Raw genomic sequence first — 144179 nt, forward strand, 5'->3', positions numbered from 1 at the left:
CACACATACATGCATGCATGTGTAAGTATATGTACACATACATGCATATATGTATGTGACAGATCTCTTCTTTAAAAACAATAACAGCCGGGCGGTGGTGGCGCACGCCTTTAATCCCAGCACTCGGGAGGCAGAGGCAGGCGGATCTCTGTGAGTTCGAGGCCAGCCTGGTCTACAAGAGCTAGTTCCAGGACAGGCTCTAAAGCTACAGAGAAACCCTGTCTCGAAAAACCAAAAAAAAAAAAAAAAAATAACAGCAACAGAAAAAAACTAGCTGTAAGCTCACCCAGGACGAGGAGCTACTGAAATGACGGGATGATGGCTAAGATGGATCTCACAACAACATGGTCTATTCTGTCTCTCTTCAGACTGTATGTTTCATTTACTTTTCTTTTTTCCTTCTTTTTTCTTTTTTTTGCAGCAGACAATGCCATTTAGCTTGTGCTCACTTTCCCTATAAGGGCAAGAAAATGTCAGGTAGACTCTTGCTTTTATACTGAAAGACTAATCTACCCCAACATGCTTCTAAGCTGAAACAACAGGACTTCAAAGCCCATTCTAAAGTCCAGAAGCTTAAGTTTTTCTGACAAATCTCTGCATTCAATGGAGCTGGCTACCAAGATTGCCTTTCAGGCTAGCAATTGGTATCTTAGTTAAGGCATTATAACTTAAAATGGTTACTTCAACAATGGATGCTGTGGATGAAGGAATACCAAACCTCGAAGAACTCTCATCAAAAACAAGCTGTGCTTTGCTCTGGTGGCAAGCAGAACGATTTCAGCCAATTGTCTTACGAACTAGAAAAGGATTTTCTGAACTACCAGTCTGTCATTTATCACAGTGATTAAATGTCTAAGCTTGACCATTTCAATAATCAGTGGCATGTCATAGTTTTATAGTATACATTCTGCAGCATAATTTCACTCACCACTTGGTATACTGACTTCCTTTTTGAAAAAATTATATATATTTCCCAAATATATATATTTATATATACCTATATATATTACCATAAAACAAAGGTCATCTTCTGCCAGAATCATCTGTGGGTTTTCCTGGGGATAAACATAAGGGCTTCCCATTGACATCAGTAAGTTCTCTTTGATTGTGTGATGGGAAGAATAGCCCTGCAAATGAACCGGGCTCTAATTAAAATATCTGAGTGCCATTTTCATAGATCCAACATAATATCAATCAACATAGAAATGTGTTTATATCAAAAGTATGTAGTGCAGAATGAGATTCAAGCTCTTTATCGAATCTCTGAAACTCAGACAAATTCGGAATCATAGCATAGATGAAATTTCCTTTCACTAGATTATCTTTATCATGTCTTAGATAAAGTTAGCTAAAGTTGTCTCTGACCAATTATGACTTGTTGAAACCTAAAGCTAACAAATTTAAATTAATACAAAATAGACAAATGTCTTTTTGGTTACTTGCTCAAAATAATTTTTTTCAGCTAAAAAAATACTTTGGAGTAAGGAATTTGTGTAATCTGTTGTTTTTTATATAGAAACAATAAAATTTTACAAGAATATTTCTCTAAATTGCCTTTTTAAAAACCCCTCTTAATTTGACTTAACTATAGTCTTCTCAAAGGCACTAAATTCTGCATCTGATCTCTTCCTAATAGTTGCTGCCTTTCAAAATGATTTCTATATCTCATTTGAAAGGCAGCATATGCTTTTCTAAAACAGTGTTTTAAATTGTAAATTGGTTCTCTAACTTGAGGCTGTCTCTCCTACGATAACCAGCACAGAAGACTCTCTGTGACAAGCCCTATCTTGGACCTTTGAATGTTCATTACTTAAACTAAAGCTTACTTACTTTAATCATGGGAAAAACATGTACTTGACCCAAATACAAAGCTGTCATAGCAAAGAGAATTTCAGACAAATTCAAGAGTAATATACAAATACCTGAATTTGTCATGAATTAATCCCCAACTCAGCTATCAAAAAATGACTATCTTACTGAGGAATACTAAAGACAAACCTAATAAATCCTCAAAAACTGCATACTTTCTTCCATCCACAGTTAAAAGAAGGAAGGAGGAAGCAAGAAAAAGAAAAGGGATAGAAAGACAGAAACCTGACTGAGATAGCAAAGCAAAAATATACCTAATATTGTAAGGAAAGAAACTCCAAAAGCTGTATGTGCTGCAAAAAAAAAATCAATGATCTAAAATAGTAACAAGATCTTCTTAACAAATGCCATTTTCCTACCCGTTACCATGATGGTCTTAACTGACAATGTCGAAGCTTCACCATGGCAACGGAAACTATCATCATAAAATGGTACAGTAAAAGAGATAGCTAGACCAAGAAGGTGTAGGGTCTCCTGGAAAGAGGTCTGCAGAGAGGCCCAGTGACTGGTTGAGCGGCTCAGTGTCAGGAATAATGGTTGTATGGCGGAAGGGGATGCCCGATGCCATTTTGGAAGTGATGATGCTGGCGATGAGCAAGGTATTCAGCATAACTCAAGGTCATCTTTTCACTACGGTACCTAAAAGATAGTCAGGGAAGAGAAAAGTTAATATCAAGAAACAGATGATATGCTATTATCGAGCTAGGAGGTTCCTAAGTGATTATTTTATGTAGCAAGAAACAAAAAGCCCTCAGAGAAGCAGTTACTTGCCCAAGGTCACGATGTTGGTTGCTAAGTAGCAAAGCTGAGATCAGAACACAGGAATCCAGCCAAGCCGTGGTGGCCTATGCCTTTAATCCCAGCATTCGTGAGACAGAGGCAGGTAGATATTGGTGAGTTTAAGGCCAGCCTGGTCTACAAGAGCTAGTTCCAGGACAGGCTCCAAAGCTACAGAGAAACCCTGTCTTTAATAAACAAAAACAAACAACAACAACAAAAAAGAACATAGGAACCCAAACTCTGAGTCCAGCTTTTTCTGCTCTTGTACTTGTTTAAAGTGCATTCTCTTTCACCCAATTTGAAGCATGAAGGAATGGAGAGAGCTGATCTTTTTATCATCATATATCTATCTGATCATATATATATATATACTTCACTGGGCTATTTTTCTTCAGAGACCTTCCATCTCTTCCTCCCTTACCATTCCTTTCTGTGTCCACATGTCTTGGGTTTTGACACTATGTTATAACCGATTGGCACTGGAACCTCTTTGCCTACATCTAGTTATCTTTCCACTGCCTTACTTTTCAAGGAGAAGCAGTTTCTCCCTTCGGTCTCCTTCTTACTCAATCCATGGACCAGCGCCCTTAGTTCTGCCACTATTCTTTCATGGCTGTCATAGGTTTCTTTGGATTCTGTTGGACCTTTCCATGATGGTCCCACTTACTATTTGCTCTGTAGTCTCATGGTTTATACACCCCCACCTGTCTCTGGTTTTGTTTCAGATTCTCAGATGGCTTATCTCTTTGACAGTTGCTCTTACTCTTACGTTGTAGAATTTTCCTAGGTTCATATATTAACTGTTTAGACTTTACACTCCGCCCTCCTCAGTACACTAGATCCTTAGAGCTTCAACTTTGAACTTCTCATAGACTATTCCAGAATATCAGCTGTATCATGAACTTTACATTTGCAGTGTCATGTTAGACAGTTCCATGCAGACACAATTCAAATCCAGGACTGAAACATAAACCTAAGTCTTCTCTCATGGTCCCTATATGTTTTTTCAAGGAATGGCCTTGGTCCTTTTTATCTTGCCTTGTTCATGTCTAAGTGATAGTCAAGTACTTCACTTCTTTCACAATTATGCTTCTATCTGTTCCAGCTTCCCTATCCTGCTGCTGCAGCTCCAGTTAAGGCCCACACTGTATTTTGTTTAGACTGCTGCACAGATTCTTAAATAACAGGTTTCCTATATCATTTACCTTTTCCAGTCCTATACTTCCCAAGTTGACATTTTTAGACAGGGTCTTTCTACATATCCCTGGATGCCTTGGAACCCACTATGTAGACCAAGCTGGCCTTGAAATCACAGAGATCCACCTGCCTCTGCTTCCTGAAGGTTGGGATTAAAGGTTTGTGCTACAATACCTGACCTGGAGTATATTTTTAAAACCCTATAATGGTTATCAAATGTCTGTAGAATCAGGTCCAAATTTCTTAGTGTGAAATACCAAGTCTTGCATGGTCTGACTCAATCTACTTTCTGGGCCACATTTTCCTTTAATGACATGTCCTATATGCAATGAAAGACCAGCCAAATCATAGTGCTTTGCATTTCTTAAAACTGGCTTTCTACTTCACCACCTACATGGATTCACAACACATCTTCAGGGAATCCCTTTCCTCCCCCACTTTCTACCTGTCAAACAGTCTACTCATTTTTCAAGCCCAGCCCTAAATCCACCTCCTCTTTGGAGTCTTCTGTCACCCACTGACTTTCTCGAGTTCCTCTTTTCCCAGCATTATGATCCTACACATCCATAACACTCTGCCTTGTAATAGTAATTATTTTTATCCATGCCCTTCTATTCTCCTCAAACTATAAACTAGGGGAGAACAGAAATGGGGGCATTTTCAAATTTGTAACTATGCAGAGATGAGAAAAATCCATTTTTAAACCACAGGCATGTAATGCAATTTTCTGGAATGGAAATAAGTGAAAACAGTAACCCATTTTCCTAAAATGGTCGATACTTTCCTTCTTAAGTATCCCTATTATTCCATGATGAAATTTATTTAGCATTCAAGTTCAGCTCAATTGTGTTTCTCAATAAGCTTTCATAGTAGACTCCTATCACTGCCAACATTCTAAGGTTAAATTTAAATTTTAGGACTGCTTATCAGAATCCTGGGGTTCTGCAAGGCAATGTCAAAAGCTAGTGAATCGCTAATTCAGGTACTTTCTTCAATAAGGTAGTTTAAAATCTCAGGGGGTTAGTTGTAAAGCGCTAGAATAATCACATGGAGCTAAAGATGGAAAGGATGGGCTCATATATCATGCAGTATTTACTGCCAAGCAGAGTTCCACTGTATCTACTCTCAGGATGGCCCTGCCATTTGTTTCCACTATTTTAGATATGCGAAGCAAGTATAGTTCCAGAGACGGAAGCAATCAAAGCATTATATGCATACACTTAGAAGTGTACCAGTTAGTCTTGTGCTACAAAATGCCATGGTACCTGGTCAGCTTTATGGTTTTCCTAAATTCATTAGTAATTGGAGCTTTGTAGCCTCCTTTCCTCAGTAAAGAGTCTATGGTCTGAATTTGGTCCCATCCTGTGGAGAGGTAATAAGACAAAATATCAGTCAAGCACGTATTACAAAGCACCTTTGGTTAAGTACAAAAAAATAACTTTGTAGCAGTCAGCTATCACTGTGGCCAAATTCTGTCAACTCCTTTGGTCCTAAAAAAAGTCATAGAGAAGAGCTAAGATTTTATCCTTGTACAGAAGAAGATTCATCACCACATGCCATAAATTGTCTAAGGAACTGTTCAGTCATGTCTCTGTACCAAATGTACTCTTCTCTAATAGATATACCTTCAAAAGGGAGGAAAAGCCTAAATAAATAAAACATGACTTGTGTTAACTCACTAGTATTTGGGGCTCTCATAACTATTTCATGGTGACTGCTGGTCTTAATGGCATCTTCTATGCTCAATAATCTAAATTTGTGTGAAATATTCAAGGGTATTTTATTGTTTCTGATATGAGTGTTATTCTGATATCCTTATGAAGTCAATGATCCTGCAGTTAAGATATTTTCTAAAGCAATCCAAATAAATCTTCACATAACTGCCGTAAAGATTAACATCTCACTTGAGGACTAGCACATTAAAATTTGTTGTTATACCTTTCATATTTGTATGAGAATACACAGGAAAAGCACATTTCAAATGCTTTCTGAAAAGATAAGCTCTACAAAATTTTTCAAAGCATTCATTTGAACTAATGTGAGACTAGTGGTTTGAAAGGACAAAGTACTATAGAGCAAAGTTGCGTGGAGTCACCATATTGCTTCATAAAAGTGTGTGGCATATCTGTGAAATAAGAAAATTGTTATCGATCATGAAGTATAGACTAAACATAAAGTGTTACTTCGTGGATTCACAATGCTCCCAATCTTAATGGGAAACTTACAGTTTCAATATTAGGAGAATGAATAATAGCAATTACCTAAAAAGAATGGTTAGATATTGACAATGGGTAATGTCAAGCTACATGCCTGTCTCTAAGCCCAAGGTCTCTTCATGCACCATGCTAATTACCACACACTGATGCAGGGGAAAATTGTCTTCCAAAGCAGTAACAAGCTGTTGCTTAAAATAAACCCCAACTTTTATAAATTGGTGCTATTTTAAAAGTATGGATTTATGAGTATATGCTGTCAAATGTCACAGCAGAGATGCAGATTCTGTGTGAGTGATTCACCGATTTGAACCAGACATTGCAGTGGCAGCGATGAAAGGGTCAGTTATTATAATGTGACATTGATCAATTAGCGGACATAACTGCAAGGTCGGCTACTGCACTTCAGCTTAAAATTGTCACTAGATCATATGAAATAAAGTACAACAATGACCTTGCTCCTTTGCAACCTCCGGTAGGTAGGTGGCGGTGCGTTTTGATCCTTTTTCATTGATGAATTCTATTCTAATGCCATGTACACCCACCTGAAAGAAATTGGCAGTTTTATTAGTACAGACTTCTTCATAGAAGCAGAAAGAAAGGTTATCATTTAACTTTCAATGCAATTCTCCCCCACCTTTGTTTTTTATTTATTTTTATTTTTCCCAGAGCTGAGGACCAAAACCCAAGAACTTGTGCTTGCTAGACAAGTACTATGCCACCGAGCTAAGTCCCCAATCTGTTCCCCTTGTTTTCAGAAGTATGTAGTTTTCTGTTTTCCAAGACATTGATTTGTGGATTGGAAGGCCAGTATTATATCCATAGAGACTAAAAAAAAGTTGACTTGTATATGTCCAACATATGGAAGGCTATGCTATTTTGTTTAGAATCTGAAACAAGCTACATGCATAGAGGAGGATAGTTGATGGCAAGAATCCTGCCACAATTCCCAACCTGGAACTGACTTAAAAAAGATAGCAAAGCCCATGCAGTTACACTCACAACTTCAGGTTATACTCTCAAACTTCCTGTACTGACACCCTCACAAGTTTTAGTTCCTTTAAAACCTTAACTCTTATGTAGACAAACCAACACTGTCTCATAAGTCTGGAAAAACAGGCTGGGCTGGGTGGTGCACATGGAAGGCAAGACAGGACGATTATATATTTGAGGTCAACCTGCACTACATAGTGAGCTCCAGGGCAGCTTGGACTATGTAGTAAGACCCTAATTCAAAGAAAAGACAGAAAAGAAAGAAAAACAATCAGACTGTATATTTCATAATATGTTTCAATTTAACAGCAATAAAGACTTCAAATTACCTCAGAAGAGGGCATTTTTGTAGTTTATTATCCTAGCTCAGGAACCACTGTAACGTTTTGAAGTGTGAAATAAACTTAGTGATACCTGAAAAGAGAAGTCTACTGACTATAGGAAGATCTGTTGGTAATGTTTTGTTTTGTTTTGAAGCAAAACCAATGTGCTTTCCCTTTGATTAGCATATAATCAAAAGGAAGTGGTTCTTTCCCCTCATAGAAAAAGCTGCATACAAAGCTGAAGAGAAATTATTCAAAGTTCGCCTTTAAATCACTGATAAGAAAAATGTTAAAAGTTTAACTCCTTTATAAACACTGATAAGAAAAATGTAACTTTCAAAGCATGAGCATCCTGTTCCATTCTCCCCATCTCCAGGAGCCCCAGATCAAGAGTGCCCAAGCGCATACTATAAGGACGCCGACACACTAGAGGGCAGATGTAAAGGCAGGTCCACTCTATCCCAGACTGAGGCTTCTTCTTAGATCAGATGAGAGAAGACAGAGTCATATGTTTCCATGTGTGTACACATGTGAGAAGCTCTTGTGCTGTTTCTGCCCTTTGGCAGAGTTTTCTAGTTTTTCAGGGAATGAAATGTTCCCTGGGAAATAGATGTCATCCTATCTTTATATATGTACCACTTAAGCCTAGCAGACCTTTGGAGCAATTACTGTTTATTATTATTATTATTATTATTATTATTATTATTATTATTATTATTATTATTATTATAGTGTGTCCTTGTGGCTATTCTATTATATACTACTATTCCCACCAATCTCCTCTTGCTAAAAATGCAGCCAAGATGGCTGTTTAAAAGCCATCACAGTAAGGCCTCTCAGATCCTATGGGATGTGACTGTGGACATCTGAGCAGAAATGTCAGTGTGTAGTTATCAAATATTTCCAGGATGAAGGGCATCTACCAGTCACCCCAAAGTATGACACAGCACTGAGGCAATGACAAATCTGATACTTTATACTAACTTCCTGATCGGTGATTCCAAAAGTTTATTCTTTGACAATATCAGATGCTTCATAATTTGTTTCTTTAAAATACACAGCACAGGTAATTTATGCTCTATCATTCACCGCAGTGAATTTTGAATCGTTACCTCTATTTATCAAAAATCTGTCATGTTAAAATTGAAAATAATTTTGGTGTTATTAAGATGTCTAGTCACAACTCTGAGACGGTTCCTTATCTGCACGATGAGAGTCAGGCAAGGATCAGTGATATTTAACTGTCTCGCAGAGAGGAGGGGGATGAAAACATTATCAGAATCGCAGGGCTGTTCGCAGTCTAGCAAGTATGGTTTGGAAAAGGAACAACTACTGGAGGTGATTTTTTATCTTATCTAACCTAAATAATCTCTACTAACCATGAAAGCTCTGGCAAACTACAAGCTCTGTGCCTACATATTAGGGGAAATAATTAGTTAGATGGAAAGCTAGTTTAGACATACAAATCTTTTCTTTATAGGAACACAGTCTCTTCAATGAGAATCTGACATTTTAAATCCTAGTAATTTAATAATTAAAAGAGGCTAAGACTAATTGCATGGTATATAAATTGTTTCTTGAAAAACTTGTATATATGAGATTAAAACTGAAGAACATGCTGAATAAAATAAAAATTACTCACCAGCAGGATTGTTTATTTAGTTTTATATTGTGAGAAGACCCAGGCAACAAATCTGATTTTAAGAAAGCCACCTATTTTTCTGGGTTCCTATGATTTGAACAACTGAAAGTTCCTATAAATGTGGTCATTTTAAAGTAAATGCTTTGTGAGAAGCAACATGTTTTTTTTTCTTTTAGTTTTTTAAAACTTCATTTTACATTCCACCCACAGTTCTCCCTCCCACTGCCCCCTCCCCTCTCCCTAGCCCACCCTCCATCTACCCCTCCCAAAGGGTAAGGCTCCTATGCGGAGTCAACAAAGCCTGGTACATTCAGTTGGGGCAGGACCAAGCCCCTCCCCCCTGCATTAAGACTGAGCATGGCATCCCACCATGGAGAATGGGCTCCAGTAAGGTAGCTCACCTCCAGTAGTTGTTCCTTTTCCAAACCATACTTGCTGGACTGTGAACAGCCCTGCGATTCTGATAATGTTTTCATCCCCGTCCTCTCTGCGAGACAGTTAAATATCACTGATCCTTGCCTGACTCTCATCGTGCAGATAAGGGATAGATCTTGGTACTACCGCCAGGTGCCTCACACATAGTTCAAAGAGAAGCAACATTTTCATAGGTCAGAAAGTTATTCCACAAAGCCAGAAAGCCCAAACTAGGATGACTCATTTTTCAACTAGCAGAATCAGGAGAATGGGAATAACATTCTATGTGGTACTTGTTAAGTACTACTTGTGCTTGGACTCATGAGAGTGGAAATCAATTCTGATCAGCCTATAGAAATCCCTGGCTTTGCAAACTGTCTTATTCACCAAAATGAATGATGTTGTAGTTTCATTACGAAAAGTCCTCCATAAACTCCTGTGCATGGACACTTGGTCTCCAGCTGGTGATCTTTAGAATGTGAAGCCTTGCTGGAATAAGTAATTCAGGCAGCAGTGGTGGAGGTGGTAAGGTTTTATAGCTTGGCTCCACTTCTTGTTCCCTCTTTGCCTGTTTCTGAACTACTGATGCATTGTGAGGTGCTAGCCTCATCCTCCTGCTACCCTGCCTTCCTCACTACAATGGACTGTATTCACCACGGAACTGTAAAGCCAAAAAAAAATGCTTTCTGCCTTAAATTGCTTTTGCTGGGCTGTTTCATAACAGCTATTGTTGAAGTTATCAATGAGATATGGGATCAGTTACATAGAGAACTGGGATTCCATGAAGTAACTCTGCTCTAAAACTATCTTAGGACCTGTCTTAGAATGGAAAAAGACAAAGTATCTAGGAACAGAATGACAATCAGTAATATTTCCCTAACTAACTGTGCCACTCTCCAAAAATACAGCCAAGTAGGCAAAACCTGGAGACTGACAAATCTAGTTTCAAGGGACTCTGCAGGTCAGTTTCAAAATGATTAGAATGTCTGAGAAAAAAATGCTTTCAGGGTCCACTGGCTGCTATATTATTGGTTTAGTCAAGACTGTACTTTTGCTAAGTAGAGCCATAAATCAACTAGAATTGTAGTAAATTAAATATAGGACTTATAGATAAGAGGATATGGAGTTAAAGAGAGCTATATCTATGTGTGCTGAGCAAACAATATGACCAGTTCAACAGATTTCTATTTCATGCTAAAAAGAAAGCCATATTTATTCAGAGTCATTCCATAGCAAGTAATTCTTACTAATATTATACAATCTTTCATTTTTAAACACTGTTCAGAATAATTACAATATTAATGTTGAACCCCCAAATATGTTATCTTGATTATTCCATATTTGATTGTCCAGTTTGGGGATTATGTATCCCCAAGTCCAGCAGCCCTCAGCTCCCCATCATCATTCCTCTCGTCTCCATTTTCCTATTTTTTCATTCTATCAGTGAGCATGTGTGTACAGGGAGAAGAGATACATGCAAATTAATCAATTTTGCTTCACGGTAAAAGGTTTGGTAGAAGAGATTAGAACTAATGGCTGAAATGAAGCCCCGAGACTGTCTACAGATTTCATTTATCCTCATTATCTGGCCCCTTGTTAGAAATGTGGCTTCACTTAAAATTACTATTCTCTAATGCGGTGACCCTCAACGTAAGAGTATTAAAAAAAGTGCCCTCTCCCACTCCATTATAATACATGGTCCATATTATGTTCTCTACAGCTGCATAGCCAAAGCTTAATAAAGCCTCATCTATCTGCAAGGCAATGTTAGTCCTATAATACACTAGCAGCACAACAAAAGGCTCCTGCTTTTACGGGCAAGCCTAATCAGTGAGCAGACAATCTGAATAGGTTAAAACATGAAGAAGAAAAAGAGACATCTGGCTAAGAGTATAATTGCCTACAAAATGTGCTCTCTATTGAGTAGGCTCCATGAAACCTTTGACCACTGGGGTCTACAATTATGTCCAAAGTCCTGACCTTTGAAGTTAACTCTGCACCTGATAATATTTTGGCCAAGAATATTAATCAGTTTCCTCGGGTATTATCTTATCTCAGCCAGTAGTGGCAGGGCCACTTCCATTAATTCCCATTTCGGGGCCTCATGCTTTTTCAACAGTATGGCCACGGCTCACCATACTCCTTTCCAGCGAGTTCCTCTTAAATAACATAAAGAAATATATAGCAGGAGGTCAGAAAATTAAAAGTTGTTCGGCATGCCTTTTTGGATGAAATCATTTGGCAAAATATGCTTTGTAATTAACAACACAGCCAGTTACTGGCCATTCACAAAAGACTGACCTGCTAGGCTTAATATACCAGTACTATTGAAGTAAATGAAAGGACTCAGTTCTTAATGAGAGGAACAGGGATGTCTGGCACACTCCCAACTCTTTCAAGGCTTGCTTTGCTGATGACATACATATGCATCCAGAAAGCAGCCTAGGATATTGTGGCCAGAAACAAGTGCTGCACAGGACAGTCCATAGATCAGGCCCAGACTCTCTTACTTCTGGGTGGAAAAACTCAATGCTTCTTTTCCCTGAAAATACTCCAACCCCACAGTGCTATACATCACTGTCTCAGACTCATCATATCACAGCAAATTTTGTCCCACTCTAGCTCAACCTACTACAATAGTGTCTTTTCTTAGTGAAAGAAAATTCAGCATCAAAGATGACAATACCTGAAACCCAGGTCTACTTACTCCAAGTCTGCGATCTGGAATAATTTTTGGGTAGGGTTTTAACTGTAAAAGATGATACTGATTTGTATGGATCCTACTCAGTGTTTGCCCCCAAACTCAGTAGTACCAAAAAATATGTAGACTGCATATTTTCTAGATCCGCCATTCAAATTCTCAGTCACGTAGCTGGCTGCATCTCTTTGCCCATCATCTTGAGTAGAAATTCTGGAGTTCTGCAGGTGTCTATCTGGTTAACAGGACCCCTTTGTAATCTGGCTAAATTACAAAATTTTAAAGTCTTGCAGCAATTTGGATTTTTTTCTTTGCTTTTGTTCCTTAGCAGCTTTTAATTGGTAACTTGTAACAACTGCAATCACGAATATTTTTCAATAATAAGAGAAGCACACATGAAACTTCTCTTTGGAAGAATATAATGGAGGAAGGATGGTGGATTGTTCTGTAGTCCCTAGTGCGACTGACAGGTAAATTAGTGATTTCAAAACAATTTTCTCCTAAACTGGGCCAATAAGAAGTATATCTATGTTACTTTTATCTATTACCCTCTCAGTTCTTGGAACTCTCTTAATACCTCTTGAGATATTTTGTAGAAAAAAAGGAATATAAATTAAAAGAGATAACTGATTATAAATTCACCACTTAGACATTAATGATCTTTAAACATAACTGTATATAAAAGCTTGCCTTCATCATCTACATCAGCTAATGGATTGTTTTTTGTTGTTATGTAACAACTGCAAGTGTCCCCTTGAATAAAATGCATACATGCTGCTCTGGTCTAAAATCCGTATAAATTAGTCACCTTAGCTTAGCAATAAATTGATTCAGTCTCTTAGGATCAGTTCTTAGCTTCTGTAGTAATTTTGATTCATGTAGGAGACTTAGACATCTTGGTATAAGGAACACAAGCCTGCCAATTTAGTCACAAAGGCCCATGAACAAAAATCAGATATAGCATTTATTTTACCTAATAGCACGGCACTCTAAAGTACCTGAACTATCTAACAATAACCCCTATGAACTGTTAAAGAATCAGTTAAAATTTTAAATAAAACAGTGGTACATTAAAAAGATATGAAACCAAACATATTTATATATCATTTTCAATGAAAGAAAATGTGCTTCCTCAAAGATTTACAGTGAACAAGGGACAGTTCAGAGTCTAATTACAGGAAAAACACTTTTATATTATGACTAATTATAATAAGCATTCAGAAAAGTAGAATACTGAAGTTTCCCATGCAAAGTTCAGGCAACATAGGTGACCTTTAAATAAAAGGCCTGCTTTTCATCAAAAGTTATAAAAATGTATTCCAACCATTTTTAAAAGAGGAGATAACAAAGGAGATGACTTTTAAGATGAGGAAACTGAAGTTATGTATATTTTTCAAAACCTAGAGCTATGACTTCGTTTACTCTTCAAAGGCTGGGGTGGGGCAGTTGTCTCTGGTCAAACATGTTCTGTAGGAAATCTTTGACTGGTAAGAGATTAAGAAAAATGTGTCCCAGTTCTAACTGTACACTGAGTATGTGGCTCCGGATGGGTTAGCTCAGTTTATGTTTATGTTTCTGAACAGTTACATGGAGGTTGATTAATAAAAATGAATTAATCTTGAAATCATGAGGAAGACCATAAAGAAACTACACTGAATCTTTCTGCAAAGCAAAGTGCCTCTTGTAAAATGAATAATCTCTCCCTGATGTGACTGTTTCACTTACATTTAAATGTAAAATGCCTTAAAGAAATGACACAGTAATAAAATGGAGGCATTAATGGCTTAGAATATTTTGTTACCATAGAGAATTCTCTGTGAAAATGAAATGTAGAATGCATAATTTTAAAAAATGGACTCTTTGACAAGTTTTGGCCAACATTTACATTGACAATGACCATTTAAAAAGTTAGGGAACTCTTTTTTTATAGTTTCTAAATAGCTGATTCATTCTCTGGATGTAAAATGAACCAGAAGCCATTAAAAAAAGGGAGTCTGCCACAGAACCATACTGTCAAAGAGACCTTAGTCCAACCTTTTCAACTTCCTAGTATAGAAACTGAGGTCCAGAAAGGTCACAGAACTGGTAGGGGCAGCTAGGAACATAACCCAAGTCTCCTTGTTCTCAGAACTCAGCACTTTGAACAAAATGAAATGCTGGAACACATGCAGAGCACAGAGGAAAGAACTGTAACTGAACCTCCAGGCAAGGAGAAGGAAGACAGTGTAGATTCTAGGGCAGGAAACAAAAAAACTTCCTTCACCAAACAATACAGACAGGAAGGCGGGAGACCTGAGCTCGAGTGGACTCTGTTGTCCATTCATTAAGGGTCCAAATGAGTAATGCAAATATTTATGGACTAAATCCCCTTCTAAGAAGTTGCTTTAATGGCTTGCTTCCCCCTGAGGCTTCTTGTTCTGCATGAGGACTTGTTGATACCCAGCAAATCCTCTGTAGATGGCCAGTAAGTGCAAAACACAGCAATGTTTCACAGCACTGAGAACAACGCTCAAAGCAGAGCTTCGTGACAGGGACCGGATTCCCATAACCACAGTGGCATCTTCCACTCCTTCTCAAGGTCCTTTTGAAAATAACAATGAGGCACAATTTCCAGAGCTAGGTAGACTGATTTCTTTTTGTTGTTTGTCTTGTGTTTATAAAGGCAGGAATTTGAAGGCAGAAGAAAAACAGAACATAATGTACATCACAGTTGCGGAAAAATAATCACAGGGAAAACAGACTGTATACAGGCGACTAGAAGTCATTTCACTTGGCGACTTTGTGAGTCATGCTAGCCATCTGTGTATGAATGGGGACTCTGTTTTCAGCTCTACATTAAGAGGATCTAAAAAAAAACCTGGAAACCTTTATGGGGGAAGGAGAGTGAAAAAGAGAATATTAGCTTCTAAAATATAGGGGGGGGGGGATAATGACAGTAGCCAATTTGTTCATCTCATCTGTTTATTCTCATGAAGGATGTTACAAAAGCGCCCTATTATTAACTGCAACCAGACACATCAGAAATGGAACTGTGCTCGCTCAAGAGGTGTGCATTAGAGGTTCTTTTGAAAATGAAGTACAGCTCTCTGAGTAGCAGGAGTCCTCAAGGCTCACACACAATGACAGATACTTTGTTATATCAGGGACAGAGTGGGACTAGAGACATGAGGTCTAGCTTTAATAGTCCAGGGACAGATTTTTGAATCACACAAGAATCATGCTGGCCGGCCCCATTAAGCATGGGATGGATGATTCCATGTCAATGTGATGTACTAAAAATGAATCCCCCAGAAAGCTGTCTTTGAAGCCAGATAAGAAAGAAAAAGTCTTCAAGTTTTTGCAAGTGTCATTAATCTATGTAAATATGATCTAAGCTTCTGCTTTTGGATACGTTAGACAACATTTCTTCTTCATGCCTTTAAATGATCTTCCTTCTAAAGCTCAGAAGTAAAAGATGCCTGATTGTAATTTAGTAAAATATTTTGACTTCTGTCAGTTATGTGCTATATTAGATCCCAACAAAATCATTGGTAGCATGTATGCCATACAAATTCTATAAACACGAAGGCTATTCATTTCTAATATCCTGAAAATGAGCGGCTGAGGTGACTACCTAGCCTCAACCCGTCACACTCTGCCCCTTGTCATTTGTCTTACAACCTTTCATATTGTTTGAAAAGGAAACATGACTCCCAAACAGTGGGACTGTACTAGTTTTAGGCTATGTCATTTTGGAAGATTCTGACATGCGATGTGAGGTTTTCTTTCTTTCTAAAGTGCCATGTCTGTCAATCACCCTGTCATTTAGAATTAGCATAACGCTGTCAATGGAAAAACACAGAACGGTGGTGATGGTAAGTTTTATGTTCAAACACAAGAGAGATTGTGTTAGAATTTGCCCCGAGGGAGGAATTTTCCTCACTTAACAATCATTTTAGCCTTGCAGGTGTATATGACAACATATCAGTTAATGAATAGTTTCCACAAATTACTCGCTTTTCAGACCTTTAAGAGATCCCTTTAGTAAGGGATTTTACTGAAGTAATATACTTTGTCAGTTGCCCTATTTCAACTTCTGCTTATATCAAATGTACTATTTTACTTTTTTAACTTTGAAATTCTTTAATAACTTTGTTTTCCCCTATGGAATAAGCACATGAAGGACTTCGCATTTCATGTTAAAATTAAACACAGCAAATAGGGCATTTTATTCTGGGGAAAGAGCTCTAATTACTTGACCATGTAAAATTTCTCAAAGAGAAGGTTATAGCTTTCATAGTATAGTCTGATTTCTCAAAATGAAAAGTTAAAAATATACAATTAACTAATATGCAAGGATAAACCATAAGGTCATCTTCATAATTTTCTTTTACATAATAATCATATATATGATTAAGCATGTACAAAAAGAATTTACACAAATGTACAAAAAGCACTTACACATAGAAGGTAAAGAGACATAGTTTGGGATACTCAAGTTCAGTGACAAGACAAATGTACGTATTTGGTAAGATGTATGTTTTCCAAACACTTTCAGTTTGCTGGATCTGTGCTTGTAGAGCCCACAGATGCTACTAAGGCCTTGATGTATTCAAATGGTGAGATTATGAGGGACTTATATTTCTTTATACTTTAAATTTTTTAGAATTTTTTTCAATAAGTCAAAATTACTAAAGATTCTCTGTGTGTGTATTTGTAAAATTTATTTTACTATTTTTATTTTGGTAAAATACAAGTAAAATTTACCATTTTGGTAGGCTTTTTTGTTTTTAGCTTTTAATAATTTTTAAATCACACAATTCAGTGACATTAAATGTATCTCTCCTCTTATATAACCACCTCTGATTCCAGAACTCCTTCCCCACTGCCAATGGAGATGCTGTACCCACTAAGCAGTCACTTCCCATTCACCTTTTTCCCAGGTTCTGACAACCATTAATCCATAACCTTCCTATAGGTTTCTCTATTCTGGACATTTCACATAAATGGAATCATACAGTGCATGGCCTTTCGTGTCTGGCTTCTTTGATGGAGCATGATGTTTCCTAGGTTCATCATGCTATATCATGGATTATGGCTGATATGGATACACTATTGGTAACAAACAGTTGGGTTTTCACTTTGTGGTTATTGTAAAAAGTACTGCTATGAGCATTCTTATTTAAGTTTTGTTTTCAATATCTTTCTTAAATTAATTTGGGCATATATCTAGAAATGGAACTGTATCAGCCTATAATTAAAAATACTTTTACTTCCACTTTGACACATTGTTTAAAGCTGTAATGGTTTTCATAATTAGCAAAGTCAACCTTTAAACTATCCTTCCCAAAAGAACAGCATTCTATTTCTAACCACAATAGTGCACTTAAAACTAACTCACATTCTTAGAGTTAAAATCGGAGTTGTTACTCTTTGAGATTTACTGCTTGTTAAGTTTCAGCGGTCTTATTTGAAACAGTGATGGTAGAACAGAAAGAGACGGGCTCTCCCTCCTGGCCCAGCCATTATAGCAGTGTGTAATTCCCTTTCAAATGCTGATATACTAAAAGTACAAAATCCTGTGTGTTGTGTTAACTCAACGAGAGAATGCTACATAATAAGACAAATATTTATGCTCCCAAATACCAAGTCAAAAGAATATGGAATCTTGTAGAAATTCAAGCTGGCAGAAGGTGACCACAAAAGACAAATAGCACTTGATAGAATACATAGTGCTAAATATTTCAAGGGCTGTACTTCCCATCCACCTAGCAGAAAAAAGATACATCTTATGAACATCAAAGCCAAACAGCAAGGTGAATTTTTGCTGTTAAGAGTTCTTGATGTGAACTGAAGGGGATGTTGTTAACTCTGTTTATTCATACTTATTCATCAGTTACTTTTTCTCTTTTTTTCAGTTTTTTTTCTTTCCCATGAAACATACATACATTTACTCAATATGTACATATGAATAAAATGAATGCATTTATACATTCTCAAACTGTATTTTCAACTCAGTGGCTGCAAGTAAGGGTAAAAGGGTGTCTGTAGCTTGGTCATCCCCATGACCTGAGACCTTCACCCATTCTTACTCCCCATGCCACCACTATACACATTACATTCTCTAATATACAAAGCAAAAATTAAAACTCTGGCTAGAGAAAAAAAAGTAACAGTCCTAAAACAATAAAAGTAACCACTGAACATAATAAGTGTTCATCAGTGGGAACATGAATTGGAGCTATTAAGTAAAAACTACTGGGAGATAGCTCCATAAAACTGGTAAACTTCTCTTCAAAAAAGAAAATCTAAACAGGCCTGGTGTTTTGAAGCACATATTCAATCTGGCTATTCAGCCAGTAGAGGGTAAGAGGATCTTGCATTCAAGGGCAGCCTGGGCAACAGGGTGGCAAACAAGCAAAAACGTTGACAGAGGAAATGAAGAGAAGGAGGGAAGGAAAAGGGAGGGACCATCAAATAGGAATGTCACACATAACAAAAAATAAAGAAGGAAATTTTAGATCTATAAAAAGGTTGACACTTTTCAAATTTTCTAGTATAAGTGTTATTAAATTATTTCATTTCTTCCTTTATAAAGGTCATAAGATGCTTTCATATTCTGATAACACAAAAAAGCCTATCACAAAACCCAGAAAGGACACTTTCATCCTCTTCTATGCAAAAGGTTATAAAATAGCTCTGGTGTCACAAAAATAATTCATATCAGAGACCTTCTGAGATGAATCCCCAGAATGTTACTCTGTACACAGAGTAGTGAATTGCAGCGGAGTAAACCATCTGGAGTCTCATGAGCAATCATGGAAAAATCAAAACTAAAATTCAACTCCAGTTAACTATGAGGACAATGATCTGGTTACAAGGCAGTCTCAGTAACAATAGGAATGATTCTTCGAAAACAGCAGCAGAAAGAAAAGCTCTTGTAAGGATACAGTAATTCTGTTTATAAGTGGTGTGTGAGAGAATGCTATTTATCAACAAATGGCCCTTGTTTCTTCTCCCACTAGTTTCTTCATATCCTGCATGTAAGTTTCTCTCTGCATCATGATAGAAATCCTATCTTGACATTTCTGTACATGCAAAACACTGCTTGTAACACAGCTGTATTTAGGAATACAGGCATGGCCTCTGTTCAGCTATTTCAACTGCCAAAGTAAATCACCCCAAGTTTTGAATTGCACATAGTAAATCAGAAAAATACAATCAACATAGGTTTCTCTGTAAAAAAACAAGGCACAGACATACTCTAGATAGAACAGTATTTTCAGTGTAATTTCAAGTTATGTATATTAATGTAGTCAACAATGAACTCACATTATTTAGTTCTAATTTACTAATACTCTGTCACTGTCACAAAGTGCCTTCCCCCCATGTGGTGTATTTTGCTAACTCTCTTACTGCTTCTTTCTGACATGTGTTGTCTGACTGCCTAATCATTCAGTGGTGGCCACAGCATACTCAGAGGAATGGAAAGACTGAAAAAATAGAATCTAGTCAGTCTTTCTCACTACTTATTAACAGCCTTATTGGGTACTTAGGTGAGGTAGGAAGATAAAAGAGAACACCACATTCAGTTTGGAGAATCTAATGCCAGAGTATTTGGTCATAAAAATAAACCCTTCACTTGTATCTCATTGTTCAATGGGGAGCTTTATTTCAGTATTAGAATGGACAGGAGCCTTATATTCTGGACTGAATTGGTAACATCTATTCAGGAGGAGTTACCTTCATGTAAAGTATATTATAATCTTACCTCCCAGTCCAAATAGTCGCAGACATCTTCAAAGTTAGTGAGAAGAGACACCGAGCAGAAAAGCCGTGGCAGCTCATCCCTTGTCATTGGTGGAAAACGGCTGTCTTTAAGTGCACTGTTGAAGACAGAGCAGAGATTAAAGCCATTACTGGATGTGAAGGTTTCTAAGTTCAAATACTGACAATCATTTGAACTAGGTAAATAATTAAGAATCAGAAACGTATTAAAGGTGCAAGGGATCCTCCAAGGTATTTTTTAGAAACCCTAGAGATTTTATAAATCACTATTTGTCATTAAATAGATTGTTTACTGACCAAGCCTGTGACTACTTCAACTGTAAAGAGTGAATGTTCACTCTCCTAAGCAAAAGCAAGTTTTGATGTCTCTCTATGTTACTTGTAAAAGCAGAAAATGCTTTATTTTACATTTGAGGAGACTAAAAACTAGAATAGTGGAAACATGCTAGAAGGCCTTAGAATCAACGACTGGAAGAGGGAAATGTATGCATGATCACACAGCTGTCTTTTTACATATACAATTACATTGAAAACATACAACAGTTACCATAGAACAATAACTCAAAAAGATGAATTTTTTTCATCAAGAAAATAAAATCAAAGAAAATTAAAATAATCATTCAAATCGTAGACTAAAAGCAAGGATTTCATGTGCCCAATAAAGGACAACTGAAGACAGGACTCAAGAACCTGGAACTACAAGAAAGAGGGCTCATCTGTACAGCAGAAGTCTGATTAGGAGATTGTGAGGTTATTAACCCGATCAGCAAGCTCTGAGTTTCTGCATACATCAACTCTGATTAGACCCTTTAATCAAGTAGCACTGTGCCAAACTCTAGAGACCCTTATAAAGGATAAAATGGTCTTCCTCTAAGAGTAGAAGAGATAAAGCGATGGTGCCCCCACCCCCACCCCCTTACTTTCTCTTTGTCACACACCATGTTCCTTGTAGTTTTTAAAGAAATCATTTCCTGGTTAAGCGGAACACAGCTCTGATTAAAGTATACGTGCAACTATTGAAACAGCATCCATAATCAAACAGCCTATATAGCAGCCAGGCTTAGAAAACATTCTCACTGCCTCATTCTCACAGATTACAAACTCAGAAACACAGCAAAATCCACGGTCTTTGGAAATAACTTAATTCCCTTTTAAGTGACACATTGCCAAATCCACTCTTCTTCCACTTTTTGGATTTTTGAAACAGGCTCTTGTTATGCACCTTTTTTTTTTTTTTTAAAAAAAAAAAAACCTTTTCCCTCCCTTCTTGACATTCTGAAACTTACTGCATTTATGTTTTCAGTGCATTCTGGTGCTCCATCTATCACCATACAAAAGAAAATGTTCTCAGGAAGATACAAAGATGTTATGTATTTATAAAGTATAATTATACATGTCATTCAAGAGGCCACGGTCAACCAAGAAAGCCAGGAAATTGCAAACTCATACTCCAAAAGAAGCAGTCCACTATTTTACAATTTAGCAACATAAATTTCCTATGGCTTGGCTCTCTTTATTTTCCTCCTGACAAATAAAATTCTTAAAAATATTCTCAAGCTCTCATCCCAAGGCAAGTTGAAGACACACTCATATTTAAGCACCTCTTTTACACACAACTACAGGAACAAAAAGCTAACACATTGTGGAGATGTATCCCTGGTGTAATTAAAAGGCCAATCATATTTTTCCGTTTTCCTGTTAAAAAGAACAAAAAGAAAGAGTAAAAACAAACCCTTTATACATTAGAACCATGTAAATACAATTTTTGGAATTAGTGAGGGGGTTTTATTGTGGTAAAATATGCATAAGACTTAAGACTTGAATTGTTTTAAGTATCTATGTTTTGGTAGAGTAAGTATATTCATAATCATTAGCATCATCTATCCCCAGAAATTCATTAACTCCCTACCTGAAACAGTGCACTCATTAAACACTCATTTCCCTCTCCTCTTTTTCCTCCAGTTCCTGGTATAAAATATAAGTAAGTATATTTTAATAATTTCCAACAGTTGTGCTAGGATACATACTACCAGAGTTATCCTTTAAAAGTACACACTTTGGTAAGTTTTAGTATATTTAGAGTTGTACAGCTAGCAGTATTACTCAACATTAGAGTATTCCATAACTTCATAAAGAAATTCTCTGCTTATCATCAATGAATCCAAGTTCTCTCTACTCCCAGTTTCCTGGTAATCATAAATCTACTTTTTCCCTTATGGATTCGCCTATTCTGACCATTTTATGCATATAGAATTACCCATACAAAAAAGTAAAAATTATATTATAAATAAAATAAAAATATTGTCTTTTGCATTTGGCTTCTTTCACTTAGCATAATGTTTCTGGGATTTCAGCTACAGAGCAGCACTTTATCCTTTCTATCATCTAATAATATTTCATTATATAAATATACCACATTTTGTTTTTATTTGTGGATGAATGGGCATTTAGGCTGTTTTCCTCTTTGAGACCATTATGAATTATACTGCTGTGAATATCTACATAAGTTTTAGTAAGGACATAATTTTTTATTTTTATTTATCTTGGGTACATATCTACAAGTAGAAGGATCATTAAGGTAATTCTGTTGAACTGGAGATATGGCTCAGCAGTTAAAAGCACTGAGTACTCTTTCTAGAGGACAAGGGTTCGATTCCCAGCACCTATCTGACAGCTAACAACCACCTGTAACTCCAGTTTCCCTCCGGTTCCATGAGATCTAATGCCTTCTTCTGAACTCTACAGGACACAAGGCACACATGTGGTGCAGACATACATGCAAGGAAAACACACATATCAAATAAGCAAATCTTTAAGATGAAGTATTTCTGTCTTTAACTTTGTGAGGAACTAGGAGTTCCCAAAGAAAAGGCTAAATAATTGTACAATATATTAAGGTTCCCACTTTTTTATATCCTTATCAATGCTTGTTGTCATCTGCTGTGTTTTTTGCTTGTTTTCTGTTGTTATTTTGTATAATTGTGGGCCTGTTTTAAGATACATTTTGCATCCAGCTCTATTTTTTTTTTTACCAAAACAAGACATATAGTTAAGTTCTCAATACTTTGTGGTAAATTACATTGTTTGCTGTATTTCTTAAACTGACCAATGAAAGCATAATTCAAGTCCACTAAAATCAATCTATTCCAAATGGATGCATATTTCAAGTGCCTAAAATGGAACAAGTTTTTCTTGTGCTTTGGGGCCTTGCTGTTCAGTCACTCTAGGACTTAAGGGGAAAAGGTATTGAGAACAATCACGGAGGTAAGAACTGATGGAAAATAACAGTGCTGTCTCAGTACCCTAGGATTCAAAGCTTTGAAGTAACAGAGGGACATTAGTCATGATGGAAATCGCCTGATTGTATCAAAGAATTCAAACAAAAATGTTGGTATTCGCATTTTTCTCCCATCTCCAAGTAACTTTTCATTCAACTTGTGAGCAGAGAAACATCAATGGCTCTCAATGCAAATTCCTAGAGAAATACACTGGCAATGAAAGCCTAGCAAGGATTTAAGGGATCCTAAAGAGATAAAAATTCTGCTGGGGACGTACCTCTAAGCTGTCAGGCCAGTATGGATAGCTGATACCCAAGAGAATTGAGCTTATCTCGACCAAGTTCTTTGAATACACCATACACACTGTTAAAGCTAGGGCTTTGGAGAGGATGGCGTGTTTTGAAGTTGGGCAATGACATATGAAGTGACTCAGCTAAGCTAAAAATGGAAGTAAACCTATAACCCAGATTTTTAGGCTCAAGTCCAAAATTAGTATCCACACATTAGTTTTCACCTTTGAATAGATAATAGTTTTAAATTTGAAAACGAAATAATTGTCTTACGGTGGTTTTTTTGTTTTTGTTTTTTTCAAGACAGGGTTTCTCTGTGTAACAGACTTGGCTGTCCCAGAACTCACTCTGTATACCAGGCTGGGCTGGAACTCACAGAGATCCACCTGCCTCTGCCTGCTGGGATTAAAAGCGTGAGCCCCCACCTCCCAACAAAGTTTGAAACAGAAGCAGATGAATACTTCTTAATTTGTTTAATGTATATTGGTATCTGCCCTGCAAATATGGCTGTAAGTATCAGATCCCCTGGAAACTGTTGTTACAGATAGTTGTGCCATGTGAGTGCTAGGATTTGAACCCTGGTCCTCCAAAAGAGCAGCCAGTGCTCTTAACCACTGAGCTCTTTACTTGGTATTTTTTAAAATCTCAAACCTGTAGAGTCTCTGCCTAAAAGAAGATAGATAATCATTCAGTAGCATTCATTAGTAGCCAAATGGAAAGCATTCATAGATTTCCTGGCTACTGGAAATTACAAGAATAAATTACTAATATTGTCCACTAAAGATATCATATACCCAACAAGTATCTGCCAATTTAAGTTCTAGGGAGTTTAAAAAACGAACAGGAGGATTGTGTAGTAAACTGATTATGAAATTTCTCTTTAAAATGGTAGGAAGCCATTTTCAAATGTTTAAATGGTACTAGGGAAAACAACCAAACCATTTATGCACAACATCAGCTGGCTGCCCCATCAACCATATGATGGATATGAGAGGTCTAAACAGTAATTTAGTTCACATACCAAATTCAAATGTATTCAGTTTAATCTGGCATCTTCCCAAGAAGACATTTCACCTAATTGAGAAGCAGCATTAACATCTGTCAAAGTTAATATCTAATGTTAAATAGCACTTCAATGAATATATTAAGAAAATAAGACTTCAACTATCAAGGAATCAAGAGGTTTGTGAGAGTATCTGCTAAGAAGAAATAAAGCAGAGGAAAAGAGGCACAACATTCGATACAACAAGGCTCAACCTAAACAATATTATTGCATGCAACCGAAATGACTGATGCGCACCTGTCGAGCCATTCATTTGCTTCCTGAAACAGAGTCTGTTTATCAGTTAAGTAGTGGGAAGTTACCGAGGCGACAGGGCTTCCTATTATAGACAATCATTTTGGAGCACAAGTAATTAAGTACACAATTAAGCACTGCTACTGGAATAGATAAAGAGAAGCCAATGAAGTGTGTGTGAATTATTTTTTAAACTCTTTCTGAGACATTTAGGCTACTAGGAAATTCCTTGTTCTGCCATTCCTGGACACTGTGACTCCAGGAATAGAATGTATATATGACACATTTGCACCACACAAACTTAGAAAACTAGAATCTTAGAACCACATCTGAAAATTGATACATAGCTTCTCTTTCTCGTTGAGTAGCATGTTTTAGCATTTTTAAAGAAACAATGGGGCACAAACCAAAATTCAAACATGTTACTCTTGTTCAAACTTAAGCGTATTGCTGGCAGGGGAGAAAAAAGGAAACTTGATTTTGGTAAGGGCTGTTCAGGGAAAAGAAATTTCCAACTCTATGTCATATGTACACTGCTGCCTGGCTGTGAAGTCTTATTTCCTTTATAAAGGCAACTTACTTGCTGCTTAAGAAACATTTCTGTTGGTGAATCTTGATGCCATTTTAGTATGGTATAAAAATGGGCAATTCAAGAGGAATGAAGACAAGAAAACAGGGCTGGAACAAAAGGAAGAGGGTTGAAAAAAAGAAGCGAGGAAAGGAAAATGGATGCAAAAAAGTATACAAGAAAGACACCTAGAAAATTGTCCAGTAGAGATGCACATGCAAAGGGACAAAGAGAAAACACGGAAGGGAGGACTAGACAGTAAGGGAAATAAAGGGTGGTAACTTCTGTAGAGTTTGCTATACATGTTTGGCTCCTATGAAATTCATAGAGGCTTCAAGTGTGCTATCACCCACTGGCCTTCTATTGGAGTTCTTGGCTTCTTAAAATGCCTGCCTGTATTTATATTATAATCTCAAACCATGAAAGAAGAAATAATTGTTTTAAAAACCCATGCTCTTTGAGATAGCCACGATTGCCCACCAGAAATCTTCTCTTTAAGCAAGAGTATCATAAGAATCTGCGTCTGTAGGCTGCAAGCTTTTCCCTCATAAATTAGATGAACTGATTGCAATTTTGATTTAATGGAGGAAGATGAAAATTACCAAATACATGATGCCTAAAGAAACTAAAGAAACAGACGGCTAAATGTGCATATGGCAAATATGTCTTATTTCATCCCGTGCAATGTCCATGCAATGCTTTCTCTGTGGAGTTTCTGAATTACTCTACCTACCCTGGTTTTGGAAACAAACAACAAAAAATAATTTTTTAAAACTTTTTCTGATGAAAGTCTTTAAAATATATTCTGCCAGAGTAAATGGTAATTTAATTTTCACTGTATGAGTCAGGTTCATCTTGAAGACTCAATATGAGTTTGAGTCATTCATTACTACACACGATAAGAACAGTACTCTCATCATATTGAAAAGGAAAGGCTGTGTGGGCTTGGAAAACAGACTATAATATCACCACGAGCAATTTCCATTTTGGCAAATTTAAAAACAAGATTAGTTCTGATTTCAAGTGACTGGAATACAATAATAAACTGACGTAGACTAAAATCTCCCAAGGAGCTCACCCTCATTTAAATTAGAGAGAGCACTCTAAAGCTGATTGAAGTTTTTTTGTTTTTTTTTTTTGAGACAGGATTTCACTATGTAACTTTGGCTAGCCTGGAACTGGCTATGTAGATGAGGCTAGCTCTGAATTTAGGGGTCTAGTCGCCCCTGCCTAGGATTACAGGTGTGCTGGAATTCAAGACATGCACCACCACACCCAGCTTATTAAATTTCTAGAGACAAGGTTTCACTACATGCCCAGGCTGGCTACTAATTCACAATATTCCCGCTTTAGCCTTCCAAATGCCAAGATTACAGGCAAGTACCTTCATACTTGGCTCTAAATGAATTACTTCTTAAAATAGTTGGAATGTAAAAACTTTGTCTACATCCCTAAACGAATTATCTCTTTGCAGCCATCGAAAACAAGTTCCAATGGTGGAGCCACTAATACAGCACCAAAAATGCAAAATTGAAGTTGCAGTTAACACACCTTTTAAAATTGTTTGGTTTTCTTGGTTTTTCAAGACAGGGTTTCTCTGTAGCTTTGGAGCCTATCCAGGAACTCACTCTGCAGACCAGGCTGGCCTTGAATTTACAGAGATCCACCTGCCTCTGCCTCCCAAGGCTGGGATTAAAGGAGTGCGCCACCACCACCTAGCTCACTCTTTACACTTGGAAAGGACCTAATATATTAACATGGTCAAGAGCTTGGAGTCCTGGAATCAGAAATCCTTGCATGTGGATACTGGCTCCATTGCAGACTACCTGTAAAATTACCTTAATCTGTGGAAGTTCTGTTTATAAAATGAAGATAATAATGGTACCTCTGTAGTCCTCATAAATGACAGATAGTGAGTGTATAGTATGTTGAAAATGAAGGAAAATGAAACAAAGGCTTTTCAAGGCTACTTGTTAAAATCATCCTATAGTGTGACTCAAGGGCCAAGCTTAGTCCTACAGCTCCCTTCCTTTAACCAGACCAGTCGCTGGCCTCATGGAGTTATTATGACAATAAAAGAATAAATAACATAGCTGCAGAAGTGACTTGCATAGTGTAACTAGGTGCTTAAGAAATCGTGCCTGCTGAATAACTCTGATAGCAGGTGTAGTCACTAAGTTTATCCTCAGGGGAGAAAGGAAGAGAGCTGCAGGATTTAGTGTGGCCCTTTAGTCATGCTATGGGACTATTTTAACAAGTAGCTTTGAAAGGCCTTTGTTTCATTTTCAAAATACTTATTAAACATTTACTATCAGTTATGAGAAGGACTACAGAGGCTAGAATAGCAATGGTTGACCATCTTAATGGGAAAACCTAAAGTCCAAAATGCTCCAAAGCCCAAAACTTTTTGAGCACCAACAGAGATTCAGAATGTTTCCGATTGTAGAGCATTTCTGATTTCTGATTCAGATCAGGTACAGGGAACACCCGAACACTGGAAAACCACATCTGATCCTAAGCACCTCAGATCCACGACACTCAGCTTACAATAAGTGGATTACTAAATAACACATGGGTGTGTGTAAAACACCCATTAAAATAATAAAATTATAAAATGCTGAAGAGGAATGATCAGACAAGATTAACTCCCTTTTTGGAAAGATCTAACTAATGGTTGGCTGGTTACCAAATGACCTAGGATTGTAGGTAACTTTACAGAAATGAACCTGTTTTATCAAGTAAAGTACACCTTCTTCAAGAATTACACCAACAAAGAAGAATGTAGTCATATATTATATAACATTTTCTTAAGTATCCTGAACTAGATTTTTCCTAACTCCCTAGGGCAGATTTTACTTCTGTGCAAGAGATGTTATCAAGCAATGAAGTTTGTACAATGAAGTTCATTTTATACAATTAACATACACTAATATAAAGAAATAGTGCTCATGAAATTATAATCACTCTGTATTATTTTCTGTCCTACTGGTTGCAACCTAAGAAAATGATCAGCCAGCATAAAGACAACTCCCTAAGAGGCAAGAGATGAGGAGAGTCAAAGACAGAGACCAAGAGAGGCAGAGAGAGAAAGGGGACAGAAAAAGAGGCACATGAGGAATAGGGAGAATCAGAGACCACCAAGGGCAACAGCTTTCTTTCCTTAGTGGTTTCCAACTACTTGGGTTGAGCATTTACATCACAAAAAAAAAAAGATTGAGCAAATACTCTTATTCATTCTGTTGCAGAAATCTTAAGCCATGCCATTATGCTTAGGTTAGCTTATCTAGCTTTGGATAAACTAGTTGAACAGCTTAAGAAGATTGCTACAAAGAAACTGCAAGTTGAAAGAATCTACTTAACCAGCCAGTGTAAACTGAAATAACACCGTAGGGTGCTGTGAATGAAACCATGTGTTCTACTACCACACCAACCCAATGGTAGATGACACCGTTCCTCAGAGTTCCTCATCTAAGTGTTATTGTAACCCTTCAATGTGGAATGAATGAGAGAGAGTATTAAGGCCAACCCAATTACCAAATATTAGTAGGGCTTAAATGTTTTCACATATTCTAGATAAAATGATCCTGAAAAGAATTTCTAATATTTTTTTCCATTCCTCACTTGGGCATATCCCTCTTTGGAGCTGCTGGCTGACTTTTCCTATCAAGTTTAGAAGATTGGTCCTCATGTACCTAGATGTGATACTTTGAGCCAAAGCAGCTTTAACCACTAGAGTCAAGATTTATGAAGCATTTATTGTGAGCCAAGCACTATGCATGGAGTCTTCTGTTTAGTCCTCAAAATAATCCCAGTATATATGTGAAGAAACAGAAGTTGAGATTAAGCAACTTGTGTAGGGTCCCAAAACAGGTGAGAAACAGACTGAAGTTGGCACTGCCTGCTTCAAAAGCCCATTCGCTTTTGGAAACCAATAAGATTATGAGGCCAATAGCCATCCACGTATGTATGTATGTATGTATGTATGTACACACACACACACACACACACACACACACACACATTTAAAACCAGTTTCAAGAATTTCCTCTTTCGGGGACATTATCTAGAAGCTCTATGTCCAAGTGTGAGCACACTCTGAAACCACTGCAGTGAAAGCACTCACTTGTTTTCCTTCCTCCTCTTCCTTCTCCCATTTTGATCTTGGTGATTCAGAGCTGTTGCCACTGAAAGACATCTGTTTTGTCTAAACTTAATAAGTCTTATTAGTGGGATACTAAGCCTCGCCTTATTCTGAAACCTTTCCACAGCTTGAAATTTAATCTGCTGGAAGTCATAATAGAGTTACCCAAGTACTAGGATTTGGACCTATCTAAACTGGTGGGCCTGTTTCTGATTTCTATCTGCTATTTGGACCTGAATAAGTTGTCTCATATTTGCCACAAATGTCATGTTATTTTTCTTCCCCTTTTCCATGACAATCAAATCTATAATTTGAACTTCATAAGCCACAAGACATGTGTTATTACTCTAACTTGTGTGCCTGCCACGTTAGAGCTGTTCAGTCTTACCTACTGATTCAGTGTCCTTTCTAACATATTGCGTCCTTGATGCTGGGGCTGGTGACAGAGCACATGATGGTTTGTCTTGTGTGACCTGTTGATAATTTTTATAGTTATCAGTGGCAGGGAACTAAAAGCAACTAAGGGAAGAAGTGAAGATAACCACAAAGACCAGACACAAAGGGAGCTTGTGTGCGCTATCGTAAGAAATAGAGAAGGGAGTGAGCGCTCCCTATTTCCTCATAATGTCTTCCATCTGTATTCCTCCTCCACTGTGTCTTTCTACATGTTTTCCTCTCTTGCCTGCTTACCCTAGTGAGGTAAGGAAGGAAAAGCAGTAAAATGCTAGAAGGAAGACATGAAAGAAAATGCTGAATATGGAGAAGAGAGAGGTGACTACCAGACAGAGGCCCACAGTCACCATCTATGACATTCTGTGTGCCTGCGAATACAGGAGCAACAAGCACCTGTGAGGCAGGTTTGTGCTCCTACAGATTTTCCCACTGGGTCAAGATGACCTTTACCCTTCTCAACGGTTTTCGATGTTCTAGTTCATTTTCTGAGGAGACAGAGCAAAGTGAGTGGGGTTTTAGAGGAACCCTGATTAAGTAGAAAGGGAAGGAAAGTAGCATGTCTCATCCTCACAGCCTACCTGCTTTACAAACCACTGTTGGGTGATGCCTACTACCCAGTTCACCCGTACTTTCTCCATGGCCTGTTTCTCTACAATATGTGTAAGTACACAAAAGTTCTTAAGATCACTGCAATTTGCCATACGTTGATTTAAATATAACTATTTTAATGATGGCCGCCACAGGCTATCTTTGGGGTGAGGCATCCTTTTATTTTTGCCCATCCTTTTATTTTCCATATTTCACTGTTTTCAAAGTATATTTACCTCTTTTATCATAGCTAAACCTCGACACAGCCCCATGAAGTAGACAGAGCTAATAATACATTTTGTTAGAAATTATAATAGAAGCATTCTAAGAACAAGTCCCCTATAGTCATGGGTTCATTCAAAGGGTACTGCTAGAAATCCTTAGAGAACATGTAGTCTTAAAGGGACAGTTGACTTCATGTATCTAAAGTTACTCGGCTATCTGGCAGCAGGACCAAGACTCTACATACACCTCTTCTTCCGTTTCCACTGAGTGTTCCATTCTTCTGCCACATACTACTTGATCAGCTCCATCCTGATCCAATAACATGCCATAGCAGATGTTTAAGAAACAAAGAGGAAACTGGTGCCTTTGGCACCAGGGAGTAGCTAGAACAGTAAAACAGTGAGCTGCTGCTCAGCATAACTCAACACTGTTGGGCACCTGGTACTTGTTAGCCTCCAAAGGCCAAGGACAACCTAGAAACTGAGTAGATAAGGGAATGGGAGCAGCAGGGTACCGGATGGCCATTGTAGTCCTGACTACTGCCCTCCTGCATTTCCTATCCACTCCTTCCTTTCCTGCTCCTTATATATCTTACACAGTGGGGCTCTTTACCTGTCCTGCACTTATCCAGTGGAGCTCTCTCCCTGTCCTGCTCTTATCCACCAGAGTTCTCCTCTCCTGCTTGTCCCTTGCTCATCTTATCCTGCATTCCATCTAGTCTGACGCATCATTTCTCCTTAGCTACTTAGTTATATAAAGGATCATTCGACAGCAAAAGTTACATATTTCTAAAAGAAGACATTTAATTCCTGTTTATTAAAGTCTAACAACGGCAGAGTCTTGTCCCCATGGGAAAAGCCACTGTATGTTCTGTTTGTGTGTGTACAACTATGTAGGAATATAAGCTGGTCAGGGCAAGATAACCTCAGTGCTCATTTTCAAGTAAATAGCGAAAGGCCATGTGTGGATTCAGTACAGGGGACATATGTGGTGCTCGATGTACTCAAGCTCTCTCGACTTTAATCCATCCTACTCGACAATCTTTTAAATTGGAACCCATTTTACTTCAGACCCTCCAATATGTTTGAACTGAGTCTGATAAACAGAAAAGGGCATTTAAACTCCTTGCTTCTTGTTTGGTTGTAGCTTAAGAAACCCAATTTTCAAAGGCAAAGACAAATTTTGCTAGTATAGTTTTCCATTCTTTTACCATCAAAAATGGAGTAACTCAATGAAAACGTTTCCTACTTGATTGATTGTTTTCATGAGAAAAGCACATAAAATATACTGGAAAGACTTCACAATGTGCAGCTGAAATAACAATTTCTGATTCTGGCCTATGATGCACTCTTATAAAACCACAACTGATACTGAAATGGACAGCATCATCTGAAGGTAGGAAAAATGCAGTGGATAAAAGCCATTCAACTTAAATCATAATCACGTGACAGTAGTAGCTTCATCCTATAGCAGAACTTGCTATAAACAGACAGTGGCTATAATGAGTATGGGAAGCAGGGACTATCAACTGAATATGACTTATTTAACAGATATTTTGAGTGCCTGCTACAGTGAAAGCACAAGGCTGTATCTAGGGTCACTCCATGTTCTACTCAGTTTTTTAGAACACATTGCTTCATGAAAGTATCACTACACTGCAGTAACATGACGAGATTAGAAGGGAGTTGAAATTTGAAAGGCCTTTTATTTGTACCATGTATATATTATAATTTAATTACACCCAAGGTGAATGGATATTATTCTTATTTTTGTTCACTGCTATACATTTACTACCGAACATACTGTAGCTGGTAAGTAGGTATTTGATAAATAAAATAAAAATATAAGAAAAGCAGTTTCATATAGCCTCATTTTAATAAGTATTTATTGGTAATAAAATAAACATTAAAGTAATTGTGCTGCGTATACTTTATTAAATGTTTAATGGTCCCTTAAATTCTTTCATCTTTATATTTTTATGTATATCTTTTATTGCTCAGTTTAAAAACTATGCCATTTAAAGTGTATCTTCCTTTTTTAAAGCCATTAAATGATGTTCATTTAGAACACGGCAACTGTTTTTTTTTTTTTTTAGTTTTTATTTAAATTACTGTGCATTCCAATGCCACTGTTTGGCAATATTTTTCTATCTGAAACTCACATAGTGTTATAAATAGATAATAATCTCCCATGATAGAGTCACAGAGTGGCTTTGATCTCACAAGCCTTTTCCCCTTGAAGAAAATATGAATGCTCGCATCCTGACGGAGCTCAATGGCATCTTTTATGTTTATGTTGCTATTATTACCACTTTGTTGTAGCATGAAACATATAGGGGCTCATAATACTAACCCATTTTATGCTTCGCACACCTTCTTATTAAGGGACAGCACAGATGATAAAAGAAGTACAATGGTCTATTTAAGTGAACACAAGCCTGGAGGAAATCAGCTAACAATTCACATATACTCACACTGTTAAAATAAATTCTGTCACCACTTCCTGTTCTCCAATGGATTTCATGTTAGCAAATGTCCAATGTCCAATGTCCAAAGGGAGAAAAGGTCTTGTTGAAAATCAAGCCTCTGAGCCATGAGGATTATTTAGTAGGAGAAAGCTGATTCTGTGGAAGGTGTGTGGGAATAGTGTACACCTGGTAGGACTGTCAAAATGTTGACTTGGAGGGTCTTACAACTCACCAGGCTCATGGGGGGTTAAAGTATAAGCATGCACTGGCATGAACTCTACCAATCACATTAGACTTTAAAATTTCAAGGTCTGGTTTGCTTTTTTATGGAATAATGTTGCCTTAGAATGCTGCTCAGAGCCTGCTCTGCGGGAATGAGGCCAGGCTGTAGCACTTCATTTTCATCTGCATCTGCCATGGCCTCTCTGCAGCCCCATGAAACTAAAAGCCACTTCTTAGACCTTGGTAAACAACATTAAGGAAACTGAGTGAATATTTTCTGTGGATTTAACTTTCCTGGAAATAATTATCAATGATGGAAAACAAACTCTCCAAACAGAATAAAGTCTCATTAATTTAAACTCTATTTCAAAAAATTGGCCTAATTCAAACAGACCTTGGCTGAAGGTTTCCTTTAGCAAATCTGGAAAATAAGGATCCGCTAAGCAAATCAAGTCTGTAATTAAGGTTGTTAGAGGAATATAGAACTTGCTCAAAGAGAACAAATTAGTTTCCTGACTTTACTCATCTATAAGCATGATAACATGCTAATTACGAATCTTCTGTGTAGTTTAAAAATGCAGTTCTCTGAACAACCTTTCCTAGACAACACAACCTATTCTGAGACATCTGTGTCACTAAACCAAGCACAACTAATTTTAAAATAAACATTTCATTTATTCTTTTTTATATGAATTTTTTATTAATTATTTTTTATTTATTTTACATCCCAATCGCAGTCATTCATTCTTCTTGCTTACTCTTGTCTTCCTGCAACTGTTTTGAATTTGGAGCTTTTACTCACATGGTGATATTACTAGCCACTTGCCTACTGTGCCAATAACCACTAAGTTTATGGTCACTAATAACTCAAAAAATAAAACTAAAACATCTGGACTGAGTTTGATTACTTGCCCACTATCTGAACCAATTAAATTTAATATATGAGATAGCTCTATCCACAAAAGAGGGAGAACAGAGGGTAAGAAAGGATTATGTTCATGAGGTTAGAGGTCTACATAGCAAAACATAATAAAAGCCAAAACAATAAATAAAATCCTTTAGAACACTGTACGTTAAAGATTAAAAATCTAGTCATTATAAAATAAATACCAACTAAAAACCCAATGAAGTATTGACCCTGTCCAAGGGAAGCATTCCTGGAAGTTGTTACTCCTCATGCATCTACACTGGCTCTCATTTCACCAGCACAGGGCAGTCTTCCAGTTCTCTACAACCACTCCCTCTGTAAGTATGGCTCGCTGCCTAGGAAGCTCTGTTACCCTGTCAAAAATATACATCTGGCCACCGTAACTATAGTGCTAGCTCTTGGATTTATACAGGTTTCCCTAAAACACCAGACATACTAAACTAGCACATCATGGATATTTTACTAGTTTCGCTTCATTGGCCAGGATAAGATGCCTCCTTTCCATATACAGAATTGTAAACCACAGCGATTTAAAAAAAAAGGCAACAAGATGTCCTGTTTCTATGGAAACCTTGAAAACACCAGAACCAAATGTGTTTGCTTAAGAAAATTTGGGACACTAAAATTGATAGGTATCCTTTCAAAGGCCTATATAGAAATACTGAATAAAATAATCACAGGTCAATGTTCCAACAAAAGTAAAATGCTAACCAGTAAATTTTATAGAGGGGAAAATTCAAAATGGTTTTGGGCAGGAGAGTCACAAAGAATCTGTGTTCAAAATGGAAGCATCTTTATGCTTTGAGTTAATCATTTAGGTCTGCTCTGTATTATCAGTTCAAAAAATCATCTAGAACAGGACATCATAAGCTTGTGACCCTTGAAATGAGACTTTCTTGGGACAATGTTTCAAAGACAGTCAATATATGCAGGGCACAAACCAGCTACTACTGAGTTGTTCCATTTAGGGGTTGCTTTTCTACAGAGCATTATAAACTAAATGTGGACTACATATGAATATTAAAAATAAACATAGCTATAAATAATTTGGGCACTTGTCTGAAGTTTTACTCTTCAGAGTTAATCTACTACAATATATCAGCATTAAATAATCTGTTACCTGGAAATGGTTCTGTTTAACAATGTGCATCGTACATCCATCCTCTTTTTTCACTAAATTTCAAGAATTTGCCTTTAGAATATGTGTCAACATCTGCACTTAATGAACCATCTTTTTTTTTTTTTTGCAGAACCAGCTATACATTTGTCCTATATTAGATGACCCCAGCTGGTTGCTGGAAATTTCTTTGTTAATGTACATTGCTACAATGAGGGCTAAGCTCTGCCTCCAGAAGACTTTCTCCATCTTCCTTTCAAGAAGATCTAAAAGTCAAAGTCAGGAAGGCCAAGTGTCACAGGGCACCACTCAAAATACTGAAAAGGACCCAATTCTTTGGCTAGAATTCTAAATCATCTAAAAGGTTTATACTTAGGACATCACTCAGCTAAATCACTCAGCTACAATGTGAAAACAGATCATATAAATTGGAATCATATTCACAAAACATCTAGAAAGTTCTCCAAGGGAGAACAGATTACTTAAACGTATTGCTAAATAGATGGAGTAGAAGACACTGACTTTAATAACAATCGAACTGTAGTAATCAAAGGGTACACGAGTTACCTTTAAAGAAGCCTAGCGTCTATTTTAATTCAGACACAAAACTCAGACATACTTAGGTAATAAATGGAGATATTAAATTACATAACAACCATCCAGGGTTTACAAATATTTATTTCCTTATAGACTTCTCATCTACAAATGTACTTTTGGTTAGAAAACTTTTTCACGGTTCTGCTGTATTTTAACAAATGTCCTAACATGTGGAGACCAGAGAACAACTTTGTGGAACGTTTTCTCTCTTTCCACCTTTATATCGGTTCTTGGCATCAAACTCAATTTGTCATGCTTGCATGATGAAAAATGATTTTGCAAATGGGCCATCTCATCAGCCTTCCCCTATCCTTTACAGAAGTAATTTTATCTATAACCAAGAAATGAATTTTGTTTTTAAATTACTTTTTACGTTTTAGATTTTAACGTAATTATATTATTTCCCACTTCCCTTTCTTTCAAATTCCTCCCATAGACTCCTCCGTGCTCTCTTCCAATTTCACAGCCTCTTCTTTCATTAATTCTTCTATGCAGACACACACACACATACACACATACGTGCAAACAACCTGTTCTGACTGTATAATGTTACATATATGTAATTGTTCAGGGTTGATCATTTGGTATGGGCTAATAAATTGGTGTGCTCTTCCCTGGGGAAAACTATTAAAAGGCTAAATACTATTTAAAAATCTCACACTTGCCAGGTGGTGGTGGTGCACACCTTTAAACCCAGCACTCGGGAGGCAGAGGCAGGCGGATCTCTGTGAGTTCAAGGCCAGCTTGGTCTACAAGAGCTAGTTCCAGGATAGGCTTCAAAGCTACAGAGAAACCTTGTCTCGAAAAAAACAAACAAACAAACAAACAAAAACACTCCTCACACACCGGGAGGGAGTAGATGGGAGGTGGGGGGAGGGAACAGGGAGAGGAGGGAGGGAAAACTGGCTGGTATGTAAAATAAATGAAAAAATTTAATAAAAATATCTCACACACATAAGTGTACACTTATACATAAAAGATAAATGTTGGGGACCCAGAGAGACGCCTCATTAGTTTAGAGTACTTGCTCATCTTTTAGACTACTTGAGTTCAGTCCTAGCATTCACACCAGGAGTCTCAGAACTGTCTGTAACTCCAACTCCAGAGGATCCAATGCCTATAGGGCACCTGCATTTATATGCATAAACACACACACACATGAGCGCGCACACACATGCACATACATACTTAAATTTGGCAAAAAGATAGCTCATGATGAATTCAAAATGTTTTGACATTAGACTATATAGCATATTTGTATCATTGTTCCCATCTTTGTTAATAGTATCTGTCCTTTCCAATACATCTTATATGCGAGTAACCAGAGACATCCCTGATAACCTTGTTCTGCTGATATCTTCCAATGGCAATTCAATGCCTTTACAGTCTAACACTATCTCCCGGTCTCCCCTAGAGGCCAAGCCATGCAGCATTACTTACAATTCTTCCCCAAATAACACATACTTTTATTTGGGGGAATATCTTAGTTCAAGATATTTTTTGGATATAGAATTCATATCCTTTCCATATCCCCACCCTTGGATGATGGAACTGAATCTTGAAATGTCCACAGAGATTCAGCTTTAAAGTCCAGTCCTTAAAACTGTCGATCTATTGAGCCTCAACTAATTCCTCCCACTTCTGTTGTCACTGTACCTCCACCTAAGGTGGACATTTTTACTTTCTTCATCATAGAGCTTGTGTATATACACAAGTATTCCTTATAAAACTGCCAGCTCCGTGAAGGAGAACATGTCCTGATGGTCAACATTGGTAGTACTATGGAGTACTTAGTTCAGATATGTTTTCAGAATTAAGTGTTCACAAAACATGAAACTGAAATGAATAAAACCTTAATTCGGTCTGATGTGATTAAGGAGCAAAACCATAAGGATTTATGAAAAAGTCTGTCTTTAACTACAGCTGTGTTGTTATAACTGCTACATATTTAGAGAAAACTGAATGCATCTTTCAATCAAGCTTTGGAAGTATAGTAACTATTCTGAGTTGGAATTACCTTATTAAGAAAATAAGTAGAAAAAGAAAAGAAGGAGAACAAGCACACTGAAATCTCTAGTAACATGATGCCAGCTGGAAACTAAAGACCTTTACAGTAAATCCAGCTGTACAAGTTCAACCAATAATCTTCAAAGACCTCTTTTTATTTTTTTTATTAAAGTCCAGAATATAAAGAGGGCAATAGTAAGCTGATAAATGAAAACCAACTAGGAGCCATGTGGAAAGAGTATTAGCACTAACTCACAAGCTGCTCTGTCTTGAGCTAGGTTTCCATCTTCTCCCACTGCAGGGCGGAGTAGACCTCATCCCACTTCATTTCTGAGCCTGACAAAACTACAACTTGCAAGTGCCTGACTGCTGGCAATCGGTAAACACAGTCAACCCCTGCTCTTTCTAGACAACCCCTCAAATGTCTTGCATTCCCAACTTTTTGTAGCGGGGGTTTTGTTAAAATGAATTCAGTCCTATCAAATGCACAGCAGAAGGTTATTTTCCCACTGCATCTCAGCCTTACTACTTTAAACACTCCTTACCCCAAACTGTTTCTTCACCACACAGACATTTACTGTGTGGTATTTATTCCACAGGGAATGAGGAAGAAAGTCAAGTTCAGAGAGGGGTGGGACTCTTTGGGGAATGGATATTATCACAATTAATGCCTGTAAACAGGAGCTCTTAGAGGCTGGATTTCAAAGGGGCTTTTTGAATTTGCTAAATTCATTGATAAAATGACTCAATCACTAGCTCAATTCCTCTTCCCTAGGAAAAAGATATTAAGTAAAACTTCATTTGTTGAAGTTTTATTTCTGTACCAACACAACCTAAGTGCTTTAATACATTAGTAAAGTTAAACATAATTAGTTTGCTACTAATAAATGGCAAATATGAACCATGACCTCAGGTAGCTTGCTTAGAACTTTAGTCCTCCAAAATTGTTCCCCTAGCACAGAAAGGTCATTTCTGTAAAGTCACCCTCGCCTACTCACTCAAACTTTGTAACACATAAACTACAAACAAAATGCCACAGAAATGGTACCCTCCATGAGGATTCAAAATATACAGGCAGTAAATGTCTTCTGCAAAACAATTCTAACAATGGCTTTATAGCATCTTCTCTTACAAATGTTTATGAGTTAGAACGGTGTCCTATAGTACACACACACACACACACACACACACACACACACACACACACACTGTACTTACGGCTTCTCTTCCAGCTACTGTTCTTTCCCATTCATCTTATGTGGAGATTACATACAGGTTTGTTTCTTGAGAGAAGATTTCAAACTTGTATTTCAACTGCCTCATTTTTAGACTAGCACAACTTCCTTACTACAACAAGAGTATCTAAATGTGAAACTGAGTATCTCCAACCTTTATTAAATGATAACTGATACTGTTATAACACAATGAGGTAGAATGTCATGATTTAAAATTGTAAGTAGAAAACAAAATATAGATACTTCTCTATTCCAAAGTAAATCACTACAAATGAAAAAAGCTCATTTTTGCAAACTGATTTATTTTCACATGATGCACCTAACACATATTTTCAGGTTTCTTTGCTTCACACATTTCTAATATAGGATTACAGTTCCCAGTGCTTTAATTGCCTTAACCACCTTATAAACAGATACTTCAATTTACTGAGACAATTGGCTCTTAGTCAAGCACTTATTTTGGTCTATACCTAACTCCTAACAGTTACCAAGGGAATGTAAAAGTGTGAAATATTTGAAATATTTGTTCTTGGGAGGGGATAATCAACTTCAGTAGGGAACACAAGCATGCAAGAAATGAAGCAAGGGCTGTAACACAGGCACATGTGGTGTGAGGTGAGTACACAAAAGGAGAAACAGTAACTCTGGGAAGCAGAGGGAAATTTCAAGGTGAATCCTTTGGGAAACAGAAAAGAAACTTTACACTATAAAAAATATAAACAAAGCCACAAGCATTTACTTATTTATGTGCTTTAAGAAAGCTTGAGTTTCTTTCTGGAAATCGTGAATAGAAAATGGCATATGCCTTCCACAAGAAGAGAATAGCAACAACCAAGTCTGACACTCACCCATTTGGCAAAAATATCACTGTACCACTGTACCACTGTACCAGGTCCTATCACCCTTTACTTTAGCCGATGACTTCAGGCTACAAATGACACTTAAAGTCGTGGGCTGGAGCACTTCAGTGGTGGGGAGGAAGTGATATGTCTGCCCTGGGCCAGCACATCCTGTGCAGCAAGCAGAGGCTGTGGCGGAGGGTGGGGGTGGAAAATGAAACAAGCAACTTGTTCTGGGAAAGAGAATTAAGACTCCTACTGAATCCATATACTAGCTAGCAGTTTCAGGGGAGCATTGCTACAGTAATAGTGCTGTGACTCAGCCAGGACCAGACTCATCCTAGGTCTCAGAGACCTTTCAACCTGAACCCTAAATTCACACCTTTGAAGTCTTTGTTCTTAGTCATGACTGATTGATCTGGGATCCACTGGTGATTCACACACTGCTGTGAACAGAATGCCCCGGAGAAGCTGATTTTGCTGACCCTGTCACCAGATGCTGGGACTTTCTCTTGTACAGCCACATCAGCCTCAGAATCCACATAACTAAACAGAGAAGTTCAGCTTTATGAAGGTTTCAGATGCAGTCATGTTCAATACTGGCATTACTCTGGTAAGCCAACCCTTCTTGAGGCCAAGGGAGGATCCATTTGCTGCTTGAATACCAAATAATTTTGGCCTTCATTAAGACACTTGTTCTATTAACTTAAAGATAGTTTGACTAGTTGTCTAGAAATACAACTTCTAGTAAAATATCCTAAAATACTATGATATTGCTGACATGAAACTTAAAATTAAGAGTAGACAGCCAACCACAATAGGAACACATTTTATTTTGACAAGAAAGGACAACTAAGAAATAGCCATACACTTTTTCATTGATAATGTCTTCTGGAAAAAACGATTCTGAGACAAGAGGGGAAATTATCAAAATATAAAATGAAGTCAAGCTAACTGTGATGGTGCATGTCTGTAATATGAGCACTTGACTTGGGAGATTGAAGCAGAAGGATCATGGATTAGAGGTCAGCCTATATACTACACAGTGAGACCTTGTCTCAAAAGTCAACCACAAACATTCGAATCACTTGTGTTAGACCTTCCAAATGTACCTAGACAGAAAGCAATAGAAAAGAAGAGTTTACATAGTTACCTGGTACTAAGGTCTAGTTCGATTTTATATTTTTAGAATATAAATTATACTTATAATTAATTATAATTATAAAATATATAAACATTATAAATTAATTTATAATATAAATTATATACTAATTTATATTACTACTTGTGCTTGTACTCTGCTCATGGGGTTTTGTTTAGGTGCAGGTGGTACATGGCTCTTTCATACCTACATGTTTCAGAAGCCACTGATAGAATTTACACACCCATCCAGCAGGAGATGGCACAACACCCCAAATCCTGAAGGCTGAAAAATGCACAAAAACAAAGGGACTGTAAAGAGGTTCTGGAAAATTAGATTTATTCCAGGAAATTTCATATAGGGATGAGTACAGGCCACTCAAGGGAATGTTGGTGCCAGCAGGATTTTCTCACAGGGAAAGACTTATCTTCCGGTTCTAGAAGGTTGCCCTCACAGCAATATCTACAGATGAACATTCCTACCTTTCCGTTCACCTTCTCTATAAACTGCAACTCTGCTATAGGCAAAGCAGAAACAAACTGAGAGTTCTTTTCCTTCTTGGTTCTGACTAAAACGGTAAATAAATTCACAGTTTTTCATTTTTCTTTCTAACACAGTGACATGAGTACTGCTTGGTCTCACTGCTATCCTAAAAGAACAAAATGCTACCAATTTCTGGCCTAGCATCTCCAGCCACTTACTGGCTTTGTGTTCAGAGCAGCATTAATTTGCCATGTTGCCATGAGCAAGTAAGGAAGCCCTGAATATGTGAAACGACAGTATCATACACTGGTACAATTCCTTGAATTGCTAAGAGATAAGTAACATTAATAATGTCCCCCCGAAATCTATCAATTTCATTAAAATTATAGGCAATATGTGAATAAAAAATAAAAAAGATGTTTTCACTGCCAAATTTAAAAATATCTAGCCTGATAACAGGGTTCCAGATATATTATTTGGCACAGACAAAGAAAAGTTCTTATATGGATCAGGAGAAAATCCAGAGGATGTTCAAAAATGCCTATATTTCTAAGGTTTCTGTTATTCTTTAACTCAATAATTTAAAGACAATCCATCTATAAAAATACTACTATAATTTTAAGTATTTTCATTTCTCTATTACTCCCCAAATCTCTGATAAAGAAAACATTATTCAAAAAACTGATTCTTGTACATCTAAATATGGGAAAAGAGGCATAAGCTTGATACCACATATACACAATTCCTTCCTGAAATTCATTTTTTTATTTTTCTATGAGGAAAATGTCAGTCATAGGTACATTTATGTTCCACTTATAAAACTGTTTCTTCTTTTATGCTAACTTTTCTTAGGAGAAAAATTACAAGGCAAAAAGGGAAGAAGAAAAGAAAATGAAAGCAATGTTTGACCTAAATTACTTAGAAATCTGGGGTATTTACTTAATTATGATTTCTAAGAAATGAACTAACTTTTGACTTTCCAAATGAGGCTTCCATGTGATCAGTTGTAGAGTAGAGCAGAGTCAGGGTGACTCTGCACACTTTCCCTATGGGAACTCTTCCCCCAAAGCCCTCAAAGTCATAGATTTCAGAGTCGTACCTTCGTAGAACTTGAGGATTGAACTAGTATTCCATGTAAATCTGTTGAGGTTATCTGCACACCTTACACAGAAAGGGAAATCAAAGCGTTTAGACTGAGATGTCTAATGAGAAGCCAAATGAGAAGCTCTGACTGGAGTACGGGAGTTCATAAGACCTAAATTGACTAAGAAGATTGCTGTGAAGAAAAAAAAAGCATATTTACGGAAATAGTACCTTGGGATTCTATAAGACAACCCAGGAGAAATTACACTGGAATAAACAAACTGGGGCTACAAGGGAAGTTGTGGGAAACTAGGAGTTGAGAAACTGAATGCCCAAAGGAGAAGAATGCTTACTCAATGATTTTTTTTCATCTGACATGAGACTGGAAGATTAGTTGAGTGAATGAAGCAAGAATCTATATAAAGAGAAGGGAGTGAAATTATTGGAAGAAGAGCCATGTAGGACTGTGTTTTGGAATGCAAGTTTTGGAGTTTGAATCCGAGTTAAATCTAGGTGCTATTGTATATTTGCTGTTTTTCAGTAAAGCTGAGTTTTCCTAAGCCTTGGATTTCTCCAACTATATATAACATAAGTGAAATGACTTCAACTTGATATGGTTTCCAAAGAGATTAAATAAAGCAATGTATAAAACACTTAGTAAATGTCCAGTACATAGAAAATAAAGGTTATTACTATGATTAGGAAAAATAACTATTACTATGTTTGAGACATTGTTTTTTATCATGTATTTTTATTAATACAATATATATTGATCATATCCATGCCCCCAGTCCTCCTTCCCATATATCTCTGGGTGTGGGATCACCGCTTAGTGTGTGGTTAACCTACCAGGAGCCACACCCTTAACAGAAACTGACTCTCCCTCCCTCAGAAGCCAGCAACTGTCAGTAGCTCCTGAGGAATGGAAGCTTGTATACATTTCCCACTATTGAAGATATTTTTGATAAAAAGGAAACCTACCACAATAAACAAGGTTTTTTTCAAGTTCTTATAATAGCTTCTATTACTGCAGGTTTAAAAGATGATTATACTTATTTATTTAGTGAGAGTGTACACACACACACACACACACACACACACACACACACACACACACACACGTGTAGAGGTAAGAGGACAAATTATAATGGTCAGTTATCTCCTTTCACCAAGTGGGTCCAAAGAATCAAATTCAGGTCATTCAACTTGGGAGCAAGTGTCTTTACTCACTGAGCTATCTTGCTGGCTTAGTCTCTACACTGTATGGAAATAATGGCCAAAACATGATGCAAGGCATGTAGCTTGAGAGTTAGTCTTTACATTATGAAATGCTTCTTTTATTATAGCATTCCTTGAAATCACATACATGCTAGATAAAACTAAAATACATAAATGTGCATACCCGTATGTCTTCTATCATGTAAATACAGTCCAAGACAGTGTCAGGAGGCCTGTGTTCTACCTCTAATTCCAATTCTCTGTCATGAAGTTTTAGGAAAGCTGAAAGATATAGTTGTGGTTCTAGCTTGAAATCTCGGGATTCTACCGCCCATCTGACTCTAAAAGTTTAAGATAATGACAAAAGTTGTAACGGCAGGAGCTTCAAAGGTTTTAAAACAAGGGGCCAGTTAAAATTCTTATGGATGGGTAGAAGGAAGTCAATTGTAAAACGTTTATCTTACTACTCCTAAACTTCTGAAGATGAGGATATTACTCAGAGGTTAAGTTTGACCACTGCTAGTTAATATGGCTTTCATGAAGAAGAATGTGCTACAGGCAGTCTGTGGCTTCTGGCATTCAAACTAACTGGTTTCTAGTGAAAGAATAACAAGGCAAGGTTAGAGGTGTCCAAAAAAGAAATGGTCTACTTAGCTGGTTGTGAGCTTAAGTCAATGTAAATAACGGAGACAGAAACTAAATGCTCATCACTTGGAAGATTTAAAAGCAAATCAAGTAAGGACTAGCCCAGAAGACTTCTAAGGGTTTCTTCCAGCCCCATGGTCCTACAGCAAGTATCAGGTCATAGGGAGTTTCTTCCGTCACTTAAAGCGATTAAAATGAGATAGTCAGTCTTGTGTTAATCTGCTCTGTAAAAGGTTCTGTGCCCAGTTCCTGTCCTACAGTTCAATCAAACTGCAACTGGCCTTAAACAAACTCTTCACTATCAATTAACTTCAGCATCTCTTATTGTCTCAAGTACATTGACAGCATTGAAAGGTAACAGAAGCCAACAAAGGCAGATACAAAGGAAGAAAGAAGACAAGGGTATCAGGACCACGTAAGGTTGCTACCAAGCAGTGAGACTGGTTTGTTTATTTGCTTTGACGTGGCTTGGTAAACTATCATTAAGGGCAATTTTATATCAGAGAGACAAACATATAAAGTCAATAATGAAAATCTGGTGGGTTAAATATTTACAACAGAGGCCTGAACAAAGTGCTGTGGGAACACAAAAGATTAACCAGTTTTGCTAGGGAGTGTCAAAGAAATTTCATTGAGGAAGTAACAAGCAAGCTGGGGCTTGAATAATGAGTAGGAGTTGAGTGGAAATGGGGCAAGGCATGGCTGGCAGAGGAAAAAAAAGGTTCAAAGCCAGAAAGACCTGAAAGAACATACATAGAAAATGGCGAATAACCATGCATGGCTGGATTAGAAGGTTGCGGCTGGGTAGGGTATGCTGCTTAGAAGAATGGGCCTTTTTCTGTATGGCCAGAGGGGAAAGAGTAGCTCCTTTAAGCAGTGCCGTAGACTGTGTCAACATAGCAACTCTGGAGACTGCTCGGAAATGGTTTTGACAGGAAGTATGTGAGCCCCATGAGTCAAAATCAGAGCCTTAAGTAAAAGAGTGGCATAAACGTTTGAGATCAAGGGGCTGGAGAGAAGCATTGCCTGCTCTTCCAAAGGTCCTGAGTTCAATTCCCAGCAACCACATGGTGGCTCACAACCATCTGTAATGGGGTCTGGTGCCCTCTTCTGGCCTGTAGGCATACACACAGACAGAATGTTGTATACATAATAAATAAATAAATATTAAAAAAAAAAGAAAAAAAAACGTTTGAGATCGAGAGATGGACTGAGGACGCACTTGATAGTGCAGAACCAGCTGAGACAACTGACTGGTGACATTTTGTTCCATGGTCACATTGTGTGTGTGTGTGTGTGCGTGTGTGTGTGCGCGCGCGCATTTAAAGGAGGATTTCATAAACAAAAATGAGAGGTGACAGATTATATTGTCACTGATTTATTTTTTTAATGATGGTTTTGTCTTTTCATACAATAAGAACTTCTGCTAATAATTTACATGCGCAAAAGATAAAGGAAAACCTAAATTCCTACAGGTATATTTAAATTTTTATTTGTTCATTTTTCTTATTATTTAATTTCAGACATAGAACCAGAATGTACCGATGCTGTATATAAATATGCCTCCTAATTTTCACAAGAAAACTATCACACTGGTATCATCTCTATTTTACAACTGAAGAAACTAAGACACAATAGAAGTTCTTTAGCTTTTCTAATTTCACAAAGGTAAGGACCAGGGTAACCAGCACCACAATACAGTTACTGCCTGCTCTGAAACTCCGGCTCTTATATGATCTCACAAACCTCTTTTCTTAAAAATCAAGTATCAAAAACCTGTAAATTAACAAATATTGTTATTATCAATTAGAAAGACTATTTTAGTTATTTACATTGAGACATAAAGAGGGTCAATGAGATAAGGACATTGCTATCTGGGAGAAGATTTGTCCAGGTTGAGAAAATGGCATGTGCAAATGCCCCGAGGAGAAACTGTGCTTAACACGCTCAAAGAAAAACAAAGAAGCCAACAGGCTAGGGTAACTGGAGAGACATGTGAAGAGCAAAGCAGATTAGGAGAAAGGGAAGCAAACAGAGCACTGTAACATTGTAGAATATTAATTTTACTCTGAGTCAATTACAGATTGTATAATGATATTGGCTTTTACTCTAGGCAGAAAGGAGTAGACAGAAATCTTGTCTCAGAGGGAGAGGCTATGCCAACGAGTGTCTGTGGCTACCCTGGCTAATGGGTGAAGTATGCTGCTCTTAGCAATAATAAAACCTATCAAGTGGAAGAGGCAGTTGCACAGGCGGGCACACAGTTTGAGACCACAGACACCCACTTTAGTGAGCTGCTACCTGAGGCACAGGAACATCTCCACCCACAACAGACGAGCACTTTAAAATGTAGCCTTTTAAGATGTACTTTTAAATGAGAAGCAATTGTACTTGATGGATTTTGCACACTGGTAAATTTAATCTAGTCCCACTGAAATATTTAACAGTGAGACTACTCTCACTAATTGTAGCCACTACTCTCTCCATTAGAGGTGGGAACTCTGAGAAGTAATAAAAAATTTCTTCGGGATTTGAAGTCCAGATTTTCTTTTTTTTTCCCCAAAGTATTTTCAGGCTTGTTGAAGACCAACCTACATTCTCTGTTTTCCTTCTACTCCAAAGAGCTAAAAACCTTTCTCCCCAAAGTCATATAGGCCCTCTTATAAGAGCTTTCGAAAATAAATCGCCAAGTTTTAATAGGCATACTTTTTCTTACAGAGTCAAAGCAAATATTAACTCCTCTCAAGACGGTTCAGTGTTAGAAGTCTTACTGTCAGATATCACGTTTGGGTTGGGGTTTGGGTTTTGTACTTGACCGTGCACAAGCTCTTGCCTGAGCTTTACCTGTCAACTACCTAGGCCTGGGATACAGGATACTATGTGGAACAAACAAAGCAAACTTCCCAAACTGGAACTTGAACCAATGACTTTATTAGTAGCTTAAGTCTAGCATAGTGAATGTTCACTCCTTTTCATTTGCAATCATGCCCCGCTATTCCAAAGAATTTTCTGGATCTAGTTAAGCAAATCAGTTCCCCTTATCTAGAAAGTATCAAAAGGTCATTTTATAAAAATGACTTAGGTTAAAAGCAGTCTGAAAAGTAAAAAGAAATTATCTGTCCTGTCACTGCCAACAAAGTAGCTACAATTGGAACCTTTTAAACTGACTTTGTGTAACACATAAAGCAGGCATAAGGGTAGCTGGGTATAGCAAAAGGAAATTGAGCTCTCAGAAATCCCTGTAATTAAAGTTTCTCTAGAATTTTCTATATGAATTTTTCTTAGTTTTTCTTTTAGTCTACAGAAGGACACAAATTAGTATTTCAATGTGGCAACGTTAAAAAAAATTGGGAGGTGGTAGAAATGGGGACAATATATGCTAATCTCATTTAAGCAATGTTCCTACAGTTTGAAAGTGGATATATAGGTTCATTTTGTGAGCTGAAGTAAGGTTGTCGAATTAATAAGATGAGGCTGAAGAGATGGCTTAGTGGCTAATAGTACTTGTTGCTCTTGCAAAGCCCTTGGGTTCGTCTCCCAGAACCCCCATAGTAGCTCACTGCCTGTAATTCAAGTTCCAGAGGATCCAATGCCTATTTCTGATCTCTCCAGGCATCAGGCACACACATGTGCTGCACATATTTGTAGGCAAAAGATTCATACACATAAAAATAAATCTAAGAAGTAATAAAAATGTTTTCTGATCACAACCAACTATTAGGCAGCATTTTTATATTCTTCATGTTAAAGATTTTAAATATACTAAGAAGTGTGCTACATAATTTCTCTCCACATATATATGCATATGAATATATGCATATAATTTATTTTGTTAACTAGAAGCAATTCAAACAATACAGCTCTTTGGTACCTTCATTTTATACCCAATATTTGTAATTTGTTTAAAGGTGAAAATAAAATGTAAAATCATCTGGAAGCTGTTTCTAAGAGAAATATATTCTTGATGCAACATGAAAGGCTAACACAGTGTTTGGCCTTAGAAGGACAATAAACTGCTATCAGCAATAAAAAAGAATTTTCTTCCAGTGACTGCTACTTTGAATATACACATATGAAACACTTTACAGTCTGAGAGAAGGGCAAGGATCACAGAGAAAGACTTTCTTTTTGCCTTTTAAGGAAATCTTTTCAAAAGCATTTCACATGCTCAAAAAAAACATAGCTAAAAATTTAATATGAAATTGCCACACCCAAACCTCAACATTTATTATTTTAAACCACCCAGATCACTAGAGGCATCGCTCCTACACGCCCCCCATCCCTAAATGTGGAAAAAGTGTATTGTTTGTGTCAGATTCTGGAATAATCACTTTGAGCTTACATCAATATGTCTATTTTATTCTTCCCAAAGAGGAAGACACAAATCTGTTTTCTTGTTTGATGCTGGACTATACACGTAAGGATACTCTGTAACTCCCCCTAAAAAAGCAATATACATATTAAGTACCTGAGTATAATTTTAGGCCTCATTTAATACAATAATGCCAGATAATAATTCTATTCTAACATAGCTTTACCAATTCAATATTTCATCAGAAGAAATGATGATACCTCTGGATTCTTAGAAAAGGAGGTGAATATTAGCTTATACTACAACAAAATATGAATTAACTTTTAATGTAAATGGATCAGAAAAAAACATTAATTTTTGTCATCATCTGTCAAACAACAGGGCTATGATTTAACTTAGTTCTAGATATCTTTTGGTAGTGTTTGCTTGTATTTGTTTGTGTGTGTGTGCGCGTATATGCATACTTATGTGTGCGTATGTGTATGCGTGCACACATTTTTTGAAATAAATTATTTAATCTTGAAAAATTTAATGTGTATGAGTGTTTTGTCTGCATATATGTGTGTTACCCGTGGAGGCTAGAAGAGTACTTCTCTAGAGCTGGATTTACAGATGATTGGGAGCCACCATGTGGGGGTTGGGAATTGAACCCGTTTCATCTGGAAGGGTAGCTATTACTTTTTAACTGCTGAGCCATCTCTCTAGCCCAACACAAACACCTTTACAAGTCTTTTTATTTCAAAAGATTTTTTTCATACTAAGTTCATTTCCCCTTTTTAAAATATGATGTGCTGAAGCTGGGCGGTGGTGGCGCACGCCTTTAATCCTAGCACTCTGGAGGCAGAGGCAGGCAGATTTCTGTGAGTTCAAGACCAGCCTGGTCTACAAGAGCTAGCTCCAGGACAGGCTCTAAAGCTGCAGAGAAACCCTGTCTCGAAAAAACAAAAAAAAATATGATGTGCTGGGCATGGGGATATATGCCATTAATTCCAGCTCTTAGAAAGCAGAGGCAAGTGGCTCTTTGTGAGTTCAAGACCAATGTGTTCTCTTTTATTTTGTATTTTTTTTAATGTTTTTGGTTTTTCAAGACAGGGTTTCTTTGGAACTTTGGAGCCTATCCTGGAACTTGCTCTGTAGACTAGGCTGGCCTCGAACAGAGATTTACCTGCCTCTGCCTCCTGAGTGCTGGGATTAAAAGCGTTTACCACCATTGCCCGGCCAAGACTAGTGTGTTCTATATATCAAGTTTCATTGTAGTCAAAGCTACATAATGAGACCTTGTCTCAAAAGAACAAACAAAAACATTAAATGTTATTAATCTCTTGAAATATCCAAAATCATATATAAGGTTACTTGGCTGAAAACACTGAATACAATCTTGTAGGAAAAAAATTCATATACAATAATTTACATCTAGTAAAACAAATGACTAGTTGAAATAATTGTATAAACTGCATTAAGGGTGTTTCTGTTTTATCACAATGCAAAGTATCTGTGTTCATCTCGTCTCTTAGACAAAAACCTATTCTGCTTAGTACTGTAATCATTTATTTACCTTTTTTCTCCTACTATGTCATAAATTCCTACAGCAAAACACAGATTTCAGGAAGAATAATTTAAACATGATTTTAAAAGGGAAATATCAACATCACAGGAGCAAAGAGGTTAAGTTCATAGATGTATGTAAGAATACAGTCAATTTCTTGTATTTCACTCTCTGCCTGTCAAAGTCAAGAATCAAGAGGCCCAACATGGAAAAAGCCCCATTTGCAGCTCTCGCAGTGTTTTTACAGACCGCCCTTTCTGCTTTTCTGCCCTAAGGCATTGTGCCTGTGGCACTTAATCAAAGCAGCAGGGGAAATCCAAGTGGAGACGCAGGAGATCTGAAAGATGTGATAGGGAATTAGAATCTGATACATTCAGTGCATTTAATTTCTACGGCAGGAGGTGCTAGATGAGTTCAGACAATTCTCTCTAATTCAGGAGCCATTAGCCATACTGGGAATGGTTCTTGCTCTTTCGTTTCCCTTTCCACATTCTGCTGGCCAATCTTTTTGGCCACATCTCTGCACATTAGCACAACCTTGGGATAATGAAAAGAGTGCATTAACCCAGCAGCTAAAATGAAGATCTCAGATTTCTGCAGCTAAGTATCTTCATCATGCGTTCCTAAGGGAATAAAAAGCATATGACCATCTAGGTTCCAAACTGTACCTTAAGTTAAATACGCTATAAAATCTGGCAAATTTTCCTTTGGTAATTGCGCTGAAATGACTACAGTAGTTGTGAGTTTTAGAACCCGGACCATCCTCCTTTTTGCAAAGGGTAGAACATAGATTATAAATTAAGGTAATTAAGTTTACATTGTATTTCTAATAAATCTGTTTTTTCCAAAGCATACTTGAGCCGGGAGTCTTGCCATAGAAACAAAAATTGTCTGTTCTCAACATCTCAGGAATGAGCTGCTATGATAATAATGTACAGTCAGAAGCAACTCACTGATTAAAAATCAATCTGGGTGATGCTAATGTAAGGACCAATATAACACAAAAATAGAAAAGAATTTGTTTTATTTAATTATTCACAATGAGCCATGTGTATTGCCAAAATAATCAATCACGAGAATTGGTGCATAATAGTCTATTCTGTTTGAGTGGAAAAATATAGTTATGCTGCTTTACAATGGTTGTAAATGCATACTACTCTACAAAAAAGAGAGATTATGCTACCAAATATAAAAGAAAATTCAGTTTACAATGTGTCAATAGTCACCCAGAAGTACCCAATCTAAATAAGACCTTTCAAAGAAAAGTAAAAAGCAAAGCTTGTTTGGAATTTTCATTATCTTAAGCAATCTAATCAAAAGAAAACATTTTGCAAACAACCCCTCGCTTGCTTTTCTTGTTATTCCATCTCAGCACACACACATATATGTACATATACACATAACTCAGGCGCACAGACTCAAAGAAAATAACTCTAAATCAAAACAAACTCTTTTCCTTTTCTATGGTTACTCCATTTCTTAGAAAGAAATAAACCTCCACTGCTAATTTCTGAGAATTCAGAGCACAACAAAAGCAGCATAGTGAGGATTCCAGCTCCAGGTCCGGCCATAACCTACATAATTAGCTGTTCAGAGAAGACATCTATGGACAATGAAATAAAAGAGAAAAAGGACAGTCATCTTGTAAGTGTGGTGACTGGTCTCATCCCTGTCCTTACTAAGTATCAGTCACTTCTGTATTCTAAAATACCATGTTTTCATCATGGATTGATATAAAGAATTAGAGCTGTGCTTTCAAGAGCAATTTATAAGACACTTTCATTGACTGAGAAGATTGCATTCCTCTCTTAATCCTAATTCTCCTACATATAAAAGTATGTTTTTAAGTAGCAAAAATGATCTTTCTATTTTCTAGCTTATAAAAGCTATAAATATACATAAATACTAAAGCTATTGTTTTAACAAAATGGTACACGCTATAGACTACTCTGATTCACAAACGACTATTTAAAGTATAGGCACCGCCAGTCTGTATTTTATGAACGTTTATCTGTGACTCTCAGCTCGACATCCTGCTTCTTGCTCACTATATCTTTCCTGCTTTTGTCTAAATGAGCCTCCCAGGAGAAGGAAAAGGTTGTCTTCCTCCAAGTCCCACATCATAATTGTCACAAAGTTTTCATACTTTGTAAGTATGTATTTCTATCATTGGGAGAAAAATCACCAGCCAATTTATAAAGTCTTGTTTCAATTTAAGAGAAATCAAAATTTTAATTAAGCAAACACTTTGACGATGAAAAATTTCAATTAAAAACTTCATTTGTGGATCAAAACTTAATCCAGGATAGATGTTTCATTAAAAAACTGGTAATTTTTAAAGAACTATTTGAAAAGATTAATGGCTTATAAGAAGCTATGTGACTGTCATGTGAGAGAACTATCTTCTAGTGGAGTATTCAGGTATTTAGCATGCCCATCTTCATTGCAGCATTATTCACACTAGCCAAAAGGCAGACACTAAGCACGGGGAAGACAAAGCCGTTCTGGAGGGTAGCAGTGGTGACGATGACACAACAACATGGAGCTATTTATGACCACAAAAGTGTATATTCTAAAATGATAAAATATTTTATTTACATTTTACCAGAATAAGAAAAGGTATAACTGTAAAACTGAATGTTTACCTAATCGTGGATGAAGATAACAAATAACTAGATATTCTCATTTTTTAACCTATCTGTTACTAAAGAGTGGGTTATCATTCTACTGCCCTACTTGCTCCCTGGTTAATACTTCCCCAGAGCCCTAAGTTCACCTGATTCTATTTGTTTGGTTTTGAGGTGCGGACTTTATGATGCGGAGACTAGACTCCCAAAAGAATCCACTATTTGCTATGTTTAGAAATTCTGAGTTCTTTTTGATGTCTAGGCTATGCAACCAAAAATTACAAGTTCCTATCTCAAAGTAGTATTTTATACAAGCATCTTTCTTTTATATAATAAAAATTCAAATAAACTTTATTCATAACTCCACTAGAATTTATGAAAAATTGTTGATTACTGACTTATTAAATTCATGGTAACATTTTGAGTTCATTATTTTCATGATAAAACTAGAAATTAAATCAGAATAGTAATTTTACTTCTGTTTATAAGGTCTTATTTTAATCTAACTTAATGAAAGTTTCCATTAAGGGAACACATGACAGAGATTTGGGTATATATGTCACAGTGAAAAATATGTAGTCAGTCCATGGCCTAAATTTGAATTTGAGTTCTACCACTCACTAGATGCATGACTGAGTAAATTATTTAAATTCTTTAATCTCCAATTCCTCACTAAAAATGTAGGTATTAATACCTAAGAGTTATTATGAGCAAAGCACAAAGCTCCTTCCAAATGTCTAACACAGAAATAGCCTAACAACAGCATAGCGTGTAGGAAACAAATGCACTGCTGGAGTCAGGCGAGGATGAGAGAAGAGCTCAGCACCTCACTGCTTAATGATGTCTGCCTGAGGATGGATGCAAGGGGAGAAGGAGTCATTGTCTTCAGTTGTGTACCAACTAGTAAGACTACCAAGCTTCAATACATAGTTCCAAGCTCATGGCCATACAGACAATTCAGGTTAAACTCAGTGGGTCACAAACAAAACAGAGACATGGATATGGGAAAAAGACCTGTAGGGAAGGTGGGGATTGACAGTGATCTGGAGATAAAGAAAGTAGGGTAAGGATCAGGATGTATTATATAAGACTGTCAAATAACAAATTTAATTAATCAAAAATTATTTATCTTTGAAAACACTAATTCAAAATACATTTCTCTAGACACTCACACATTCAAACACACACACACACACACACATACACACACAGGGGTATGTATGTAAGCACTCTTTTGAGACTATAAAGCACTGTAATATTAAAACTTCTAAAATTGACTTCATATAGTTTGTGATTTTAAAATGAATTTAAACACATTAAATTTTATAAGACTTCTTTTGTTTATATCTTTCAAATAACATAATTTGTAATATGTCAATTAGATTATATTGTACATAAAAATGAAAAGCAAACCAGATGCATATATGTATATATAGAAAACACAAAGTAAGTATATATACATATATTCCTTTTCAAAGTACTATATACAATTTAAGGAAGCTGTATAGAAATACAAGGAAAAGGTTGGAAAGTAAACAGGATGTTCCCAGCCACCGACCACAATGCAATGAGAGTAAAAAGGTACACAAAAGCAGGCACATTTTTAATTGTGTGAAAAATTCACTCAGTTCACATTAATGTAAAAAAAAAATTCACCAACACAGAAGAGTTGGATATTCTCATCTCGCAGGCAAAAACCAAGTTGTTACCAGTGACTACTGCCACCATCACGAAAGATTTTAAACTATGGAATATTTGATAATGGAATTTCTTCTAAAATTTCACTTAAAAGCACAAAGAAATTCTATACTATAAACTGTGTGTATATAAACATAAATAAAAATTATAATTTTTATAACACTTGTAAATTTCATCACAGGCTCGTGTTTACAACGTTGTATTTCTTGGAATCCTAACAGCATAAGACAGTGGAGTAGAAGGAGAAAGGGGATCTGTAGTCAAATAAACTGTAGTTTAGAAAATGCTGCATTATATAGTTTTAGATTTAAAACAAGACTTACACACAAGGGCCTGAAACTTGCTGCAATCAAGGAGAGCTTTTTACATTTATCAACTGGTGATGGTATTTCCCAAGTTCAACTGGCACAGAGCGCTTTCTTTCTCAGGAAATGTCAAGAAGCCAGTATGCCTCATAACAAGTTACTTTGGGAACAGTCTAATAAATTATCCATTACATGTAGTAAACAAGCAATTTCATATGTATCTGTTTCCTCAAAATGTAGTCACTTTAAGAACTGATTAAGTCCCCAATTGAATATCTTATTTTATACTGAAAAATATTTATTTCAAGGGTAGCATTTATACTTTTTAGTGAACTAGAGTTCTTTTTAGAAGGTTGATGATGGATGGATGGATGGATGGATGGATGGATGGACGGACAGACAGACAGATAGATGCACACATAGCTAAGTAGAAAGGATAGGTAGGTAGATAGGTGGATGGATGGATGGATGGATGGGTGGGTGGATGGATGGATGGGTGGGTGGGTGGGTGGGTGGATGGATGGATGATAGATGGGTGGATACAGAAATAAAGATATTTTATCTCTCAAGAACTTTGTGCTGTTTAATCAAGTTCAAACATCCAGTTTCTCACAATTGAGAAAAAACAACAATAAATGTGTTCCCAAGCAACTGCATATTTTTTTCTTGCAATTCACTATGCATTGAGAAAACCTTGCAGCTATGAGCTATTACATACCTTCAAACATGAGATTATTAAACTTAGTTTTTTATTAACTGGTGTTAGAAGTCTGAATTTACACAATTCTGCAGCAAGAAAATTAATTTTTACGTGAATCCTGAAGTAAAATAATTATTTCATTCTAACACTTATACTGAATATATAGAAAAAATACAAGAGTTATTATTTTACCTATGAAGTTAGGCAACTTCTCTCAAGTACCAATAGTTAGTTAGCAAGTACCAATACTGTGTGGATTACAACCATGTGTCAAAGAGCCACACTAAAACATGAACAAAACCAGGAAATACCTTTAATAATAGCTCATTATTTAAGACATTTTCTTCTTCTGAAATAATTTTGGAACACAATTTGCTAGAAGTTGTGTTTTAAAAAATAGATGGCATGTTAGATAGCTTTCTGTGAGTTGAGAAATTAAGAACAACATCTTAAAAAGTGTAATGAGGCTCTCATTACTCCCATTGTGTTAGAGGAAACAAAACAAGCAAGCTACAATTAACTTGAGGGGGAAGTGTGAATGTGAATGATTACAGTGCCAGGCTGTGACATCACTTTCTTCCTAAGATTTCTTTTGAAGTTTTAAAGCACATAAAAGTGTAGCAAAATATATGAAATGAAGGAAAAACCACTCTTTTTTCAAAGGACTAGAGGGGATAGAAATAATACTTTTGGTAAATCATGGACATTTAGTCATTCATTTTCCAGTTACACAAAATAAGATGCCTGCTGAAAGAACCAAAAAGATCACTTTAAAAATCTATGACAAGATGTATGTCACCAGAGCATTTTATATAATAATACATAGCAATAATACTTTATGAGAAGTTAATTGGATACCAAAAAGAAAAAGACTAACAAGAAAGGAGAGAGGAATATCAATAATTTAGTAAGTGAAAAGGAATTAAAGTATTAGTTTCAAGTATTGTAAGGTTTTTTTTATAAGTAGATATAAATGAAACAAAAATTGGTCTTCACCTGGTAAGTGTGTACTCCCTGAGTCCTGAATGCAAATTCATGGCAGAAAAAGTACCTATGCATCCACGCAATCTTTTGTCTCGACCAATCTTCCATGTTACAAACAGTGGGCTGTAACAGAACATAAAATAGGGTAAATCAGTCAATTCAACCAAGCCAGTGTTTACTGAGTATTTACCATATGCTAGGGTAGGTGGCTGAGATAAAGACTAAAGACAAGCGCTCAAGGGGTTCAAGGTTTAGCTCAGTAACAGTGTTTTCTACATTGTGTTGAGATGTCTTCTATACATTAGGCACCACTATTAATGTTTTACCGAGGTATTTTTGTTAATCCTCATCAATAATTCCTCATCAACAATTTTTGCAGATTGAAGATGTTAACTTCTTGTTTAAAGATCAAACATGGTAAAATAAACACTCAAACTTGGTAATGTTGAAAACAGAGCTTTAGCTCATCACCAATGTCTGCAGGATTCCCTGTTTAAATCTAGATCACTGACTGATTTGTAAGTCTGATTTAGAAAACTGGTAATAGGTAATCAAGCACCTTTCCTGAAAACACAGGTTTGCAGGAAGCCAACGTAGAGGCAGACACAGTCACAGCTAACTAACACAAGGCAGACGAAAAGAAGCATTATGAACCATGCCAAAAATGCCATAAATTAAGCTATAATGATAGGAAAACATTTCATCAGACCTCATAATCTTCAGTTTGCCCTAGTAAAGTGGATGGTTCAGATAGGTGAAGTGAACTGCAAACATTAATTAGCAAATACCCTTAAACGATTAAGGCTGAAAAAATATGCTGCAATTCAAATAACATTATATAATCTACACACTTGAGGACATTCTGCAAAAATATAAATACACCGCAGGGTAAAGGGATCTGTATTACTATGAATATTCACAATAATAGTGGCATAATAGATTTCTGCTTTCTAAAATATTTAAATTTATGGGGCTATACCATAGTTTATATATTACTCATTATTCAGTAGTGCATTAGAGAACATTCTCATTTTAAAATTAATGTTCTTTGGGAAACAAGATATTCCCTTAAAGACGTTTAACCATCCACCTCAAACATTTAAATTATGGCAAGTTCTGACAGATAGGCACAATAGCAGACTAGGTCCCAAACAAATCCCACAGACAAACTAGGGCACACTATGACAATTTCACTTCTTCCACAAACTCAATGTTCAGTAGCACTGAAAACCATTACTGCAGTATCAGGGCAAAGATGACATTCAGGCACCAGATGACTTATACTAAAGGTATTAAAGTAAATATAAAAAGGACAGCCCAACTTTTCTGCTTTTCAGCTCTTATGTGCTATATAAAAATAAATTGAGATTATAATCATCCATTTGAAAAATTTCCTCTAAATTCTCTTGATTAGCAGTTCTTAAAAAGACAAAAATTAGGTGGGAATTACACTATCATGATCTCTTTTCATTACTCAGAGAAATATTAACATCTAAAGATTTATACATTCTTTAAGATAAATTTAACCTCTTTATTTTTCCGTTTTCCAACTTAGCGTAGTCCATATCTGCAAGCACTCCTACGGACAGCAGTATCATCAACATTTTCTCATCACACTGACTAGACAATATCCCTACAGAAGACAGGTCCTCTGATAGCTTTGACACAGTGAAGTTAGTCATCTTGTAATCTATATAAATCCATGCATCCCAAACACCCTGATGACTTTTCAATAACAGACCAACATCGTATATTCTCATCACCAGTGACTTAAAAAACATAGAAATGGGAAAGAATTTTTTCTTACCAAAACACTTTAAATGAAAGCAATTATTCACCCCACTTCAATTATTTACCCCACTAGAATACATACATGTCATTTTTAAAATAATATAACATCTCATGTAAATTCTCAAAATATATAAGATAGGAGAACCACGCATACTGAACACTATTCTGAATGATGAAATATTTTGGGAGGGATTCAAGCACATGGTAGGGGAAATTGTATGTCATTTATTATGCTATGCTCATCCTTTGGGGAACTGCTAATATACGGCCAGATTGCATTTTTGCAAGGCAGCCTGGGAAGAAATGGCACTTCACAATAACCCAGGGCATGTGGATATGAAAAATTTGTACCAGGAATGGGTAGTCTGACAACAGCCTTTATAATTTGCTGTGGTCTCTTTCAGATGGAACATTCTTTGGATTTTTTACATTATTGAGTATGTGTTCTTAAGAGTTCTCATAACAGGTAAAGTAGATGATGCAAAATTATCTGTTATTTCCTGTTTTTTCCTGCCCAAAGCAATACCCACTTTGAGAGTTGAGATTGCAGTAAAGCAGCTGTCAAGAAGGGGAGGGAATGACATCCCTACTAAGATGTTTGAAGAAGTAAGAATTCAGACTTTTAATAGACATTAGAAAGTTTTTCTATAAATGTCTGAGTCTCTCACATGTCATTTACAAACATACATCCAATATCTTTTATCTTTTTTTTTTTAAAAAAAAGGTGTTCACAGATCTAAAAATAAAGTGTCTAAAAGCATCGTTTAATAGAGGAAAAAAGAATCTAGGCAGTTGAGCATTTTAAAATAGATAGATACACAACAAACCACTGAGCCCAAAGGTAGCATCATGTGCATAACAATGACACTATCCAGGCAATGCCTGCAGGAACATTCAATGCGTAGTACCTAAAAATAGTAACAACATATTTTCATTCCAAACAGAGGAAATGAATAGGTGATTTCATTCTTAAATATGGTATTAAAACATGTATGAGTTCGCCAAAGTACATAAGCTAAGCCACCAGCATAACCAGAATCAGATCAAAGGGAAAAGGGGGTTTCTGAGCCTGCTGAGAGGAGCTATTCAATGACAAGGAATAAAGGAAAATAGTTCATAGTAAGGCAAAGACTGAATGTTTTTGGAAAATGCTTTTGCCATATGGTTTAAGGCCACCTACATACACTGAAAAAATACTACAAACTACAAGAAGGATCAAAAATGAGTTGAAATATTAATGGAAATATTTATCTGAGGGTAACCAGATGTAGCTTTTAAAGGAATTATCCTACTTCTGAACATTTTGTACCGTATGTTCTGAGAAACATTTGGAGGTTGAGAAACATTTGGAGGAAAGTAAACCCCATCTCCCTAAGCCTGTACATAGAAACAGGAAACAAGCACCTAATCTAGGTGAATCCTCACTGCCAATTGGCAGCCAGTAGTGTCAGATCAAAAGTGGCTCTCAGAAATGTAGCTGTTATGGAACAATAATGGTACAAAGAGCAATATAAATCTGTACAGGATTCTCCTGGTTTCATGCCACTTCCAATACCCTCTTCTGAGACGGTCTATTGATTTAAGCCACAACACATTAGAAATGTGTTTGTAGGACTGGAATACAATTACATGAGACATTGAAAAACATGAATTTACTTAACAATAGTGTAGCGCAAAGCCTACCTCTCTGCAAAAACAGAAAATGGTAAGTTTAAAAAGCATAGTCCATGGTGAACTCTCACTTCTGTTTAGAATGAAGCTTACAGGTAACAACAGCAACACAATAATATAAGCCTACTTGCTACAGATATTCAACATGATATTTATTTTAGAGGCAGATGAAAAGAAAAAGAGAAAAGCCCTGTATTTTAGTTTGTTTCTTATACCACAAAATAATGATTGTCAAGTGTCCTTGGTCTCATCAGCAACTTAGTTCAAAAATCCAATTATGTTCCTTATACCATGCAACTAAACTCCAGGATCTAGGAAGTTTAAGTAAAAATAAAAATGATGGTGCCTTCTTTCCACCACTAAACTAAGAAATTTCTCTTCATGTATCAATGAGAAGGTGTGTGTTTCCTTTCCAAGGCATATAAATTAGTTTTCATGAGTATAAAATATGCCAAATATTATTACATCCTAAATTAGTCAGCAAGGGCTGCTATAATAATTATCATAGGCTGCATTGCTTAAAGAAACTTTACTTATAGCTTTATGAGCTAAAAAGCTCATGATCCAGGTTATAATCAACTTCAGTTCTTCAAGAACGCTCTTCCAGGCTTATAGAAAGCTACTTTGTCCTCACATGACATTTCCTGTGAGCATGGTGAGGCAGAATCTCCAAGATAGTGAGTACAGCTGTCATGTAAATTACCACAGGGTAAGAAAATTCTATGGATTCTACACAGTTCACCATATAAATGAGCAGAAGGGCCAGTCTCCTTCCATCCCTCCATCTCCTCTTCTCAGCAATGCAAAATTAGCTGAAAAGATGACAGGATGTAGTAGAAATGCCAGACCATCTACAATAGTGGTTCTCAACCTATCTAATGCTGTGACCCTTTAATACAGTTCTTCATGTTGTAGTGCCCCAACCATAAAATTTTGTTGCTACTTCATAACTGCAATTTTCTTACTGTTATGAATCACAATGTTAATATCTGTGTTTTCAAATGGTTTTAGGTGACCACTATGAAAAGGTTGTTTGAACCCAATGGGACACAAACCACACTGATCTAAGCAAGATCAATACCAATTTACAAGTTTTCAAACTGGTCCTATTAGAAACCCAGAGCAAAGCCTACTATTTCATCCTCTATGGATTACCAACAGAAGGATGGCTTACTAATACCCTTTCTACCTCCCCCTGCCTTCTCATTTCATGTTCTCCTGCATCTACGCACCCATCATGAAATCTAGGTTTTCTGTCTATTCTCCACAAACTGTCCACTGAATGAAAATTTCAACTTACACGTGTTTAATGATTATTCAGCTAGGGATGGGATCTGATCATTTTAATTATGCAATTTATATTATGGAATGAATAATGCTTAGGTTCCAGATAACCTGAATCTCAGAGCGACCGGAAATGAGAAAAAATAGGCTAACCTGGAAGAAACGGGGGAGAGAGGGTAAGGTTCAAATGCATTTGACACTTTTTTGTTTACACCATTTTTATTATAGAAGAAAATATACTAAACAACAACCAAACAAACACCATAGCTTTATACCACACTCTCCCTTCAACCTCTGTAAGTAGTCTGAGAAACTAAAGCAATACAGCTAGATAGCGCTGGATAGTATAGAAGAGCATAAATATCTAAAACTGAGAATCAAGAATTACTTTATTCTAATCCTTTTTTGGTTTAGTCTTCACAGAGATAAAATAGTAACAGCATTATATGCTTCCATCCTCCCATTTCTCTATTTCTAATTTAGGTGGTAAATGCCAGAGGAAGGAGAGGTAAAGTCTAGCAGAGCTGGAAGTTCTGAATTCTCTTTATAATCAAGTCTAATCACACTGACATAGTCACCCCAATCAAATGCATGCTTTAGATTACCCTGATTCTGCCAATTGTTGAACTGAAGGACCCATTTCTTTCCCTTAGCAAGACTAACTCAACCATTTTCAGCAAACTTCTTTAAAAATTCAGTTTCGCGTCAACAGGCTGTCTTATTTTTTATTAGAGTCCAATTTAGATAAGAATGATTACCTAGACTGGAAAAAAATAACATACCTGTACATATTTTCTTTCCCTAATTTATATTGCAGTAGGCACTGAATCTAATACATGGCAACAATCTGAAAATGGACTAGCTATGGCTTCTTTCCTGACAAGTAGAACACACCACAAATTTTATTACTTACGTATCTAATGCACTAATTTTAGGCGACAATTTACTACAGATTTCAAAATTGAAATAATTTCCATTTGAATTTCCTACTCTGAAAACATTTTCCTCAAAGAACTTTAAATCTTGCAACTCAGCTTTTGCTACGAAAAGGGTTATTTTAATATGAAACAGACCAAGCAAAAAGGGACTTTATTATTGACATCTGAAGATGCATTGGCATGAACAAAATTAAGAAAATTAGGTCCAGAAGTTTTAGAAAGAATATTAATGGACACAGTTAATGGAGAATATAGTCTCTTCTTATTTCTTTCTACTACTTAAAGATTTTTATAGGACTTGGCCTTGGCACTTTCTTGTGACTGAGTATGCAGCACAATCAGGGAAGCCACAACACTTTAAAGAAAACAACAGACACAACTAAAGAATGGGACTTTGTATCTATATTTTACCTCTTCGGTTAATGATCTATACTTAACCATCCTGTCCTTGCTATGGAGCCCACTCAGGAGAAGTGGAGTAGATAGGAAACAAACACGCTGATTAATTTAAACACTAATGTAAAATGAGCTGGAAAATCATTTTAGCTTCTTCATCCTAGATTTTATCTTCTTTCTGATTCCATGGAGATCTGATGAACTGTGTCAGCTTAATAAGTAAGACCCCATAATAAAACTGACGCATTTGTTTCTCATATGCTTTCTGGATTTGTTTTAAGGTTCTTCCTTGGAGTTCATGCTCTCACAGAAGACAAGAACTGGAAAGACAGCTTGAGAGCAGAAAATAAGCAAGACTCTCTGTAGAAGGAGCGGCGGGGCTGCGTCCCGCCACCCGGCCGCCGGCTAGCTTTACACCCGAAATAATTACACGGAAACTGTATTCTTTTAAACACTGCCTGGCCCATTATCTGTAGCCTCTTATTGATTAATTCTCACATCTTCCTTTAACCCATATTTAGTAATCCGTGTAGCACCACGAGGTGTGGCTTACCAGGAGAGATCTTAACCTGCGTCCATCTCAGAGAGGAGAATCATGGAGACTCACTATGGCGACTGCCTGAAGCGTCTCCCCAACTCTGCTTCCTTTTTCCCACAATTCTGTTCTGTCTATTCCGCCTACCTAATTTTCTGTCTCTTAAAGGGCCAAGGCAGTTTTCTTTATTAATTAACCAATGAAAGTAACATAGACAGATAACTCTCCTCCATCATTTCCCCTTTTTCTGTTTAAACAAAAAAGAAAGGCTTCAACTTCAACATAGCAAAATTACATATAACAAAGCAGTTATCAAGCAAGTATTACAGTTACAATATTTAGATTTATTTTATCTTTTATCATAACTAAGGAAAGCTATAACTATCTATTTATTCTTCAACTCCATCAAAGACTCCAGAAGGATATAATATTACCTAAGTAAACAAGTCATATGCAACTTTCAAACTGTAAAAATGACAGAGACAACTCGGTGCCTGGACAGTCACCCAAAGTTCCTCTGTACCATTGGGGCATCCATCTTCAGCCTACAGGCCCATAAGTATCCAGCAGACATTTCCATGAAGCAGGAAATTCCAAAGACAGTTCAGTCACTTTCTGCTGTGTCCTGCAGAACATCTCGCAGACTCTTTAATGAATCAGGAACCCCAAAAGACCATCTCACCTTTAGGCAAGTTCAGCAGTCCTCTTTCTGTGGGTTCCTTGTGTCCAGTTTATGCAACAGTCCAGGCAAGAGCAGTTTCTTGCCCAAATGGCTAACAAACTCCATAAGTAGCCTCTTCGATGCCCATCTTCCTCTCGAAGTAGATTGGTGGTTCGAAGTAGATTGGTGCTGCCAGGAGCAGACGTGTCTCATTGTCATGAAAAACCCTAAGTTATTAAAACATTAAATGCCATATTCTGCAGTCTTTGAAAGATATGAAGAATGTCTATCTAACTGAAATATATCTCTACATATCTAGAAAATCTAATAACATGACTACAAGCTTAACTATTATCAATGATTATCCATTAACAACCTATATTTCCTAATTGTACATTACATTTTTAAATGAACACAATCACAATACCTTAATCAAGATCAGAAATACATATACATATAACAAATTGACCTTAAAATCCATACCATTGCAAATTATTCATCTCTATATCATATCTATATCATATCCCCCTTTAAATGTAAAAGAACATTTATAAACAATATTTGGGAAAATGGGCGCAGTTTTTTCTCTCCAAACTGCTTCCTGCTGAATGGGGGCGCTGTTATTTAGGTCTTTCATGGTGTAACCTGTGTGTTAGGTTCCTCTCAGTTGGCAGTTGAGTGAAGTAATTTTTTGAAGATGTTCACAGCAACCTTTCAGGAAAGCGTGGTCTATCATACCATATTGGGATAGAAGCAATCCACAGAGTCTTGTCCTCTGTGAAAACAAAAGAAGAAACTCTTTTCCAAAGCATCATGTTCTTAGATCCAAATCCCGAAGTCATACCGTTAAGATGTCCATTCTGGTCTAGCCTGGCAGCCCATATAATGAAATGTCTCTCTGTATTTAGTTCCTTTACAGTCAAAAAAATCAAAGAAAACACAACAAAGTACACAATCCAGACTCTCTGTGAATCTTCCATTTTTACGTGGCTTATTTTTACTCTATCACTTCTTTTAATCTATAACTCTCTGTACTCTGTCTCTTTAAAGACTTTACCCTTTTTTTAAGGCATTAACTTTATTTTTTATATTTTTTTCTTCTCTCTCAAGCCTACGTACATTCATCCGACACTGTGACCCATTTAAAAGTCTTTTATGTCTGAATCTGTCCTATTGTGAATCTGTAATTTTTTTACTATCCAGAAGCACTTTTGTTTTGTGCTTTTAAATCGCTATGCACTTAAGAATCTAAGCTGTGACATTCCTAGGTCAAAAACAGGTACTGTGAGCTTGCCACGCCCAGTCCAACATGGCGGATCCGTTTATGACTCTGAATCGGTTGCAGCTCTGAGCTGCAGAGCTGCGGGCTGCTCTGGATGTTGGCTCCACCTCTCTCCAATTTCAAAATGGAGGCCGTACCATTTTCTGCTAGCTCTGGGGCTGCCAGGTAGGAGCCGCACTCAGCACTTTAACTCTGAGACTGAGCATGCGGCACAGAAACTCTTTTCATCCAGGTTACAGCCAAATCTGACGCGCAGAGCACCGTGCAGCCTGGAAACATCTCTCTGTGGCGGCAGAAATCCGCCATGTTCTCCCGCTCGCCTAAGCCTGATTCCACCATCTGCCCAGGTGCAGGCAGGGAGCAGGGAGCCATTGGCCCGGTCTCAGTGCACTCTCCTTCCTATCCCAAGCAGGAACACAGATATCCAGGCCCATAAAAGCCACTGAAATGCTTTATAACCAGAGTTTGCACTGGCGGCACAGCACCAGGAAGCCGCGTTTTAAAATGACTCAGCTTTTTCTCTGCTGCTATTGCCGAAACAGGAAATCTCTCTACAGCACGTCCAGGCAAACAGCAAAAAGCTGTGTTAAACTCTCTCTCTCCTTTATTTAAAGCCCTCTCAGGTTTTTAAGTGGATTTAGTCACCACGTTGGAGCGCCAATCTGTAGAAGGAGCGGCGGGGCTGCGTCCCGCCACCCGGCCGCCGGCTAGCTTTACACCCGAAATAATTACACGGAAACTGTATTCTTTTAAACACTGCCTGGCCCATTATCTGTAGCCTCTTATTGGTTAATTCTCACATCTTCCTTTAACCCATATTTAGTAATCCGTGTAGCACCACGAGGTGGTAGCTTACTGGGAAAGATCTTAACCTGCGTCCATCTCAGAGAGGAGAATCATGGAGACTCACTATGGCGACTGCCTGAAGCGTCTCCCCAACTCTGCTTCTTTTTTCCCACAATTCTGTTCTGTCTATTCCGCCTACCTAATTTTGTCTCTTAAAGGGCCAAGGCAGTTTTCTTTATTAATTAACCAATGAAAGTAACATAGACAGATAACTCTCCTCCATCAACTCTCATTTTAGAGGGAAGAAAAGCAGATTCCAGGGACAAAGCAGACAAATGGCACTATAGTTGTCCTCTCCTTCTTTCTTTTACCTTTCAAAGAACATTTCAAACTCCCAAAAACTTCTGCCATGAACTACAAAAGAGGTTGAGTGTATGTGTGTGTATATGTATGTGTGTGTGTGTGTGTGTGTGTATACGTGTGTGCGCTTGCACATGTGGTGTTGAGGACTGAACCCAAGGGAGGTGTGTGTGTATGGTGTTGGGAATTGAAACAAAGCCCTCGTAGAAGTTAGGTAAACACTCTATCATTGAGCTAGACTTGCTGGGCCTGCAGTGTTTCTATAGATGGAATTGATATCTTTCTTCCAAACTGCTTCTTAAACATCACTTTTACCAAAATATAATTTGCATGCAAAAAATTATCAGGATCAAATGTAAGATTCAACAAACTATGGCAAGTGTACACATATATGTAAGTTGAATCACGCTCAAGGTTTGGAACTCTTACTCTTATCCCAAGGAGTTCCCTCATGCCATTTAGTAATAGCTTCCTTTCTTGAAATCCTAGACCCTGGCAAGCACCAATCTACTTTCTATCACTGTAGTTTTGCCTTTTCTAGAATTACATACAAATCATCATCCTATCTACAACCCATTTTTGTCCATATTCTTTCACCTAACATGCTGCTCTGGATATCTAAGCGTTTTGTGAGCTCATTATTATTGCTTACAACTCCAATGAATGAATACACCAAAAAAATGTATCCAGTAAACTGCTGATAGATATGTAGGTTGCCTTTAGTTTGGTGACAGATATGTAGGTTGCTTACAATTTGGTGATGGGTATACAAATGGCTTCCTGTTTGGTACTACTACAATTAAGGACACTGATATTATTTCTCTTCAACTTTTTAACAGCTTTAGTGGTTTTTGTGTGTGTGTGTGTCTGGGTTTGTGTGTGTATGTAAATATGCCTCTTTTTTTAAAAAATAGGGTTTTTACTCAGCACTGTGCTACCAAGACTTAAGGTTGAATTTGAGATTCTGGAGGCTAAGACTCCCAATTAGCTGGGATTATAGGCACATATCTCCGAGCAAAAATAAACACATCTAATACACACAATTCAATGAGTTTGTATAGTTGCAAACAACTATGATACTACCATCACAATCAAGGAAATAGACATTCATCAGCTCCTCCCAAACTACATCCTTTTAGCTTTGTTTTGTACTAGGGATACTTAACATGATATTTAACTTCGTCAATTTTGATATAAGCATACTCTATTAACTAAAGGACTACACTGTATAGATCTTTACAGCTTATGGGAAGTGTAACTATAACTTAACACAGAGAAAACAACCCTTCCAGCCCTGTCGTAAGCTTCTAGTAAGCATTATTACAGACTTCTCACATAAGCGTCATCACGCGGTGCTTGTAATCATGCAGTGTTTGTCCTCCTGTGGCTGCTTTATTTCACTTAGCATAATGGTCCCCAGATTAATCCACATTGATGTAAATGCCCGGATTTTTCCATTTTAAAAAACTCCCATTTTAAATAACATTTCCTTTATTCGTTTATTGTTAGGAATTATTTCCATACCTTAGCTAATGTGAATAACATAAGGCATACTAGACTGGGGATAAGCCCTGAGCTCCCGTTTTCAATTCTTTTGAATATGTACTCAAATGTGGGACTGCTGGAGCACTGTGGTGATTTTGAATTAAAAATTGTCAGCAATTCCTACACTGTTTTCCATGGCTGCTGCATACCAACAGGTTGCAACATCGTCTGCCTCACAGCATGAATTAGGAAGAGTTCTATTGTCCTCTATATTCTGAGTTTGGTTTATTTGTTCCTTAAACATTTGATAGGATTTACCATTAAATATATCATAAATACATAAAAATATAGTTTTAATTGTTGAATATTTAATTGTACAGTTAATGTCTTAGAAAGATGTCAAACTTCAGATTTCCTAGTTTTTCTGTCCATTTTGATCAACTGTAGCTTTCAATGAATCTTTTCATTTATCTACATTGTAGAAATCCCTGGCATAATATTCAGCAGAATATTCTCTTATTCTTTCAATGGCTTTAAGAGCTGTAGTAAGATCTATTACATTGTTTCCAACATTGGATATTTCTGTGAACGTGTCTTTTCTCCCTTTTAATTTTTGTAAGTCTAGCTATAAGCTCAACAATTTTATTGCTCTGTGTGCTGATACCTGCTTTGTATTTTGCCTATATTGCTTGTTCTCCATTCACTCGGTTTTACTTTTCTACAATTCTCTTATTTACCTGGAGGGATCTGCACTTGTTCATTAGTTTCTAAAGGAGAAGTTGGTTGACTTTAGGTTTTCCTTTTGAAGTTGTTTCTATCCACCCACATCTCATAAATTTTGCATATGTTGTATTTTCATTATTATTTATCTAAAATATCTCCTAACTTCTCTTATGATTTTTGGCTCATTATCTTTTTAGATGTATATTTAAAGCTAGGCATGGCAGCTCATGACCATAATCCCAGCACTTGCGAGACTAAGGCAAGAGGCTCATCATAAGTTCAAGGCCAGCTTTGGCTACATAGTAAGTTCTAGGCTAGCTTGAATTACACTGTGAGACCGTCTCAAAACAGCAATAACAACAAATATACTGTATAATAGCCTAATATTTGAGCAATTAAAGATACTTTTGATACTTCCAATTTAATTTCATTTTGGTCAAAGAACATACATTATATGAGCTCCTTGTTAAATGTGCTGAAAGATTATTTTATGGTTCATACTAAGTGTAACATGAATTTAAGAAGAAAATATATTCTAGTAGTGTTGTGCCCAATGTTTTATATACATCAATTAGATTCAGTTAGTTGTGTTATCTGCCTTTCATCTCCTCAATGAAGCTTTATCCGCTACATCTAGTTCTACCAAGCACCAAGTTAAGATAGCTAAAATATCCAATTTTGATGACAGTTTTGTCTGTTTATCTTATCAGAAGATGCTTATTTTCCATGTTTGACTTTCTGTTAGGGGCATATTTCTGGTCATTGTCTTCTTGATGAATTGATCAGTTATCATAATAAAATGGCCAGCCTTATTCCTGGTAATACCACTCTTACTAAAGACTACTCATCTCATATTAATATGGGCATTCTGGTTTCTTCATGGTTACTGTTCACATTATCTTTCCATATTCTTGCTTTTAATGCATATTTATTCTTAAAGTTAGTTCTTATCTATAGTATATTATTAGTTCTTACAGTTTTGTAACCTTTAAGTTCAGTGGCTACATTACTTATATTTAACTTATTGGTATGGTTCCATTTAAGTTTACCATACCTATATTTGTGTGTGCATGCGTGTGTATGTGTGTGTGTGTTATGTGCATATATATGTGAGAAGTGTTGGGCACTTGCATATCTGGTGGCTAGAGGTTGAAACTATGTGTCACCAAATCTGGAGCTCACCATTTCAGTTAGACTGACTGATCAGTTAGCCCCAGGACCTACCTGTCTCTGCTCCTATCAGGCATTATTCTCCTTCTAAAGGATGCCATTAATGTTTTTACAGTTGTGGTGTGCTAGTACCTTAATTTTTAAGATACTTTCATTACCTATGGATTTTGCAGTCGGAAGTACTATTTTATTTTACATTTTGTTTGTTTTCTCACTTTAAGTCCTTTAAGGGTACCAGTGTGTCATCTTCATCAATGTCTTTGATGAGAAGTAAATGGCTCTCTCTGCACTTAATATGTTTTTGTTTTTCTCCAGCAGCATTTAAAATGCAATCACTGCTTTTAACACATTGATTATAATTGTTCTAATCTTGTTTTCTTTGTAGTTTTTCTGTTGCTGGTTGCTAAATTTCTCACATCTATGGAGAGAGGTCTCCAAAGTTTTCAACATATTTGAAAATTTATAGTCATTACTTCACTATTTTATTCTGTTGCTTCTTCTCTTTCCTTGACTCCAGTTACATGGCATAGAAATCTGCTTGATACTGCCTCACTGTTCTTTGAATCTCCCCCAAACTATTATGTCTGAAATTGGACAATTTCCACTCACATACTGAAATTCATTAATCCTTTTTTCTGCAATGTTTAATTTGCTATTTATCTCATCAAGTAAATTTTCATTTCATATCGTACACTTTTCCCCTCCAGAAGATCCTTTTGATTCTCTACAGTCTTTTATTTCTTTGTTATAATTATGCTTTTCTTTTAATCCTTCAAGGTATTTCCAGAGTTGCTTTAAAGTCCTTTGTTAATTAACTGCCATCATTTCTGGTTCTCTTTCTGTTGACTAACTTTCTACTACTTACAGCTCATATTTCACTGCTTCTTAGAAGATCTAATAATCTGGGGAGGGTACTGACCCTTTTAATAATTACATTTTTGAGTATCTGGATTTTGCCTTAGTCCCGTGGACAAACAGTTAAATTATATTAGAGAGTCATTTTTCAAGGTGTGGTTTTGTTTTGTTCATCTGGGATTAGAGTAGCCTTACTCTAGGGTTAAGTCTGTTAACATGCTAAGATCACTATTGGGTCTCTACTGTATGCACCTGGTATTAAATAGTTTCTCATAACTCCTGGTGTAGGATCTCAGATGTCCTTTATGACACATGCTCAGATTTACATTTCTGCAGAATTTTGGAGTTATTTTTGTGAGTGGCTCCCCATCTCTAATAATCTCTTCCACCAATCCCTGCTATCTACTTCTCCCTGTCTCTTAAATTCAGCAAGACCTCAAGCTTATTGACCTTGAAAGTCCCATTTTGCAGATAAAAGTCAGGGTGACTCTAACACTCATTCCACTCATCCGTTCCTTTCTTTCAAAGATTGCAGCCTCTGTGTAATGTCTGGACACAAGGTTTTTTTCCATACATTTTGTCTGGTTTCCAGTTGTTATGGGAGATAAGACTTGAAAAATAACCAGTCATGTACCAGTTACTCTTTCATAAACAGAAGTGGAAATCTCGAAACCTTTCAATCCCGAGTCACTTTAAGGATCAAACTCTGGTAGGGTTCACATCAGAAATGTGAAAAAACTTGCCACACACAATAGAAGATTACTACCAGCAGGAAAATGGCTCAGGAAGCAGAAGGCAAAAGGGACAGATCTCTTCAGCTTTTGCAGGTGGTGAAATATATTAAGTGACTCAACCAATTTCAGGGGCAACACGCTCCTCAGACCTAAAGGTTAGAGATGTCACTGTTAAAAATTTCACTTTGAAAACTCTAATGTCCAAAGTAATGAAAGAAAAGGAAATAAAAGCCAAAGCGCCCAGGTAGAAACTGAACTTGACAAAAGTGTCAGTTAATAGTCACACAGATATTCCCTTCAGTCTCTGCTAAAAATAGACCACTTTTTATTCTCTTTCCATGAGTTAGAAAACAAAAACAATCTGAATAATTATATTTATAATACCTGACATACTTGAAGATATTCTCAGTAATCATGAACAATGTCTGATGTATATGCCGTTTTTACTCTATTTTTTAAACAGCTATTTTAGCTGTGACTATTTAAAGTCTTACATCACAGCTACTTACTTCATTGTGACAAGAGATAACACTAAATGTATCAATTTTACTAGTACAAATCTTGCAAAGGCAATGTAATATCCATAAAGGAACAGTTACCTAAGGATAGGAACTCCAAATGAAGAGAACCAAATATACAAAGCCCTTTATCACAAAACAGAAATAAAAACCTGAATGAGATAATATCATTAAATCATTATATCCAAAAAGTTATTTTAAAAGTATCCCTACTACCACATCAGGCAACACTATGACAGTTCAGTATTCATAGAATAACATGAACTATTTCCTAAATGTGGAGACAAAGGGCAAAGTGAATTTCTACAGAAAATTAGGATAGCAATAAGAAAGTCAATGCAGACATTCGAAAGGAAACCAAAATCCATGAATGACAAGTGCAGAGAACTCCAGGAAGCAAGATGGTAGAATGAGGACACCTGTTTTTGTATAAAGCAGCCTTTTTGTTTCACCCTTCTCTGTAATGGCCCTATATAACTGTCTACTTCAAAGCCTGCATCTCCGTAAACAAATCAAACAGAAGCCAAACAAAGGAGCCAAGTCCCCTGAAAAGATAACAGAGAAGACAACAACAACAAAAATCAGTAGTTTTACTAACAACCTCTATTACAACAACTTGCTGCGTATATTTAAATGCTTCGGTTTAAAAAGTCTCCAACTGAACTGCTAGGTACATACACGGTGAAATAGAGATTAGTATATGGTCTAGGAATGAAAGCAATCAACTCAGATTAATCATAGCAATAAGAGAAGAAAGCACAATTTTTCAGGCCTGGAGGCACAGACCTATCATCTCAGTTATTCAAAAGACTAAGGCAGAAGAAGTGCAAGTTCTAGGTCTGCCTGGGCTCCAGTGAGTTCAAGAGGAGCCTGGATAACTTAGTAAAAGAAATTTCTTAAAATAGAAGAGAGGAGGGGAGGAATACAATTCTGTACAGCATGCTGGCATCCAGTATCAAAGAGGCAAGAGGCAAGAGGCAAGCAAAAAAGAAGGGAGGGAGTAGAGAGACCATGAAATGATATCTTCTTCAATGGAAGGAAATGAAGCAATGGCAAAATTAATTAGGCATGAAGAACTAATTCATTAGAAATAAACCATTAGAATTAAGTTAAATTCAAACTGTTTTCTGTGGGAACACATTTGTAATTTTCTAATGTAAGAGTACAATTTCCAAATGATTGTTTTACTTAAAATAGTTCTTGTAGTAGACTGCAAAACTGTTTAATACATAAAAGTGTCTAGCCCAATGAATGATTCAATGAAAGGTAGCTTTTTTTACACCATCAATATGTCTGGGGAGAATAGATTCAATTAGAGAAATCAAGATTGTAGCATTTTAAAAGAAACAAATATAGCTCTTTTAGGATATACTGACATCTGTCCTTCTCCACTTTTCCCACTAAATAAAGTAGGACTTTTATGTACAGGGTAAATAATAGAATAGAATAGCTGGTAATGAGAGCACCAACTTTATATGGGGGTATGGTACTGTGCACTGAATCCAAGACTTTGTACTGGGAAAGCACTTTACTGTTGAAAGGTAGTCTTCAATGTGGAACTGAATTGTTGTTCTTTAAGAAGAGAATACCCAAAAACTGAAACTAGCAAAGATAAAGCCATACCAAAAATATCAAAATAAACATTACAAAATTAAAAACTCATTACAAAGAAAAATGTTCTAAAGATAAAAATCTGAAAAAAAATTATATCACAGTAATATAAATTTGATTGGATAGTAGTAGAAATTGTCTCACTGAAAGGTTGGAATGCTTATAGAACATGTGTATTCACTATGAATTTAATCTACACTGATTGGCTATACATGATTTAAAATACAGAAATCTAAATAGATGAAACTATAAACCTTCCAGCACAAAGAAGATGGAAACTTTACAATGGAAATAGTGTCCACAGAAGAAGGCTCGAGGTCTAGGTCAGTGCAGTAAAGTGACTGCCGAGCACATGGCAGGCCCTAGGCGTAAGTCCCAGCACTGGTTTTATATAGCTTATTTTTTTTTCAGTTGAATTGCATAAACATGTTCCTGCATGGTTAATATTCTTTAAAAATATTTGGAAAGCTCTATGATATTTCATTACACAAGTTTCCCAAACATTAGCTAATCATTTCCTTCTTGTTAAACTGTTGGGCAAAGTGTCTGTGCATTATGGGTTATCAGGATTTGAGATTTATTTTCTCAGTATAGATTGCTTAAGGAACAAAATTACCAGATGAAAGTTTGAAAATATTTTATCATTCTATGCATTTTATCAAATGTCTTTATCAGTGCTTTCCAGAAAGACATTGGCACTAAAGAGATGGGCTTCAATGAGTTAAAACTCCAAGAATATTTATTTATGATCAGCACTTATGAATTGGATGAATCAATGACAGCTGTGTTAAATGTTTTTCTCATTGTTAAAGACGCTGCCTTAATTAATGGTCAAACCACGGTTATAGTTTAAAAATTAAACTCAAGTATATTTACTCCACAGTAAAAATGGCTTCTTTGCAACTTATGGGCTCCCTCTTCTTCAAATCCTATATATAAAAAAGAATTTATTCCATGGTTTCAATGCCACAAAACTAAAAGCATCGAATTAGAAGGCGCTTTATATAATCTTTTACATTTTTACTTTTGTTTGCTTTTTTGTTTTTTGTTTGTTTGTTTGTTTTGTTTTTTTCAAGACAGGGTTTCTCTGTGTAGGTCTGGCTGTCCTGGAACATGCTCTATAGAACAGACTGCCCTTGAACTCAAGAGAGCTGCCTGCCTCTGCCTCCTGAATGCTGGGTTTAAAGACTTGTGCCACTACCACCCAGCTTTATAAGAACTTCTTAAATACATTAGAGTTAAATATGTATTTTCAAATATGTAATTTTCATTTTTCTTAGTATAATACACTACAAGGCAAGTCATTTGAAAGAATAAAAGGTAAAATAAGTCTGAAATGATATGAGGTTGCTTCTCCAAAACTGTTTCATTCCTAACTTCCTTTCTCAACAACCTGCTTGAGCTTAACAACCCTTAAAACTCCAATTTGATCATGGTTGTCACAACTATACAAGGAATAGCCCAAATGACGGAAAAGAAGGTGAGCTCTGCAGAGAGCTCTCAAAGACATTGTTCCTCCTCTAAGGACATCTTCCCAGTGCTAACTTTGTAAAAGGGGTGACCAGAAGCAGCTGTCATAATTGAGTAAGATCCCAACATAGATAAATTTTGAAGTGCTTCATGACTTTATAATAACTATCATTATTTTTATCATCCATTTTGCAGATTGTAAGTCCCAAGGGACAAAGAGCCAATCTTTTAAATGGACATAACCATTGCCCCAGCACATAAGGACTAAACATGTTTGTTGAAAGAAAAAATAGATGAAATAATTAAATCTAACAGTTCTAACAAGCATCTGTGGCACTAAAAATCATTTCTGTTACAATCTAAGACCAACAAATACTGCTTTTGAACGCACAGTGCATGTCTGTCTATAACATACAGGTGTACACCAAAGGTATTAAGTAACATTTAATGGATTTCTAAGCCCCACACTTTAGACTATCATAGGGAGAGAAGCATCCCTGGGATAAAATTGAGAGGAAACAAATAATACTTTATTCTTAGAAATCCAGTAAGTATATACATCGCATACCAGATCCTCACAGTTCAAATCACCATGGCTTAGTAAGACAAAGGTGATGGAATAAGGCAGAAAGGGGAAGGTTATCAACAAGATATATGCTTAAGGTAAAACATTCAGTCAGAAGAGTATAAAGGACCTAATTCTCTTGATCCTCAGACATGATTATCTGAGATGGAGGCCACACATTTGATAGATTGCTGTAGGGATCTGTTATTTTTTGAATATAAGATGTCTCCTGTAGGCACAAGTTATCTTAACACTTGGCCCCTAGCTAGTGGCACTGTTTTAGGAGGCTGTGGAACCTCTAATGGTGAGGCCTAGGTATAGGAAGTAGGTCATTGGGGGCAGGCTTTAATGTTTATAGTCAGACCCCACTTCCTTTTCTCTCTGCTTCCTGATCCTTAGAGATGTGAGCAAAATACCTCATGTTCCCACCTCCATAGAGAAGCCAGATCTAGCACCATGTCTTCCCAGCCCACTGTGGAGTTACATGAAGGGCCAAAAGAAGCCCTTCATGCCTTAAGTTGGTATTTGATCACAGGAATGTGAAAAATAAACTAATACAAAATCCAATGACATTACTGATTAAAAGAATTTTGCAAGCCAGGCGGTGGTGGTGCACGCCTTTAATCCCAGCACTCAGGAGGCAGAGGCAGGCGGATCTCTGAGTTCGAGGCCAGCCTGGTCTACAAGAGCTAGTTCCAGGACAGGCTCTAGAAACTACAGGGAAACCCTGTCTCAAAAAACCAAAAAAAAAAAAGAATTTTGCAAACTGCCATATAGTAAGTCCATATCAATAGAGGTGTAACTCTAAATTTTAATTCTATTATTTTGGGCCAATGAGACCCCTCAATTCCCTTGCTTAGCTACCTAGGAGAATAGGGAGTGTTCTAAGTACTATGATTAATCATAATAAAAATCATTTAGCAGGTTCATAAAATGATTCCATGTCTAGAAAATGTAAGCCTTTGGAGGCACTATGGATGCAAACAAGGGACTGCGCCTTGATCAGTCAAATGGCTCAGACTTAAGAATGTCGAGAAGGAAAATAAGAGTAAGCACTAAGTAAGAGCACACTAGGCGTTGAGTTCTATTGGGTAGTTTTGTATGTGTTTTAACCTTCATAGCAAGACTTGTTTACACATAATGGTTACAGTTTTACATAAAAGATAAAATAAGTTTAATTTCAATTTTAAAGAGATGCATTTAGTTTCCAATGACATAATATAGAACAGACATGATCAACCAAGGCTATTTGACTTTAAAGACCCAGAAAAGGCTTCTCATTTCCAGATATGAGAGAGCTTATACATCATTTCCTCTTCTGTTATTTCACTCAAATTAGTTAATATATGGGTTCAAATATATGTGTACATCAGAACCCAAACTATTAAGAATAAAACTCTATATTCATGATAAAAATTGCTTCTCAATATGGGCAAAGTAGTTAAGTCTGGCCCCTTTGCGTTAGTGGATGGAAGATAGTGTATTATTTATACATGAGATGTCTTTTCAAACTTGAAATATCTTTGTCAACCAGAAATGTCCATTTCCAGTATTCTCCTACTGATAACTACTTTTTTGGTTTAGGAATCTATAGATTGCTGATTAAGTAAGTATTTTTCTTAGAAGTACCTAAAGAAATACCTAGCACCTTAGTTCATTTGGATTGTCACAATAAAATAGCACAAAGTAGGTACCTAATAAATAAGACAAACTGATTTCTCACATTTCTGTACACCGAATTTGAAGATAAAGGCACCAGCAGAAAAGTTGCCTGGTAAGGATCAATTGCTCATAGACATCAATTTCTCACTGTATTTTGCATGACAGAAGAGATAAATAAGCATCCTTGGGCCTTCTTTCTATAAGAACAGAAAGTCCTACTCATGAGGCTCACACAAAAGAACTTCTAATCATCTCACAAGATCCTTAATTCCATCAACTTGAGAATTACGACTGGGTATACGAAGTCTGAGAGGAAATAAATATTTATATCATAGTGCTTGGTGAGAGACCCTTTTCCTGTATAGGAACAGAATACCAAAAAAACTTTAGTCAAAACAAAATAAAACTGGATAGCAAGAAAATAGTTTCAGAGACAGAATGTTCTAAACAAAAGCCAGTTAAATCAAAGCACGGAAGGTCCAAAGCATGGGAAAAAGAGAGTAAGTCATCAAGCATCAGAGCTAAAAATCTGCCATCAAAATATATAAGCAGGTGGGTAGAAAATATCCTTAAATTAGATCATAAAATAATGAAAATAAAAATTATTACCAGAATTTTTGAAAATACACACATAGTGGGACATTAAACAAATGTTCTTAAACAACAAATGGGCCACAGAAGAAATATAAAAAGAAATAAAAATGCTTTAGTCAGAAGAAAATGGAAGCCAGGCATGGTGCCATAAACACCTACAATCACAGCACCTAGAAGGCTGAGGTTGGAGGACTGCCATGAATTCAAGGACTGCTTAGATTCTAGAGAAGACTCTAATTCCAGGAAAAAAAAGTCACACAAGAGAAATGGAAAAGCAACATACCAAAAACACAATTAAAAATACCCTATTAGTAAAATTAATAGCTATCAACCAATATATCAACCAAGAACAAAGATCACATATAAGCAACATATATACAACATATACTTCAAACATCTAAAAGAGTAGAACAAACTCCAACAAAACTTAGTAGAAGAATGAAAATGAGATGAGAAACAAATGAACTATTCTAAAAAAAAATAAAAGAGAACAAACAATGAAAAGATTTGGCTTTTGAAGAGATAATAGACAAATCCCTAGCTTAACTAATAATAAGAAAGGCTACTGAAATAAGACCAAGAATTAAAAACATGGCACAACTGATAATCAGCAAAACACAGAGGATCAAAAGCAATTTCCATGAACAATTCTGTTAACAAACGGGATAGCATACAAGAAACTTAATTCCTAAAGACATAAAACAAACCAAGAACAAATTGTGAAGGGCTAAAAATTCTGAACATTAAGCAAAAAAATTAACAAAATAATAAAATTCCCCCACTGAAAAATAGTCAAAGATGGGTGTATATTGCGATGACCCAAGAAATCATAAGAAAATGATAAGGCAATGCGTCTATTAAATATAAGTTTAAAAAACCTTCAGAAAAATATTGGCCAAACCAAATTCAGGAACACATTAAAAGAATCAGAGCTGGGCTTCTTAAAATGGTGCCCTTTCCCGTTCCGCCTTGCGCGGCGTGTGCTCGTGGGTCAGTGAGACCCAGAAGAGGTTTTTCGCAGTCTGGAGGTCATGGACGGCTGTTCCGCGGCTGTCATCATGCCACAAAATGAACATATTGAATTACACCGTAAACGCTATGGATATCGTCTGGATTACCATGAGAAAAAGAGAAAGAAAGAAAGTCGGGAGGCCCATGAACGTTCAAAGAAGGCAAAGAAAATGATTGGCCTGAAGGCTAAGCTCTACCATAAGCAGCGCCATGCTGAGAAAATACAAATGAAAAAGACTATTAAGATGCATGAAAAGAGAAACACCAAGCAAAAGAGTGATAAAAAGACCGCACAAGGAGCAGTGCCTGCCTACCTGCTGGACAGAGAGGGGCAGTCTAGGGCAAAAGTGCTTTCCAACATGATTAAGCAGAAACGAAAAGAGAAGGTGGGAAAATGGGAAGTCCCTCTACCCAAAGTTCGTGCCCAAGGAGAAACAGAAGTATTGAAAGTTATTCGAACAGGAAAAAGAAAAAAGAAGGCATGGAAGAGGATGCTTACTAAAGTCTGCTTTGTTGGTGATGGTTTTACCAGAAAACCGCCTAAATATGAAAGGTTTATCAGGCCGATGGGTCTGCGTTTCAAAAAAGCTCATGTCACACATCCTGAGCTGAAAGCTACCTTTTGCTTGCCAATACTTGGTGTGAAAAAGAATCCATCATCCCCATTACATACAACTCTGGGTGTAATCACCAAAGGTACAGTTATTGAAGTGAATGTGAGCGAGTTGGGCCTTGTGACACAAGGAGGCAAGGTTATTTGGGGAAAGTATGCCCAAGTTACCAACAATCCTGAAAACGATGGGTGCATAAATGCAGTCTTACTGGTTTGATAGTGACTTCTACTGAGAACTACGCACCATTAGGAAAACATCATCACTGTGATCTTTCTGAATACTACCAAGGTGCCTACCCATGAGTAGTCATCAAGGAGTGTTTGTTACATTGTAAATAAAAAATAAAAACTGAAAAAAAAAAAGAATCAGAGCTGGAGAAATGGCTCAGCAGTTAAGAGCACAGGTTGATCTTGCAGAGGACTTGAACTTGATTCTTAGCATCCACATGATGGCTCATTCCCGGCTGTAAATTCAGCCCCAGGGTCTCTGATGCCCTGCCATCTTTTGACCTCGGCAGGCACCAGGCATGCATGTGGTACACAGACATACATATAGGTAAAGCACACATATACTTAAAAAATACACTAAAATAAAATTTTAAAAATATTTTAGTTTTAAAAACAACTTCATTCGTAATAGTAATAAAATTTAAAATATTTATATCCAAATTTAACCAAGGAGATACATATTAGTTATAGTTCCTCTTGCTGTGGAAAAGGTCAGCAACAAAAGCCTATTAAGGGGTTATTGGGATTTACAGTTTGTTGGTACAGCCATCCTGGTAGGAAAAGCATGGTGGTTAGAGCAGCTCTAGCTGTGGGGGAAATGTTTGAGGAACATTGTATCTGCAGTCAGGAAGCAGAGCAATGCATGTCAGGGCTCAGCTCACTTTATCCTTATTGAGCCCTGTACCCCAGCCCATGGAATAGCGTCCCCACATTTATGGTAGGTCTTCCCTCCTTAGGTAAACTCTCTGCAAAAACCCCAGAAACACTCTTAAGGAATTCGAAATTCACTCATACATTTATGGTCAACTGATTGTTTCTTTGTTGGTTTTACAAAGGAACTAAGAGTACACAAGGAGGAATGGGTAGTATCCTTCAAAAACAGGTTAAAGAAAACTGGATATCCATATCCAAAGGAATGAAATTAGACCTTCAGTATATGCGACATACAAAAATCCTCCCCCCCCCGCCCCCCCGCAAACCAAGGAACAAATGCAAGAGGGACTAAAAGAATGTAAGACCTGGGGCTGGAAAGATGGCTCAGTGGTTAAGAGCACTTTGCAGCTCTTCCAGAAGACTCAGGTTCAATTCCCAGAACCTACATAGTAACTCAGAACTGTCTGTAACTATAGTTCCAGGGGATCCAACACCCTTACACAGACATGAATGCAGACAAAACCCCAATGCACATTAAGAGAAAAGAGTGTAAGAGCCAGAGGATTATAAGAATGCTATGAAATGCTTCTGGACACAACATGGCTATCACTTATGAACTCACAGCAGCTGAGGTTACCTACATAAGACCCGCACAAGGTTAAGCTAGAGAAAATCCCAGCATAAATGGGATAGATGATCCCCAGGTTCCAAGTCTTAGTGAGGAGCTATTGGCAGCTGACAGCTTCTGGGGGCAGGAAAACCATTCTTTTGTGAGAGTGTGGATGGCCCTATACAATGCAGCGCTACAGGCAGCACTAATTGGATTTAGTGGGTTGTCAAAAAAAAAGACACGAACTTGGGAGGGGGCAGTTTATGGGAACATGGAGGATGCTGGAGGAGAAATAGAAGTGTAGATACATTTCATTGTATACATGTCTGAAAAAGAAAGAAAAATACAAAAAGAAGAATTCAAAATAAATAAAAGGCTTAAATGTAAGATATAAAATTGTAAAACTACTAGAAGAAAACATAAGTAAGTTCACCAACAGTAGTTTTGGGGGTTTTGTTTGTTTGTTTATTTAGCTAGTTGGTTTTTCAAGACAGGGTTTCTCTGTGTTACCTTGGCTTTCCTGGGACTAGCTCTGTAGACAAGGCTAGCCTTAAACTTACAGAGATCCACTTGCCTCTGCCTCTGGAGTGCTGGGATTAAAGATGTATGCCACCACAAATTTTTTTTGAGTATGATCCTAAAAGCACAAGAAATCCAAGCAAAAATAGATAAATAGGATGACATCAAGCTAAAAATTTTCTGCATAACATAGTTCAATTCTTTATTTCACCTTAATGTTAGTTGGTTCTTCAAATGTGTGATATGTAAAAATGAGCATGGTAAAAGGACAATGATAAAATGGAAGAAAATAAGTACAAATTATACAACTGATAAAGAACTATATAAAAAACTTTCGTGACTCAATAGCAAAAAAATCTGATTTTTAAACAGGCACAGAATAGAAGCATTTTTCAAATGACGACATACAAATAGCCAAGGCATTCATGAGAAAATGATTAGTATCACTGATCATTAGTAAAGCGTACCAAAACCACAATGAGATACTTACTGCCTTGTGTCTGTTAGAATGGAAACAAATCTGATACAGGAAATACCAATACTCAAATATTGTCAATAAAAATGTAAATAGGGCATCCATGGTTAAAAAAAAACAGTAGGGAAGGTTTGCTTTATTTGCTTTGTTTTTTGAATTGAAATAAAAATTATTATACAGGGCTGTGGGTATATATAGCTCAATGGTACTGGCTACATTTCCCAGCACTGCAAAGACAACAGAAAACTAAACAAACCTATAATACAACACAGTATTCCTATGTCTGGAATCTATCCAAAGGGACTGAAATCAATGTTTTTTTAGGGATATCTGCCTTTTTGTGTTCCCTACAAAACTATTCATAACAGCCAAGAAATGGAAACATCCTAAATTTTCATCAATGGATGGATGGATGGATGGAGGAAATTAATACATAGAAATGCTGAAATACCAGTCAGCCTTAAAAAGGTGGTAAATATCCTTTTCTTTTGCTACAATATGGATACATTTGGAGAATATACTATGTAAGATAAGTTTTCACACAACTATAAATACCTCATAATCTCACCTTATATGTGAAATCTAATATATAGACAGTTGAAGTCATGCAAGAAAAAAGTGTAGCAATAATGGCTACTCGAGGCTGGAGAAGGGAGAAAATATAGAGTTCTTGGTCAAAGAGTACTCACACAGAGAAATAGATTCTGTGATCCATTGTCCAGCACGGTGTCTGTCTATAGTCTACAAGGAGTCACTAAAGCCAAGGCTCTTTCCCCTCCAGACCTAGCTCACTAAGAACTTTCAAGCAGTTCCAGTTTATTCTCCAATCCTGAAAAAGAGAAGCCACTTTGTTGCAGTAGGAGAAAGGACACCTAGCTAACAGTATTCTAGTCACAACAGTGACAAAAGCTGGTATGACTTATCTAATTTCTACCTGAAGCAGGTGGGTTCCTTGTTGGATGACTATGGGGATCCTTGATTTCCTGAGTTCCACTGTTCTACGGGCAGAAATGATTGTAGATTCTGCTGCTCTGAATCCCTTGCCTCAATCACCACTTGCACTTCAATCTCCATGCATCATCTTGTTCGTGGTGAAATGTGGGCATTACACCCATGGGGGGTTAGTGTGCCACTTGGAGGCAAGTCACAAGTATTTCAGATATAGGTTACCTATATTAAGATAAGACTCCAAAGAAGCCTAAGGAGTTTTCCTTTATAGATAGAATTGGTTATGGTATGCAAGAAAAAAATCCCATAACACAGACAAGAAGAAAATCCAGATTGCAGTTGATAGGATCAATTTAATTTAAAAAGCATTATGTGCTAGAGAGATGGCTCAGCACCCAAGAACAGGTACTGCTCTTACACAGGACCTGAATTTAGTTCCCAGCACTCACACCAGGTGACTCACAGTCACTTGTAACTCCAGTTCCAGGAGATCTGATGTGCCCTTCTAGCCTCCACATGTGCATGTACATACAGAGACACATATGAATAATTAAAAGCAAAAATTAATCTAAGAGGCCGGGCAGTGGTAGTGCATGCCTTTAATCCCAGAACTCAGGAAATAGGGACAGACAGATCTCTGTGAGTTCGAGGCCAGCCTTGTCTACAAGAGCTAGTTCCAGGACAAGTTCCAAAGCTACAGAAAAACCCTGTCTTAAAAAACCAAAACCAAACCAAACCAAACCAAACCAATTAATCTAAGAAAGAAACCATTATGAAGAACCTTCTCTATTATGTGCCATGTGCTAGATAGGAATCAAAAATTAAAAGGTCGCCGGGCGGTGGTGGAGCACGCCTTTAATCCCAGCACTCGGGAGGCAGAAGCAGGCGGATCTCTGAGTTCAAGGCCAGCCTGGTCTACAAGAGCTCGTTCCAGGACAGGCTCTAGGAACTACAGGGAAACCCTGTCTCGAAAAACCAAAAAAAAAAAAAAAATTAAAAGGTCATCCACCATCCCTAGTCTTCAGGAAATAGTAAGGGATGGAAAAAAAAATAAATGTAAGTTTGATACAAAAGCAGTACATAGTTAAGACTATAGCTATGAGCCAGGTGGCGGTGGCATACATCTTTAATTCCTGCACTCGGAAAGCAGAGGCAGACGAATCTCTGGGAGTTCTAGGCTAGCCTGGTTAAAAGAGTGAGTTCCAGGACAGTCAGAGCTGTTATACAGAGTAACTTTGTCTCAAACAAAAAAAACAAAAATTAAAAAGAATATAGCTATGAACAAGGAATGTGAAGAAGGTCACTTACCCAATTTTGAAGTTTAGGTAACTAAGGAAAAAGAGGATTACTAAGGAGAAAGTATATTATATCTGTATTAATGTCTTTGAGCCATCAGAAACCATAAATCAGTAGAGGAAAAGGAAAAAGAGAAATGCCAGAGTACTTAGCATTTTTATAAGATAGGGGACTTGATAGAATGGGCAGTTTTCTTTCAACAAAGTGTCCACTCGATAACACACTAGCATACATGCCCTCATATGTATTGACTTAGTGGAGAGAAGTAAAAATAAGTATGTGAAGCAACCAGCCAGGCACACATCATATATTATTTTCTCATCCAACAGCATTCATTTCTTTTGATTTAGCTTCACAAGAATTTCAGTTTAGTTGTACACTGTCCAGAATTGATAGAAAACTGGAGATCTGCAAAATGGACCTGGCAGCAAATTACAAACCATGCTGTACAGGACTTCAACAGTGTGTGGCTGACAAAGCTCTCCAACTCTCTACTTGAAAATGGCACAGCCCTTCACTTTGGAAGAGCAGAGCTAGCCTAATAGAAACCTCCGAACTATCACCCACATTATTTGATTAAATTCCAAATGATGCCCTTCCTTTCTTGTTCTATTATTTGCACTCATTTGTTCTTCTCAAATTTAATTTCACAACTAAGTCTTATGTATACCAGAGCCCTCTCTAGACTGTACACTTCTAATGATCTCTTTAACAATGAGCTGGTTTTATATATGACTTTCCCTCATTCTAATTCAAGCATATAACTCTTATAGTATTCCTCAGTAAGTCAGAAAACAAAGTAAAGATGAATAAACAAATGCTATAATTTCAAGTCATTTCAATAAGTATATTGGAACTCACATGATTCAAGACTGACTACACTGGATGGTGGTGGCACACACCTTTAATCATAACACACGGGGCAGAAGCAGGCGGATCTCTGTCAGTTTCAGGCCAGCCTGGTCTACAGAGAGACCAGGACAGCCAGGACTACACAGAGAAACTACATCTCAACAACTACAACAAATTCTTAAATATCCTTATTATCCTACAGTTCACAGAACAAAACTAGTCATTCAGGCCTTCCCATGATCCTCAATGACTGGAATGTCTAGTTGTCTTCTTCATAATAAAATTCCAATCAGTATGACTTGAACCATAATTCAATCTCATCCCTAAAACCTTCCTCACCAAGTAAGTTCATGAACTGTAAAATGACCACTATGTACACTCAATTCACCATGTGACATTTCCCCTCTTTGAGTTTTTTACTTCTAGCACAACCCACTCCATTGAAAGCAATGGAGCAAGATTAAGAAGGCACACAAATGAGGGAACAGGTCAAGAAAAAGAGGCAAAATCATAGTACTATGTAGCATTATTTACACAAGGGTCCCTCACAAAAGTAAGGACAATGGCAAATGATAGTCATCTCTCTCTCTATATATATATATATACTTAAATCTGAACTGTCATAGTTAAATGTACTCACACACATGTATAATTGTAGGCATGTGGATATATGACATCAATTTTTATTAAAAATTGACACATACTGCACAGACACAGAAACAGTCAATCACTAGGTTCCATAGAAGAGATAGCATGTTTCCATATACCGGTACTAAGACTAAATGGGTAAATCTGAGTATATGCCAAGTCCTCAAACCAAGATCACCATAGGATGTGTATGCATAAACACACAGTCACAGCATAAATGTGCCCATCCTAGCCCCTACTACAAAAACTTGTGACACATAAAAGATACTGTTCTAGTCTCTAAATTCCAATCAGTCTGCAATAAGCTGTCAAATACTATACATGGCATTCAAATGGTAGTTGACAGTAATAATTCAAATTCACTAGAAAAATCAATGTTTAATCATAAAAATTCTCAAAAAACAGCATCCTGCATGTTAAAGCATTCTTATAATTATATGGAAAGTTATACTGTAATTTACTTAGTATAGGCAAGAATTTATAGAATCATGATTCAGTATTGCACACAGTCTGATTTTAGCACCAATGCTGAAAAATAAACCTATTGGAATGAAGCCAGCTTGCTGTATTTCTTAGAACACAGGTAAACAGCCTGCTATAATTAACAGCAGGTTAACAGAGCTTCTATGAAACAATGCTTAGTCTCATACTGAACTCACAATCCCTTGTTGCTTTGGTTCAAAGAAAACTGTTTGCAGCAAATAATCTGGAAAAAGAAATGTTTTCTCCAATTCACTTTAATAATCATCTTTTATGATGAAAACTATTTCTGTACTGCTAGCAAAGCATGTCTCACTTGACAATTCACTGTGATCATGATGGATGAAGGGCAATCTCTCTCACAGCCTCTTCCAACAGAACGTCTATCTCATAAACTATTGCACATAGCTGCCCATCACGGATGGCAAGTAGTCCATTCCCTCATTTTAGGCTTGCTTTTCAGAGCCATGTCACTTCACAACTCTTGTTGCCTACACTAACTATTGCTACCTATTCTGTCACTTGTGTCAGATGTGCTAATCAGGCTGAATGGTTGATCTACTAATTTTATTAACTAATATGAAGTTTATGCAAAAGATGTAATCAACAAAGTAATAGTTTCCATTCTTCCTTGTCTGTTTATAGCAGTCATATATATAAAAACATGTATGTGTATCACATGTAATTCCAGTGATATGTTTTAATAAAAATTTATAAAACATTTCTAGTGCTTAACAGTAATAATAAGACCAGTCTTCAAAATATAGCTTCCTTCCTAAATCAGTGACAAAATTAAGAACTGATAAATGTGAGACTTTTATGGCATAAACTTTATGCACTATCTCAGAACCACACTTACTTAACATAAGCATACAAGGCATATAATAGGTGCTTGGTTTGTTCTGAATAGAGCTTGATATGCTATCCTTGACTTACAACAATATACAATTCTTTCACATACATCAAGTTCTTAACACACCCTTATGGAAAATTATTCTTCTTCCAGTGGTATAATATTCAGTGGAACTAAAACCCAACAACCTGCTTACAAACTCACAAGGAGTGCTGTTACTCTGGCTTTTCTTCCCAAAGCTATAATCCTTCATGCTTTTGAAACTGCAGTACCCCATCATTACCTGGTTGATTTCACAGCGTACCCTTTTGCTCTCTTACAAAAATGGTATGTGTGGGTATTTTAATTCAAATAATTTGAGTTTTCACATTTCAAGACACTTTCATGAAGTACTGAACGGATTTAAAATTCACTGCTCATGGCTTACTTAAGAAAAAAATGTCAACAAAAATTCTTTTAGCATCTTTATTTGAAAATAATATTCAGAGAGAAGAACAGAGGAGAGGAGAGGAAAAGAGAGGAGAGGAGAGGAGAGGAGGGGAGAGGAGAGGAGGGGAGAGGAGAGGAGGAGAGAGGGAAGGGAAGGGAGGGGGAGGGTAGGAGAGGAGAAAGGAAGGAAGGGAAGGGAAGGGAGAGCAGAGGAGGAGAGGAGCGATAAAGACGTAAGGTCTCTGGTGTCGAAGGGCCTCACAATCCAATGGACAGAGCTGTGCATGGTAGAAAATACACAACACTTGAAGTACAAGTGAGGAAGACCTATGTGCTAAGCCTTCAAATTTTCAAACTGAAATACTAACATCATGTTGAAGAATTTCAAAGTATACTCCATTATCAGACTTGGGTTCTCACATGGCTCCACAGAGATATGCATGTAGAACTGCTAAAAGTAGTTGCTCTAATTTTATTCTGGTTTCTAATACATATGCTTATAGGGCTATATACATTGAGGGCATTTTTTTCTGATACAGGTAACATACATTTGTAGTAGCTGTGAATATACAGATGTGTCCTGTTTCTTGACCTTCCTTGTGCTAGCAACACTACAATTTGAATGCACATCAATAAAGAACTGACTACATAAAAATCTTACACCATATGTTGAGGGCATTCAGATGAGTCACGGGTAGAATAGTTAATTACATATTTACAACTACTATCTTGGTATTGATGATGCATTATATTTCTGTAAGGTATCACCAGTAATGGAAGCTGTGATGAGTACATAAGCTCTATTTACAATTTTTATAGTTTCTTGGGAGTCTATATTTCAAAATAAAAAATAAAAAGTAAACAGAGACGAATTGGGCATTTCTAAGCACACTGATGACATAAGTATGTACAAGATCTGGAGGAACTACTCTCACTCATTACTGGGAGGTGGGGGGAACGGTCTAGTCAATTTTAGAAGAGTTTGGCTGTTACTTGTATTGTGTGATCCAGCAATTATTCTCCTTGGTATTTATAAGAATAACTTGAAAATTTATGTCTACATAAAAACCCATGTACTGATGTTTAAAAGTGGCTTTGTGCCTAATTGCCAAAATCTGGAAACAGTTAAGAGGTCTTTCAACAGTCAAATGGATAAATACAGTGTGTTCCATCCAGACAATGAAGTAATATTCAGCACTTAATAAGAAATGAGCTAGTGAGCCACGGAAAGACAAGGACGAAACTTAAATAAAAATCACTAAGTGGAAGAAGTCAATCTGATTACAACTATAAGTCATTCTGGAAAAGACTAAAGTATGGAAACATCAAAACAAATCAATGATTTCTGGGGGTAGAGGGATAGGTAAAGAACATAGGAGTTTTAAGACCAAGAAACTATTCTACATGAGCCTATGATGGGAGACATTTATATACGTTCAAGTCTGTAAAATTTACACTACCCACAGTAAGCCCCACAATAACTGAATTTGAGGTAATGATTTGCCAATGAAAAGTCATCAATTTATAAGAAATGTAGTCTTGATAATGGATTGTATGTATATCAGGAGAATAGGATATGTGGTGTCTCTCCATATACGTCTCTATTTTCTTGCTGTGAAATAAAACTGCCCCCAAAATAAAATCTTATAAAAGTAACCCCAAAATTCAACTCTAAATGCTAAGAATGCATAGAAGTGTATGTATATAGAAAGCTACTTTTCACGTAAAGCAAAAATAGTGTATGTACTATAAATACCAGTCTATACATAGAAACTCTCTTTAAAGACAGCCACCCAAACAACTGGCAATAAAGATGCCTCTGGAGAGGGAAACTAGGTAGCTGAGAGCTGGGGTTGGGGTAGGGGGTTACACTGCATTTTTTTCTTAAAATATCTGAATATACTGTTTGTATAATGAGCAAATACTACTTGCTTAAAAAAGAAGTCCTTTCTGTGGTCACATTCTTTTCCTCTTACAAACTTTGAAGGTATCCCCTCCATCTGGCATATTGCCTTTTACCCAACTGAGAAGGTCTAGAGATCTCGGGATGGGATTCCGGGATAGGTTTTTCCACTGAGCCAGCATTCTGAGTTCTAGGACATCATGAGCTACACTAGGGTAAGGTACCACTCACTGTAGGAGCTGTTCCTGTCACAATGACTGACACAGACCCTCACCAATTAATTCAACCTATTAGCCTGAACATTTCGTTTGATCTACTCTTAGAACCCCAGGTCCAGAAAACTAACCAGTGGTGCTGTCCCTGGGATGACAATATTAAAAATTTAAGTTCTCACTAGAATAAGTCAGTCCCCAGTCAGCGGCTGCCTAACTTTAACCATCAATACTAAAAAAGATGTAAGCTTATACAGTGAAGGCAGAATTTCTTCTGGAAATGAGTTACTTATACATTTCTTTATGCTAACATTCTGTATGTCGGTGAAGCCGAACCATTTGTCACCGTAGCTAAAACTCCCTAAGCTTTATTTGGACCCCTATAAGGCATGCGTTAGTTTGCTGAGCTTAGAACTTAGTTCTAGTAGTAGAGGATAACCTTCTTCAGGGTACTGCAGCTTTGTGTCCGTTACAGCATCCCTCTCAGCAATTATTATGCAGGTCACTCATCTTTGAGGATAGTTCATTTAACATTTCAAACTTTAAAAAACAAGTAACTTTAAATATAGAGTTTAAAGCCAAACTAATTGGGCTTAAAATAGAACAGTGGCATTGTTATAAAGGCAATGAAAATGATTCCATAAGTGTATTATAGAAAGCAATGACTGCTCATAACTAACAAGGTCTTATTATCTCTTGGGGGTGTTGTTTTGACTTTGTGGGTGGGAGACCAGAATTTTGTGCATTAAATAAAACTGTTTCCCTTCTCCTGCCATTCACCATGCAGAGAGCTTGCTACTCAGCTGAAACATTATTACAAAATTGCTAAACTACTCTCTCTAAACTTGGTAAACAAATGCTAAATAAGGAGACTAAGATCCCTGGAGGCAGAAGAAGATGGTAGTCCCTTCTGAGAGCATAAGTCCAATAGCAAGGAATCGTGCTTTTAATGCTCATATCCTGGATTCTGAAGGCCTCAGAATCATGCAGTCCTTATTTGGTGCTTCTTGCAATGGACGGGCTCTGTGGGAGCCTTCTCAGCTTGGTCGATCACCTTCCTGGACCTGGGGGGAGTTGGGAGGACCTTGGTCTTAGCATAGAGTGGGGAACCCTGATGGCTCCTTGGCCTTGAGAGGGAGGGAGGGGAGGTATGGGTGGAGGGGAGGGGAGGGAAGGGGGAGAAGGAGGGGAGAGAAAGGGGAGAAGGAGGGGAGGGAGGGGGGAGGAGGAGGGAAGGAGATGGAAATTTTTAAATATAAAAAAAATAAACCATGAGAAAAAAAAAAAAAAAAAAAAAAAAAAAAAAAAAAAAAAAAAAGAAAACCAGCCCGGGAAAAAAAAAAAAAAAAAATTGTGAAGTATCATCAGTAGCTTAAAGTTATTATGAAATGTTGGCATAATATAGCATTGTGTTCTAATAAAGTAATAAACAGGAAAAAAAAAATAACATTTGAAACTATTCAGTTTGGACTCACTTCGTCTGTCACATTTTCCCCCTTAAGTATACCGAACTTTGAAAACAAGTCAAAGGAGACCAGACTTTCATTCCATAGGAACAAATCAACAATATTGTTATTTAAATTATAATATTACTTATGATACAGAACTCTGTTCATATATTCTGTAATTAAGTTACATAAGTTTGTGTAGTTCCAAATGGGCAAAGATTAAATTCTCTTCAACAGAACTTTACCAATTTTAAATTACAAGACCTCATAATTCACTTTAATGTTCTGAGAATTGATTGTTGTGAATGTTTCAGTATTTTATTAAAGTTTACCCAGAAAGAAACTACTCTACTTAGGTAAAATATCTATATCTAGTTATAAGAGATGAAATAAATTGTCAAAGCTTAATTTTGGAAATGCCATTTATTATTTCAGTCTCAGAATCTAGATTCTGAGTCTCTGCCAAAACCTTGAGATTCTAATGCTAAATACCAATTCTTAAGCCATTTTCTTAAGGGTTACTGCAGTTAGAATAATATCTTAAATCCATTCATTTTAAATTAACACAAACATCAGTAATGTACAAAATCTCTCTATGTTCATTATCACCTCATTTATTTGTACTATCCTGCCATTCAGGCTTCCTTATTTCTAAGATAGGCACCCAGGCTGGCTTAGAACTCACTAGATAAGCCAGACTATTTTGGAAGTTATGATCCTCTTGCCTGAGCCTCCCAAATGGTGGGATCACAGGTGTATACTGCCATACCTGACTTCAGTGTATCTGTAAGTGATAATCCCATCAACAGTTTTATGATCACTGTGTTATGCAGCTTCTGTCTTTTAGAGAAAACAATTGTAATCAAAACAAAATACTTCTTTTACCTTTATAGTTAATTCTACCACTGTTCTTTCTTTGTGTGCATTTAAGTTTATATCTACAGATACTCAACTTATGTGGTGCTAACATCCCAATAAACCAACCCATCATAAATTTAAAAAATCATAAATCAAAAATATATTTAATACAACTAGTCTGCCCAATGATCACAGCTCAGCAACACAGAACATCGCAGAGTCTCAGTTGTTTACCTTCAAGATCACATGGCTCAGTGGGAGCTGGGACTGACTAGTACTGCTTGGTATCCTGAGACATCATAATACCTCCTATCCTTAGCCCACTAAAAGTTACAAATTCAAAGTTCAAACTAGGGTTTCTACTAAGTATGCATCACTTTGATATCAGCAAAATGCCTAATAAAAAACGAAAAAGACAACCTAAGCTGAACTACTGTAAACTGAGGAATGCTTGAGTTTCTTTTCATTTAAGTCTAAAGGATCCTTTCCCACTTCAGTAATTTCTTGAGGGCAGACAGCAACAAATTATGAATTTTTAGTTAGCTGATAATGTTCTTATTCTCTTATTTTTAAATAAAATATAGCCTTATTAGACATAGAATTTCTGATTTAAAAGCAGTTTTTTTCAAGGTTTGACCATTTCATTCCACTGCTCTTCTGGGTCAAAAATTTCTGATGCAAAATCACCTGTTAATTTCACTGAGAGGCCTCATCTAGGATCAGGTTTTTGTTTTGTTTTGTTTTGTTTTTTGTTTTTGCCCTTACAAGATTTATTTTGCTTTTGTCTTTCAAGAATCTGAACATGCTTTGGGGTTTATCTAATTTGAGTTCACAGAACTCCTTGGACATTGAAAATTTATTATTTTCAACAAATTTGGGAAGTATTTATCTGTTATTCCTTCTTTCTATTTATTTATCTGTTATTCCTTATTTCTATCCTTATCCCCAGTTTGGAGACATTATGTATACATTGGTACCTATGTCATAAGACATATCTCTTAGACTGGCCAATTTTCTCCATTCAACTTTTTTGTTCCTTAAACAGAATCATCTAAATTAACCTGTTTTCAAATTTCTTGATTCTGCCTGGTATGGTGGCACATGCCTTCAGTCCTATCACTCTAGAGGCAAAGACTCTGTGAGTTCAAGGCCATCCTGGTCTACATAATCCGTTCCAGGTCCATCAGGGTTATATAACAAGATTCAGTTTCAAAAAAACCAAAAAATAAAAAATAAAAAGGGGGGGACTGGAGAAATAACTCAGGAGTTAAGAATACTGGTTGCTCTTCCAGAGGACCCGGGTTCAATTCCCAGTACCCACATGGCAGCTCACAACTGGCTGTAACTATAGTTACAGGGGATCTGACACCCTCACACAGACATGCAGGCAAAATACCAATGCACATAAAAATGAATAAATCTTTAAAAACTAAAATGTATTGATTCTTCTTGTTGTTATATAATTTGTGACATTTTTATTTCAGTTATTGTACTTTTAAAAGTACAGTTATTGTACTTTTTAAAATCCAGATATTTGTTTCTTTTTATCTTTAATATATTTGTCAAGACATCATTCCTATAATTCTGTGGATATGGTTTCTTTAAATGAATTTGTTTATAATATTTAAAGTACTGTCTAATATAAGAAGAGTATCTGGGCTTCCTCAGAGACAATTTCTTACTGGTTGTTTATTTGTGTGTCTTGCTTAGGAAAACTAGACATTTAAATAATAAGATGTAGAATGTTTGAAAATCAAATTTCCTCCCTCCTTTGTCATTGTTGCTTGTTTAGAGACTTTTCTGAACTAATTCTGTAAAGCCTGCATTCTCTGTCATGTCTGGCCACTGAAGTCTCTCTTCTGTTACTGTAATAGTTAATGATGAGGATAGGTTTTTTTTTTTTAAATCAAAAGATGTTCACTCTACATCCAGGTGTCCTGTACAGGGACATACCTTCGATAGTGTGGGAGAGAAAATCTTGTATTAGCTTTTGCTTCCTGTTTACACAGCGGTCTCAAAGTCAAGCACTTCAGGAAGATGCATGGTTAGAGTATTGTCCCTGATGCTTTTCAACAAGTGCCCTGGGATTTTCCCAGTGAGGATGAGAAACATAAACGCAAGTCAAATGGATACAGCCTTTTTGTGGAGCTAATAATAATGAAGTCAAATAATGAAAATGATTTGAAACAGGGATACTATAGAGATTTCTCCTTGAGGTGACTACATAGTTCCAGTTGCCATGTTTGTGAGGTTGCTGGCTTTCAAGGCTATCATGGAAATGGGGACAATTAAGAAAGATTAAAACACAACAGGGCTTACTGTTATAATAAAATATTAGTTATTTTATAGAGTAAAGGTTTTCATGCTGCTGGAAGCATTTGATTGATTTTTTAAAACCACAAAATATTTTAATTACACTCTGTGTGTGTGTGCGTGTCTGTGTGTGTGCGTGTGTGTGTGTGTGTGTGTGTGCGCACACACACACTATGGAGTATGTATGGAGGCCAGAGGACAATTTGTAAGAGTTGGTTCTCTCCTTCCACCATGTAAGTCTCAAGGATTAAACTCACCCAGAATGCTATTTGAAGATGTTCTATGAATGTACATAAAACCAGTAGAGGAAAAAGAAATACGACCTGCCTTGATTCCTATTCCTTTTTACCTTTGGTGACTACAAAGCAATAAGTGTGGTATCCAGTAAAAGATACAGTGAAAAAATATTTGTTATTATCAGCATTCTGCTATGGTTTTAATGATTCACATATATCAATTTTATATAAAAGGATGCTAGCCAGTCAGGCTAATTACACAATGCTTAGTTCAATGCCTAACACTGTAACTCAACAGATGAAAAGTTTCCACGAGGAATCAATCCATTTCTTTGATGAAATGAAGAACACAATAATTATAAACTCTAAGTCTTGATTTTCAAAAACAATCAAAAATCTTTAAAAATTCGTTTCAATACAGAAGTTACTGTTGTATCCACTACAACTGACTATTCATGATGTTACCAAAACATATTAGACTATGATAGTTTAACAACAGTAACATAATCTTAATATTAGATCAGGAGATATAAAACATAAAAGTGACTATCCACTTAGAGAGCTTTGAGGGTATGAGTAATAACATAAATACAATGTGTGTATGCATTCATATGTGTGGAGAAGGAGGGATGAGGAGGGAAAGAGGGTGAGGGAGGTGGGGATAGTGAGAGGCAGGAAGAAATGATGAGATAGGAGACAGGCAAATACGTACCATTTTTCTACCCCTATTAAAATAGCACCTGGAATTATACATGGGAATAGTCTGGGAGCTCATGTGGCAGTGTAAAGATTTCTACTGCAGGAAGAAAAATATTTAAAATCAGTGGCAATGTATAAGTAATTCAAAGTCCAAGACCTTTTCTGGGTAGCCAATTTAAAAGAACAGATACTGAATATAAGAAATCACTCACCAAATCAGCAATAGCAGTCTCAATACTTAGGACACCGTCACCTTTTCAGGGCTTCATGGTTGTATTCCACATGGACTTTACAAAAAAAACAGCGTGGATATACAATGCATGGAATACAATATAAATATTCACTACTAAACCTTGAGAATCTATGGGATTAAAATGTGCAATTTCAAAAATTTATCAGCAGAAAACATTTATGGATAGCCATTAAGGTCCCTGATTAAATAAGCTTTCACTTAACTGGGGCATTAATTTGAAGAATGTAAATCCTATGTGTTTTATGGCTAATGTGTGTGAATAAGTTGCTTAGTGAGTCTGTCACATCATCTGACCAGGCTTAGATGTGTTCTTTGCCTAGTAAATTATATAATAACTCGTGATGTGCTAAAATTCTCTTTTTAAAAACACTCTTCCCAATACCTAGTGCTGGCAATTAACATCAGGAGTGGTTTAAAAGTTGTAAATTATTGCTGGTTCTTAGCCAAAATATTAATTTTGGATAAAGTAATGCATTGAATTCAGTTTTGACTCAAACCCGTGAAATAAACAAGTCAGCCATAAAACATTTTTGAGGGAAATTACATATGAAAATAGTATTTGTGCTTTCAAAGATACCTTATAATCTCTTGGATCAGGCTTCCTCAAATCTGTTTTTCTACATTTTATTAATGTGAGTACAGATACATTAAGACTTTTTATGTAAACTAGGCTGGGTGATGTTTAGGAAAAAAGCTTGCCTTGAAAGCATGGGTGCCCAGAACCCTCCAAAAACAAACAAAGAAACAACAAACAAAAACCAGAACAGTGGGGCATGCCTGTAATTCCAGAGATGGTGAGATAGAAGGCAGAAACAAGATCCTTTGGAGCTTGCTGGTCAGTTAGCCTGACATAGTTGGCAAAACTCCATGTCAACGACAAAACTTTTCTCAAAACCAAAGGTGGAGAGAACCAGAGAAATGACACCCAAGGTTGTCAATGGACCTCCATATATACAGGTGTGTGTGTGTGTGTGTGTACATATACATACCCCCCACCATGAACACCATAAAATAATTTCCACAAAACCAAAGCATTATCTTCTTAAAACATTCAATTAAAACTATGGTATAAACCTGACCTAGCAGCTCACATCTTTAATCCCAGCACTTATGAGGCAGAGGCAGGTGGATCTCTGTGAGTTCAAGGGCAGCCTAGTCTACAGAGCAAATTCCAGGATAGCCAGGACTACAAAAAAAGAACCTGTCTCAAAAAATATAGTATATATCTATGGTACACAGTGCTTACTTATGTTTATGTTATATAATGGTTATGACAATCAAATTAACATATCGATCACCACACATACTGTACATCATACCTCTAAAAATTGATTCCACATATAACTAAGCTTATATTCTTCAATCAACATTCCTCGCCTCCCTTACCTTGAACCTGACATTCTACTCTATATTCATGTTATACTATGTGTTTGATTTGATGGATTAAGGACATAATATGGCAAATTTTGTATCTGGCCTATTTCACTTAGCACAATCTTCTCCAAGTTCATCTATGTTGTTAAAATGGAATGGTTTTCTTTTTTATGGCTAGATACCGTTCCAAAGTATCTTTGAGTTTGTATGTGTATCAATTTCCTTATCCACTTTATCAGTACACACTTCGGTCATTATCTTGACTACTGTCAATTAATTTGACTATTGTTAATAATGTAACAACCTACTATTTTTGTTCTCTTCCAAATGTATACCTGAAAGTGCTTTAGCTGAAATCATGGAAGCTCTCTATATTTAAAAATTTCTACCCAGGTTCGATTCCTAGCACCCACATGGCAGGTCACAACTGTCTGTGATTCCAGTCCCAGGGGACCTGACACCATTACACAGACATAGAGAGGCAAAAACACCAATGCATATAAGATAAAAACGAAGGACTTCTATATATTACTTTTATGATTCTAAGAGTTGACTGACACTGATTCCAAAAGTATGTAAGCGCTTCTTCAATCAGCATCATTGTCAATATTTGTCTTGTCTTTCCTTTTTATAGCCGCTATCTTAGTAGGTATAAGGTGATATATATTATAATGGTTCTAATTTGCATTTCCTTGCAAGCTAGCAATATTGAAACATCTTTCATTTACTTGGTGGCTATCTATTATCTAATTAGGAGAAATGTTTATTCAGGCTAAAAGAAATTTTTTTCACAAAATGTAGGCTATCCCAAATGTGGCAATAATATGACAAATTAATGAGTATTTGGTAGAAATCAGTTTTCTATTACAGTACCTTGATTATTTCTAACAAAGGATTCTTACTAGTCCACAATCACTGGGCTAACGTACCATAAAGTTTTTAAAACTCCTCAACTATCATGATGTAGAGAAAGGATGAAGTATACACGGGTCGGTTTTGATGAGAGCTGCAGTGAGGAAATTGGTCAACACCGTGTTAGGTGACAAAGCACCTGAGCTCATGAACGTAAGCAGAGGAAAGGCTTGCTTTTGGCTCACAGTTTTAAACATTTTAGTCAATAGTTTTCTGCTTCTGTTGTTTCAGGCCTGTGGCAGCATAGTAGATTGTAGTGGGGAACACGTAGAGCAAAGTTACTCACCTGATGGCAGCCAGGAAGCAGAGAAAAGAAATAAAGGGACCATAATCCCATTACTCCCTTTTAAGGGCTTGTCCCAGGAAACCTAACTTCCCCCCTCTAAGGCTCTATGTCTCTGAGGTTCCACCACCTCTCAATACCACCAAGATGAGGAATAAATTGCCTTTGGAAAAAATTCATTATCCTACCAATAACAGTGGCCCATTACAACAGCAATTTTCTTTGTATTCTCTTGCTTTATTTTTGTGAGTGTACATGCTATACTTATTCCTGTATTTTAGTATCAAATTTGTGTTCTAAATTTTAATTCTAGAAAACTGTGTCTTCATTGATCTTCTTTATGTGTTATCTTCTACTAGATAGTTACAGGTGCAGGCAAATGCTTATGTCTTAAGGTTTCTACAGTCAGGAGGTCATAATCTAGATTCCAAACAAAGAGTGTAGCTATTCATGTTTAGCTAAATGCTTAATTCTTTCCTAAAATGTCTATATTCAGGGATCCTTAGTGTCTAAGAGTAGATTTGAGACGTTTGCCAAACGTAAGGAAAGTTTGTACAATATAGGACATCTCATGCATTCTCTACTTTAAATACTATAAAAAATCTACAATCTTTTAAGAATTATACTATCACAAATTCAAAACTGATCCCATTAAACAGTGTATACAGAGTATTTTATATACTCAACTCCATTGCTTGAAACAACTTGACCGCCATTAGTTTAGAGTCCCTTCTACTCATTACTCCTCCCGGTTCCACGAATGGAAGAAGGAGTAATCCCAGGAAATAGCTTTCCATATGATAGAAAGGGGTAACACTGCTAGACTTAAAGTCATACAAACTATATAATGCAGGTGTTGGCGGGCCTTTAGGCATGGAGACTGCTGCCCTTGAAGCTGATGAGACAACAGAGAGGAATGATGCAGTGGAAAGGGGACAAGCCTCTTCCTAAATTTAAATATCAAATTTAAGGTGAGGCAGACTGGGAGACCAAAGTATTCCTATTAACACAGCAATTCTGAGTACATGAGGGCCACAGAGGCCATTTTGGGTTGAAGAAAAAATATTTAAGGTAGCAAATGGTTATACCTCTTCATGAATGTTAAATGAAGCTTCAAGATTAAACAACTCTTCTATAAGAGCTGACATGCACAATGCTATACTGAACTCCAATAAACACGAGTCAAGGTTTTAGGAGCAGCACATTCAAAACCAGAGTGAGGACCCATGGAACCCAAGCCCACTTTTCCACTTTAATATATAATTTGCTTATTTTACTGCCATATCCAAAATGACTCTTTCTTCACTATTATGTCTACCCTATGGATGCCCCCAGCAAATAAAAATACACATTCTTTGAAACCTGGGAAAAATAAAGATAGCTTGTATACGGTTCAACCCTATACAAACAGTATGACCTCCCACTCTCCTGGGCTGGGGATGCAATTTGAGTGACAGAGTTCTTGCCCAGCATGCACCATGCCCTGAGTTTGATCTCCAATGCCACATAAACCAATCATGAAAGCACGTGTGTGAAACCCAACACTTGGAATGCAGAGGCAGAAAAATCAGGAATTCAAGGTCATCCTCTACTCCACAGCTAGAAGCCAGCCTAGAATATATAATACTGTCTCAAAAAAGCACAAAGGAATAAAAGCTCTCATTTAAGTGATCAATTTTTGTGTCTTAAAGTTATGTCTAAATGTAAGTAAAGATAAAACATTAGTTGACAGATGGAAAGTTTTTCTTTCTTTCTTTCAAAGAGTAATCATTCAATATGAAATAAAATACCCTTCTATTATAATTTAAGAAACAATTCTAAAATTTTGTTCTAAAATAGTAGTATAGAACCTTTATAAGTCTGCTTATATGGATTGTCTCAGAACTGGAACAGTGTAAATAGGGTATGCTAAGGACTACAATGAACACAAGCATTAGACTAATAGATATTTAAACCAATTTCAAAAATTATATTGTTTGCTAATTTGTATACAAACCTCCTATAATTGATATAATTCTCAGTACCTTTACTATATTAAATAAATTTTGAATATCCAAGCAAAATTCCATTAATTGTGGGAGAAAAAAAGAAGTTTGAACTATTTAATTCTATAATAACTGGGGTGGTTTATTTTTTAATTATATAATCTTTGTAGCAAGTCAGTTTTTCCAACTTCACATTTAAGACATGGAGGTTTAAAAAAAAGACGCTGAACGCAGAAAGCACTCATCAGAGTATGTTGTAACCAATGTTGTAACTGACTTATGCTTAATATGTATTGATGAATGAAAGCACTTCATCATTTTTGTCTACACAGTGGACTCCTGCTTCTGCTATTTCCCAGTCTCTTATCCAGGTGTCATGACCTTCATGATATTAAAAGAGTTGCTAAAGCATAATTAACTGAGCAAAAGGGAAGCTTTAGCAAGAAAGGGGGAATTCATAGGATCATTACTAAAAATTGTCAACTGGTAGAGCATCATTTCCCAATGCCTGAATTACAACTAACTCTTAACAGACCCCCTTCCTTGTAGGCTCTCCATCACTTCAATCTACCTTTGATTGGTGTCCAATCACCACTGCATAATGTTCATTTTGACCTTTTTGCCCCCCCCCCCCAGAATGCTTTTTCTGTCTATGAAATTCTACCCTGATTTAATCCCACTTTGTCTGCGAAGCCCTCCTATACAATTCCAGGCCACATCAGTCAGTCCAAATTTCTAAGAAGCTCATTGTCTTTAACATTTATTCAGTCACTGAAGGATATGTAACTTCATTATGCATTTCATGAACCTCCACTTCTCAGTATGACTACAAGTTTTTTAAAGGACAGGAATGCCTTTTTATAGACCTCTCACATCCACTCAAAAAAACACACTAGCACAGTTTTCTGCCCACAACAACTATACTGTTTGAACTGAATATAGTATTACAACTAACCATAACATAAAGAATACACTACCCTAAAAAAACACTGGCCAATACATCTCAAGGTATGGAGATTATTCATTTTTTAAAAGTCTGTTATAAAAAGTATAATCATGGCAGAAATTCTATTTTTAATTTAGAACTGAAAAGTCGTCATTAAATGGAAGAAAAAATGTTCCCATATTCAAACTGACACTTTATAATCCTATGGTAATGTTTCAAAATATCTGCATATCCCCACTAATGATAACCTCATGTTGGCTGGGTAGCAACAACAGGGGGAAAATAAAACTTTCAAGATCCATGGCTTGACTGCATCTATTTTTCACATTTAAATGACATTTTTTATTAGAAACAAGTGTGTATAGGGTAAGAAGCAATCTCAAGTAGTGCCTTAATTTAAAGTGGCCTATAGTACATATATGGACTTAAAGGCCCTATTTATAATACCCATTACACAATTTATCTTCCAATTTTCCATCTCTCTAGAAAGCACATTTTCTCAGACAGATTTCTTAGAAACTGTCAAAAATAATTTTCTCCTTTAATGCCTTAGTCCTTGTACCTTTGAAAGTCGGTGAACAAAGGCAAAGCTTCTACCTGTCAATGACATTTCTGTATATTATTATTAGCAGATTCATCATAAAACCCTAAAGGACAGAAAGGAGAAAAATAATGTAAAAAGAAAACTAGAAAATCAAGTTCTTTCAAATGCAAGCACTTAGAATTAAGTATAGCAATAAAGCAAATGATAATTATGAAGCCAATTTGGAAATTCTAGTAGTTTATAGCATTTCAAGTATCTAGTTGTGGTTATTATACTTTTTAACTTAGTTTAGTCATAATTATCAGTAAGTTTAGAAAAAATATCTTAAACCCAAAATTAAGCTATACTGTAAATAGCTCTGGACCCTCTACTATATGTCTGTAAGTTTAATTTTTAAAGTATTCTCAAAATTCCTAAGAAAAAGATGAGTTGCTTTTAAGTGGAGCCACTATCATCTATCATTGGACAATAGGTACTCTTTAACATTAGTTAGCAACCAATCTTGTTATGTTTTTACTACAATAAAAAACTTAAAAGTAGCCAGACAGGATGGTTCAAGTCCACATATTGCATCTTGAGAATCTGAGGTAGGAGGATCATGATGAATCTGAAGTCAGCCTTGGCCTACAGAGTGAGTTCCAGGTCAGCCTGGGCTAGAGTATGACTCTGGGTCCAAAAGAAAACAAAACTTAGGCTGGATGAACAGTTCAGCAAGTAAAGCACTTGTTGGCACAAGTGTGAGAGCTGGAGTTTTGACCCCTAAGCCATGGAAATGTGTGTGGTGGCCCATCTGTAATTTCCAGCTTTTTGGAAAGGTGAGATAAAGGATCACTGAAGCAAGGTGGCTAGCTACACTAGCCAGAATTGGGAAACTATAGGTTCAACTGAAAGATTTTTGCCTCAATGAATAAGGTGAACAACAACCAAGAAAGTCTCCCAACATCAGCATTGGGCCTCCACAGTCAGTACACATGTACACACAGACACAGACAGCCCATACACATATGCACACACATACACACAAATGTTTATAAACACCAAAAAATGGGCACTTCCTTGCCACAGTAGGCAGAGCGTCAGTCTCCTGCATGTAAAATAAACTAAAATCAGCAACATGCTTAGGTTAAAGATGGCTGACATTGTAGGACTATGAAAATTAGGTTAAGGGTCATAGAAGACAAAAATGTAGATGATATAGGAATGAGTCTTCATATAGATGTAGATGTACAATCAAATTATAGAGTAGGGTAAAGATGCCCTGCATTCGATTCCCAGTACTATGAAAAGGAGGGGGTAAGAGAGAAAATTATAGTTGGGTCTATGTTTTAATATTACCTGTCCCATAATCTGTTATAAATAATAAGTGGGAGCAAACTAAATAAAGGAAACATCACACATACCTAGTAGAGGCTATTACTATATAAATATATAGGCATAAAAATATTAGCTGAATACCTAAGAATCCATAACTATATTCACAGCAGGATAAGAAAATAAGGTTAATGATAAAGGACATTTATAACTAGAGTAAAGTTATTTGTCTCATATTTGTTTCAAATTGGCAAAGAGTTCAGTCTGATGAATCCATGTTAATGGTTCTCACCATGGTCTTCGAAAAATACACAGAGGACCTATAGTCAGTACTCTTATATTTGTTTCTGATGGAAATAATTAATTTCATCAGGAGTGCCATGGTCACTGGTTCTAAAGGAGAAACATCTCAGTCTGTATGCTATAAAACATGCTTTTTAACTAGTCAGTGGTGGTGCACACTTTAATCCCAGCACTCAGGAGGCAGATGCAGGTGGATCTCTGAGTTTGAGACCAGCCTGGTCTACAGAGTGAGTTCCAGGACAGCCAGGGCTACACAGAGAAACCCTGTCCCCCCAAAAACGAAACAACAAAAATGCTTTCTTGGAACTCTCCTCCCCAGACAATGTGCTCGGACTCCTCTTTGGGCCCTAAATCCAGGTTACCTCATTTACTACCATTTATTTTCACCCTCCTTGATTCCTATGAGCCCTTTCCTGCCTCCCGCTCTTTCTGACTCTGCCAGAAACCAACCTCAGTGTCGGAGGGAAGAGAAAGTGACAAGGGGCAATAGTTGGTACTAGAAGCTAGTTCTTCTAGTCCTTCCAAATTTTCCTTTAACTGAAGTTCTGAAGCTTTTAACTTCCTTGGATAGTCCTCCATGAGGCAATTTTGTATTATGATATATAACAAAAAATTATAAGAATCACTGACTGCTTTACAAACTGGCAAGCCCCAAGACTGAATGTAAAAATATACTTCAGGGAAATGCAATTTCGGCCAGTTATTTTTTACTAGCAGTACAAAGTTGAAAACTATCTCAGATCTCTGCCCATCTGAGTCGTTCGAAATCACTATGTGGCTGGAGGAGCAGAAGTGATGCCAAGAGACTAACCAAAACATCACAAGAGCTCTGTGGCTGCTCTGTGGCTGCTCTGTGGTTTAGACAATTCGGAAAGAAATGGCTTGGATAAAGGTGCTTACCATGCAGGCCTGGTGACCCAAGTCCAATTCTCGGAGTCCATGGAAAGGTAGGAGAGAACCAACTCCACAAAAAGAAATGACATTTAACAAGTGCCAACATGTGGAACTATACATATCAAGAGCTAGGATTTCACCTGTTGGACCATTTGTTTCTTCCCATTTTCTCTGGTGCCTCCTGCCACAGGCTTCAGCCTTACAAGCTCTGAATCATGTTCAAACCCTCTCTTCCTTTAATTGTTCTATCTCAGCAATTGGAATTCTGAAGAGTACACTGGTTGTCACTCAGTTCTGTTAGCTCATATGCAGCCACCTAGCTTAGGACCTTCTTCCAAAAAGCTATCCTATCTTTATACTTGATCCAAATTCTATCAACCAATGTCTTCTTTCTCCTAAGCTGTGCTCACGAGCAAATTCACAGTCATTCCAACAGAGTTGCTTAACAAACATTTTTTTAACAAACATTTTTGAGCATGAGAATAGCTAGACAATGATGGAAGCCAAAAAACAGGTGAGCTGCCATCTTCCCACTCCTACACAAAACCTGGCCCTAGCGTAGGAATGTCTGGAAATGCTGATACCTTCTTCCAATCCTTCATTCTGCAGCATTCCCACAGCCACAATCATCACTCAGGGTCAACTTTCCCACTTTCCAACACTGCTTTCCTATGACCAGATCATCTGAAATGAACTCTAGCTGGTCTCTCCCCTCTGAAGACTCATCCTCCAATCCATCTTACATTCTAGAACACTCTCTCGTATGTGCCCGATCTCTAATACAAGAAATGATCATCTAATTCAAAACCTCTTATCCCGACTTCCCTGGGAACTTCCAACACCAAGTATAATTTCTTTGAAGTTTGATTTATTAAAGAGGCCAGAGCACAGTGGAATGGCGGGAAAAATGCTGAGACTGCAAGGCGCTGACTGAAGACAGCTGCTGCGAATCCCCAAGTACTGTGGACAGGGTGTGGTGGCAATAGCAACTGCTTTGAGAACACCCAAGCTAGAGTTCAAAATTGGTTGCCCATAAAAGCTCTTTAGTAATCCATGGACTTTTTTCATTTATAAACTTGACTGGGAACTCATTTTATGCCATGCCTTTTAATTTTGCCTGTATCTTACTGACCAAGCATGGATGCGTTGTGCTGAAATAATTTTAAGCAACTTTCTTATTTGTATCACTGAATGAATAATATAGGAAGCTTTGAAGGGACGGGACCATGTCTTCCATTTCACTGGTATCTAACCACAGACTTCAGCATTGTGTATATTGCTTAAACACACACACACACACACACACACACACACACACACACACACACGCTTTTCCCCCAGTGACACAAAATTTCCAGTCAGCTATTCAACACTAACATATTTTAAGGTTGAGCAAGTTTTAAAGTATGATAATAGTAAAAAATGTAGAAAATACACCCACATTTAATACAAAAGATGCCATAATTTTCCTCTACCCAACCAACAATATACTATTACACCATACATCTTGCTTTGGATTTTTTTCTTTTTTTTTTTAATATTTATTTATTTGCTTATTTATTTATTTGTTTATTTATTTATTATGTATACAATATTCTGTCTGTGTGTATGCCTGCAGGCCAGAAGAGGGCACCAGACCCCATTACAGATGGTTGTGAGCCACCATGTGGTTGCTGGGAATTGAACTCAGGACCTTTGGAAGAGCAGGCAATGCTCTTAACCTCTGAGCCATCTCTCCAGCCCTGGATTTTTTTCTTTATACTACATAAGCACTGGTTCATTTTTGCTCTTAGCAACAATAACTACAGAAGCTCATCTCTAAGTAAGTTTACTGTTGGGAATCTAGTCTTCCCACCTACATAACCACTGGCTTCCCACAGTCCTCAGTGTCTTGTGAGCAGCCGCCCAATTACTGAATGTGGAAAGACAGCTTACACACTAAACGTCCATTCTTGGCAGCCACTGGTTTTTACTGCTAGTCCTCCCTAACTTAGCTTAATTGATTCAGAACAGTATAAAAAGAGACATTATTACACAAGTTTGAAAAAGAGACTACTTACAAAATGTAAAAGCTTTGGTCACTGTGCCGCTTTAAAACAGGCAAGCATGTGTGACATAGAAAGCAGAGAATAATGCCTATTGAAATCAAGGAAACCTGGGAACTCTGACTAATCTCATTATACAAGTTTAGTGTTCCATACACATACATTCTCCAAAAGTGAATTTATCCATAGAAAGGGAAAACACAACTGACTTCAAAATACAATCCATTGTCATAAAAGGGCTTTGCATCTGATACAACAACATCAGTAGCAGAAAGTGTATGGGTTTTAAGAGAGAAACACACTTAGAAAAGCAACCCGCACATGTGTTAATAAAGCACCTTTCACTTTCCCACTTACGATCTTCCCATCGATTTGAAGATACTAGCAGAGATTCCTCCTGGCCTGCTATGAATTAGTGAAATCTGAATTCAACAATGTATAAGTAAGGAAAATTACAGGCTAGATTAGCACTCCTTTCAACCATATGGGAAAAAATGGAAAATAAACACAGCCCTACCTTTTAAACTAAATATACTTTGCTGTACATATACCTGTACGTACAGATATAAAAATAATTTTGAAATTATGTTTATACATCTTTCTGTGTCAACCACTGATGGTTTTGTGGTACAAGTAATAAGTGAGAAAATGCTATCTTCTCTATCAGTAAGAAAAGACATTAAGTTGTTCTCCAATGTACATCTCCATTGGTGAAAAGAATCATATTATACCTTCAAAGGGCTCAATAACTGTCAGAAATGTTTTTTCTTTTGCAAGAAAAACTATACAATATGGTCAGAGAAAGGAAGTTAATACCATTATGTTAGCGTGGATAAGGAAATCGGACATGGTCCAGTTGTATCATCTGCAGTAGAGATACACTTTCTACTTATTTTAGTCACTCTTCATTCAAAAAAGACAATAGCAATGTAATAGCTTGTGTTTAAAATGCTAATTCACTATCATTTGAACCTGAATTGCATTATCAAATCAATCATCTTTTTGATAGCTCAATAAACAGGATTACTGCTACTCTGCTAGAACAAAATGCCTACATCTTTAGCACAATCTACTGTCTCCCAAGCATGATGAGAACAACAATTTTATTATTCTGATAAGACGAGAGTTAATGCTCAATCCTTTGACTTGAGCCTTACAAGATCTGCATGTCCAAGAGTGGATTAAAAACAGGGGGGTTATTCCTTGTAACAGAAAAATCACACTTACTCATATTTAAAAACAAAACATCCATGTATAAATGTCAACATAAATTCTAGTATTATGTTAATTTTCCAGATGGTGAGATAATCAAAAGGTTCATGAGATATAACACCACGGCATTAAAAATCTAAGTGTTTTAAGCAGGACCCTTTTCATATTTCTTTACTAATGAAGGAGATCCTTTAAATGAGTTTCAGCACCCATAAGTATAAAAAAGGACTTTGAAAAATCTTATCACATCCTGGTATTTAGGGAGCCAATCATAATAGTACTTTTCACAAAAACAAGAGGATTCTTTCCTTAAAAACATTCATGTTAAGATATTCTATTTGTGCGGCTTTTAACTCCTGAAATAGACCCTTCACACACAACGATTTCTTTGAAAAACCTAAAATCATTCAGATTTCCTAGAGCAACCCTATCCCCACACCATCCCCAGAACCTGATTTCCTGCTCTTGGTAGCAATCCATTTTGCTAGTGTCTTGAGCGAATGCGAGGACAGAAAAACAGAAGAATGAGGATTGTGCCAGTCCAAACTGCCTCTGAAGTCACCCATATAGGCCTTCATTTCTCTCTAACCCACAGTTGCTCAGTGTGTGACCCTGGGAACTGTAGCATCAGCATCACCAGGGAGCTTGTTAGAAATGCAAATGTACAGCTCCACCCCAGAGCAACAGGATCAAACTCTGGGAAAGTGCCCAGCAACTTGCATTTTTAACAAGCACAACAGAAAACTACCACGTATGCTAAAGTCAGGGAACAAGTTCACCACAAACTTTAATGTGCAGGAGAATCACCTGAGGAGCTTGTTAAATGCAGATTCTAATTGGGGGGGGGGGGCGGGCGGTTGAGGTAGAGCTTGGGAGCCTGCATTTCTAATAAATTCCCGGGTGATGTCTTTTATGGCCCACATTACAACAAGTGTTTCCTAAATCGGTTCTTTGGCAAAATTACCCAAGATGCTCATAAAATATGGAGTCCGTGGCACAACCCCAGATCAAATTAATCCAAATCTCAAGAGAAAAAGCTAGAAAATATCCAGCAGTTCTCCATTCCAATTACATACTAAAATTACCTGGGGAGATTGGAATAATTCTGATTCCCAGGTCCCATCCGTGATTGACTAAATCAGGATCTCTGGGGCTAGTGAACAGTTTTCCACATTCTAAATAACGCCCCAGGGATTCCGATGTGCAGCTATGATCAAGAAGGAATATTCTGGAGTCTTACTGAACTGGTTCAGCACCTACCACAGTGGAACCTTTATGGTAGCCAACAGGTTCTCTTAAAATGCCTTATGTCACCTTCCTCACCTAAGAGCTTGTATTGTTCAACAGGAAAATGTACCTAAAATTATGGTTTCCTTGTGTCTTGAACTTTATTTCTGGAAGAAAAAAAATGTGCTCTCTGCGATGATTAGGTACTCAAAAGACAGGAGCAACCTTGAAGTTTTTCTGTCTATGTGGCCTTTCATAGGATGACCTCTTCCTTCCCCAACCCTCAAACACAAATAATTGAAATTTCTGATGACCTTTCAGAGTAGCAGGGTAGCTGATGTATCTGTAACTTCTAAACCTATAAAAGTCAGATTCCACCAGTTACAGGCATTCTGACTGAAAGGTCTAGGGGACGACAATGCTGTGCTTTTACATATGACAATTTCAAATTGTCAAGAGCATGTCTTCTGGTAGACAGGCAAATTTAGTAAAATACCTTAAATATACTGCCCATGACATGGTATCCATAAGTCAGTAGGGGGAAGGCTACACAATGCCACACTAATAAGCACACAATATCATCAAATAGGTTAAACGGAGAAATGTGTGGTGTTGCCAAGGCATTGTGAAATAATCAGTTATTTCCCTCCCACAGTCAGAAGATTTTCTTGAATTTGACACCGCACACTTTAAAAATGAGTTTAACTGAAAATGAAAGGCAGCCCTTCACCCTCCGATTGCTCAGGTTCAGTGCCTTCCATATTTAGTCTATGGAAATGGACATACCGAAAGCCTACCTAACCACTCAGAGCTACAGCTTTTCCACCAGCTCACCACGTTCGCAGCGGGCACATGGGTGTCTTATTTATCTGCTTAATAACTTGAGAGGGAGAAATTCAGCAATGAGGGTATTAAAAGAGAAACAACCTAAGTATGTGTGCAAAGTGGCCACTGTTTAAAGCATTTTGAAAGCATTTCCTTTATGAACTGGCCGAGTTCATTTTCGTCTTCATTGTTGTTATACTCATTCAGTTAACCCAAACTCACTTTAAAATGTGCGAAAATAGCACCTCCTCAGTGTGTTCTCATATGCTTTGGAGCAATGGAGCGTGAATGCTAAAACAGCCTTTCCAAACTCAAGGAGTGGCTCAATAACTGAACAGGAGTAAATTTTTACAGTCCCATGACTTGACAGAGCCAACCTAAAAATGACCCCAGGTTTAGCTTTTGCAACATCACAGTCATCCGAGAGAAGGAACAAGTAAGTGACTTGAACTAGTGAGGATTTTACAGATTTTTTTAACACGCCCATCTTTTTAAAATGAATTTTACTTCTTAATGAAGAAAATAAATAGGTCAAATAAAGGTGTAGACTTAGGATTTAAGCTCCTAGAATTAACACTAGGAAATTTACAAAAGTAATTCATTTACTTGACAGTGTCCACCTGGGTGCCTTTTCATACATTTCTCAGGAACTGATGCCCAAAGATGAACCAAATCTAAAGAAATGCACAGAACACAGCAGTCATATGAAATTAAAGACATTTAAAGAATGAAAGCAAAGAAAACAAACAATACAAATGCACAATTTCCAGGACACTTTATTGTAATTTCCACTTTACATATTAATTTAATATTTTAGTAGAGTCAGACGTGTTTATAATTATCCAGCGGCAGTTCAGTCTTCTAATCTCACAAAATGAAAAGCAGCAAGTTAAAAAGCATATCAATTCAGGTATTTACGCTGTGGGAAATAAGGGGCCTTCAGGCAGAAGGGAGGGGGCGTTGATGGTTTTCAGTTTGAGTGCACTGATATTGTTTTCTGTGTTTTTCTTGTGGATGCTAGTATTCATAATAAAAACAGTCGTCCTCCCCCGTCCCCCCAGTCTGCCTTCTTTTGGACTTTACATTCTGTCTAGCATTTAACTCGGAAAGTCAGTTTACACTCAGTTTACACATCTTAAAAGAAAAGCCATATGCCCCGTCTCCCACACATCCAAATGGACAGAGATTAGAAGTAACCTGGCTCTTAGCTTGTAACAGTGCTATTTTAAACAATTCCAACCATATACTTGAAGGGTAAAATCATTGTAAAGTACAAAAACCAAAGGAAATCGTAAAAGTGTCTACACATTTACCGGATTGTTTAACGATTCCTCAAACCATTGAGTTTAACATAGGTTGCTTAAATTGAAATCTACACAAAAGTGAATGCACGCTTAGTACACATTGACAGTGCCTTCTGGGGCGTGGGGGGGGGGGACACGACACGACAACGTTCTTTGAATGTGCTATACCCAGACACTGAAGTAAAAAAAGAGAGAGAGAGAAAAAGAAAAAAAGGTCTCAATCTTCAAATGTGAGGAAGCTGGTGGTGCGCTAGCTTCACTGGAAACCCGTTTTAATGGGTATGTTCAGTTAAAAATAGGTAGTAAGCCAAAAGGTGTTTTAAGAAACCTCTCCCCTCCCCAAGGAACGGAGAAACCCGAAGGAAAAGATGGGCAACCTCCCTGGAGCTCGAGAGCTAAGTTCCATCACTAGCACACTAGAAGTTAGATCACTGCTATTTTTCACCCTGCCATGGGATAGTAGCTCTCCATGTGCAAGGTACGCGGGGCGGGAATACTGGCAGGGCTTTCACGTGGGGTAATGGCGAGCAAAGTGAGGAGAGGTCGGTACCAACAGTGATTCCGATCTCCAAACCCGCTGCCAGGGTGGAGAGTGAGGGGTAGAAGGGATCGAAAGAAAGGGTCAAAACTCCTGGAAGTTAGCGCAAAGAGGAAGCGGAGTAGTCTGGAAGCCCAGGGGGGCATGTCTGGCAAGCAGCCCCCTGCTCCAAGTGTGGGGTGTTCGCCTCGTGGAGCAGAGGAGCGCCGAGTGCCCCTCGGGTCGGGCTACTCTGGGGACCCGAGCGGTGAGCTAGAGGGGCTGAGGGGCACCCGCGAGCAGGAGGCGGAGGACTTGTACTTTTGCCTCAACTCTGAGCCCCATCCCGAGCCCGGGGGAAGAGGGCGACGGGGAGCGCGGTACTCACTAGGGCTCGTTGGTGAAGCGGGGGGTCCGGGGCTGCTGATATCCATACAGGTGACAGTAGAGCACATCGAAGCAAAAGCAGCACATCTCCGCTGACACCACCATCTTCCGGGAGCCCGGGGATGAAGACGAGGAGGACGGCGAGGAGGCGGTGGCAGCGGCCGGAGTAGAAAGTAAGGTTCCCACTCCGCAGCTCAGAGGTGGAGACAGCGAGATGCCCCCGCCGCCGCCGCCGCCGCAGCCCTGGGGGGGAGAGAGGGTACAGCCGCCGCCGCCGCCGCTCAGCCCGCCCAGTCCGTTGAGCCGCGTCCCGGCGCCTCCTAGTCCCAGCTCTCCGGCTCGGCACTGGCTCTCCCCGCTGCAGTGGGAGGAGGAGGAGGCGCCACCACCGCCGCCCGAGCCGGAGGGGGGCGAACTGGACAGTTTCTGCTTCTTCACCCCACAGCAACCCGCCGCCATCTTGGAACAGTCTCCCCCACGCAGTGCTTCCGACCCATAAGTGAGGCAAGCTGGCGGCGGGGGCGAGCACGCTGCGGCCCCGGCCGCCGGGGGCGCGCCAGGGGTTCGCGGTCTGCGCGCGCACGCGGTTCCGCTACCGGGCTGCCCGGCCCGCCGCGGCTCAGGCGAGCGCGCGCCCCCGCCTGCGGCGCGCGCCACGAGCTTTCGTGGCTTGGCGCCTATGGTGGGTCCCGCCCGACTCGCGCCTCCCGGGAGCCGGGCTCCTGGAGGAGGATGGAAGACGGGAAAAGCCAAGGGGAAGGAAAAAAGAACAAGACAGGGAAGTGGGAGGAAAGACAGGAGGTGGGCAAGCTCTGAGAGGAAGCCGGGAGACAAACTAGTGTAGGGGGCGGGAAAGAAAGAAAGTCTGAAATAAGCATCCAAGTTCCAAAGCACACCTTGGCGATACCCCATTGCATGTAGGGTTAGTGACACTCGAGCCCAGTGAGGTGGAACCTGAGCCACCGGCCTCAGATACACTGGTCCTGAACTGTTGGGAGTGTGAGCACGCAGGTGCTCCCTGGAGCTCCACACCTGAGACAGGCGCTGTAAAGAATGTACAAAGCCGTCCGGGAAATGGCCACGCTGCGGTGTTTTTACGGCTAACCTAACCAGACACCACGGTTGTTCGGAGACTGTGCTAGAAACGCAATACTTCTCTTTTTCCTGATTGACGAATATTAAAGCCCAATTCAGGCAGCCTGTCTTGGACTTGTTCCTTCCATCTTCTCTTGGTAGTTCAGGGAGAACATTTAAAAGCAAAAATAAATATAAGTGCCTCACAAACACCTCACGGATTCAAAGATGTTCGTTGTGTTTTCAGACTCATAACTGTGAGCTTTTCAGGTGTGATATTTGGGACATGAAAATAAAGAAATTCGAAATACATCTGTAATGCCCAGACCTTACAAATAAATATATCGGTCAGGTAGTGAACTTAGTTATGTTAGAAGATTTTGTTCAGATGTATAATGGGATAGCTCTTATTTCTCATTTTAAAAAATAATCTCAAAACTGCTTGAATGAGTGAGGAGGTGTGTGATTGAGTCAGTCCCATTCTGGGCGCTTAAGAAAGGGGCTGTAAAATGACAATATTCAGATGTAAATATTCATTTAAAAAACGAACCTGATAGAAAGTAAGTGATCTCCCGTTGTGTCTACACCATGTCAGAATAGCTCCACAAAGTCAGGAGTCTGTTTGTATGTAAACAGTAGAAGATTGATTTTGGAGCCTTTGATCTAAGTGTGTGGGGACCTTACAAACAGCCGAGAGCATTTCATTCCACTCGGGGGAGAAGAGAGAGGTTTATTCCCTTACTAAACATTCAGCCTCTATGCACATCCTAGTGCACTGCTGTTAAAACCTGACGTGTGCAGAAAATACGTATTCTTTCCACTCTTACACTTGTAAATGAAGGCAGATCTGTCTACATGATCAGAAAATTGCAACTATTTATTAAGTACATTTTAGGTGTCAGTGTTATACCTATCTTACACCATCGTCCTAGTCAGTAGTGTATCACCTCATTTGATTGTCACAGGAAGAATCCAAAATTTACTTAAGAATTAAAACTCTTGCCCAACAGTAAACACCTAGAGAGGGACAGAATCAGGATTTAAACGCAAGCATGTCCCATTCTAAAACCTATGCCACAGGGTTGGAAGTGTAAGCAGTCAGTAGTAGATTGCTTGCCTAACATTGCAAGGACCTGGGTTTGATCTCCAACAGTAGGAAATAAAAACTAAAAAAACTATGATGTTATGCTACACTTCTGCTCAGCCACAGTATATAATTTAAAAAGTTAATAAGAAAAGAAAGTGACATTAAACACTAGTAGAGTAGTACCAGGTTATACCGAAAGAACGTGTGTGTGTGTGTGTGTGTGTGTGTGTGTTTCGAGACAGAGTTTCTCTGTAGTTTTGGAGCCTGTCCTGGAACTCACTCTTGTAGACCAGGCTGGCCTCGAACTCACAGAGATCCACGTGCTTCTGCCTCTTACGTGCTGGGATTAAAGGCATGCACCACCACTGCCCGGTTTAAGAACTTGGTTTTTATGGATTGAAAGATTGAAAAACATTGCAATATGTTACCAAGAAGGAAATGCATTCCAAAAAATATTGTATGAAATGGACAGACAGCTGGAATGCTTAAATACTGTCTACACCCCCCCACACACACACACTCTCTCTTTAAATTGGGTAGAGTGGCACATATCTGTAATCCCAATAATCAGAAGACTAAATCAAGAAAATCACAGGTTCAAGGTCAACCCAAGCTATGTGGGAAAGACACCACATCAAGGGATAGGAGAGGATGAGGAAGGGAAGAAAAAGGAGGATGGTTTAACTGGTTTGTGATAAAGAAGGCAAATAATTATTGCCAGCATTGGAGTAAAAGTGTGTCAATTTTTTGCCATGTTGAAAAAGAGTAAACAAACTGCTTTAAAAATTAAAAGTACTATGGCTGATATACTGTGTCTTTCATTTTGCTTTGTACCTTATCATATATATGAGCCTACTTTTTGGAACTGAATCATAATTATATCTTGGATACATGTACTGAATAATAATACTGAAACCCTTAAGTAAGTAAAAATATTATATTTCAATTAAATAAATTATTTTTAAAAGAAAGAAAAAATAAAATCATACTGGTTTGAGATAATGACTATGTCACCTAGCTCAGTTATGGTGATCATTTCATAATATATACACATATTAGGAGACCGCCAAATTTCAAACCTGAAATAAATACACTTTGCTTGTCAATTATACCTCAGTAAAGGTGAGGGAGGATGACTAGATTAAATACAATATTATACTATAGGTGTCAATTTACTCCCTGCCCCACCCCCAAATGAGAGCACTTGTGGAGTAGAAAACCTGAACCATTTAGTGGCACCACACCACAAAGTAGGGTACCATGGGTGCTGCTTCTGCCGAGGGAATTTAAGAAAGCAGAATGCAATCTCCCGATTTAGAATTTGGCCAGTAGACAAGAGTCTAACGCCCCTACTCTTGTGAACATAGCAAGGCATCTTTAATAAGCACCAGTAGTCAGGTCCTTAGCTCTGCATTTCATCTAAAAGATAAACTACTGCCGTGGCTGTCTTGCCAGGCTAAGGGACTAACTGATGCAATGGGAAACCCAACAACAAGGACACTCCAGCTGAATTACAAAAATAGCTTTTTCCCCAAGGATTTTTAATTCCAACTCCGAGCTTCACTATCACAAGGAAAATAGACAAACGCAAACGTGATCGTTGCAGAAAATACATCATTACCTGACCACTAGGGCTTACTCATCTGGAGTCCTCTGTTGTACTGGTTTGCTGGAACGAGGGGGAAATAAATAGCAAGCTTTTTCTGTGTTTTAACCTCTAACTTAGCTCATGGTCCATACTAACCTGGCAAAGTCACCAGCACAGAAACAAACGCATATAGACAGATACAGATATATACATGGATATCATTCAAACATATGTAACCTACAAAATAAATTCTATATCTCTCTATAAATTGCATTCCGGATAGGATACTGACCATGATCAGGATTCTCTTGACTCAATGTACAAATGTCAAAGTAAGATAGTGTGGCGTTTCTACGCTCTGCTGATCCTGGAGTGCAGAGATAATACTTTCCAGAGGAACTTTTGAGGCACCTTTTGCTCTTTGTAACTCACTGTCGAGCTGGGGGCTAAAGATTCAACATTTCTCTTAAGTAATAAAAAGAAAGTAAATAAGCCACCGACTCTCTATCACCCTTCAAATTGACCATGCAGATTGAAACCATCTCTGTGTCCGCATCTGCCTCCAAATAGATATTAATCAACTGGTCAAACATTTCGTTTTTACAACAGTGGAAAATTTACTCAAACAGAGAATATGCACACTGTTTACTATGTGGTCAACTAAACTGAATTAAACCTAATGGCTACTGATTATTTCTCATTGCCTCAATTTATTCTCATATTTATAAGGGATATTTTTCATTTTAGAAAACAAAAATAATTGTAATTTGATGTGATAGTGATATTCATAATGTTGCAAAAATTATTCTTAGGTTTCTGGAGTTTATGGTAAGATGAGAAGCACTCACATTGCTGAATTAAAAACAAAACATCATTTATGCCCAAACAAGTGTTATTTTTATCCTCTGCTATCCAACTTTCTCAACTGTCATCCTTGAACAACTGCAGAATGGAATATTCTTAGCTGCCACTTTGATCTAACCTTGTACACATGTAACCCATGGTTGTGGTGGGAAGACTGGAGAGTAGTTCGCATTTCACGTTTAATGAATATGTGAGCTAATACTAAAATTCCTTACCTGACCTTAAATTCAAATAGTTGAATCTGTTTTTGATTTCCTGGCTCCAAAACATTTTCTTGCCTCTTAAATCCTCGCTTTATATAAAGAGCATATTTATAGGTGGAAGCACCAAGATCTATCTACCTTGGTCTATTTTTCCAGTTACTCCATTGACGTTTCCTATATTTTACTGGAGTACACACTAATTGAATGGTGTTTTGCTACCTATTTCCTTGAGACAGAGTTACACTAACTCTTTCATGAGACATATATATGATAACATGAACACTGTGTGGAACAAATAATAGAGCTAGCTCATTGTAGATTAAAAGAGAAAACTTTGCAGGGAGGAGACAGTGAAAGAGTATTACGTGGGGCCTAGTTTACAGCAAGCAAAACATGAAGGTATCAAATGCAGTTTGGACAATCTTGATGCTTTCTTTCTCCTTCAAGGCCTTTATCTATATATCCACCAAGGTGTGGACATGTATATATTACAATGCCCAGCCTCCAAGTTTATTTATTAATATATAGTTGCTTTCTATAGCTAATCCCATCACATTCTGGAAACCTACTCCAGTATATTAGAGGCACAGGGCGGGCAATGTGAGGATTAACTTTGTTAATTAAAAAGTAAAAGTCTATTGTGAGTTAAGACCCTCTTTTGTACAAATAGCAATTTAAAGTTCAAACTCACTTGTGGAACTGAGGAGTAGAAATCTGAGTCCCATAATTTCTACAGAATCCTGACTGAAGTGTAATTTATTTTGTTTTGTTTTTACTATATTCCTTGTTGAAAGGTCCATAATTTATGTCTCATTCTTTCAGCATGGACAATGCACCATGATGATGTCTCTGGGTTCTTATTCTTCTGAATTTCTACCCCCAACTCCTAGAGGTGCCATTAAGCCAATTTCTATCCAGCTAGCTTTGACTATTTATGTCACAGACTCCTCTTTTGAACAGTTCTCCCCCATGCCACAAAAACTGCTTGCCAAGTCAGCTGCTACCAAATCCCCAGCTGTCTTCTGCATCTGCAAAGAATTCCCCCACCGAATTCCACCAGGAGTTCTGGATTTCTCTCATGGGCTTCTCTAACTAAAACCCATACTGCCATTTCTACTACAAATACTTCATAAGAGCACATGGCTTTTTCAAAACCACTTGTAACATCTCATGCTCCACCCTGTTCTGGATCTCTCCCACACATTTTTAGCTGTTTCCTCTTTTTATTGAGATACACAACACACAATGCATACAAATCACGCATTTAAGTTTTAGAATTCGCCATGTTTTAGAATATCCATGTAGTTGCACAACTATCAATTTTGAAGCAAATTCACCCAAAACAAAACCCCGTGCCAGTTACCACTTATTGTCCACATCTTGTCACTGCTTCCTGTCTCTGACAACCACTAACATGCTTCCTATTTCTATGAATTTTCTTTCTCACTCTCATAAATGGAATCACACATTGTTTGCCCTCTTATGTCTGGCTTATTTCATTTAGCACAATATTTTCAAGATTTCTTCATGGGACAGCATCTAACACTAATTTATTCCTTTTATAACGAAATTATTTAGGTGGGCCAAATTTTGTTGGCCAATTCATACATCCTTTGGTATTTGGGAGTTTTCACATAGTGTCATGAGTATTGCTGCCATGAAGATTTATATATACAACATTTTGAATGTATCCTTTGAAAATTTTATACATACATCCAATATATTTTTTTATCATATGCCCCTCTCCTCTTCCCTTTCAATTTCCTTCTGCACCTTTCCTCAATATATCTCCCTCCCATCTTCATGTCCTTTTCTCTTCTTTTTACTTTTTAAAATTAGCCAACTGAACCTAACCAGTGCTACCAGTGTGTACACCAGCGTGGGATCGCCCATTAGAGTATAAGCAATCTAGCAGACGCCACGCCCCTGAACGCAACCAACTCTCACTCCTTTCCTCAGCAGCAATAAACTGCCAATAGCTCTCAGCTAGGGGTGGGGCCTTGTGAGCCTCTCCCCTGTCATGGTTGGAATGTTGACTGGCTTAATCTTGTGCCGGTAACCACGACGTTGTGTGTTTCTAAGTATATCAGCCCTGTCATGGCAAGACAACAATGTTTTGCAGGACTATTCCCCAGCCTCTAGCTTTTATAATCTTTCTATGATGTTTCCTGGGCCTTGCGGGTATACATGTGATACATTTAGGGCTGTGCACTTCACAGTCCCTTACTCTTTGCATTCTGACTAGTTGTGAGTCTTCTCTGGATTAACCAGCATCCAGTGCAAAAATAAATAAGTAAAAATAAAAAAAATAAGAAGCTTCTTTTATGAGGGCTGAAAGCTGCACTAATTTGTGGGTATGGAGATAAACATTTAAAATGTGGTTTGATACTATGTCCATTTAGCAAATTAATGACAGACTTTTAGTGTAAATACATGTTCTCATTTTGTATAGATATATGTTCTCTTGATTATATATTTCGTAGTGAAATGGCTGGGTTATATGTTTAATCACTTTGAACCTTTACAGGAAGTGGAAGATTTTTTTTCAAACAGGCTATAGTGTTTTATATCTCTATTTGAAAATATATCAGGATTCCAGTTTCTACATCTTTATGATCCATCATTTTTATTATTTTTACAAAGTCCAATTTACTGTTTTCTTTTATTAGTACAACTCACCACCATTTGCTCTTATTGATTATACTCTTGATATTACATATAAGAAACTGGAGCCAAATATAAGACCATGAAGATTTACACCCATACCTGCTTCTTAAGGTGTGTATAGTTTTAGCACTGATATTTGGATTATTTACTTAAACATGTTAAGTTTAAATACAAATGGAACAGTATGGAGAGATCACTGAGCGGACAAAGGGCTTGCCCCACTTGTGTTAGAGCCACAACTTGTGTCCCTGAAATCTGAGGAAAAGTTAGCTGTGTTTGATGGCCTACATATAATGCCGGTATTCAGGAGACAGAGATAGGGAAGGAACAACTGGAAGAGCCAGCTTGCCAGCCAGGTTAGCCGAATAAGTGAAATCTGGTTTAGTGAAAAAACTTGCCTCACCATGCAAGGTGGAGAGTGAGCAATGAAGACTCTCTGTCCACCTCATGCTTCCACATGCATGCAAATATGTAAAATGCACACACACACACGTACACGCACACGCACACCAATCTAAGACTAGGATTGAACACTAAACTTAGAGTTCACCTTTAATTAATAATTTTAGATGAAAGAAAGAAGTTTCACCAGTGACAAAGACGGAAACTAACATATTATTATCTTGTGCTACTCTTCCCCCAAGCAAATATTTTAAGAAGCATGGAATGGTTAACAATGTAAAGTACCACGAGGAATTCAAATAAACCAAAATAGAGGAGACCGTATTAGATTTGTCAAGATAGAGGTTGCTTTCTGCAATAACATGAATAGGTTCTTTAAGTGTTGGGGCCAGAAGCCTGACTGGAGTGGAGTGCAAAAGGGTGATGAGAAACACATAGACAATTCTGTCAAAAATATTTGGTTCTGAAGAGAAACAGAGACATGAGACAGTAGTTAGAGAGAAATGATGGATCAAAGGAGGGCTGTTATCTAATTAGGGATACTTTTTAGAGCTCTTATTACTAGTTATGATTATCCTTATTGGAATTATGCTTTTGATGGCCATCATTAAAGTCTTCTGTGAAGTTTATCTACAAGCAGTTGTTGAACAGAAAAACTTCTATCCTGAAAATCCCAAATACTTAAATCTTAAAATTGTCAATTATTCTTTTCTAGTCTCATAAATAGGGACATTAATAAGACAGAACAATCCAAGAAAAAGGAGGACTGATCTAGATGAATGGACTGGAGTCTGCCAAGTTCATAATCAAAGACAAAGAGGACATGTGTAATGTTATTGTGTTGCTACTGGCTCAGCAAACTTTTGTTCTCCTGAATCCAAACAGAGCCAAGTGGGTGCTTTGCACGTAGCTTGACTGAGGCTCCAGGAGGCATCTATTCTTGCTCCAGGAGGCATCTATTCTTAGGCCTTTCCCACAAGGTTTGTTCGTCTAAGGCACAACTTCAAACATGTTATTTAACCTCATCCTCTTTATACCTTCAGCTGTGCATCATTAGTACATGCTTTATAAAATGGTTACTAGGATTTAAATAAAAGAATGCCATCCACGTGTTGCATACACACTCGCACACATAAAAATTAAATAAATAAATCTTTTTTAAAAGACAGGCTGTCTAAATTGCTCAGCATGGTGTTTGTATTGATTAAGAGAGACTTCGTGCTCTAACAAGTAAACTCAAAGATGTAAGAGCTCAGTAAGAGACTTCTGTTTCTTACCTAACACTTTCGAGCGTTCCTCTCAGTAAATGGCTCTCTTAATAGGGTCATTCGAAGATCCAGTCTAATTCCATTTTGTAGCTTTATTATCCTATGAGCCTTGTCGTCTAACTGGTAGAAGTGAATTAGGAATGTAAGAAGGTATTTACTCTTTTTAAAAGCTGTAGCTAAAAAAACTTCACATACATAAAAAAATAATTTATTTCCATTGCTTAAAATGTAGTCATATAGCCACATACAAGTTTAAGAGAGACTAAGAAATGCAATCTAGTGTTTGCCTAGTCAAAGAAAACAACAACAGAACAGAAGAACTGGAGGATGTCATGAAGCAATGTATACTACCACTGTGTATCTTGGTTTCCTTATCTATTAAATTTAAATCATGCTGTTTTCTCTGGTTATCTTTTGTTGTTGCATTTGAATGATCGATGGAATGACTGATTTTGTACAGGGTCTCATGTAGCGCAGGCTGGTTTCAGACTTGCTGTATAGTTGAGAACAAACTTGAATTCTTAATCCTTCTGCTTCCACCTCCAAGGTGTTGGGATTATAAGAGTGAGCCACTACTCCTAGCTTCCTATACAGTTATCCCAAGGACTAAGTGAAGTCATGTATATAACATCATTATTATATCTGATACAAAGTAGGCATTCAAAACATGCTAGCTTTCATTATTATTAATGATACCTATATATCTGGACAAATTCCCCCAAGAAATGGATCCTTAATGAAGTAGCATTTGAAATAAAAAACCACAACTAACCATTATTTGGGGTTTACTATATGCTAGAAAGCACTGTGCTAAGGTCTTTGGGATAGACTATTATTTAGGTCTCAAGACAACTCTCTGATATTGGAATCATTATCATTACAGCTCTACAGATAAGAAAAACCAAGGCTTAAATAGTCTAGCTCATCCACGACCATATTGAGAACTTGGGAGCGTGGGAAATGACTAGCTCTTTAGAGATCTGGCTGAATCAATAAGTTAATCTCCTGGTATATTCACAATAAGGCGACTTTATTGCAAGAGAGAAAAGTAGAAAGTGGGGTCTTGTTGGAGGAAATAGATTGCTGATATCATGTTTTCTGGAGCTACATTTCTCCGTGGACTCTTCCTGTATTCCCTCCCCTTGCTTTCTGCCTTCCATGAGGTCAGTAGCTTCTGCATGTTTCTTGCTGTTGTGACCTTCTGCTTTCCCATGGACCTAGAGTCAACAGAACTAAAGAATGTGGACTAAAATCTCTGAAACTGTGAGTCAAAATAAACCCTTCTTCATTGAATCAATTCTCTCCAGTGTTCAGTAACAGTGAAAAAAAAGCAAATACACAATTTGGCATAACCTCATAATACACCATGAGGGTTTTCCAAAAGGAAGCGATGAATATCTAGATTTTGTAGGAGGATGGAGCCACTATACTTCCTTCGTCTAAGGTAAGAGCAAAGCTGTGGAAAGACACAGTCACCAAGACAAAACAACAGCCTACAGAATGGGAAAAGGTCTTCACTATCCCCCATCAGACAAATCGACAGCCTACAGAATGGGAAAAGGTCTTCACTAACCCAATATCAGACAAAACGACAGCCTACAGAATGGGAAAAGATCTTCACTATCCCCACATCAGACAAAACGACAGCCTACAGAATGGGAAAAGATCTTCACTATCCCCACATCAGACAAAACGACAGCCTACAGAATGGGAAAAGATCTTCACTATCCCCACATCAGACAAAACGACAGCCTACAGAATGGGAAAAGGTCTTCACTATCCCCACATCAGACAAAACGACAGCCTACAGAATGGGAAAAGGTCTTTGCTAACCCCACATCAGACAGGGGGCTGATCTCCAAAATATACAAAGAATTCAAGAAATTGGTCATCAAAAGAACAATAAAAAAGTGGAGTACAGACCTAAACAGAGAACTCTCGACAGAGGAATCTAAAATGGCTGAAAGACACTTAAGGAAATGTTCACCATCCTTAGCCATCAGAGAAATGCAAGTTAAAACAACTCTGAGATTCCATCTTACACCTGTAAGAATGGCCAAGATCAAAAACACAGATGACAACTTATGCTGGAGAGGTTGTGGGGTAAAGGGAACACTCCTGCATGGCTGGTGGGAGTGCAAGCTGGTACAGCCCCTTTGGATATCAGTATGGCAATTTCTCAGAAAATTAGAAAACAGCCTTCCTCAAGACCCAGTAATACCACTTTTGGGTATATAGCCAAAGGATGCTCAATCATGCCACAAGGACATGTGATCAAGTATGTTCATAGCAGCATTATTTGTAATAGCCAGAACCTGGAAACAACCTAGATGCCCGTCAACTGAAGAATGGATATGGAAAATGCGGTACATTTACACAATGGAGTACTACACAGCAGAAAAAATAACATCTTGAATTTTGCAAGAAAATGGATGGCACTAGAAAACATTATTTTGAGTGAGGTAACCCAGACACAGAAAGACAGTTATCACATGTACTCACTCATAAGTGGTGTTCAAACATAAAGCAAAGAAAAGCCTACAAATCACAATCCCAGAGAACCTAGACAACAATGAGGACCCTAAGAGAAACATGCACAGATCTAATCTACACGGAAAGAAGAAAAAGACAAGATCTCCTAAGTAAATTGGGAGTATGGGAACCATGGGAGAGGGTTGAAGGGGAGGGAAGAGGCAGGAAGGGGAGCAGAGAAAAATGTAGAGCTCAATAAAATCAATAAAAAAAATTTTTAAAGAACAATGCTGCGGGTCTTTCCTTCTGCTCTCACAACTGAACATTAGGCAGAACTCAGGGAATCCAACAGAAATGGGGGAGGAAGGGTTATGGGAGATAGAGCAGTCAAGGACAGCACAAGAAAATAACCCACAGTTGGCCAGGCAGTGGTGGCACAAGCCTTTAATCCCAGTACTGGGAGGCAGAGGCAGGCGGATCTCTGTGAGTTCGAGGCCAACCTGGTCTACAAGAGCTAGTTCCAGAACAGGCTTTAAAGCTACAGAGAAACCCTGTCTCAAAAAACCAAAAAAGAAAAAAAAATAAAAGAAAAAAGAAAATAATGCACAGAATCAACTAAGCAGGGCTCATAGAGGCTCACAGAAACTGAACTGAAGGGACAACCAGGGACCCTGTATGGGCCTGCACTAGGTCCTCTGAATATACGTTATAGCTGAGTAGCTTGGTGTTCTTGTGGGACTCCTGAAAGTGGGAGTGCGGGTGTCTCTGACTCTTTTGACTGCTCTAGGGACCCTTTTCCTCCTACTGAGTTGCCTCATTCAGCCTTGATAGGAGGTTTATGCCTAGTCTTATTGTATCTTGGTATGTCATGTTCAGTTGATGTCTCTGGGAGGCCTACTCTTTTCTGAATGGGAACAGAGGAGGAGTGAATTTGAGGAAGAGGGGAGGTGGGAGGGGACTGGAAGGATTGGAGGGAGGGGAAACTGCAGTCAGGATGTAATGTATAAGAGAAGAATTTTTTTTTAAAAAAAGGACAATGCAGTTGAAAAAGCTTCTCGTTCAGAAGGTCATGAGAGAAGCAGACTTGTCAAGAGAGAAACTGATTCTATGAGGACCATATTGAAGATAATTAGAACATCTTTAACAGAACAGGCAAAACTGGCTCTATAAGTCTTGGGCAAGTGAGACTCTAATGTAATTTCTTCCTTGAATCATGGTTTATTTAAAAGTATGTTTTTAAATGTTCAGAAATCTTTCCTATTCATAATTTTGTGTTGATTTCTGGCTTCATTACACTGTGATCATAGTGTCATTTTTACTATATGAGTCCTTTGTTTGATAACCTGTATTTGATTAATTTGGGTGAATGTTGTTTGCATATTTGAAAAAACTGGTTCCATATGCTGTTAGATTTGTTTCGCTAATTTGTTATTGAAATCTTCTATATACTTATTGATTTTTGGTCTATTTCTTCTGGTAATTTCTGAGAGAGTTTAAAATTTCTCATGATTATGAACTTGTCTATTTCTCTTTTTAGTTTTGTTAATCTTTAATTTCATTTTGAAGTTTAAGGCCAGCCTGGACTGCACAGTGAAACTCAATCTCAAATAAACGGTCCATTAAGTTGCACATAGAATGATCTATCCTGTGATGTTTTAATGTTTATACATGCTGTATAGTCAGGTTACACATATTTATCTCAAAATTATCATCTTCTTTGAAAAATATTCCAAATCCTTTCTTTTAGCATAATATGTATATATATGACCATACACATACATATGAGTGCATATGTATACATGCTTACATTGTACACATCTGTAGTCATTCTCCCATGCAGTAACACACCAGAATATCAACTAAAAAGTAATTGATACAGACCATTAAATTGCTCCTAATTCATGGCTATTGTGAATAGTACTGCAATAAGCTTAGGAGCTTACATGACTCTCTTTTAACATAAGTATTGAGTCTATTTGTATTTAATATAATTGCTTATTTGCATTCAAATGTATCTTACTTTGAACTGACTATTTGTCTTAATTATGGTATCTTTTTTCCATTGTATACTTGGTGAGTTTTAAATAAGTAAGATCTCATTTCTTTGGGAATTTATTTGTGAGGATATTTAAAATTTTAGGATAAGAGTAACTTCCAACATTTCCATTCTGGTAGGTCCCTGATGACACTACAGTCTGGGTTTGTTTTTACCTTAATTCGGAGAGTGAGGGACCTGGGAGTACCTAGGAAATTTAAATGTGTGTTATACATTTTTTTTTCTTTTTTGGTTTTTTAAGACAGGGTTTCTCTGTAGCTTTGGAGACTGTCCTGGAACTAGCTCTTATAGACCAGGCTGGTCTCGAACTCACAGAGATCCTCCTGCCTCTGCCTCCCAAGTGCTGGGGTTAAAGGCGTGTGCCACCACTGCCCGGCATCTGTTATGCATTTTTATTAGATGAGATTATATAAACCCTCTGACATACACGACTCCTCCTCTCCACTTAATATCAAGTTTACTTTCTTCTTCAAAGTCTCCAGGTATGTATGAACGTATAGCATTATTTCCAGTTCACCAATAGTCTGGTCACTTCAATTCTTGTCATTTCAGTTTATTAAACTACTCATCTTAAACAGGTTTTGTCTTTATTTTTAAGTCCCTTATAGCTCCTTCCCTGAGCTAGAAGCTAGCATCAATGAATGCTCTAACCACTAACTTCCTACCTCTGCCTTCCCCTAGGTCTGGGTTTAGAGATATTTGCTTTCTTTCTGGCTCCTTGACAGCTTTACAGAGATACTTGTTTCACTTCATCTGACATTTTCGGTTGTTTTCCGTGGGAGAGTAACCTCACAGGCTACATTGCAGGAACAGCACTGTTTTCCCCACTTCTCCTCTGTGGCTGCAAAGTCACACAACTGAAATGATTGCCTCCATAGCAAGTTTACCATTTGTAGTCCAAGCTGCACCTTCTAGATGATGAGCTGTTGTACAACTCTTTGATTTCCACTACCTCCGCTCCACATCTTGTTACCGACAACAGCTGGTTTAGCCAGTAACTCCACTCCTCCAGGGCTCCCACCCCAGCTCCTTCCTCTTTACTCAGCTCAGAAAATCAAGCTTCCTACTTCTGCACAAACAGTGGCTTCCATTTTTAGAATCCCACTCAACTCTCCGTCATTCTATTCCAAAGTTCTCTCCCTTTCCCCATCCTTCTTTGCTTGACCCCTTTCTTAGAATATTCTTTCTTTCTGCTTTTCCAGGGCCCTCTACTAAAGGCTCTGGGATAGTATGCCTCAGAGTGTGACATTGGATTCCTTCTCATACTCAACCTGTTTTATATGAATGTACAATATTATAAGCACTGAAACTGAGAGCAAGAATTTAGAGACTTTTACAGTAATTTCATAACTGTTGTTATGGGATCCTGTAATGAAAATCAGGAGCTGGTAGTCTTTGTTTTTATACTGAATATTTTATAGTAATTAATTTGTATTGTGTTTTATGAAAGCACAAATATAAAACAGATTGGAAATTTCAAGGTGCTGACATTTAGGAGAACTGCACTAAAACCCATTCTCTCTCTTTTTCAGTTTTTAAATTTTATTTATTTTTGTTTATTGATTCTGTCTTTCTTGTATATATTTTAAATTAAAATATAATTACATCACTTTTGCCTTCCTTTTTTTCCTTACAGTTCCTCCCAAGTTCCCTTCCTCCAAATCCTTCCATGTACCTTCACCATCTAGTTGATATCTCTCTTTCTTTGATTATTGTTTCATATACATATAGGTATAAATATATAAGTACAACCCACTGAGTCTGTCTTAGTTATTTGTATGTATATGGTTTCAAGGCCAGCCCCTTTGTATAGGATAACCAATTAGGGGCTCATCATCCTCTCTCCATTTGTATGAGCCTCAGTTACCTTAATTAGCACTTGCCTCTCTTCTGCCTCACTCTGCTCAGACATTCTCCCAAATTAAACAATTTTTCTTTTAATTTGAAATAACAGTTCTTGCCGGGTGGTGGTGGCGCACACCTTTAATCCCAGCACTCGGGAGGCAGAGGCAGGCGGATCTCTGAGTTCGAGGCCAGCCTGGTCTACAAGAGCTAGCTCCAGGACAGGCTCTAGAAACTACAGGGAAACCCTGTCTCGAAAAACAAACAAACAAACAAAAAAAAAAAGAAATAACAGTTCTTGATGCTGTTTACATGTCTTCAATTTAGCGGACAAGCTACAGTAATCTGCCTTATGCCTTCACTTCATTTCCAACAAATGGGACCAATGATGGCCATGTGTTCCAGTCCATACTGGCCTTCCGGTCCTTGTTGTGACTGAACTTTACTTTGAATTTTGCTGTTCATGGTCAGCCTGACCTCCCAGGACTTCCCCTGTGTTTTTCTTCTTTCTTTTATCTTATGCTGCTTCTCTGTGTCTTGTGGTGTGTTCCCTTATCCCAGTTACCTGTCCTTAAGGCCTCATTTCTCAACGTTTTCCACACGTACTGACAATAGTTTATTCAACTTTTGTATGCTCTGATGACCTTTAAAATCTCCTAACTCTACTCTTGATTTCCTTAGCTAATCTGCAAGCAGATTTTTTTTTTAGATTTTTCAATTAGATTGTAGTTTCCCTAAGATATTTCAAAAATATCTAAAGTTCATCATATTTGAAAAAGAATTTCCTTAAACACATGACTTTGGTCCTCTTTTGTCTTCCATATTTTGGTTAACATCCTACCTGTCTACTCTCTCCATGTTATTGCTCTCCTCTCATCTACCCATCTGTCAGAAAAATAAATAAAAACATTCAAAACTGCACTTGTCAGTGTCCTGCCTAAGATCTTTCATTAATTTCATATTTTTATGAGAATTTCGATATTTTTAGAATGCAAATATTGACAAGATACATGAAAATATTTATGAACAGAAAAAGAGTGTTAAGGATCAGTGTGTGGATTCTTTTTATGTTTGTTTTTTGCTTCTTGACTTTTTTGAGGCAGGGTTTCTTTCCGTATTCCTGACTGTCCTGGCACTCCCTCTGTAGTACAAGCTGGCCTTGAACTTAGAGATCTGCCTGCCTCTGCCTCCCGGGTGCTGGGATTAAAGGAGTGCACCACCACCACCTGGCTATGAATTCATTTTTTTAAACAGTGATTTTGGTTTGGGAATCCCTTAAGCTCTCCTTCATCCTATTCCAAACTTCTGTTCCTCAAAAATAAAAACTACATCCTCTTCTTACATAAGCCATACAACATAGAGGATAGTAGAAGGGAAAATTAGTTTTTAATAAATATGATACAATTGAAATTGATTGCAAAAATGTAGAACCACAGTGTCCACAGATTTATCAGTACCATTCCTAAAATAAAAAGTACCAATAAGTTTATAACAAAGTTTGTTTCAGGAGTATGTATTGCAATATAATTATTTTATTAATTGTTCTTCTTGCCATACTTTTTCCTCTCCCCTTCCCTTTCCCCTTTCTTTTTCATCTGTCTTTCTCTGTCCTTTTATTTTTTATCTTCTTTGAGAGCTTTGTACAATGTGTTTTGGTTGTATTCAACCCCCCTACAACTCCTCTCCAATTCTATTCCCCTGCCCTACCCACCCAACTTTACGTTCTTTCAAAAAAAATCCTTCAAGACCAAATTGTGTTGCTCTAATATTTTTGGATGTGTGGTCTGCCACCAGAAGCTACAAGACTATTTGGACAGTTACAGTCTTAAATAAAACTGTCTCTCCTTCTCCCAGAATCTTCCAACTGTATGCTCAACTCCCCTTTCCCCAGTGGGGCTCGTTCTGACATGAACTCGCACAGGTCTTGTATATGCTGTATCAACTGCTATGAGTTCCTGTGTGTAGCTGCCCCCTTGGTTCCAGAAGACCACGCTTCCTTGTCATCCACTGTCTCGGGCTCTTACATTAATTGCACTCCCTTCAATGATTCCCCAGGCCTTGAAAAGGTGGAATGTCCCTTCAGGATTGGACATTTTGCAGTCTCTTATTCTCTGCCTTGGTCCTTCCTTGTTGATGCAACGTCTTCATAGTGAAAACTGGCTTTGAATATTTTCTGAAGTCCAGGCTAGCTTTGAACTCATAGTTCTCCTGCCTTAGTTTCCCCAAGTTCTGGAAATACACACATGTGCTAACATATCAGCTTTGCCATGTGTTTCTTTTTTCTTGTGGGCCAGGGAAGGGTGGCGGGTTATCTAGACCACAGGGGAGATGAGGAAAGTAGAAAAGTTCATTAAGACAACTGCCCCCTCCCCAAGGTGTAAAGTGGCCCAGGAACACACGATTTCCCTTCGCTGTAGGGGATTCTCTTGATAAACAAATCAGCAATTGCAGTATGAGCAAAAGGACTAAGAAGGACTTACTTACCCTAAAAGTTATGATCCTGTTTTCGTTTCTGGTTTTTGCTAGGACCTCTAATAACTATGAGTGGGACTGAATTCTGAGATAGCTGAAAAGAAGGCTCATACAGACCGAACCTGTTGTTATGATATAAAGAAATGTGACACTTTTGGTGTGGACCAAGCTTTACTGCCAAAACTGTAATTATTTGGTATATTACTTGCCCACATTAGCTTAAATTTCTATTTTTGTAAACAAAGATAGTACCTTTCCCTTTTCTACCTTCAAGATTTTATGAGACAAAATGAAAAAAGTTAAGAAAAATTGGTTTGCAAAAGCAATAAATAGGTTCAGTAAAATTCAGAATAAGAACAGAACATTGTATAGTTTTGAGTTCTATATTGAACCTAGAAAATATATTATGATAAAACTGATAGTACAATATATGTGTTATCATAATTTGAGTGGCCTGTATTGAGATATGGTTTTAATATTTCTCTACAGAGTAGCTTCTTTCCTCAGCTTCTAATTGCTTTGTGTTTAATCATTTTTAAATGAAAAAAGTGCAAATATATACTGTTTTCTTTTTAATGTGTATCTTCAATACAGTGGGACATCTTTATTTGAGGTTTTACTTTACACAATTTGTTATTTGAGGTCAACTATAGTCTGAAAATATTAAATGGAAAAATTCATAAATAATAAGAAGTTTTAAATTACTGTATGTTCTAAATAACATAATAAAATATTATAAGATCATTCTAGAAATATGAATCATCTTTCTGTCTATATCCTTGTTATATATACTACCTTCCCATTAGTCACTTATTAGCTAGATTCACCATCATATCCATATCACATTCATGTTCAAAGAACTCTTAATTTGCCAACTCTGGTAACTGGTATAACTGTTCCATAGCATTAGTCTACTGGTGCATCATGTTCTGGACCATGTAGGAACACCCTCTGCATGCTTCATTGCCAGATCCTCTGACAAACCTATGACCTGAGAGTGTCTGAGCTGCCAGTGTTGGCAGAGGCCTATTTCCTAATTGAAGGCAGAGCATATGTAATGCACAAGAAACACCATTGCATATTCTGCGACAAGAAAGAAGTACATGGCACTGGGCAATCCACTTGATCTCAGTGAGCTCTTGTTTCTTGCTCTGGAAAATGAGGTAATAATGGTATCTTCACGATGTTATTGTGTAGAGTTACTTACTCTTATTGAAGGACAAGAATGGTGTCCCACTTATTGCCATATCCCAGGAAAGAACAATGCCTGCCCTGTAGTCACTCAACAAATACGATAAAATAAATGAAACTGGAGGTTACCAAATTAGCTCCAGAGCTCAGTAACAAGTAGTTTACAAATGGACAGCTTAGCATAATGCCCTGGACACAATAATTGCTCAAGAAAGAAAGAGTGATGTTATATACCCTAGTTATACACCTTTCCATATTCATATCTTCTTTATCATATTTGGATGCATTGCACTAGCCAACGTTCAGCTGTGTGTCTCCACCCTGACTTAAGAATCCCTACTTCATTGTGGATATTTATTTGACAAATGCCCTACTAAGTAACTACATGTTAAGCATTATGCTAGATCCCAGGAATTTTGAGGGGCTCATCATCCAGCAGAAAGATTAGCGGTGTACAAATAAATAAACAGGATGATTTCAACCCGTGAGAAGTGAGTGCTATGAGAAAAAGTAAAAGAGGATAACATTGCGGGGGGGGGGTTTACTTTAGGTTGAGTGGTCACACAAAGTTTCCCCAAGCATGTGACGCCTGAGTCCAAGTTTTAAGATCAGTAATTGTGGAAATAGAAACAGCTTGCTGTATATAAGTGGCCAATTTCTTTTGAAAAGCTGTGAATTTTCTTTTTTCTTTTTTCTTTTTCTTTTTTTTTCTGAGAAAAATGAACAGTCAAGCAGACACTAGAGATGGCAAAAGGGGAAAATGAAAAAAAGGCTGGAAAATTGCCATCCTGCCAAAACCAGTCTCATTGTTTACTGTAGAACTATTTTTACAGGTTCTTCCATTGAATGTCAAGGTTAGAAAGTCGCTCCCTGGCAGATCACACAGATCGTGCCTGGTCTATGTGGTACGTACGCAACTGTAGGGGGCCATGAGGTGATTTCTGCTGCTCACAGATGAACAATTTTTAAAATGCTTTGAAAACTACATCTAGAGTGGAGCATGATGATGCACACCTGTATTTCCAGTACTCATGATGTGGAAGCAGGAAGATCAGGAATTTGAAGCTAGGGCGGCTACATAGGGAGTTTCAGGTCAGTTTTAGCTACACAGTGAGACCCTGTCTCCAAAAACTAAAGTGATGATGATGATGATGATGATGATGATGATGATGATGATGATGATAAGCAACTATACCTAATGTGCAATGTATATTTCTGTTGGAATTGTTTCTTGAAATGGGAATAACATGAGGCATCGAAGTTTACTTTTCAGAAGCCAACCTCGCTAGATAGGAATGGATACTAGATAGACGGGCTGTTCACCTCTCCCCCAAGAAATGAAAGAGAAAATGTCCAAACATTCTGTCTCTGATTAACATTGTCCTTGGACATACCAAAATTTGTGCCGTTTATGTACACATGAAAACATTTAGGTAGGTGCCACTTTACTTATTTTTCTTTATAAAAATTTTAAACATTTTTGAAAACTTCATATGTGAGTACTGTTCGTATCTCTATTACTTTCAGTTCTTTCATGTCTCCTCCCTACTTCCTCCAAAATTCATGACATATTTTTTAATTATTGGCACACACACACACACACACACACACACACACACACACAGAGAGAGAGAGAGAGAGGTTTCATATGCACACACATATGTATATATAAATACAGCCTTTGACTCCAGTTAGTATTGCTCATAGGTATATGTGTTTAGGGCTTATCTCTTGGGATTGGCTAACCTGCCAGGGGCTTGGCTCCTCCCTGGAGAAGACTGATTCCCCCATACCCAGTAGTCATTTATTGCCTGTAGCTTTTTATATAGGGGCAGTCAGGGCCTTGTAAGATTTCCCTCACCCATGTTGACATGTCAACTGGTGGTGTGATTCCATGGGTCTTGTTTAGAAAATCATGCTGTTAAGATTTCATGGGTGTGCTTGGGCAAAGGTGATGCATGCTTTTAATTCCAGCACTTGGAAGGCAGAGGCAGGCAGATCTATAAGTTTGAGGCCAACCTGGTCTACAGAGTCACTTCTGGGACAGCCACAAATACACAAAGAAACCCTGTCTCAAAGAGAGAGATTTAGTGGATGCAGCTCACTGTCATATACAAAAGACCACTACTTGGCAGTATACATGGTGATCCTCTGGCACTTACAGTCTTTCCATTCCTGTTCCATAAGGCTTCCTGAGCCTTAGATGTGGGGATTGTGTTGTAGATTTATCAGTTGATATGGGTACCCTAGAGTCAATAGTTCTTTGCATTTTGATTAGTTGTGGATTTCTGTAATGATTCCCATTTATTTCAAAAAGAAACTTCTTTGGTGAGTGGAGAGAGTCCCACTTGCCTGTGAGTAGAGGGATGTGTGTTTAGAATGTAATTATAAATTATGCTGGCTTAGGAAAGTGGTGGTAGGAGGTTCTCCTCTAGGGTCCATGACCTCACCAGTGACTGGCTATGTTTGCAGTACCACGCATGATTTCCCTTCTATTGAGTGGAACTTAGGTCCATTTACACAGCTATTGGTTGTCCCCAAGATATAACTCCCACTATTGCATTATTGGAGCTATCTTGTCATACTAATCAGTGTTGTGGTTCATAGGGGTCACAGTTTGGTATGACTTTTTGGTAGGACTTTTGATTGCTTTTCTCCCTTGAGAGCTTGCATAGCACCTTCTGATACTAATGACAGATAGTCCGCATGGAGGATGCCTCCAGGTCAGACCCAACTTGACTCCTCTAAGGTGGGTGATAACTGTATATGCCATCTACAAATAAATAAACATCTTCAAGTTAGACAGAACCTGTTGGTGATAATAGGTTCTCTGCGTTAGTTAGACCTGGATTTGAATTACAGACCTTCCATTTAATTGCTCCATGGCCTTGAGGAATAGTCTTCTTAAACTCTCTTCACCCTGGTTTTCTTCTCTATAGACAAGGGGATTGCAGATCCTCTTTGGGTTTTGAAAAGATTAAGTGAGATAATATACACGAGAAGTATTTCTCCCAGTGCTTGTTATATAGTAAATGCTCAAAATATATTATAGCTATAATTATCCAGGTTTTCTGGGGCAGTCCTAATTTTAAAATATTCTCTTACATTTTGATTTCAGTCTATTTGTTATCATGTCAAAGTCCAAAATATGATCACTGTATTTTTCTTCAGAGTTTGAGGAAACTATGAGGGTTTTTTTTTTTCAAGAAGCAAGATGTAAAACTGCTTCTGTCTGTACTTGATTTCAAACCCTCCACAAGTAAGGGATATCTTATTAAGACCCAAAGCATACGATGGCGATTATCAAGAAACAGAAAATAACAAGTGTTGGGAAGGGTGTGGAGATCGGAATACTTGCACTCCTGGTGTGAATACAAAATGGTAACAGCTGCAGTGGAGCAGAGTATGGCGGTTCCTTGGAGATTTAAAAATAGAATTACCATATGATCCAGCAATTCCACTTCTGGATGTGCACCACAAAGAACTGAAATGAAGATCTTGCAGTGATAGCTGCACTCGAATACTCATTGCCGCATTATCCACAGTAGCTAAAATGTCAAAGAAATGCGAGTTTTCATTGACAAATGAATAAAGAAAATGTGGTATGTTCCTGTGCAATGTATTATTTGACCTTTAAAAATATTGAAATATGCAACATCATGGATTAACTTGGAGGACACTGAATGGAAAAAGCTGGTCACACACACAAAGATCCGTATGCTAGGGCTGGGAACATGGCTCGGTTGGTAAAGTGCTTTAGCTGAGAAAGTGAGGTTAGATCCCCAGCATCCATGTAAAAAGCTAGACATGGTATCAGGCATCTATAAATCCATGGCTGGCAAGACAGATAAAAGATTTCTGGGGTGTGGGGTGTATTGTCCAGGCAGTCTAGACAATCAATGAAAGACCTTATCTCACAAAATAAAGCAAAGAAGCTGTTGAAGGATTGGGTTCCACATGTATGCAGACACCCACATGAACACATACATCCACAATATATATATATATATATATATATAACACTTCAAGAAAAACAAATACTTCATTATTCCATTTCTATGGGATACTTAGAATGATAAAATTCCGAGACAAAAAATGTAATAAGTAGAGTGCTCGTTGCCCGGAACTTGGGGTGTGAGGGCTGAAGGAATAGGGGTTATTGTTCAATTTAAATAGGGTTTAACAATAACCCCTATTGTTTCGATTCTTAACCATAAAGAGTTCCAGAGGTTTGTGGTACAATAGCTGCACAACAGTGTAGATATAGTGAAAACCCATGAGCTGTACAATTAAAAGCAGTTAAGATGATAAATTTTATGTTGTATATATTTCAGTACAATAAATATGTAGATAAGAAGGCCTATTGGAGAGTTGTACTTTTGAAAAATGGGGTAATGAAGAATTGCGATCTTGAGTCAAGAAGAACTCAAGTAACATTTCAGTTTTCCTTAGAAGCCCATACATGTTTCTGGAGCAGACTTAGGAACCTGCATGGGAGAGTCCTGTCACTCACTATTGCCATTAATTTCAGTTTGATTTAAGGTTTTGTTTAATTTAACACATAGGTGAAGCTCAGATTATGTATGGCCTTAAATTGCTCACAATCATTTTTCTTAATTATCTAAAGTTCATTATAATTATACAAATGAAATGTCCTATACTAAAATGACATTGTAATTGAATAGTTGTCAACATCAGCATTCAATATGCAAGCTGCAGCTGCCCTTTAACATTCATTACGATTAAACTCCACCTGTTCACAAATGGCAGCATGAAGCAACACTACAGAATAAATTTAGCTCAGCAATCTATATGGCCATTAGAGTCAGTCAAGAGGTGTAGAAAATTATTAAAATATGTATATATTCGAGTTACACTCTCAGCTTTCATCAACTCATGAGTTCTGGTTACTATTGTAAAATGTATTAGACCCATCTACTTTGTAGCATTTCTGAGATAGCTAAAAGAATTGAAAAATGCGTCAGCAAGGGAGTTGCTGGAGATGACAATTTAAAATGGGTATTTAGGAGACTGGGAAGGAGGATCAAAAGAAAGTTCAAGGACTATCTGGGATACAAGTGAGACCTGTCTCAAAATCAATTGATCAATTAACTAAAGATAAAATAGTTGTTTAAGCCACAAATAAATCATTAACACGGTGCCAACTATCTTGTTTACCCCAGTACTTCTCAGAGTAATAAGTGATGTGGTAGTTGATCTCTTCTCTCACTAAACAGTCTGATGCCCAGACAGGGATTGGGAGGTGGTGGCAAGATGATCAGAAGTTCAAGGTCATCCTCAGCTACACAAAGAGCTCAAAGTCAACCTAGACTACATGAAACCCTGTCTCAAAAACAGTCAAGCAAACAAACATGGAGTTTCAAAAAAGAAAGAACAAAAGGAAGGAAGGAAGGAAAGAAGGAAGGAAAGAAGGAAAAAAAGAAAAAGAAAAGAGTCTGATCCCCTTTAAGTTAACCCTAGGAGTAGCTTAAAGAAAGAGATTCTTTATTGTCAATTGGGATTGGGAAACAAAATACTACATACCACAGTGCTACGCATCAGGAATTTGGGGTTTCTATTTTTATTAAATTTTTTTTATCTTCTAATACAGTTTGCTATGAGTTGCCTGGTTTATAAAATTGAAAGCAAAATACCAGTTACCAAGAAGAGGAAAACAGTTTTCTGTCAAGCAAACAAACAAAATAGAGAGAGGGTTAAATGTAATTTTATAAACTATGTTTCCATAATTTTTCACTCATTTTACAATTCTGCCCCTGTTAGTGCTATCACATTTAAAGTGACAAAATAAATCAAGAGATCAGTAAGTCCAAATGTCAGTCTAGGATTTTCCTGTATTTGAAGACAGTTAAGCATGGTGTTCATGCCCGTGGGCTCAGGTGTCTGCATCTAAAAGCTTAAATCTTGGTTCTTCCACATACTAGTTATGTGATGACGGCTGACTCGTCTTGCCCTTTGGGGCCTCCTATGTTAAAACGAGGAAAGAAAAATGAGGGTGGAGGAGAAAGGAGAAGGAGAGAAGTGTAGTGAAGAGGTACGGGCCGGCTTCCCGCCGCCCAGCTCCCAGCCACCGGCTAGCTTAAAACCCAAAATAACAACACACAAATTGTATTATTTTAAATACTGCCTGGCTCATTAGTTTCAGCCTCTTACTCACATCTTGACTAACCCATATCGAATAATCTGTGTAACACCATGAATGGTGTCTTACCCGGAAAGATTCAGCATCTCTGACCTGGCGGCTGGCTTCATCGCATCTCTCTTACTGAGGAGAGGCATGGTGGTCTGTCTAACTTAGGAGAGGCGTGGCATCTGACTGAGCCATCTACCTCACTTCCTTCTTCCTGTTCTGTCTACTCCACCCAAGGGCCGGTCTATCAGATGGGCCAGGCAGTTTCTTTATTAATTATCCAATGAAATCATCAGATAGATAGAAGACACACCTACATCATTTCCCCTTTTTCTGTTTAAACAAAAAAGAAAAGCTTTCACTTTAACATAGTAAAATTACATATAACAAAACAGTTATCAAGTAAGAATTACAGTTACAATATTTATATCTACTTTATCTTTTATCATAACTAAGGAAAACTATAACTATCTATTTATTCTTCAACTCCATCAAAGACTCCAGAAGGATATAATATTACCTAGGTGAACAAGAAGTAAGCTACTTCCAAAACTCTAGAAATCACAGAGACATCTTGCTACCTGGACAGTCACCCAAAGTTCTTTTGTACCATTGGGGCATCCATCTTCAGCCTTCAGGTCCATAGTTTCCAGCAGACATTTCCACGAAGCAGGAAATTTCGAAGGCAGTTCAGTCACTTTCTGCTGTGTCCTGCAGAATGTCTCACAGACTCTTTCATGAATCAGGAACCCCGAAAGATCATCTCACTTTTAGGCAACTTCAGCAGTCCTCTCTCTGAGGGTTCTTTGTGTCCAGTTTATGCCAATAGTCCAGGCAAAAGCAGTTTCTTGCCAAAATGACTATCAAACTCCATAAGTAGCCTCTTCGATGCCCATAATTCTCTTGAAGTAGCTTGTGCTGCCAGGAGCAGACATGTCTCATTGTCATGAAAAGCCTTAAGTTATTAAAACATCTAAAATGCGATATTCTGTAGTCTTTGAAAGATATGAAGAATGCCTATGTAACTTAAATATATCTCTATATAGCTAGAAAATCTAACTAACATAACTACAAGTTTTACTAATATTGATAACTATCCATTAACAACCTATATACATTACATTTTTAAATGAACTACACAATCACAATACATTAATCAGTATCAGAAATACATATACATATAACAAAATTGACCTTAAATTTAAATCACTAAAGCCAAATCCATATCAATGCAAATTACTCATCTCCATATTATATCCCCCTTTAAATGTAAAAGAACACTTATAAACAATATTTGGGAATATGGGCGCAGTTATTTCTCTCCAAACTGCTTCCTGCTGAATGGGGACGCTGTTAATTAGGTCTTTCATGGTGTAACTTGTGTGCCAGGTTCATCTCAGTCATCAGTTGGGTGAAGTAATTTTCTGAAGGTGGTCACAGCAACCTTTCAGGAGGCCGTGGTCTGTCATACCATATTGGGATAGAAGCAATCCACAGGGTTTCATTTTCTGTAAAAACAAAAGAAGAATCTCTTTTCCAAAGTATCATATCCTTAGATCCAAATTCTGAAGTCAAGGTATTTTCAAAATATCTTTTTTGGATTAGTTCAGCAGCATTTATAAACAAATATCTTTTAGCAGCTATTGTTTCTTCCTCAGCATTTAAACAATTCAAAGATAGCATAATAGCATACAGCATCAAGATTCTCTGTGTATTTTCCATCTTTGTACAGCTTTATTTTTACCTCTATTTCGTTTATTTTTACTTTTTTTTAAGACAGGTTCTCTGTATATCTTTGTCCTGGAATAACTCTGTTGACCAGGCTGTCCTTGAACTCACAGAGATCTACTTGCCTCTGCCTCCCCAGTGTTGGGATTAAAGGTGTGCTCTACAACACCTTGAACTCACAGAGATCTGTCTGTCTCTGCCTCCCAGGCACTGGGATTAAAGGTGTGTGCTACCACACCTCAAAGTCACAGAGGTCAATTTACCTTTGCCTCTCAAGTGTTGGGATTAAAGGTGTGTACTACCACACCTAACTACTTTCTTTCTTCCTTTTTTACCCTAAGAACTTTAACCTTTAGCATGCATATATTTTTAACACACTATAAATCATTTAGAGGTTTTCTTTGTTTTTGAATCTCTCTTTACTTTATCTTTCTCTCTCTCTTTCTGACCACACAAGTCTTTAAATTACTGAGCAATATGGGTAGGATTCAAGCCGTGGCTTTGCCAGCTAGATCCATCCCATTCCTTAGCTTTCCAGCCTCATGACAGAGGTACCCGCAGGAGCCATGTTTATCGCCACAACTTTATGGCATTTCAAGGTCCCTGCCAGCAAGCAAGCTGCAACAGTGTCAAACAACAGTCAGGACCGCCTGCTTGAAAGAGTCAGAGTTTGTCCTGGCAGTACAGACCAGAACGCCAGCATTTTAAAACAGCACAACTTTTTTCTTGCTACAGCTAAAAACCGAAAAACATGCATTCAGCTTTTCATCAACACCTTTTAAGTGTTTCGTGGCAGAACCTCTTAAAAGAGCTGCAGGTTTTTGCAGCTAAAGCTGAGTCAGGAAGCCTCTCTTAGATGAGAGCGCTTGCTCTAGCAAGCAAAGCCAAACCCGAGAAATTGCTGCTACCGAGAAAACATGCTTTACTCTATTCTTTCCCAGGCTTTCTCAGGCTTTCTGTGGATTCAGTTATCCACGTTGGGCGCCAGAGAAGGAAGAGAAGAAGTTAACGTCCAATGGTGAAATGACAAGTGCATGTCAGATTAGTGCATGTGGAAACCACTTAATACATGGTGAGCCTTACCCTTGTTAGTGTAGGTGGCACATTATCTGTTTTGAATATAAATAGGTATACATTCCGAGTAGCAGTTCTGTCTTTGTCTCCTCTCATTAGACACAATTTGAGCAAATATTTTTAAGGGAGGAGGCACTGGAATAGAAGCCACTAATAAATCCCTTTATGGAATTCACATACCTCATGCAGCGTGGTTGAGGAGACTAGCTGTTACACAATTTAAAAGAAGAATTGGACCAGTAAGATGGCTCAGTGGGCAAAGGTGTTTGCTGCACAAATTTGGAGAACAGAGTTCCATCCTTGGAGCCCATGTAAAAGTAGAAGAAAAACCTCTCCACAGAATTGGTCTCCATATACTTGCTTGGGCACATGCACTGTCTCCTCAAGTCATGGGTATGCTCAAGTGTGTGTGTTTGTGTGTGTGTGTGTGTGTGTGTGTGTGTAAGACACACACAATAATGAATAGTAATAAACTTTTTAAGAACAGTAGATTGTTCGAGCTGAAAATTTTGGCTTTGAGTCATCTCTGCTACATAATGTGTGTGCGCGACTATGAAGAAAACATGTAACTTCTTTGAGTTATAATTTCCTCAGGGAAATGAGGATGCCTATGTCAAAGATCAGTGGTTAATACTGGGAGAAAGGTTGCCTGTTAAAGCATCTGGCATATATTAGGTATGCAGTGAATGCTTGTCGACTCTGAATCACAAGGAGAGAATAATTCTGCAGAGATGTTAATACTTTATCATTGAGAATGGGGGCCCAAGTTTCTGTGCAGCTCTGGTATTGCCTCAGATTAGCTTTTGCCATTTCTTGTGCAAAGGTCAGCATTGCTGTCACATCCACAAGGTTCCAGGACATAATTGTGTATGCTTGCACAGATTTTTTTTTAAAGCAAATGATGATAAAGTTTGGCTAAGATGCCAAAACAGAACTTTCTCAGGAATAATATCTGAAATAGTCCAAAGATGATACTCTAAAACCAAGAATAATTGAAAAGAATAATAGAAAATAATAATGGAAAGCTTAAGGAAACAATAAATATCTTCTAGGGGCTTTTTGTATATTTGTTTTAAGTCAAGATTTATAGTCCAACTTCTCTATTGATCTTTGAAAAATATTGCTATTCAGATTCTCCCAGAACATGTTTGACTGAAGTCTAATCTGGTTTAGTGGACATAAAATAAGATCTAATGCAGAAACAGAACATGAAAACAGCATGAAAAAAGATTGATGTACGCATAGATCTTATTAGATATGTTTTATAACAACTAATATGTTTTACCACTCTGGTATGAAGCAAATTTCTCTACCTGTAGAAGCTCCTACTCAAAGGTAGCAATTGCACATAAATAACACAGTACTGTATAAAGAGCCATTACAGGGCAGAATGACGAGGAAAAGTGGAAGAATATATGCAGATTATTCTAACTAGAATTGCAAATAATCTGATAGACAATGAACCCAAGCAAATGTATTTAGCCTTTTTAGTCTAGTCTTCCAGGAAATAATAAGGTATAATAAGAAACAAATTTTTTTTTACCAATATGAGGTTCCCAGAGGTGCTTTTTAAAAATATACTATTAGAAAGGCCCAGGAAAACCTGCACTCTTATACATTGTTGCTACATATATTTACACGTGCATTGTGTACTATATAGTATGCTAGCGATTTATATTTATTCAAAGAATGAACAATGTTGTTGTAGACTTTTGAATACATTTGAGACATTTAGAAAATTCTTAATGACAAAATATATTCAAAATAGAATTCACAGAAAATTCATGCAATTCATAATCGTCAGATTTTACATTTTAATCTAGTAACTGCTTTGGTGATTTTATTGGGACAGGGTTCTGAATTCATTAAAAAGAAATCTACCAGTGAATCTATATAATCTACCAATCTTACTGTTATTGGTTCCCAACCTTTTGGAAGATTATAACACCCTACTATTATTAGCTTGCTTTTATGCCATATCTTCTTCTCTTCCTTCAAATTGTGTGTGGCATATATTTTTTAAATATTCAAGGACCTCATATTTAATTTTGTTTTGAGAAGTGTTCAAAAACATCATTGTCCTCCTTAGGATAATTGTACCTGCTCTAGAGGGAGGCAAATTTAAATGCCTGCTTTGAAGCATCTGTATGCTATTTCTCAATAGCTTTTCGCTAGTTCCGTAATACATTCTTTTCACAATATGAACAGATCTTTTCCATCAATAAGGAAAGTGTAATTTTGTTAATGATAGGTAAGCATCTTCTTATCTGTATTTGGCAGGCATAGACATATTGCTGTCTTTTGGAGAAAGACAGCTGTTTCCAGATGTCATTAAAGCAGACATTACTACTGAAAAAGCTTTCTCACAAAGTATCTGACAACAGTAAGCTTTCTCACAAAGTATCTGACAACAGTTCTGTCCGCTGTCAGAGCTGCTTGTACTCAAATTTCTGTGGGAGTTGGAGGCCCTGTGATTTCTAATTGCTGACTGCTTTGATTACAACATTGTGCTCAGGAACCATAGTGAGTGACATTTCCACCTAGGTACATGATCCCATTCATTTATTTTCTTCTCTTATACCCACTTTGCTTTGCATTCTCACACTTAAGAACTTAGAGAATGCGTGCCTGAAATTCTGACACCGCTATCAGTAGCACATTGATAGTCTAGTCCTGTTGAAAAGGAACACAATCTATTTTTCTTATTCTTGAGTTAGGAACCTTAAATGGTCCTCTGTGGGTTTCTTTATGTAAATGTAATCATTTTGAATGTACGGTTATGATATTTTGGCATTTTTCAAATATGTGAACCAATTTCTCATCCAACTGAGTGATTTTATTGTAACTCTTCAGAATAAAAAGTTATTATAGTACTTTCTTGATACAAAAGATCAGTTGCTATAGTGACTTAAAGTGTTTTGTCCCTGGATTGAGTTACTTCTGTACTTCGTAAGTCTTTCTTGAACTTCTTATTTCCACTCCAGCCCTCTTTTTATTTAGTCACACAATAGGAGAACTTACCAGGAAAAATGTAAATGCTAGTAGTAATTTAGATAACTTGTTTAGATTTCTTTTGTATCTCTACACTGTAGAGTTCAATACACTGTGCATCACCTATGCAAATTATGAGTCTATCTTAAACTGCATGTCGATACACTATATTATTAAATACCAGCTTGGGAAGCAAAGAGCACTGTAATTGGCATCTTATAATCTTACTCATGCTACTATCCTGCGAATTATGGTTTTTGAAAACCAAACCATGGGTATATCTTTTTTATGGATTGCTGAATAGCTTCTAAGGAGAAAAAGATCAATTTTTATAGACTCAAAAGCAAAGATGTTATATACACTATTGTGGCAGATCTAAAAAGAATCACAGAAAATTATATGGTAAGGTATAATTTATATATGAAAACACCAATGAATGCTTTCTTATGCATAAGTTCATATATATGTATACACAAAAAAGGTCTAGGTATATATAGCACAAACTTGCTTTTATTGCTGTTATCCTTGGTAAAGGAAGGAACAAAGGGTCAGTAATGGGTATGTAAAGAGTTTTATCTTTCACTATACTGCTCTATAAAGCTTGAATTGTCTATGAGTATGTATTAATTTTATAACTGCGGGAAACAATTTTCTTTAACTGAAGTTCCTTATGCAATTTTCTCCCCAAGGCCAGAATAGGGAGTTTCAGTGATCAAGAACTCACTGGTTTCAAGATAAGGACATGAATAGCAGCAATAATATTTGTCATTCGGCTGGGCATGGTGACGCACATCTTTAATCCTAGCACTCGGGAGGCAAAGGCAGGCAGAACTCTGTGAGTTAGAGGCCAGCCTGGTCTACAGAGCAAGTTCCAGGATAGGCTCCAGAGCTACACAGAGAAACCTTGTCTCAAAAAACAAAACAAAACAAAAAACCCAACAACAACAACAACAACAAAAAGCAAAATGAAAAACAAAAAACCTAAATATTTGCCACTAATTTATTCATTCTGGTTTTGCAAAGATATTATCTAATTGACTACTTCTAATAACCTTGAAAAGTAGATACTGTTCCATATTTATATTGAAAAAGCCAATGGTCTGAGGGATTAATTTGTTGGAGACCATACAGTTGGTATGTTAGTCTGATTGGGATGTTGTAGAAATACTACAATGGACTGAGCTGTATAAGAACTACATTTATTTCTCACAGTTCCAGGAGCTGAGAAGTTTAAGACTGAAGTCAAGCTGCCCATGTGGTTAGTTTCCAATAGGAATCTTTCCCTTATTTCCTCTCTTGGAAAGTCCAATTACCTGCAAAACCCAGTTACCTTCTAAAAGGCTCACCTTTGTATTTGAATGTAAACATATTGGAAATTATGATCTTATTATGAACTTTTGGAAGATACGAATCTTGAGTCCATGCCAGCTTAACAGAGCATTCAACTTGACTTGTCTGGGTGGC

The 144179-nt window shown here is 37.3% G+C and overlaps 2 protein-coding genes across 2 annotated transcripts; one reads left to right on the forward strand and one right to left on the reverse strand.

Moving 5' to 3' along the window:
* Window positions 1-246: 246 nt before the first annotated feature.
* Window positions 247-112092, reverse strand: Ammecr1 (AMMECR nuclear protein 1). The gene is made up of 6 exons (XM_038317344.1): window positions 111590-112092; window positions 56903-57013; window positions 19880-19994; window positions 6514-6604; window positions 5112-5208; window positions 247-2508 (listed from the first exon to the last, which is right to left on the reverse strand). Exons 1-6 carry the CDS (start codon window positions 112045-112047, stop codon window positions 2394-2396), a joined length of 987 nt encoding a protein of 328 aa, XP_038173272.1. The 5' UTR covers window positions 112048-112092; the 3' UTR covers window positions 247-2393.
* LOC119805392 (ribosome biogenesis protein NSA2 homolog) lies at window positions 78974-79895 on the forward strand. The gene has a single exon (XM_038317345.1). The coding sequence runs from the start codon at window positions 79013-79015 to the stop codon at window positions 79820-79822; it is 810 nt and encodes a 269-aa protein (XP_038173273.1). The 5' UTR covers window positions 78974-79012; the 3' UTR covers window positions 79823-79895.
* Window positions 112093-144179: the final 32087 nt, after the last annotated feature.

The sequence above is a fragment of the Arvicola amphibius genome, chromosome X, assembly GCF_903992535.2.
Source record: "Arvicola amphibius chromosome X, mArvAmp1.2, whole genome shotgun sequence".
Classification (NCBI taxonomy): domain Eukaryota; kingdom Metazoa; phylum Chordata; class Mammalia; order Rodentia; family Cricetidae; genus Arvicola; species Arvicola amphibius.

Coding starts and splice junctions, on each gene's coding strand:
- LOC119805392 (XM_038317345.1), top strand. CDS start 79,013: ATGGACGGCTGTTCCGCGGCTGTCATCATGCCACAAAATGAACATATT.
- Ammecr1 (XM_038317344.1), bottom strand. CDS start 112,047: ATGGCGGCGGGTTGCTGTGGGGTGAAGAAGCAGAAACTGTCCAGTTCG. Junction 19,995..56,902: donor AGGGAGTACACACTTACCAG/GTGAAGACCAAT, acceptor TGTCTTCAACAG/TGCACTTAAAGACAGCCGTT. Junction 6,605..19,879: donor GCGACTATTTGGACTGGGAG/GTAAGATTATAA, acceptor AATTTCTTTCAG/GTGGGTGTACATGGCATTAG.